Below are 127,562 nucleotides of genomic sequence, written 5' to 3' on the forward strand. Positions count from 1 at the left end.
ATTATATCCATAGAAACGTTTGACTTACTCGTAATGGTCTTTTACCTCGTCTAGAAAGTTTACTAGGCGCTGTCTATATTTTCCTACAGGATTGACTTCTTGTCTTAATGCTTCTACCTTTTCAACCATCTCTCATGCCTTTTTTACTGCTCTATAAACTTGACTAGTTATGTGCTCTATATACTATTACCTTCTTAAACTTTCTATTTTTTACATCATGCGAGCATCTCTTTCTGAATCATATGTGAATATCCAATCTTTTTTTCTTCTATGCTACTCATCTATCATTGCTGAAATATGGTTATTGTGATCTTACAATTATAGCTCAAACTCTCGAATTATCCGGTGAAGTGATTCTTTCTCATTTAGTACTTAAGAGTACTTTTTTCTCTCTTTTGCAAGTATAGCTTTCAACCTTTCTTTTTCTTTTTGGCATTCTACCAATCTTGTTGAGATTATAGAGTATAACCCCTTCCAATTCTGGCATTCTTGAAAAATTCTAATGGTCTCCTCTTACTTTTTTTGAGCTTTGCCTTTCCATTGGTTTATTTTTTCTTGAAGCTTATCCACTTCGTGTTATCAACTAAGGTAAGACTTAGTGACTTTTTTAATTTTGAATTAGATTCGTAACCTCTTATTTTCCTGGTGTAGATATTTCAAATCACTATTAGCCACATCTAATTCTTTTATGGTTTTTTCTAATTTGCTCCCTTGTATTTTTGTTTCATATTTTAGTTGTCCCACCTTCTTACGAAGTCTCAAATTTTTTCTTTTTTTTTTCAGCTTCTAATTCTTTTTTCACAAGCTCAACTTCTGATAATTATACTTTTATTGAAAGATTAGCTGATTAGTGTGAGCTATCATCAGGATAGAGTACTATGTCTCTAGGTCACCTTACTTTTCAAATCTGGTAATCAGGAGTGACTTTGTCGATAAGAGGTCCTAATCTCATTCTTCATGTTTTCTTTCATGCTTAGATTAACTGCTCCGAGGTTCTTGGTGAATTTAGTTCTCCATAAATGAATTCCACTTAGGCTAAGCCATGAGTGGCAGGAATAAACTATTTTACACCAAATTGCCTAAGCACCAATAATGAAGCATAACTTATAATGCCCCATAATCCTAACAACGGTATCCACCGCTCATTTTCTTCATGATACAACAAAGGCACTCTAGGCATCCAAGGTGCCATCCATTCAATTTCATTATCGATAATCCTTCGTAAGAAAAAGACCCACTCTTTCTTAATCTTCAATGTTGGCCATTAACTCTTGCAGAACTCTTTAATTAGTGTTTTGTTTCGTAGATACGACTTTGAAAATGCAATTTTTTCACATTTAAAATAACTTCTAACCCACACATATAATAGCGGTGCACATCCTATAAACCATCTCTTTTCATTTCGTCGATAGAAATTCAATGATCGAATGATTTCTACTAAGATTGTTAGTGCGAGATTAATTGCTTGGGTTTCAATTTGTTAAAAAAAATTCACCACAGTTATCTCAATGTAACCCAAAGTCTTTGAAAAGATTATCATGCCATACAATGATAAAGTAAACACAGCCATACCTTTGTCATCATTTAAATGCTCTTAAATGAAGTTTCGTAGAAAGTCCCAACGAATGTCGAAATGTTCACCTTTAGGCTTCACAAAGGAATCAATGGTTTCCACTTTAACCCCTATAAGTTGGCCAACTTTTTACGATAACCTGATTTTGGCTTTCGAGTGAATACTTTATCTGGACACTGTAGTTTTATCCCGAGCAAAATTGAATACTCTTAAATAGTTGACATCAAATCTTTTCGATTAAAAGTGAAGCATCTATAGGATGGATCCCAAAATTGTATAGCTGTCCTTACAATTACTCATCGATCACTACTGAAATGAGGGATGCAAGCTGTCCATACTTCTTACAAAAGCTTTTTTTTCTTCATTTAATTATCCCCAGATAGCAGTTAAATTTTCTAAATCATCCTGTGTGAGATCTAAATGCACATTTTCAGGCAACTTTGACATATAGCCGATAGGCAAGCAATCTTTATTATTTTGTTGGACTTCTTTTGACCAAACATATACTTCATTATACGGCTCACATGGGACACTGACTGAAGATGAACAAATCTGAAGTTCTATGAAATTCATGAAAACTTCTTGGGAAGAAATATATCCTAGAGTAAATATCTCGATGCAGAACTGTATGATATGATTTATGTAAAAAAAAAAAACAAAATTGAGTTAGTGTGAGGATGGGGTTTGAAAAAAAAAAAATTTTTGAGATTTTTTGTTTTATTTTGTATTACACATAACTTTTATTCTTAGGTATTTCTTGCAAGAAGGTAAACGAGGCTGTACCTAAGGTTGGTTTCCTAGGCTTATTACATGCTGATTTGAATTGACACGTTTCTAAAGGTTCTCAAATTATTCTTCACTATCATCCACTCTGGACTAATAAGGGACCCCGATCCTTATCCATTACAGGCTATGAACGGAAATGGTTCAATTTGAGTGGATGTATTTTGCTTGTCATTGCGGAGGTTATCACCTCACGATGGCATAGGTACTTTACTTCCTCCTATAAGGGACAGAGCTCGGGTATAGAGCTCATGTATGAGATGCAGCATGTCATTGTATGTGCAAATGTATCCTAATTTATTGAGAGTAATAAATACAAAAAAATAAAGTATAAAAAAGGCATAGTAAAAGAAATGTGTGTGAACTTTTTTGTTTTTGATTTGTTTTTTTTTTTTACTTTTTTTTTGTTGAAAATGAAAAATAAAAATCTAAGAGATCAATTAGGACTGTTTAAATCAAAATTTAAGGACAACAAGTAGTTAATTTTGGCCTGACTCTTAAAAAAAATATGTCCCCAGCAGAGTCGACAAGCTGTCGTAACGATTTTGTGTCCGCCCGACGAATTTGAAAATGAAATAAAAAATAACAAAAAATGGAGTCGCTACCAATCTTTTTTTACTAAGTGCGATTGGCTACCTATTAAAATTTATCCTTCTAATAAGATTTTAAAATTAATTAAAATTTATTAAAAAAATAATTTCACGATCTGCGAAACAGTCTGAGTTTGAGAGTCGGTTACGCGTGAGGAAGGATTAGCACCCCCATGACGCCCGTTTAAAAACGGTACCACTTAACTATGTGTTATCCTTTGATTTTGATTAAAATAGTTTCATTCTCAGTGTTTGGAAAAATAATTTTTTTGATTTTTTTATTTATTGAAAATTGGTTTGTTTTATTTTACTTTAAAAAAATTATTATTCAAATTTTATTTGAGAAAAATAAATTAGAACTTTTTTATTGAAATAATTCTTAAAATGTTCCATTACGTTGGTAACATTAGAAGAAGTTTTTCTCACCTAGAGATTTCTTAGGCATCGCTTCTCAAAATACCTTAGAATCTCATCTTAGAAGGTTCGAATTTACTTTTCGTAAAAAATATATCATGTATGCAATACAGAATGTTATCATTTTGATGCACACATTTTATTTTATTTCTTTTTAAGAAAAGGGAAACTTTTTATATTGAAGATTTTATATAAATATTCCAATACACTGGTAATATTTTAAAAAAATCTTCTCACCTAGGAATTTCTTAAAGCATCTCTACTCGGAATACTTTTAGAATCTTTGCATCGGATAAAATTCCCTTTTTGTCTCATTTTTTATTACTTATTCTTAATTTATTAATTAGTTTTTATTTATTATTATTTTATAATAAAAAATTTTATTTTATTAAAAAATTTTTATAAATACTCCAATATGCTGGTAGTACTTAAAAAAAATCTTCTCACCTAGAGATTTCGTAGGCATTACTACTCGAAATACCTTTGAATCTCATCATCGAATATAATTTTTTTTCTTATTTTTTTTATCAATTTTATATTATTAATTAATATTATAAAACAATACAAATTTATTTTGGTAAATTTAAATATTTTTACATGCATAAATATCAATAATAATAATTAAAATAACAAAAATAATATAAAAAATTCAAAAAATTTACCTGAACCGGACCGATCAACGGTCCAGTCAATGATGGTCCAGTTGAATCAACAGCTCGGTTCGATCTGACGATTCAGGGACGGTTTGACTTGGCCTGGGTCAATTCAGATGAATCGGTCTGGGTCTGAAGATGAGTCGGATAATTGGGTTGGTTGTGCGGATCTCGGATCGGATCACGGGTTGGAGCGTGGATCCTCAGAGGTTAAAATGACGTCGTTTTGAGAGTTTATTGAAATGATGTCGTTTTCGCTTCGGCAATTTCTATAAAAGGCCCAAAAAAAATTTTTCTCTCATTTTCTCTTCTCCTCCTCTCTCTACACTCAAACCCCCTCTCTCTAGACCGATTGGTCGATCACCTTCGGTTGTGTCGACTGCCGCTGGTGGTTACCAACCCGATCGTCAACCGGTTGCTGAAAAATCACAAAAGATATCAAAACGTTCTCTTCGACGTGCGTTTTTTGGATCCGGTATCCTTTTCATCGAAAATAGCTTCGATCGACGTAGAATGTGGCTCAAAGTTTCGGTCTCCCTTCTTTCTTTTTTTTTTAAATCGACTGATTTTTTTTGTAGGTAACTTTTCTGGCGCTGGGTTCCTCCATACGGGAAGGACTGTGTGGTTTTTATTTGTCTTTTTTACTGAAAAAAAAATTTATTCTGGAAACACTTTTTTATTCTGAAAAAATCTTTTTTTTGTAGGTCTCTCTGGTTGTTTTTTTAATCGATCCCCCTTCATGCAGGTTAGAAGCTCTATTTATAGAGCTTTTTGGGATTCAAATTTCAGATCTTTTGAGATTCGAATCTCATTTTTTTAACTGAAAATTCATGCTTGCCACGTGTGTTAGGCTGCTTGTCAGTCGACTGCTGGCAGCTAGCGACGGCGATTTTGGACTTTAGGGATTGTGCATTTAATGCACTAGATTTGAACTGGATAAGGAAAAAAAAGAAGGAAAAAAAAAACAAAAAAAATAAATAATAATAATAATGATGATGATGATGATGATAAAAAATAAAAATAAAAATGATGTTTACACCAACTATTAATTGAAAAAATAAAAAATTCTTAATTAATCGTTTTTGATTCACTGGCTCTTATCTCTTTTGATAAAAAGGAAGCAATAATACAATCAAAATATTATAAAATTAGATGAAATTTTCTATTCTTAGTCTTTTAATCTTTCTCAAGTATTTCAAAAATATTCAAAATTTGAAGTTAAAATTAATCAAATGATATCACTGAGTGACTAATGAAAATATATATATTTTTTAAATTATGTATCTTTTAATAGATTAATTATGAGTCTCAGTCTCATTTAAATGTGATTAAAAATAAAAATTGGATATGCTCTTTTTTGAATTTGACCATTTACCGATTAATAAAAAAATTTCAAGTTTGTCTTTTATTATTTTTCTACCAAAAAAATAGTTACCAGAAAAAAAAAAGTCCCATCTATTAATTGAAAAAAAAAAAAAGAAGGATGAGTGGGTGAAAGCTTATTGTCATATCAGAGCCAGGTTTCGATCCTGGGACCTGTGGGTTATGGGCCCACCACGCTTCCGCTGCGCCACTCTGATTTGTTGCCACTTATCCTTAATATATTTTATTTATTTACTTTCAAAAAATTTAATCTTTGACGATGACTTCTCAGCTAAGCTTTTCTCCTCTTCTGCAACAAAAAGCTAAAAAATCAAACTTTTCATCAGAAAAGCATAGAAAAGAATAATTTTTCAAATCAATTTTAAGGAAAATGAGAAGACCTGGAATCGGAGTCTTACAAACAGCTGCAGCGGCTAGGGTTTGTTTCAAAAACCAATTCAATCTTAATTATGATTATCCAATTTAATCTTAATTACATCCTAAAATATCTACCTTTAATTACTTTTTTTTTTTTTATCTTTTTAATTTCAGGATCAATATCGGTTCCTGGGAGAAAATGTAGCCAAGTTAAGAACCGATCTCATGAAAGAACAGCTCGCTACTTTCCGTTCTCAACTCGAAGAATTCGCTCGAAAACACAAGGTTAAACAAAAAAAAAAAAAATCCCTACTTTCAATTTTTTCATGATTTTTAATTATTTTTAAATTTGTTATTTTTTTTGGCAGAATGATATTCGTAAAAATCCGTCCTTTAGGTCACAATTTCACGAAATGTGTGCTAAAGTGGGTTGGCTTCAAATAAGGGATTTTGGGCTGAGCTTTTAGGGATTGGTGATTTCTATTATGAACTTGGTTGGTATCCAAAATCATCTCTTTTAGGGAAAAAAAAATTGGAGCATTTACTTTTGTTTTCAAGTTTCTTTTTTAGCTTAAATTGATTCTTTTTTATCTATATAGGGCAAAGTTATGAGCTTTATATCTTTTTTGTTTGGTATTTTGTAGAAATTTTTTAATCTTTTTAACTGTTTTTCGATTTCTAGCATTTTCTTTTAATGGAAGTTTTCTAAATTTGCTTACTGTTTTTGCTTTATAATAGCATTATGAAATGTAACTATGAGAGTATTGGATTATTTTTGTTCAAAGTTCTATGATTGTGAAGTTTATTTATTTAATTATGCATGATGCACCTGCAAGCTTCTCTGCTTTTTGCATGATACATAAGCTTATGGTCTGTAAAAGTCTGTTTTTTAAGAGGATTTTCATAAGCTCTTCTTATACATTTTGAAGTTTTAACCTTAGAATGAAAGGCATCTGTGTTAAGACTTGGTAGAGTGGTAATAATGGGGTTTTGGTACTTGACTCGACAGGGGTGCAAATTGTTGAGATATGCTTGGCAACTAGGCCTCTTAATGGAGGTTTGATCGACCTGCTGGAACTATGCAAATTGCTTCGTCAGAAACGAAAACATGATCGTGAAGCTGTATCTGAGGATGACTGTTTGCGTGCTATAAGTAAGCTGAAGGTATGGTAGTAAAGTTACTTCATATTTGTTTGATACTGATTATCGAATGAGTTTTCCTGCATTGCCACATTCTGTTTTCCCATTTTCCCGTTTTCACCCCAGGATGAGTGAGAGGAAAGAGCATTAGAGAGCAGATTGGTTTTCCTTTGTTTTGAGCAACATTATTTCTTGAACATTTTTTGAATTGTTAGTGCCATTATTGCAGCTTGCTAGTCCTTTCTATTGCATGGTCTGTAATGGAGTTGTCTTATGCAACTTAAATAAAGTTTTTACGCTGCCATTTTTAATGCATTGTGCTACTTGAATTTTGAAGACATTGGGTAGTGGATTTGAAGTGATATCTGCTGGAAAGAAAAAGCTTGTTCGATCTGTTCCAACTGAGTTGAAGAAAGACCATAATGAAATTCTGGAGCTAGCACAGGTTTGTCTAATTCATTGTGCAACAAATACCTAATGTAAGTAATTGCTTAATTGATATTCTACTTGTTTCTCTCTCAGGCTCAAGGCTATGTGACTTGATGAGGTAGAGAGACGGCTTTCCTGGACGTATGAGACAGGCCATTAATTTATGTCCAGTACATTGCACCCACTGACATTAATTGTGATCATTGCCATAATTGTGATCATTACCATAAATTAATGACTTAATTGTGATCATTACCATTCAGCACCAGGGTCACTCCAAGACCTGGGTCTTACCCCGAGCTTGAAAAATATAAACTTCTCCAATGCCTCAAAAACCTTGTGTTTGTCCAAAAGTTTATTCCAAACTCCACTGACGATGCAATAGTTACTGTTATACGGTGGCCTATGGTGTGCAGAATGTTGCGACCGCGACAAAAGGACACCGGCATCTTGTAGCGCCACCACCAATGGAGGGAGCTTGCTCTTGGTGGTATGAGACCAAGCATGAAATTGTTGGCTGAACATGATGCAACCGGCACAGATGCTGACAAAGCCTTGAATAACAGGTTCATTACAAAATATATCTATAGGAAGCATGTAGAGAGTTACGCTACGAGCCGGTACATGTAAATTTTTAGCAAACTGACGCCTGGTGAAATTCCAGGGCTGTTTATGGTGCCCCTGGAAATCTGCAATTTGTGAACCAAAAATTGGAGTTGATGCATCACCATAATTGTCAATAACCCAATGGTATATCCCGCTCAAAAGGTCGGCTAAAATGTACCCAACATAACCTGCTAGTATAGTTTCGAGCCACATATGTGAATCGGCTGCACCCACTATCGCCTTGGCTAGGGAAATCAACAGTGTGATGCACCCATTTGTCACCCAAGCCCGGTGAGGCCATGTTGATTGAAAACTTGGGTCATTGGCCAGGGGAGGACCAGCACTAGGTATGATGGGAGTGACCAGGTCTGGTGTAGTCACGAGCCGTGGCTCGATGAATAGCTCGTTCTGACTGGACCTAGGCATGGCTGTGGTGGTGCCTGAACATATGGGAACATGGGTTAGAGACATTGATGGGTTCTTGCGTTGAGGCATGATAGACATTAAAGGGAGGCTTATGAGAAACTGAAGTCTAGTGCAATGGCAGGGCAATATTTGTAGAGGCTGAGGGTTTAAATAGTGGCAATTGTCGAAGGCGTTGGTCTAGTCCATATTTTGGGATAGAAAACCTCACAATTTAAACATGATGTTAAAATATAACATTAAGTTGATATTACTAAAATTTTAATATTTTAATAATAATTATATATGAATTTAATAAAATCAAAAAAATATATTTTATATATTTATATCGATATAAATTATAATATATAATTTTTATATAAAATATAATATAAATATATAAAATTTAATATTTTATATAATATAAATATACGAAGCATTAGGTTTAACTAATATGTAAATTACATATTTATCGAATTATGATGTAAAATAATGTTAAATATATCATTTATTGATTGATTGAATAATATACGGGTTTATACATATGTCGAGCAAAAAATGAACATTTATACATACCATTTATAACGGACTAAGCTATATATCTTTTAGGTTTAGATGAACCATTAGTCTAATTTTTGTTAGCTAAAAAACCAGCTCTGTTTAAACAGGCTCTTGTTGAGTTGAATTTCAAAAAGTTATAAAAGTGATGAACCTATTTAAAAGAAAATTCAATATTTTTCGATTGTAAATATTAAAATAGAGTGAATCATTTCGTGGATATTTTTGTTTCGAAATAAAATAATTAAAATTATACTCGGTTAATTAAAATGTATATTATTCATACAAGAGATCCTTTAGTTAAGAAGATCCATCGACCTAAGACAAAGAGGAAGATCTATTTATTTTATTTAATTAATCAATTAAAACTAATGACTTGTTTTTGAAACAAGTAGCAACAACCATTTCATTTGACCCGCATATTTAAGATCTTCCAATTAATTTACATCTTTCGTTAATAAAAATCTTTTATGTAATGAGTTACAGTCCTGGTTGTTCACTGTTGAAGAAATCTTGTTTAGGCAGTTCTCATATTTTTTGTTGCCACATCATCTTAATTAACAGAGAGAAAATTGTTGTTTTGGCTGAAAATTATAAATCATCTCAAAGTTAGGCGAGATGTTAGAAATTATTTTTATTATTTATATAAAAGTGCAAGTGAATTTAAGTTTAATTTGAAATTTAAAATTCAAACTTAATCAAATTTTATTTTTTTAATTTAAATGTAATTAAAAATTAAAATTAAATTATTTAAATTTATTAAATTAATTTTTATTAATATATAAAAATAAATTCAATTATTATACTTTTATATATCAATTTTGTCTTGATTTTTTTAATCGAGTTTCGATTTAATATATGCCGAATATGAAGGTTCAAGTCAAGATCAGACAAGATCCGATTTTGATCAGATCCGAAACCTAATTTCATTATTTAAATTCAAAACCTACTTATCTTTTATTTATTTTATTTTATTTTATTTTGTTTTATTTACATTAATATTAATTTATTAATTAAACACAAAAAGAAAAACAAAAAAAAAACAAAGAGAAAAATTAAAAATGATATTAAAAAAAAAAAGAGGGGGGACTGGTGTACGGCACCGCTGCCGCCCCCAGCCCGTCTAGTCCCCTTACCAGCCACCCTAACCAGCTCCTTGTCTAGTCCCCGGTCCAGTCCCCTCACCAGCCAACCTACAGCCTACCCCTGCAGCCACCCCTACAGACACCACCTACTCACCATCCCAGACACCCAACCTCCTGTAAAGTATCCAACTTCCACACCCAAAAACCTCTCTCGACCACAGACACAGGCATCCACACAAGCACCCAAACTTTTCAACACCCAGAAACCTCGAGTTCCCTACGCCCAGAAATCCCTAGCACACGCCCACGAACCCGAGGCTCCACCCTCACCCAACACTTTGCCCAGCCACATCCAAGCCCCACAAGCCCTTACCCTCTAACCCAGACATCGACCAAGCTAAAAACCCCTCACCCACCAGAAAACAAAAAACACCAGAAAAACCAAAAAAAAAAAAAAAACAACACAGTCCTCGCCTAGGCGAGGAACCAACAGCACCAAGCAACCTGCAAAGAACAAAGAAAATATATCATCTTTAGTTTTACAAAAAAAAAAAGAAAAAGAAAGGGAAACAGAAAACTTCAGACCCTTTCTACACTGATCGGGGTTGTTTCCGGCGAAAAGGAGACCGGATCTGGAAAGATTGCGTCAACGAGAGCTTCCAGAAGAATTTTGGTATTTTCCGGTGCGCGGCGAACACCGACGAATCCACCAGCCACGACCCAGACGGCGGCCTGCGCGGCGCTCTGGCACCGGACCCCGGCCAAAGCTAGAGAGAATGTCTGGAGCTGGAGGATTTTTTTTCTGAAAGAGGAATGAAATGAACTTCAAAAAAAAAGTTTGGCTTTTATATGAAAAAACAAAGAAGCAAAACGACGTCGTTTAAAAAGGAAATATCCGCGCTTGCCCGTGACCCGACCCAGGATCGGCCTAACCGATCGGTTGACCCGTTTCCCTCGACAGCTTTGAACCGGTTCAACTGAACCGCGTGCCGACCAATGGTTAGATCCAACCAATGTGTGAATTGTAAGTGTACCGAATTATGATGTAAAATAATGTTAAATACATCATTTATTGATTGATTGAATAATATATGTATATATACATGTGTCGGGCCAAAAATGAATATTTATACATACCATTTATAATGGGGTAAGCTATATATCTTTAAGGTTTAGATGAACCATTAGTCTAATTTTTGTTAGCTAAAAAACCAGCTCTGTTTAAACAGGCTCTTGTTGAGTTGAATTTCAAAAAGTTATAAAAGTGATGAACCTAAAATTTTTTTTACTAAAATTTAATTATTATTTTATATAAATTAACAACTATCATTAATTAAATTATTTCCTCTTTATTCAATCAATCAATTAATAGTTTTGGATAATTTAACACTTGAACAAAAAACTTTTAAATAAAAAATTCAAAATAAAAAAAAAATAGATATATATCTTTGTTTAGGAACTCCATTTAAATTTTATTTATTTTATTTTCCAACTTCAATTTAACTATTCAACCAAATTTTAGTATTATGATGAGTATTTAATTTTTATTATTATGAAAAATATTAATTACAATTATTTTATTATATTATAACTTGAATAAATCATTCAAATGGGTGTCACTAAAACCAATATTATACATATTATTGGGACTAAGATGAGAGTATTTATATATGCCATTAAAGCTAAAACAGACTATCTTTCAGATAATGTAATTAATAATATAATTAGACTAATTCAACATGTATCATATTTGTTTATCAGGTCGGATGGATTCAATAATAGACGTCTGTGGCATTCCAACCTTCCTTCTTTTTTCAAGACCTATTTAAAAGAGAATCCAATATTTTTTCGATTGTAAATATTAAAATAGAGTGAATCGCTTCGTTGATATTTTTGTAATTGATCAAATTTAAATCGATGTAATATTAAATTTGAGTTCGATTTTTAATGTAAATTTTAAATTCGATTGAATTTTATTTTTTTTAAGTTAAATTTAAGTCGAAATAAAAATTAAAATACTCAAATTTATTTAATTAATATGTAAAAATAAATTTAATTTTTATATTAAATAAAATTTTAATTATTTATATTTAAATTTGAGATATTTTATTAATTAAAATATATTAAAATATAAAATTTTAATTAAATTCGTGAATTATTTAAATTAAATATAAAAATATTTAAATTTGATTCAATTAATAAGTTATAGTACTTTAATTTGAATTTGATTTAATAATAATTAAATTAAATTTAAATTTTATTTAAATCAAAATATTAATATATTATTTACACTTTTAGGTTGATGTTGCCCCGTTGTATCCTAATTAGAAAATTAATTGATTTAATGTTGGTTGATGAAGTTTATTGTTTTTGAGAATTATAGCCAATTGGTGGATTGTTAGTAGTTGGGTGTTGTATGAAAGAGAGAGCCAGACGTTTCCCCTCCTCACTCACACCTCTCAAATTCAATTCCGAAGATTCATGCCAGCCCCTCATGCTCCTGGTGGAGACACCTCCACACACTGCCATGCCCAAACACCCTCAAAAAAGGGCAAAAAAAATCAGACATCCATAGCCAACAAAATAAACACAACCCAACCATTAGAGGTGTTCATAGATAAGATTAAGTTGAATTTAAGTTGAGTTTAGATGCTAATGTATAATATTAATAATTTATATATTTGTGTAATTTTAATTTAATTCAATAATTTGAGTTTTAAAATTTTATTAAATTCGATTCAAATTAAAAAAATAAATTTAACTTTATTTATTAAACTTAATTTATATAATAAAAATTAAAATATTTTTTAAAAAAATAAAAATATATAATTATAATATTTTAATTATATATATTTTATTCAAATTAAATTAGATCGAATTTGAGTTTTAATTTTTTTATTCAAGATTCGATATGAAACTTAAATAAATTAAAAAATTATGTTTAAATTTATTTAACAAAATTTAATTTTTTATTAAAATTCTCTCAAAACTTAAACGAACTTTTAAATTTGAATGGATATTATCAACTACTCATGGTTCTTATCACATAAGTAGAAAAAAATTCAATGAAGTGTAACTTGAAGATGAGTTTCATCAGTGATCTCTTCATCCCATTAAGCACCAGGCTCACTCCAAGACGTAGATCTCACCCCAAGCATAAAAAAAATAACCATCTCTATTAAAACCGAAGATTAAAAAATCTCATATATGCTGAATTGGATAAATATTTGGGAAGCATAAATATAATTAGTTATATATATAAGGCATTATTTTAACCTCCCTATAAAACTAAAAATTTCATTATCAATATAAAAATGAGTTCTATTTTTATATATGCCCTCGTCAGTGGGGCAAGTTATCTTTTAGATAAAGTAATGACAATTAATTCTTATAAAAAAAACTCTTAATTCATTCTACTCGATCTAATTGTCAGTTCGATTGTGTGAACCGATATTAAAATTGATTCGATTTTGTAATTAAATTATTTTAAATTGTTATAAATCGATTATTTACATAATAAACCAATAAATCAAATGATTTTTTTGAAATTCGATTGGTTCAACATCAATTAATAAATTTAAAAAAAAATATGAGAAAAATCCTTCAAGTATTCAAACAATCAAATTAAATCCTTAGACTACTATTTCATCTAAATACCCCCCAAGTTTTATTTTTTACTATCAAAATCCTTGTAACTTTATATTAATGATATATTGACATATTTTGAGACATGTAGATAATGATATTGTAAAAAAAAAAATTACTTTTGTAAAAATAAATAATTTCCAAAAAAGATGATCTAATAAAAATTTTATTAATTGATACCATAATTAAAAATAATTATAAAAATAATAATAGATATAATAAATAAAAATAAAATATTAATAAAAATGATTAATTATTTGACCATGATAAAAAATAATTAATAAAAAAAGTATAAATTTAAAATTAATAAAAAAATCTACATTCATATAAAAAATATAAAAATAAAAATAATTTCCTTTTTATTAATTTTATATATAGATATTTCTTTTTTATTACATAAAGATTAATTATTATATATTAATAAATAATATTTATATTTTAATAAATAATAATAATTTATAATAATTTATTAGCTATTATTTATTATATTTATTAAAATATAAATAGTATTTTTAATTATTAAAATATAAAATATGATTTTAATAAAATGTTAAGTAATTTCATTTCTAATTAGTAATTAATTGTTTTATGAATTTTATATTTTAAAATTTGTAATTTATGATATACCTTAAAATTAATAGTTTTATGGTTGAATTATTAAACTACAATTTGACTTAAAAGTTTATTTTAAAATTTTAAAATATTTATATTTTTTATAAATTTTTTTTATTGAACTGACAATTGATTTGATTGACTTGGTGATTGAACCATTAACCCGATAATTCAAAACCTTAAGTGATTTAATGTCGGATCCGGTTCTGATAATTATTATTCCACTTCTACTAATTTTTGCTTGCCAAATTTGGCCGAAAAAATTTTTTTCTGCTTGCCAAAAATCACATATGCTTAAATTCTTTGAAGTCCTTTTATTTACATAGAAAAATACATTAAATATACTATGATTGGGTATAGACATTTAATTTTGCTTTGCCAAAAGTCAGCTATCTTTATGGTAAAAATAAATAACTCTTTCTTTCTCTATCTTGCAAATTATTATTTCTAATGTATTAAGGTTGATTTTTCCATGTCATTTAAGTTAATAGTAATTAAGAGAGATGTTGGTTTGGCATGAAAATATTATCCTCTCAAAATCAAACTCTCCTCTAACAAGAAAATTGATTAGAAATGTTGATTGATGAAATTTGTTGGTTTCAAATTTAAAGCAAATTGGTCTATTGTTAGAGTCGATATACTGTTAGGTTCATGTGAGATTTTTATTTTTTGTATTAAAATGTGCGAATGTTTGCCATGTTAAACAAAGAAATGTCCGCAGAAACCCATGATCATATACACACCCAAAAGGGCTAGAATTCCACAAAAACAATCATTGAGATATATATGCCATTTAAATGTTTTCTTGTAATTTTCTTGTCACAAAAGTGGAAAAAATTCAATGGACTGTAACTTGAGGATGAGTCTCATCAGTCTCTTCAGTCCATTCAGCACCAGGCTCACTCCAAGACCTGGGTCTCATCCCAAGATTGAAAAATATAACCATCTCCAATGACTCAAAAACCTTGCTTTTGTCCAAAAATTCATTGCAAACTCCACTAACTATGCAATAGTTACTATTATATGGTGGCCTATGGTGTGCAGAATGTTGTGACCGCGAGACAAGCACACCGGCATCTTGCAGTGCCACCACCAATGGAGGGAGCTTGCTCTTGGTGCCGTGAGACCAAGCATGAAATTGTTGGCTGAACATGATGCAACCAGCACAGATGCTAACAAATCCTTGAATAACAGGGTCATTGCAAAGAAGATCTATAGGAAGCACTGTGAGAGTTATGCTACGAGCCAATGCATGTAAATTGTTAGCGAACTGGCGCCTGGTTATAGTCCAGGGCCATTTGTGGTGCCCCTGAAATCCTTCAATTTGAGAACCAAAAATTGGAGTTGATGCATCACCATAATTGTCAATACCCCAATGGTAAACCCCAGACAAAAGGTCAGCTAAAATGTACCCAACATAGCCTGCTAGCATAGGTTCGAGCCACATATGTGAATCAACTGCACCCACTATGGCCTTGGCTAGGGAAATGAAAAGCGTGGTACAACCACTTGCCACCCATGCCCGGTGAGACCATGTTGATTGCAAACTTGGGTCATTGAGCAAAGGAGGGCCAGCACTAGGGATGATGGATGTGACCAGGTCTGGTGAAGTCACGTTCTGTGGCTCGATGACTAGCTGGTTCTGGCTAGACCTAGGCTTGGTTGTGGTGGTGGCTGAAGATGTTACACGTGCAATAAAGCACAAACGCGGGCATGTGGGAACATGGGTTAGAGACCTTGATGGGTACTTGTGTTGAGGCAAGGTAGACATTGAAGGGTTGCCTAAGAGAAACTAAAAGTTTAGAGCAATGAGAGAACAATATTTGTAGAGGCTGATAGCATGAAATAGTGGCGATTGGTAAAGGAGTTGGTCTAGTGGAGATTATGCCATGGAATCAAGGTTGTGGTGTGGATTGAGGGTTCGTGGAGTTATGGAAGTCGCTAATGTCTTCATGTGAACTAGTGCTCACAATTTGTTTCAAGTGCTTGCCTTTAATAAGTGAATTTCTGTCGCACAAATCTGTTGAAATCGGGTTCAAAAAGCCTCTAGAAAGAACCATTGCTTACATTTCTACACAAGCATGTTTAAGAAGTCCATAATCATAGCTGTTCATTCTCAGCCATAATTGTAATGCATGCACACTATTATTTTCATATTTTTACATAGATAAAAGCTATTAAATCACTATTTATATCAAAATTAAATAATTATGGGTACGCGATTATTTCGTATGATTTAAGTAAATAAATCATTCGATAGAGCCACCTATTAAAAGTGGTCCATTTGATTTTTCATCATAGGCAATTTACAGCCATAGGATGTGAAGGAAAATGCTATTGAGCTAGAGGATTCGAACTCAATTGGACCATGCAAAATTGGGAGGGGACAAAACATATGACGACAGCCAAAATTAGGTTTTGAGTTTGATCATTCATGACGTCTGAGGTTGTAATAAAGAAAATGATTCGTCCTTTCCTTGGTTTTGTCTATATTATTTGAAACTTCAATTGAAGCTTCCAAGTAGGGCAAAGAATGCAAGCAAAAGATAGCAGCAGCAAAAAGGAATATTCAAGTCCTCAAGCATCTACATAAGATAAGATGCCAATTTTTACAAGAACACCAAAAAGAAAAAAAATTATATTATATAATATGTATTAAATTTGTCGATAACATGACATAGTAATTAATGATGTGGCAATTTAAATATGATTAACTTCTTAAATACTAAATATTTTGCATAAAAACTTTAGTCAACGCATAAAATTACATTCATTCTTTTAATATGTTTAAATGTGACGGACTTAGTGAATTTTTAAAAAATTAAGATTTGAATTTAAAATAATGAATTAGAGAAAATCAAACTCTTTTATCACTTAAACTAACGTAAATAGATATTAACTATTTATTATTGATAAATGAACAATCACCATAGATTTGGACCTCAACCCAAACAGATTATTAAGCATGACCTTATCATTTGGTTGCAAAAACTTCCTTCTTATAAGTGGTTCCTTCCAAGGACCTTCTTCCTCAAAGCTTCTGCCACTTTTTGGTTCCCAATTATTGGCCTGTCATTTTGTTTTGTATGCTTATTAGAAACAGGGAACTGTTGCAATGATAAATTGGTATCCCCACTTTGAAATGAAGTCAAAACCTGAGAAATTTCCTCCTGCTTTCATGGTGTCACAAACATAGAATTTCAAACCTCAAATCATCTCTCTAGTGTTTCACTCTTTTATTCTTTAGGACAAAACTTCCATAAAATTTTTTAGGTGAAATTTGTAAAAATTTTTCTAGTTAATAAAAACTATAATAAGAAATTCAAATCGATAAATTAATAAAGTTCAATATAACAATCAATAATATGTAAAAAAATATTAAAAATATTATTTATAATTTAAATTTGATCAATATTTATTTAACCGTAAAATTTTTGTTAATATTTTAACTAAAAATGTTTATCTAAAAATATATAAAAAAAATTATTAATTTTTTTTCAAAATTTACACACTTAATCTATATAACGAAATCTTTTAATCTATCGATTTTGATTTTGATTTTTAATTTTGATTTAATCATTTCTAATAAAAAAACTTCACAAATTTTACTTAAAAAACTTTATATAAAATTTTCTCATATTCTTCTTCTTCGTCCAAATCATTGCAACATTATTTAAAGAAAAGATATATGAGTTTATATATATTTTTTTGACACATGACATATAGAGTTTTTGTTTTCTGAGTTACAATTAAAGTTTTAATTTGAAACCTTCAAGTTTAGAATTGATTTAGTGCCATTAAATTAATAATTTATTAATAATATGATTTTTTTACTCAAAAAATATAATAAAAAATAAAATAAATGCAAGCCCATCTTTGATCCATATTTTTGTTTGCTTGGTAGGCAGTGGCACACGACACTATTTTGGGCTGTGTGGCCCATAACAATAGGCCTTTTCTTGGGTGCATTGTGGCCCACGACATTGGCATGATTCTTATTTGATTTATTTTAAAAAATTTATTTTTCTAAAAAATATCTTGAATATATTAATATTAGTATTTTTTTTAATAATATTGAGATCTCTTTAAATTTTATTTAAATTAAAACATTCTTTCCATAAAAATATGACGAGATTAAAATTTATGTTCACATTTTTTTAAGAGCCTCTTAATTTTTAAATCAAGAGATGAAAGGCATTGATTAATATTTATATATTATTAAAAATTTATAAAACAATTTTTATATAAATTAAAAATAAAAAATTTAATTAGTACAATAATTTTGATCTTTGAGTGTACAATACTCTAATCACATGGGATTATTATTATTATTATTATTATTATTATTATTATTTTAAAAAATCATGTGGGATTGAGTGTTAGATAGAATATTAAAATCAAATAATTTAGGTGAATCATCCATGATGAAGTGTAGATTCAAAAATAAAATATTAAAAATCACTAATTTGTTATAAAAAATTTTAAATGTCAACACTTTAATTTAAAAAAAAAAAACAATTTATCCCAATAAAAAAGCCAGACATAAGGGAAGAAACAAATCATCATTATCTTTCTTGGTTTATAAATAGTAATATAAAGCCATTTTTCTTGTCTTTCTAAGCCATAACAATTTGGAAAAAAAAAAAAGAAATTTAAAAAAGGACAGTCCTTTATTGCAAGAAACCAAAATAATTGCAATCCAGCCAAAATAATCAAAAGTATTTATGCAACTAATCAAAAACAAAAATACAAAGAAAAAAAAAATCTTATGTTTGGTTTTTCTTTTTAGTTTTGTCATAAGGGAAAAGAAGAGAGGAACTTTTTTTTTCTTTCATTTTCTTAATCATGGCTTCCTTTTCTTCTTTTCTTCATTGCTTCCTTGTTCTCTTCTTCTTCTTTAACGTTCAAGCAGCAAAATTACCGTTTCATCCTCGAGATGTGCTACCTTTATTGCCGAGACAGGTTTCATGGCCGATCCTCAATTCTCTCAGCAGCGCCGTTGACCTTTTGCCAGCCTTTGTTGGCTCTGTTTCGTCCCCAAACCGCGTCGTAAACTGGAAAGGTGCGTGCTTTTATGAGAACACGGCTTGGATGGAGTTCCATAACAAAAGTGGCAGTCAGTTTGGGGGTGGAACTCTCCATATCAAGGTATTCCCTTTGGCTTTTTTCTTGTGTTTTGCAGCGTTTTAGAATCTGGGTATTAAAATTTGAGTTTCTTTTAGGTTTTTGAAGTTTTTTTGGTTTCATGGTATTGGTTCGTTTAAGCTGAAAGTGCTTAATTTGTGGATTCCCTTTTATTTACTTTAGTTTCAATGGATTTATATGGAGAGAGGAAAGTATATTATTTGGGTTATTTTTTGCTTTTCTGTATTTAATTTGTTGAAATTGGGAATATGATTTCACATGTTTCTTCTTTTCCTGGTTTTATAGCTATATGTGCACCTAATTTGATTTATAGTATTTTGGTAAAGTTAGAGGATATTTCTTGATAGAGTTTTCTAATATATGACGTGCAAAATGTTTTCTTATGGTGATGGTAGATTTGGTTATAGTTCTCAAGATTAGAATGATGTGAAAATGATAGCTATGTGCTTATCCAGGTTAGCAAAGCCCATAGTTGGACGTGTATGGATCTTTATGTCTTTGCAACTCCATACCGCGTAACTTGGGATTATTATTTTTTATCTCGGGAGCATACACTTGAAATCAAGGAGTGGGAAGAAAGAGCTGAGTATGAGTATGTAAGTTGCCATTCTCTGTTAGTTTCAGTTAGAACAAGTTTTAGCTTGTTTCAGTCATGCATCTTTCCTGTAAACTCATACATGGTTTAATGTCATATTTAAATTAGGTGAAAAACAAGGGGATATCTATTTTCTTGATGAAAGCTGGGATGCTTGGAACCTTTGAAGCTCTATGGGATGTCTTCCCCTTATTTACAAATACTGGATGGGGTGAGAACTCCAATATTGGGTTTCTTGAGAAACACATGGGAGCTTCTTTTGAAGCACGTCCTCAGCCCTGGGTTGCAAACATGAGTGTTGATGATATACACTCGGGAGATTTCCTTGCAATATCAAAAATTCGTGGGCGATGGGGTGGTTTTGAGACTCTTGAGAAGTGGGTTAGTGGATCTTATGCTGGTCATAGTGCTGTTTGTTTAAAAGATTCTGATGGGAAGCTATGGGTTGGTGAATCAGGACATGAAAATGAGAAGGTAATACTAAAACCCTTTAGCTGACTTTACCAATTGTAATCCCTAAATATTATCTCTTTCTCTCTTTCTCTTTATAAACAATTATCCTTTTGCCACTACTGTTTTCCTTGCTGTACTTTAAATTCATACAATGAGTATTTGCTTAATAAGTTAACCTAGCACTATATAAACACTAAAATTGTTTTCCTTGATTATCTGATTTTTTCCAACTTCAAGTATGCTCAAAAAAGAAAAAAAGGAAGAGCATTGAAATTGAGTAAAGTCAATACAAAACACATTGTTGTATCCAACTATGTTTATGTTATTGTAAATAGATTCTTATAGGTGTTGCTGCACTTAAAATAAGTTTCATAGTGCAGTCAAATCATCCATGCCATAGTTATTATATGACCAAGTTTAGTAACATATCAGGTATAACTATTGATTGGAATTATTGTACAGGTACTTATTAAAGATGCTGAGTATTAGTTTATCTGTTCTTGGTTGTAGGGAGAAGATATTATTGCAATCATACCATGGGATGAATGGTGGGAGTATGAGCTGAAGAAGGATGATTCTAATCCCCATATTGCATTACTTCCTTTGCATCCTGATGTGCGATCCAAGTTTAATGAGACTGCTGCATGGGAGTATGCACTGAGCATGGCAGGCAAACCATATGGGTATCATAACATGATATTTAGCTGGATAGACACCATAGATGGAAATTATCCTTCTCCATTGGATGCTAACCTGGTATTTAGATAATTATTTTATACCTCATGTTAAGATTTTAGTCTATACTGCAAAGTTTCTACCTCTTTTCCCTTCTCCTTTCTCTGTTTCTCTCCTCTTCCTTATGTCTTACTCTAATGATTCCTGCTGCTTTTGATCATGTGGTTGGTCATTTTTGATATTATGTTCTAGTAGATATTTTACTGGTCTTGTTCTTCCTCGTTCTCTCTCTCTCTCTCTCTCTCTCTCTCTCTCCCTCTCTCTTTTAATTTTTTATCTTACAATACCATGCAACTCTGGTTAAAGGAGTGATGTGGAATTAAAGCTTGATTATTTGTATGTCTTGTATTTTTTGATAGTAGAAAATTTTGCAATAGGTGTGGAATGAGCTTATATAGGCCAAAATGCTGTGTTATATCATTTTTGGCACTACAAACAAAACTGCAAAGGGAGGTAAAAAAGCACACAAAGATAGGATGATTAGAAATCCTAATCTGTTTCTTGTATTTTTTGCTAATTGCATTAACATGTTAATGCATATGATTCTTGTTCCGTCTGTGTTGCTGTCTCTCTCTTTGAAAATTGTGCAGTTCATAGGATCTAAATGTTTGCCTGGCGATCATACAGGTAGCTTCTGTTATGACAGTTTGGAGTAAAATGCAGCCTGAATATGCTGCTAACATGTGGAATGAGGCCTTGAACAAGCGACTTGGAACTCAGGTATGGTATCTTTCTTGGTTGGTTAACTAATATGGTAGAAATTAAGTTGGTGGTTTGTTCACTCATAAAAGATAATTTTAATTGTTTGGGATTTATGTCTTGAAGATAACATGCAACTTTCTTAAGTACATGCATGTGAGTTATTTTATGAGCTTCTTAATGATTTGATAGCAGTAGCTTGGCCTAGATGCTTCAAGGACTGATCAGATCTATAGCTCTTTGGTCTTCAAAAATATGAATCTATAACTATTTTTGGTTCTTGTTCAGAAGTTAAAATCAGTGTGACTTATTATATTTTCTTAATCTAATTATGGTGTTTATTGCAGGGTCTTAATCTTTCTGATATATTGGTGGAAACAGAAAAGCGCGGGTCATCTTTTGATGAACTGCTGACTATTCCTGAACAGGATGATTGGATATATAGTGATGGGAAGTCAACATCATGCATTGCTTTTGTCCTTGAAATGTATAAGGAGGCAGGGCTTTTTGATCCAATTGCTGACTCTATTCAAGTCACTGAATTCACGGTGAGCTTATTTTTCAGTAAAGTCTTTGTTTAGGGTGATAGGATTTCCCTTTCAAAATACGATCTTTCATTTATATACGATCTTTCATTTATATGTACAACAAGCTCCTCTGAGTAGTTTATGATGCAATCCGTTGTTGATTGAATTGGTACTGAAAACACAGATCAAAGATGCTTATACTCTAAGGTTTTTCGAGAATAATTCAAGCCGGCTGCCAAAGTGGTGCAATGATGCAGATGATGTAAAGCTTCCTTATTGTCAGATTCGAGGGAAGTATCGAATGGAACTACCCGGATATAATTCCGTGGATCCATACCCCCATATGAATGAACGATGTCCTTCTATGCCTCCAAAGTACTCTAGGCCACGAAACTGCTAGACAGCTTTGCTTCTGCCAGTGGTCAACCACTACTGTTAGCACATCTATCGTTTAGACCAATTGTATGCAAAGATGCTCAAGAATGTGTTCCATATCAGTTGTAAATATGGTAATTAGACTGGTAGTTGAAGATGTCAGGTATTGGATTGTTTTACATGATAAATATGGAAAATTAATGCGGATAGAATTATGATATCCATTCTTTTGTTCAAATTTTTGGTTTTATGTGGAGCTGCAACTGCAAATTTTGCTTGTTTTATGATGCACATTCGGTGAGTGCTTGTGGAAAAAGTAGTCTTAGCTGCTACATGGGTTTGAGTTTACTCTTATTCTAACATGGATGGGAAACATGTTTGGCTGTCTTGAGTTTTTAAATTTGGAGTATTTAGTTTTTCAGTTGAACAGAGCTAGTTTGGTATTATGATTCTGAGAGTCTTACTATATTTTACAGGCCTACTTAATCCTTTAACTGAATAAAAATTTCTCATCATTTGATCAGCAACAGAAAACTTGCAAGTTTCTTTGAAGCAAGCAAAGATCAGAGATTTCTGGGCCTGATTTGAACTGGTAGGCCTGTAGTTGGAGCAGGCATTGGATGCCTGCTGAAAAAGTTGCCTGAACATATAACTTCCAAGTGAACCGAGTAACCAGATAGTGAATTGAAACAAGGGTTTCAATCCTTGCAAAGTCGTATCCTGGACATATCCGAGGTCCCCCTCCGAATGGAATGAAGTTGTAAGGTGGAATTGAAGCTGGATTCTCAATCTTGTCGGATCAAATTGTGATGGTTCAGGAAATATGCTATCATCCATTTGTGTAATGCCCGTAACCAGAAAATCTTAATACAAATCAGTAAATAATCAGTAAGATAATAGCGAAGAAAAAGTTGAATGGAATGTATGTATGATTTTACTTACTTGCTAGTCCTTTGGAAGAATATATTCACCAAACTTGATATCTTTTACAACTTTCCTGAAGCCACGAAAGATTGGTGGGAATCGCCTCAGGGTTTCCGTGGCAATTGTTAATGCGTATTTCATCTTGGCCAGGTCTTCCCATGTCAGAAGCTCCCCATTAGGCTTGCTCTTTGCTATTTCCTCCTGTTCTGCAACCACAAATCAACAAGCAACCTAATGTCTTAAGTCCCTTTTCTGCAAAATTTTCACCAAAGTTAATCATTCCGGTGCAAGATTTAATTGATTTCAAGCAAGGGTTTTGGAACTTAAATAAGATAATGTTTATATATACCTTGAAGAACAGCTGTGTAAATGGCGGGATCATTAGCTAAAAGGCGCACAAAGAACGTGAGAAGAACAGAAGTGTCATGTCCAGCAACCATGATGAGCATAACATTGTGAATAATCTCAGATATTACTTCTTTATTCTCTGGACCCTTGAACTTGCTTGAAGGCTACTGTTATATCGTGAGAAAGGCAGATTAATTGGTACTGTCCACATTCCTTTTTTCATTTGTTGAAAATCATCGGCAAGTTTGTCCCTTGTGAATCCTCGTTCAAGTCCAAATAGGAGAGAGCAGATTATGTTGAATGTGAGGGTTTTCATCAGTGGTAACACCTATCATGACAGGAACAAACATTATTCGTAAAATGATAGAGTTGTCTAATTTTCTATGGTTAGATGCCATTTTTTCTGATTACTGAAAAGCAAGGGAATGTTGAGTATGCTAAGAAAATTTGCATTAACATACCGTGACTTGTTGCTTGCCATGCCAATGCATCTCAAGGTGTTTCCTAACTTCTTCGTCCATCTGTCCCGTGTACTCCCTCAATGATTCAGGCTTCAAGAATGATACAAGAGCATCTCTAAGGCGCTTATGATCTTCACCAGTCAGTTCCGAAATACACCGATTTCCTAGAATCGAAGTGATTGACTTGACTTGCTGGTTAACAATCGTGCTGTTGTCACCGGTAAATACTAATTTGTTTGCAGATTGACCATAAATGAAAACTGTTGGTTAGCTAAATAGACTCATCTTCGATATTGGACCATGCTCTCTTATCCTTTTCTGAAGCCGTTCTTCTGCAGTGTTGGTTCTCACGGCTCGGAGAAGACAAGAGCTTTGACCTATTAATGGAAGTCCTAGTGAACCTGGTGGAAGCCTATGTGATGATCATTTTCTCCTGGTTAGGAGAAGGAGAATGGGGATAAGAAACAGGAAAATAGCGATGATGCAGTTCATGGTTACGAGGGAGGGAAACTTAGCTGATGGCGTGGGGGAGTGCTTAAAAGTATGGGAAATTCAGGGAGAAGAAATTATTGATCTTCTTTTATTGGCTTTTTATGGAGTGGAACATAGATCTTATATAACATTTTTTTTATTTCATCTGTTTACCTATCATTGGATCTTTAATATTTCCTTTATATGTTAGCAAATGAAGAAAATCTCCTAAACAAGATTCTTCGAGTACTCTTTGGAAGCTTTGTTGGAACCTATAGTTAGGTGATTTTCAAGGCATTTTCAAAGGGATATTATCCTTCTTTAAAATGGATACACTGTTGAATGTTGTGATTGATGTCAATGAAGATACTTCACTTGATAGTGGATTGCATGTAAGTTAAAGTCGAAAATTTGTCAGTGATTAGTTAAATTAGGACAAAATATGGGGTTAAGTGTGTTAAATTCCAGTGCTTTGAACTTGACATTTTGTCATTTGGAGAAAAGAAAACCAGTATTTAGCTTCTGCAGAATCTATGACAAGCCCTGCAGTTCTGGTTCCAAGGAATTCTTGATGTCTGCAAATACATAGAGAATATAGCCAGCTAGCAAATTCATGTTAGGATTTGCATCAAACACTGTATAAACCTGATCTCAGTAGGAAATTAAGTGAATTATTCATTCTAAGAACAAATTTAAACTTCAGAAGAAGAAAATTGCTTAGAAACAACATAATTTAGGTCATCAACCAGGGTTCTTTTACATATAACACAGGCTATGTTTTGCTTCGTACACACATCAGAGTATAGCACATGTGATACAAATAAAATTTGCCAATACAAGCATCTGAGCTTCAATGATCTTGACTGATCTGTTAAAACCGGTAGTCAATGTAACAGTGTCATTCAGCCTTGGCTGGAATATGATTGCCGCCAGTAGCAATTTTATACAAGTAAAACCCAGTCATAAGAGCACTGCAATGAAGTGACATATGAGTTAGTAGCTCTCAAAATTTTGAATGAATGTCAAACTAACAAAAGAAACCTAAAATAAACCCTTCTCCCCAAGCCAAAAGGGGTTGAGAAAGAGAGGCAAGGGGAAAAGTGATAGGGGTCTACAACAGAAATACAAACAGAGGATTTAAGGTTAGGCCGTAAAACCTTTGCATCAGAAACGGAAATAGTATGAGTTAATGATTTGAAAATCAGTTTCTAGTTGAATGTAGATAGATGGCGGATCATAACAACAAAACCATAATGAAAGAATCAGATAATCTGCAGACTTGTATACAAGATATTAAAATGCAGCCTGCAATCATTATGCAATAGGTATGAAAAGAACTGGACATTGTGGTTTGATAGTTGACATCATCGATCCAAAGGAGCTATTTTGTAAGGCACATAATTGGCACTTGTAAGGTCTTAATCGTAAGATATATTTATCCATATGTGAGTTTTGTTAGGTTTTAATTGATGTAAGGATCAATCTTGTGGTGCCAGAAAAAACATAATGAAAAGATTAGCCAGTACAATTATCACAGTCATGATAAAATGTGATATGAAGGTACTAAAGAAGTCCAATAGGAGATTTACTTACCTGATACCAGCAACAATTCCGGCTGGCATAATCTTAGATGTTTGGTAATAACGTTGTCCCATGACCCATGTCAGCACAGCAGCAATAACTGGTTTAAAGGTATATAAATAAGTAAAAAAACAAACTTTTTTTGTGATTAAAAGGGATGATAGAAAGCAACAACCCACAGTGAAAATCAGCTTATCTTTGATGATCTATTTGTTTCTAAAATTGTGTATTAAGAGTGACAATGATAGATGTCCTGAAATATTATATCCCGAAATCTGGCAACAATATTGAATTTCAGATGATGAAAGCCTCTTAACAATACTGCATCAGAGAGCTTTAGGAAGATTAAAGACAGTTAAAGCTATGATAGTTGAAAGAAGCCATTTCAAACCTAAAACAAAGACCATTTTCTTACAATTTCAGCAAGATAATAGTACCACTTTGGATCTACAATACCCAAACTGATTCTTCAATCCCACAATGCAAGACCACAAATCCAAATCCAAAAACAAAACAACCACATCAAGTTTATCTTACAAAGTTCATTGCAACATCAAATCTTTGATCCATAAACTACAAAAGTCAAAACTTTTCCATCCACAACATTTAAACAACAATTAAATTTAGTACCTTTAAACTACAAAATTCATTTATTTCCTAACTCCAAATCATAAAGGTAATTAAACAAAAACCCAGATCAAATTTACAACAAAAAATCATAAAATCAAAGAAAAAGGCAAAAGTATGTAAGAAAGTTGACGTTTTTAAAACGTTACCAGTCTCAAGAACGAAAGCCAAATAAGAGTTCTTTCTCTTCTCAAAAGCCTTAAGACTCAAATATCCAGCAAGAATGAGAACTAATCCAGTGCCTACACCCCCACCAAGTGATGCTGTGCTCCCTTTCTTCAAATACCCAATAACCCCTCCAGCCACAAGGATCAATCCATAAGGGATTGTGAAGCAAAAATCATGCATTTTGGGAAGGTTTTTTTTGCTTTATTTCTTTTTCTTCAACTGGGTTTCTTTTTTTTCTTGAGAAAATTAAGAGTAAACTTGAGTTGAACAGATCAAAGGGAAACAAAATGGAAAATCAAATGGGTTCTGCTTTTGAGTGTTTTGTGGTGAAAGCTTTTTCTAAACACTTCGCTTTTTTCTGGCGTGTGGAATTTTCCGTTGGTCAAAGGCTCCAATGTTCTAACTGCTTTTATTTTGTTTATTTTCAAGATTTGCCCCTAACTTATTAGAAGTTTCCAAATTTGCTTCTCTATTGTTTAAGCAATTTATTTGAGAGGGTGGTGCTATTTGCACCCTAACTTTCCTCTTCTTATGCTCCTTATATTAATATTCATAATTTATTTAAATTAATTTAAATAAAATTTAAATTTAATTTTATTATTATTAAATCAAGTTCAAATTTTAATAGTTTGATTTAGTGATTAAGTTAAATTCGAATATTTTTATACTTAAATTGAATAATTTATGAATCTAATCAAATTTTTATATTTTAATATATTTTAATTATTATAATTAATAAAATATTTTGAATTCGAACTCAAGTACAAATAATCAAATTTTTATCAAATATAAGAATCAAACTTATTTTTACATATTAATCGAGCCTAATCAAATAAGTTAAATAACTTGATTTTTATTAAATTGAGTTCGACCTAAAAAAAATTTCAATCAAATTCAAATTGAATTTTGAGTCATAAATTTCGAATCGAACTTACACTCGAATTTAATGCTATATCAACTGAAAGTTGATCGATTACACTCTTACTCAATACATCTCAAACTCAAAACATAAATTTATGAAAAATCCAAACACCCTATTTCCTCACACCACATTTTCTCTCTCTTTTCAATCAAAAACCTAAAGAATTTTAAACCCCAATTGGCCAATCAAGCCAAATTTAAAGAAAATTTCACTAAATTAAAGTTAAAAAGCATAAAATCAAAAGTAAATTATTTGTTTTTTTTATTTTTTCGTTATATTTTACTTTTAATTTTATAAGATTTTATGTTAAAATATTTAGATACGAGTCGAAATTTTCGAAAATAAATTTTTTAGAGTTGTTAAAAGTTTTCAAAATTTGATATCCAAAAACTTTTAAAAGCTTTCAAAAATAAAAAATTTTCAAAACTAAATATATAAAATTTAAAAAAATTTTAAAGATGTTTGGACATTTATTTTCAAAAATCTTTAAAAGCTTTTGAAAATAAATTTCTAAAATACAGTATGAAAGATAAAAAAATAATTTATTAAAGGTTAAAATTTTGAGATATACTGAGAAGAAGTTGAGTAAAAATAACATTACTCTATTTTAAAAAGTAGCTATTTTTTTTTAAGAGAACTATTTGTCCAAAATCCAAATCTTTATGTACGACATCGTTTTAACTTTTCTATCAGACCCAAATATCAAGGCCTTGGGGTTTAAGAAAGGGCTATAAAATGCAAATGCAAAAGCAAAATGGCAAAAACTAGCGCTGAGAGCTCGTCAAATGCTAATCCATTTTCGGACCCGGATCCGATCTCCAAAGCGAACCAACCCATTCAATCCATTTCCCACTCCTTTACAAAGCCAAATCCCCAAATCCTCAAAAACCCTAAAAATGTCTACAACGCAATCAAATCCAAAACCAAAAAGACCCACATGTCCATCTTGCTCCAAACCCACCCGAGTCTGCCTCTGCTATAGGATCCGGACCTGGAACCTTGACAATTCTGTAAGTGTAACCATTCTTCAACACAGTTCAGAAAGAAACCATCCTTTGAATTCTACTAGAATTGCAAAATTAGGACTCAAAAATCTCAATGTAGTCACTGTTTTTGAAGTTGATTTTGAAGCCCGGTTTGAAATCAGGTTGTTGGAACCGGGTCATGAGTCGGGTATGGGTCGGGTTGGATTGGAAAGTTCTGGGTTTGGTCAAGTGGGGGGAAAAGAAGAGACGCAGAAAGTTGGTTCTGAGAGTTTTGATTTTTCCGTTGAGGGAAATGGGAAGTGTCCATATGAGAAAAGTAGGGACTTAATCGAAAAGAATGAAGAATTTAGTTTGGAAACAGATGTTAGTAGGAGTGCGGGAAATCCTTTAAAAGGTTTGAATTTTGTGGAGAATTTAGATGTTTCTAGTGGTGATGAGGTGTTGTTAGAGTTAACTGGTAGAGAATGTGCTAATGCAAAAGGTTCATTGGACTTGATTGACAAAAATGGAGACTTTAGTTTGGAAAATGATGTTAATAGGAGTCGAAAAGCGGGTAATTCTTTAGAAGTTTTGAATTTTGTGGAGACTTTAGATGTTTCTAGTGGTGATGAGCTATTGTTAGAGTTAACTGGTGGAGAATGTGGTGGTGTAAAAGGTTCATTGGCTATGAAGAATCCTTGTGAGAAGTTAGGGAAAGGGTCTAATTTGGATGGTAATTTGTTAAGTGAAGCTGTTTTAGATGACAGAACTGATTTTGCTCAAAATGGAGCCACTTCTAATGATAGAGAAGAACCTGTCATTTGTGCTATGATGATTAAGTATGGACGTATTTCTGATCTTTCTCATATTTGGAAGGTGGACATACATGGGAAGAAGCCAAAGTTTGATCACATTTTGGCCTCTACGACGGCCAGGGATGCTTTGGCAGGAGGATTTGTTGTGAAAAAATTTGGAAGGCGGAAACTGGATGGGAAAATGGAAGTGGAAGAGAATGAAGAGTTTGAAGTCAAGGTTCCCCCTGGATCTGTGCTTCTATTCCCAAGTCAATATGCAGTTGGAGTTGATGACCTTAAGTGTATGAATTTTGAAGTGAAGAATTTGATTGTTTTAGATGGGACATGGTCCAAGGCTGGGAGAATTTACAATGAGAACCCCTGGTTGAAGCTTTTGTCACATCTGAGGTTGGATTTGGACAAGATGAGCTTGTATAGTGAAATAAGGCATCAGCCAAGGGCAGGATGTTTGTCAACCATTGAGAGCATTGTGTATACCTTGAAAGCTTTGGGAGACAATGTTGATGGATTAGATAATCTCTTGGATGTTTTTGAGTCCATGGTTGGGGATCAGAGGCGACTAAAGGATGAAAGGTTGAGCAAATTCCCTAAAGATTGATTCTACTAATTTTGCATTTTCAGTTAGTTGATATATGCAAATTTGCCAGTGATTGAATGTATTGTAACAATGAAATATCCAAGAACTGTTTTTCGCAGTCGGGTGAGACTTGTTCGTTATCATGTTTGTTTCTGTTTCATGTAGCTTTCGGCTTTCCCCATAGCCACAACCTGCAATTCCCTTGAATCAAACAAGTCTAATGTTTAACACCAGCAGCCGATGTTTGGATATGTTATGCTAGCTTTGCAAAGATTCATCAGGTGGTTTTTACCGATAAACTTATCAATGAAAGAGCTTGATGTGATGATGACATGAATCCTCTTGAATGAAACCAAGTCAATGTTGCATATTGATCAGCCCATATGAGAGGCCTTGGCAAAAGTCTCAGGCGTAAATGAAAAGAACCAAAACTAAGGGGCACCGATTAAACAAATAATTAACTATCTATAATTACCAAAATACCCCTCATTGAATTGCTGGCTTTAAAATCACCCTCTTCCATAGCCAAACGCTACCGTTAGCAGCCAATTTTTCCTTCTTCCAGAACAATGCAAAAGCACCTTTCACGTCCATTCTCAAACCCACCAAAGCCCTACCTCTCTTATTTCTTCTCCCACTCTGTCTCCAAAACCACTTACGACCCTCCATTTTCCCCTATTTCCAAATCCCCAAAACCCAAAGGTCCCAAACCAAAACTCCCCGACACTACCCCCAACCCAAACCCTCCTCCTCCTCTCAAGTCAGACCTCCCATTTGACTTCAGGCACTCGTACTCTGAAACCGACCCGAACCTTGAACCCATTGGGTTCCGAGAACCCAAGAGGTTTTCTCCATTTGGACCTGGCAAGCTTGATAGGGAATGGACTGGGACTTCAGCCCCTGCCCGAGATGAAGTGAATGGTTGTCGAGTCGAGGAGGAGAGGAGACGGGTTCTTGGAGACCCACTTACGGAGGTGGAAGTTGGGGGGCTGGTTGAAAAGTATCGGCATAGTGATTGTGCTAGGCAAATCAATCTGGGTAATTTTCTTGTCACCTCTTCTTTACTTAAAGCCTTGTTTTTTCAATAAAAGTTTGAAACTTTTTCATGCATTTTGATGTTTTTATATGACAGGGAAGAATGGGGTCACTCACAACATGTTGGATGACATTTACAATCATTGGAAGAGAGCTGAAGCTGTGAGGATCAAGTGCTTGGGGGTGCCAACTCTTGACATGGACAATGTCTGTTTCCACCTTGAGGTTTGACCTGAAAACAGTCTCCATGAGTTTGATGGTGTGTTTTGATCTTGTAAGGAGTATTATTAGCTGATCTAGATGGTAATATTTCTGTAGGATAAATCTGGGGGGAAGATCATCTACCGCCACATAAATGTCCTCATTTTATACCGGGGTCGAAACTATGATCCCAAGAACCGACCAGTCATACCTCTTATGCTATGGAGGCCTTATGCTCCTATATATCCGAAGCTTGTGAAGAATGTTGCTGATGGCCTGACATTTGAAGAAACCAAAGAAATGAGAAACAGGGGACTTCACTCTCCTGCTCTTATGAAACTTAGTAAGTGGTTTTTCCCAGAGGTATTTCTAGCTTGATCTTGAATCTTGATGTAGTAATGATGACTTAAAGTAAGTCATAAAGTGAATACTTATGCTGCAATTTTATGATTAGCAAGGAATGGAGTGTATGTAAATGTAGTGGCAAGAGTCAGGGAGGCCTTCGAGACCGAAGAGGTAGTTAGACTAGACTGCACCCATGTTGGTACCAGTGACTGCAAAAGGATAGGCGTGAAACTAAGGGTATGGCTCCTGCTTTCTAGTTGATTTCTGGTACTTACAAGCCTTTTTAGGAGAAATTTTAATGTTCTTTAATTCAATACTAATTCCCAGGGTTTGTTTCTTTTTTTCCTGTAAATGCAGGACTTGGTTCCTTGTGTACCTATTTTATTCAAGGATGAACAGATTATACTCTGGAGGGGAAAGAGAGATCAGGAACTCAACTCTGACATTTCAGATGCCAATGAGAAATCTCTGGATGCATAGTTGAGGTTGCAAACTGGAAATCTGAGACTGTTACGAACTGGTGGTCATTTATCATGGGGAAACATCAACACCCTAAGAGAGGAAAAGAGTTGGATAGTACGCTCTGAGGCCAAGGTTTGTTGGATTCATTTCTTGTTGATTCCGTTGCCCAGAGAAGCTATCGTTGCTTTCAGCATCGGTGCATCAGTCAAACTGCAGTCCAGGCATAAGGTAGCGTGTATTGACCTTGTACAAGTTTGTCATTGTCATGAGATGTAAAAACTTGTCGTTGTGTTTTAAACCTAGTACAATTTTGGAGGTTTGTTGCCCCAACAAGAATCAACTGTTAATGAAACATTGGACTAAGAAAGTTGATGCAATCCCTTTAGATTGCAAGTATGGCAAGTCCTTCATGGGCTGCAGATGACATGAAACATAATTCAATGGTCAATGTCTGTAGATTCATTGATGCTTTACATGCCTTTTAGCTCATGTTGTACAATGAAATGAGCCTCTCTCACCATAAATCATCTGCTTTGGCGAATGCAAGACTCCATCTCAAGTATTAGTACAACAACAATCAATTGATGCTACTATCAAACGAGGCATGCCAATAAGATACTGATATGTAGCATCAACTTCAGTACTAAATACATGGTTTAAGGTTTTGATGTCTTGTCTCCAATTCATGGAAATTTGTTGTTTTTCATCCATTCTTATATGAGAAACAATGGAATCCAGAAATTAATATATGCAAGATGGAACTTCAGCATAATACTAATGCGATGGAATAGGATTGATTAAATTGACAAGCTGCAAGCTGTAGCTGATTTATATATAACAAATTGGACAACTGCAAGTGCGAACTTCAATTGGTAATGGCCTAGTTGCCACTCCCTGTTATGCTACATTACATGAAGGGGACAAGCATTTTACTAATTCAAACAATGACTAGGATTGACATATAAACATCAAACTCTGTAGCAAAAACTTAGCCCAATCTAATAAATTGGATCATGAAGACTTATCCATTTTAAGGAGTCATAAGAATTTTCCTTAATTCATAATTCTTTTCTGCCAGACATCCAGAACTAATGAGAGAGGTTATCCACACTTGATCAGATCTCACTGGTTCATCATCATCATTCCGGTGCCAGCTCCAAAATGCATGAGTTGAATTCACGATGTTGAGCTCACCATGACCAAAGCTTGCTTCACGAAACAATGACCACTCAGGCTGTGGGTGCAGGTACCTGCAAGTAAATTTACAGACCTTACTGAAATTGCAGCCCACAATAGATTTGCATGTATGTTATTAAAGGTAAGCTTAATTTGTAGCTGGAAGTTGTAAGAACACAAAAGATAAGTGCATGATGTTCAACTTGTACATCTAGAATCAAAATTTTAAAAAATAAAACTTCTGGTAATAAAATTGTTTTCTAATTAAATTTAACATTTACAGGAAGTATTCTACAGACAAGGACATACTTTTGAGCTAAACCTTCTTTGTTGCCTCCATCTCCAATAGTAATATGAACAGTACCACAAGGATCTGATTTTCCTTTGTTAACACGGTTCTGTCAAGTAGTGAACAACATATCATAAACCCATTCTACTAATATTAAGAAAAATGAACAAAGCTAAGCCAGTTTTGACATACAGTGCGCTCATAAGCATGCACATGACCAGCAAGTACTAAATCAACACCAGCAGCGTAAAGCAGTGGTTCCATGGCTGCCATCATCCCATTCCCTTCACCTTGATGAGCATTGTTACTATTGTACCATGGAACATGGAATAACACAACTAGCCAGGGTGTCTTTTTCCGGTCCACCTTTGAAAGATCAGCCTACAATTTTAAGTGTCAAGAAACTTTGTCAAAATACACAGAACAGGGGATTTCATTATGATCATGACAGACAGAGTTACAGACTTTCTAATAGGCCACAGAACACTTTGCTGCCTTGTGGTTCGAGCAGAAAGCACTTAATGAGAGGAAAGGAAAAACCAACCTTCCACCAACTATATTGATCTGAGAGCTCATCATAATCTGTATATGAACCAAGCATGATAACATGGACCCCTGCAACTTCAAAAGAATAATAAAGATTCGAGGTTGATCCACTTTCCTCAAAAGGCATTTTCCATCTAGCATTATAGGACTCAAATGCATTTATAAGTAGTGGTATATTCTCCTTTTCATGGTTGCCTTCTGTTACCATCCATGGTCTGGCACTTGCAAGTGGCTGCACCAGCTCACCGAAGGTGTCCCAGCGATGCTGCATGTAATCCGCATATGAAAGGTCCCCAGGAAGCAGATGTATGTCATATTTGCATTGGTCAATGTGGTCTAGTGTTGTTTTAGTCCAGCCAGTTTGACCTAAATCCCCAGCCACAGCAAAAGTAACAGGAAATTGGGCTGGAGGGGTCTTGAGCTGAAACTCAGGACCTTGTCCCCCACATCGATAAAAATAAACAGTACCATGTTCCAGAGGTCCAATGACAGTGTGGTGTATCTTTCCTGAGTTGTAGAATAGGAAACTATAAGAGGTGCTCTCTCCTTCAGCTGAAGAGGTGTATCGCCCAGGCGACGTTCCATATTCAACAAATGAAGGAGCAGATTTATTGTCAGTGACCCATGAGATTCGCATGTGTTTTTCTCCTGCCAATGATATGTGTACCTGCAACAAAATGTCAAGCAAAAATCATTTCAACTAAATAACAACATAAAGGTCTTGATGGAATTAATGGAACATTAAATGGTCCTGAATAATGATTCTCCATTTATAAATTAGTAAAAAAAATTTTATCCTAAGATAGACAACAGTATCGAATCCTATTAAAATACTGTCATAACAGTCACACGCCTATTCGTTTTTTCTTCATTTGGAAATTTCCAACATTTACTTCACACTACAAGAGTGAGATCAATAGTAAGACTGCAATTCCCATAAGCATCATCTCGTATGTTTTAAAAATCATCCCAACACAATCATAGATGCATGTACCGATATCATGCTTAAGAAGGATATAGCTCTGTTTTGGTCCATGCATGCCTAATACTCTACAGTCTACACAGGACCCCTTGGTTTCCACATAAGCATCATTAATATCAAATCCACATATAATATTTCCTCAAAAATTTTCAGGGAAAGTCTCTTAACTCTAATCATAGATATCTATCATGACAGTTTGTTCAATGTGTAAAATTGATCATGCAGTTCCAATCACCTTCAGAAACAACCAATTTTAAGTTTTCTAGGCAGCTGAAATAAAAAATCCAGAGATAAGATTTGGCAGTAAAAAAAAAAAAAGTCAAAATGATCAAAACGGGAAAACTTTCTCAATAGAAAAACCATTCGCAGGTAAATCCATTTCTCGAAACACAAAAACATTCAACAAGTCTCCACAAATAAACAAAAACCTCAAACCCAAAACTTTCCCAAAATCTCTTTTCTCAACAAAATGAACCCAAAAGTGCAAAAACAATGAACACCCAGATCAGATCACATCAAGAAAATTTCAAAGAAGCATTGAATCTGACAAAAACATTAACAATCGAGAAACTGAAAAAAAAATTTGTTTTAAGATAAAAATGACAAAGCTACCTGCTGAGGCTGAGAAGGGTGTTTTGGGTTCCATGGTAAATGCAAAGTTTTACGAGGTTGAGGTCTAATGTACTCAGTTCTAACAGTTGCTGAGATTGACAGAAGAGCAGTTAGTACTGTAAGTAGAATCAATTTTGTTTCCATTTCTCTTTAGTCCTGGAAAATCCCTTTCCCTTGTGAAACACTGAACCGAAGTAAATCTTGGGTTTTTTTTTTTGTCTTTACTTCATGAATGGTCTATTTTAAAATGACTGTTTTAGCCTTGTTAAGTTCATGATTTGGCGTAAGTGAAATGGTAATTTTGTCATATTTGAGACAATCACTGTTTTGGTTCTGGGATATGCCATTTTGTTTGTCTTGTTCTTGCACTTATCTTCAATGAAAAAGAAAAAAAGTACAAATATATATATATATATATATATAATATGGCAACTTCTTCTGTTTGAATGCATGAATGCAAGTCTTCATTACGAACAAGCAAGCACGGTTTGAGAATTGAGAAGCTCTCACTTTCAGTTCAGCTGTCGATATATGCATTTATTCCTAACAAGCAAGTAAAAGTTTACCCAGGATTCTAACATTTTACTCACAAATAGAATCCAGGGGTCAGATTTTCTAACAAAACAAACAGAACCATAGTTGAGTTTCAATCATCAAAGCAACATTTTCTCAGAAGATTAACTTTCAAGCTAAAACCCTCTTTTCAAAATGAAGGAACCAAGTCATATATCTCAATTCTCACCTAAACCTAGTCTGCCAGAAATTTACCAGGGGAAACATTCATTCAAAGACAGTCCAGAAATGCAAAAGCAAGCAACATTCTGATTCAATCATGATAAATCAAAAAACATATGCGTTCATGACATTGAATCTAAGAGAAACATCAATACTATAAGGAGAAACTAACGTTCCCATGTTTTAAAACTACAACTGAATTAAGTTAATGACTTACATGTTTACTTGTATCTGCGGAATTACAAGATTGAGCTAGTTGGAATTGTTTCTTCCCAAGTATACCTATACAAGAACAAGAAAAGGAGCAAGAAATCCCAGATATTCTTTCATATCAGAGTATCTTTTCGTTATAGCTTTTGGGTCAAATGAGTAGACTGAACTTAAGATCATGCATGTTTTCCTGCTACTCCATGTTTCTGATCCGATTTATATGCTAAGTTGGGAATATTTTAGTGACAAAAAATGAGCCAACCATACACTACTGGCACTGATCACTGTAATTTTTTTTTTTTTTTTTTTGCTGATCAGCCAGTTTACCAAGAAGAGATCAAGAAGAATGACTAGAATAATATATCAAGGTAAATGTAAACTCCCATCAAGTTGCCTAACAATTAATTAACCAAGTAAATGCCCTTGTTTTATTTCAGTCCTATGAGATTAGAGCTAGCAATAGCAAAATTGATACACACCTGAAAAATTAGATCAATTTGCCTTGAACTTGACTCAATGCCATCAAGAAAAGTAAAAAATCCGAATCCATCTGATTCAAATTCGAAATATTTGAAATTAACTTGATTTGACTTTAAAATTCAACAATGTATACTTAAAAAATCCAAATCCGAATAATTTGAATCTAAAGTTGTCTGAACATGAAATGACTCATTTTTTATTCGAAATTACTTGACCCGAAGTTACCTAATTCAAATCCAACCTGGCCTGTCTAATTGCCATCACTGGTTGAGATCATTAGGCTAATATTTCTTAAACAAATTGTGAAATTAATATGGATGCACAACATCGAAAAAGATGCATGTACATTCATGTGAAACTTTCTCTAGTTTAAATCTTTAAATCAAATAGTCAACTGGTTTTATTAATTAATTAATTAATTATAATAATAATTGACTTCCATATACAAAAAGTAAACGATGTTCTAGGCAAGAAATTTCCAACTAGCTTCTGAGAGCTTTCATAATTCACTTTTATTAAAAAAAAAAACGCCTATTTTGACTTTGTTCCATTAATTGTATAATGCCTGAACATGAAAGTTTAAGGTGTTATGTTCTATTGATCCTGATTTATTTCTTTGTATGAGAGTTTAGAAAAGAAGGAAAAAAAAAAAAAGGAGAAAATACTGCATTGAACATACTTCAACTACCTCTTTCATCTCTTTATGTTCCTTTTGCTTTTACTCAGAGGGAAAACGCCAGAAGAAAATAATTGATTATCCTTAGTTTTCATATCTTGAAACTCAGGAAAGTGGTTGAGAGGGCTGTTAAAGAATATGAAATGACTCCTAATGAGGTAAGTTTCAAGAAGCTGCTGTTTATATACATATATTTTGTTACTTTCATCTGTCATGTTCTTTTCTCCTTGTTACTCTTTACTTGGGGGTGAGTCTCGGATACGGGTACATTTCCCATGTACATTCAATTTTTTCATATATTTGGACCGTCAAATCTCCATATCTATATCCCTAGAATATGTCCTGGCACGAATATTTCAAGAAAAATGAAGAATCAGAAGCATAGCTTTTCTCAATTTGGAAAACATGTCTTTTCCTTCTCATAGAAAGACATGAATAAATTAACATAAAGAATGAATGGATTTGGAAAAGAAAATCATAAATAAGCTTTCAATTGGTTGTGTGAGTTTGTGCATACTCTTTCCTTTCTGTTTAGTTGGAGAAAAAAATTTATTTCTATTTGCTAGGACCATCTGTATGTATTTGCTTTTAAAAGCATAATATGGTATTAATTCTTTGCAGGTAAAGAACTAGTGATTGAAGCTGAAGGCTTATCACTTTGTTTCCCACTTCTAGATATCTCGTGGCTGCTATCACTGACTTGTTCAGCTTTTGTTTGCTAAGACTTAAGGTACTCAGCAAAGTTTCTCCAAAATTTTTCATCAATTTTTCATTACGATGTCACTGATATTCCCTGTACTTACTAGGAGTGTCTTTTTCTTAAATTTCAGATCGTCAGGGATGGCTAGTATTGGTGTTTCTATTGCTGCTAAGATTGCAGATTACATGGTGGCGCCTGCAACTCGTCATCTTAGTTATGTTTTCCGTTTTGCCAGTAATGTTGAGGACCTCAGGAAAGAGACTGAAAAGCTTACGCTTGCACAAGGGCGGCTGCAAAATGATGTGAATGAAGCCATCAGGCAAACTGAAGAAATTGAAAATGATGTGGTGAACTGGCTTACAGAGGCAAACAAAGTCCTGGAAGATGTTAAGATTCTGGACAGAGAAATAGAAAAAAGTAGAAGGTGTTTTAATTGGTGTCCAAGTTGGCTTTGGCGCTATCAATTGGGTAAGAAAGTAGCAAAGAAGAAGCTCAGTGTTGTTGAACTTCAAGAGACTTCCAAGTTTCAACGAGTAGGTCACCGCGCTACCCTTCCTGTCATAGAATTCTTACGATCAAAGGATTTTATGCCATCTAATTCTTCAGAGAAAGCTTTCAATCAGATTGTGGAGGCCTTGAAGGACTAAGCATGATTGGACTGTATGGGATGGCTGGGGTAGGAAAACAACCTTGGCAAAAGAAGTTGGAAAAAAGGCCAGAGAACTGATGATTTTTGACCTAGTCGTGATTGCTGTTGTGTCTCAGACTCCAGAGATCAAAAACATTCAAGGTCGAATTGCAGACTTATTAGATTTGCGATTTGAAAAGGAAACTGAAGAAGGAAGAGCAGCTCAGTTATGGCATAGACTTCAGGAAAAGAAGAGGGTTTTTGTTATCCTTGATGATGTTTGGAAGGAATTCAACTTGGCAGATATAGGAATTCCATTTGGTGATAATCACAAGGGTTGCAAAGTTCTTTTAACAACGCGACTTCAACATGTATGTACCAGAATGGGAAGCCAGAAGAGGATTCAATTAGATGTTTTATCCAATGATGAAGCATGGACCTTGGTCAAACACAATGCTGGTCTAAGCGAATTCTCTGGCTATGGTAAACTGGATGAGGTAGCGCAAAAAGTTTCCAGAGAATGCCGGGGTTTGCCTCTTGCAATTGTAACTATTGCCAGGGCTTTAAGAGAAAAAACTCTAGATGAGTGGATGGTAGCAAATCAACAACCGAAAAGCTCTCAACTTGTAGAGAATCAAGATTTCTGTCAGGACATTTATGGATGTCTTAAGTTCAGTTATGATTATTTGAAGGGAAGGAAAATCAAGTTATGTTTCTTTTTATGTTCCCATTTCCCCGAAGACTACGAAATTAGTGTGGAGGACTTAACTAGATATGTAATTGGGCAAGGCCTATTCCAAGATGTTGACTTCATTGAAGATACGAGGAGAGAAGCAAGAGTTATATTAACCACACTCCAATGTGCTGGATTGTTGTTGGACACTAGCAATGAAGGAACTGTGAAAATGCATGATGTAGTTCGTGATTTTGCTCATTGGATAGCATCAGAAGGAGAGAGCCAGTTGATGATAAAAGCAGGCCTTGGGTTAAAGGAATGGCCACATTCTGAGACCTTGGCATGTTGTACAACAATCTCCTTGATGAACAACAAAATAGGACATCTTCCTGAGGACTTGGCATGCCCAAAACTGGAAACTTTATTGTTGAGTGGCAATGATTTGGTGGGATTTTCGAATGCATCTTTTAAAGGGATGAAATCCCTCAAAGTATTAACTCTTTCAGTTAGTTTGTTGTCATCACTGGAAGGACTTCTACCTTTGACAAACCTGAAAAGTTTATGCCTGCGGGGATGCAAACTTTGCGACATCTCATCATTGTGTATGCTAAAGAAACTTGAGATTCTTGACTTCCGTGGTTGTTTTCTCGAAAAGGTACCAGATGAATTGGGGCAACTGAATAACTTAAAATTGCTAGATCTGTCCTATGTTGGTGGGAACTGGATGATTCCACCTAATCTGATACAAAAGCAGTCCAAGCTAGAAGAGCTTTATACTGTTGATTCTAGATTTAGCAGTTGGACAACTGGAGGAACAGGTGAGTTGGCAACCGCTGCTAGCATATCAGAACTGAATTCATTGTCCCGTTTGACTGCACTAACAATGAAGGCTAATTGTATACGTCTTCCACAAGATTTTGTCTTCCCTACATTACAAAGGTACCAGATATATAGCCATGAATCAATGGTTTGACTATGGTTATCCAAGCCCTAGAAGCTTGAAAATCGCAGGAGTGCCATTAAGTGCTTTTAAGGAGCTGTTTTATGATATTGAATACTTGATTTGGATAGTGTCATGGGTCACCAACGTCTTGTTCCGAGCTTGGATCAAATGGGGCTAAATAATTTGACTCTTCTTCGGCTTAGACATTGCAGAGATATTCAATGCCTCATTCACACAGCCCTTCAGCAGGTTCCAGCCATTTCGCTATTTAATTTGGTAGTATTATGCCTGGAAGATATGGTTCACTTGAAAGAGCTATGTAACGGTCCGCATCCAACAGGCTTTCTCCACAAATTAGAAAAGTTTACAGTAAAAAATTGTCCTACTATGATCTCTACAGTTCCAGTTGTGAAAAATTTAAGCGAGGCGACCGTCATAAACTGTCCTAGGTTGCTAGAGGTATTCCAGTTGGATAATCTTCTAAACACCAAGGAAGAAAATCATGCCTCACTACTTTCGCATTTGACTCATTTGGAGCAGGAGTTATTACCTAACTTGAGGTGTATATGGCAGGGACCGGTCCAATGTGTAAGTATTCAAAGTCTTTGGACTGTGAAAGTTCATAGTTGTGATAAACTGACTTCTCTCTTCTCTCCAGTGCATGCTCAAGGTCTTTTGCAGCTTGAAACACTTGAAATACATGACTGCTCTGGCGTGAAGCATATTATCACAGAAACAATCCACTCTGATAACCATCCTCTGTGCTTGCCAAAGTTAACAACCCTAAAGATCTCTTGTTGTGATATTTTGGAATATGTTTTTCCAATCTCTATGGGCCCCGATTTTCCACAGCTGAAAGAAATTAACATTACTTCTTGTACTCTACTGAAACAAGTTTTCAGCCCTGGAAAAGAAATGGATGGGAAGGACATTGTTCTACCCCAGCTACGGTCCTTAGTACTTAAAAATTTAAAAAAATTTAAAAAGCTTGAGTAGTTTCTGTCCAGAAAACTGTGTTCTTGTGCAGCAATCTTTGGAAGTGTTAGAAGTTGAGGAATGCCCCATGTTGGCACCTTTCGTTTTTGAAGAGATGATGAGGGCTTATATTAAGGTATTTCTAGTCTCATTTCTGTTCTGTTTTGGTATTTCTTATGTTCTTGATAATTGATTAAGTTGTCTACTTCATAGGAGAGATAACTCGATCCGAGCAATTTGTCGGTTGGAAAACTCCATAGAAATAATGGTTGTTTGAGAACTGTTGAATGCTCATTTATGTTTTGATATCATACTACATTAACTGTCTGATCTAACTAGAGGGTATATTCACAGAAATTATGGCTCTGTAAGGTTGGAAATAACTGTCAACCATGCAACAATGTTAGCCTCCAGGGAAGACAAAGTGCATCTGGTATGGAATATTTAAGAGTTGGTAACTGTGAAGAGATATTTCAACTCGAAGGCGCATTCTTCCTCTCAAGTTTGGATAACCTATACTCGAAGGATCTACAAGATTTACAAGTGATATGGAAGGGCCCTACACAAATTGCTACCCTTAAGCATCTTACTCATTTGGAAATAGTTGAATGCAAAAGACTAAGATATATCTTTTCACCTATGTTTGCTCCAAATTTTCCGCAATTGAGAGATCTACATTTGAAAGGATGTGAGGAACTGGAGCAAATCATTGCCATTGATCAAACTTTATTATCATCCTCAAAGGGTCATCTTCGGCCTAACAGCTTTCCTAATCTGACCAAAATGTTGATCAACAACTGCAACAAGTTGAAATACGTGTTTCCTATTAGTGCTGCTCAAGATCTTCCAAAACTTGAAGAGTTGAAAGTAGAAGGGGGGTCTGAATTGGAGCATGTTTTTGAACATGAAGATAAGCCAACATTATAGATGGAGAAGATATGGTGCTTCCAAAGTTAAAGAAATTACAACTCCTCCAACTACAAAGCCTTGTCAGCTTCTGCCCGTTGGAGTATCCTCTCATGATCTCATCATCATTCACTGCAATAGTAGAAGACTGCCCCAAGATGACCATGTGTTTCTCCGTTGACAGAAATAACTTGATCGAGGGTTGGCGACAGGTAATTAAACACGATAAATCTCTTTTCCTGGTATGAAAAGCTATGACTTATAATGCTAGTAATATTGATGATGATGGTGATGAAATGTTACATTGGCAATTGAAATTAATCTTAGACCCTTATTTCTCATAAAATGTTAATGAATAAGCTACAAAACAAAGTAACCTTTTTTTTTATGGGAACCAGAAGAAACTTCCAAGTTCCAACAGATATCTTGTAAGAGTTAAGGATACGTTTCTGAAAGTTTTAAACCAGGGATTCAAGGAAGAAAAGAGAAAAGAACAGAAAGAAGGATCCAATTTCTGTAAAAATATGTGGCATTCAAAATTTTGGATGCAATATTTATTGGACTTCAAAATTTTTCAAGTTTCATGTGTCTTTTCATTGCAGGCAGCAATTAGTGTATGTTGCTTACTGATTTAATGAAATTTGTATTCACAGAAATTACAGCTTCAAGAAGGAAAGAACTACTACCGTCAACTGTTTAAAACACGAGCAACGCTTTCTGGATTTGAGAGAATTAACAGTTAAAAACTGTGGAGTACAAAGGTGTTTCAGCTGAAGGGTCTTCCTCTTCTAATGGAAGAACATAAATGTCTATGCTCAATTCGGAGAGAATCCAGACCAACAGGGAATATTTTTTACTTACTTGATCATTACAAGAATGCAAGCCTCAGTGATCTTACTACCTTGTAGTTGTTCAATTGTAACAGAATGAAACACATTTTCAGACCCACCGTTGCTCAAAATCTGCCACAACCTAAGTACCTGACTATATGCGAATGCGAGGATCTGGAGCAAATCATTGCCAAGGACGATGGTGAAGAAAGAGACCAAATTCCGGCATCATCAAAGGGCAATTTCCAACCTATATGTTTCTGTGCACTGGCAAAAATAAAAATTGGAAGCTGCAATAGAATGAAAAGTCTCTTTCCGGTTAGCGCTGCACTGCCAAAACTAGAAACAATCACAGTGGAAGGTGCTTCTGAGCTAAAGCAACTATTTGGAGATGAAAATGAAGAAGCAAGTGTCCTGGAAGAGAAACAACTACTGCTGCCTAAACTGTGGATGTTGGATCTCCTTCAACTGCCAAGCCTTATTACTTACTGTCCAAGGGGTTATCAGCTTGCAATTCCAAATTTGAGTTCTTCAATAGTTGAAGATTGTCCCAAGCTAACTATGACTTTCACTGTGAATGCCAAGGCATAGAAGTAGAGGTACCTGCAATTTTCACTGTTACAGATTTTTGTTTATTTGTTATATGCTACTGATTCTTCTTCTTAGTGTCCCAAATTTGTTTGGTTTCTAAGGCACCCTACATGATCAAGAATGATGCATCAGAAGGATGATTTGCTGCAGTTTATGGAGTAGCTAATCAAAATAGGACCCCTGGGATTGATACAGATTGGAAAAGGTGGAGAACATAACCAGATAAACTTCTACTACTAGACATGGAAGAATCATTTTCACTTCAACCCATTTGTATGTTTGATGATTTCATATTAAAATTCAAAGACTCAAAGCCACCATTTATTTATTTATTTGATCTTTTGGCTTTATGTCATTTGCCAAAAAAATGAAAGGATTTGAAACTTTTGAGTTTATAATTTTTCCCAAATTAAACTTTTTTTGATAATTTAATTTTCAATGATCTTGTAAGAATTGTTTAATCAAAAGTTTGAAATTGTAAACTGATTCTTGCTAGTAATTAAACTGTGAAAGAATTTAAGATTCTTTCTGGCTTTGAATATCCTCCGGGAAATGCAAATTTCTGAAATAATTGAAAATTATAAAAGTAAAAGACAATCAAAATCTAGATTTGATTTATGTAAAGAGACTTTTAAGAGTAATTTTGAATGCAACATTATCAGAATGTGCACTTTTAAAATAAAAAAGTAAATTAAATTAAAAAAAATTGAGTTTCGATATTACAAATATATAAACAATTCGAGATCCCAAATCCATTAGTTAGATTTAGATGGAAATTTTTAAATAAAGTTTGTAAAGTTGTTTAATAAAAATGATTAAATAATAATTAAAATTGATAAATTAAAAATTCTTGTTATAAAGATTAAGTGTACAAATTTTTTTAAAAAGTTTAATAAATTTTTATATGTATTTTTTATATAAATATTTTTAATAAAAATATTGATAAAATTCAATAATTTTAATTTAATATAATATTTATAAAAATATTATTTTTAATACAAATTACATATTAATTATGAATAAATATAATTTTTTACTAGATAAGATATTAAATAATAATTTTATTAATATAATTATATAAATATAAAATTTAATAAATAATCAAATATATTTTTTAATATGCATGGGACAGGACAGAACACTCTTAACCTGTCTCCTACTCCAATTTGATTTTCAAGAAGTCCTTAATCCCATCTTGGATTGAAAAAGTTAATATCTATTAGATCAGGACAAATTGAAATCCATCATATATAAGTTATTTTGTTATTTTTGTTTTTATTGATTTTTTTTAATAAAATTTATCTAATTAAAAAAATAAAAAAAAATGACAAAAAAAAAAAACAAATGAGATATTATGTGAATTTATTAAATTAAAATATTAAATAATAATTTGATTAATATTTAAATATAAAATTAAATAAATAGTACCTGAGACAGGCGAAACCTCTAAATTTATATTTGACCTCACTTTAATTTAAAAAAAAAAATTATGATCCAATCTAAATTAAAAATCACATCAATTAAATTAAAACAAATCAAAACTTATCGAATGTGAAGTATTTAATTATTTTATTTTTATTAATTTTTGTTTTTATAAAATTTATCTCATAAAAAATTTGAAAATATAAATTTTGGAGAGAAGATGAGTGTCACGTGGACAACCTGACTTTCCTTCAAAATTTATAAAATTAATATTATAGATAAGTACAGAAACAAAAGTAAATTTTAGATATGTCAATTAATCGAGATAAGGTGAGTTTTTACTCTATCGAATTCGACTTAATTTTATAAATTTAATATTTAAATTTTATATGATTTGATATTAAAATATTATTTTTATATTTAAATTCAATATGGTTCAAATATGTTTAAATTCACAACCAACTGACTATATTTGAAATTAATAAAATATTAATTTTTTAATACAAAATATTATTTAATATTATTTTTAAATATAAAATATTATTTTTAAATATAAATATAAAATTAAATAAATAATAAAAATTTATATATATACTAAGCCAATGAGATTGCACAAAACTCGATTTTGAATTTTTTCAAAAATACTCTATTTGAAATTTGATTTTTTTAAAAAATTTAACACTATAAATTTGAGTCAAATCAAAATATAATAAGTATGAATTAGATTATCAACTTAATAAAATTCCTTTGTATCATATCTTTTTTATGTATTTTAATACTTAGCGAAATTGAACTAATTTTCCCTATATATACATAATCATCCCAACTTGGATCATTTGTACCTGCACTTTGAATTAGAAATTCAATTTAGTTTTCTTTTTCTGCCAAATCATACATTTCGTTTGGATATATGAATATATATTCATTATCTATTGTAAATGAAAATTTTAAATTTTATAGATAAAATTAATAAGTTAATACATAGTACATTAAAAAAATTAAAATTAATTAAATAAAAGTGAAATAAGTGTTAATCTCTTAACAAACCAAAAAAATTCATTGATAACGTATAAAAAATAACTATATATAATTATATGAACTATTTACTACTATATAAAAAAAAATCAAATGGACCATTTAATAGATTAAGGAAAATTTTCTTAGAGTCGCCTCTAAATCTAAACATAATAATTTAAAATATAATATAATAATATGATATAATTTAAAATTTTAATGATAATTATATATGAATTTAATAAAATTAAAAATATATATTTTATATTTTTATGTTGACACAAATTATAACACATAATTTTTATAAAAAATATAATAAAATAATACATAAATTTTAATATTTTATATAATATGAATATATAAATTGTTAGATTTAACTAAATCATCTTATAAAAGTCATAAAATCCAAAATTTTTTGGCAAAAACTCGGGGAAAACAATTTAAGTAATTTTTTTCGACCATGGAAACTATGAATAAATTCTAAATTTTTATTCTAGTTTTTTTTTTTTTTTGTAATATCGAAAAATTTATGTTCTGAGTTTATAATGTTTTAATTTTAGTGCTCATGATCACCAGGCCCAATCGCACAGCCCAACACACACATTCCCCGAAAAAAAATCTTCAGCCCAGCTTAATCTAATTCCTATTTCCACGTGTCACCTCAACAATCGTCCTTTATTCAATTCCAAACAACAGAAAAAATCCTCAAAAGCCGAACCCTTGTTATAAAATTTCGATTACCAAATTAAAATAAAAAAAAGTTAGGGTTTCCCCTTCTCACGAAGATTTCTCTAATCTCTTTTCTTTATCTGCCAAAGATGATGCAACAACCACCAGCAGGAGCCGTAGCTCCGCCGCCGTCCATGGCTGCAGATCAGTCTCAAACCCTGCAGTACCAGCAACAACAGCAGTCGCAACCGTGGATGATGATGTCTCAACAACAACAGCAGGCAGGTCAGCCGGTTCCTCCACCTTCCGCTTGGAATCCACAACCCCTCCCTCCGCCTTCTCAGATGCAGCACTACTCCGCTGGTTCCGCTGCCGCCGGCTCCGGCGAGATTCGATCTCTCTGGATCGGTGATCTTCAGCAGTGGATGGATGAGAATTACCTTATCAACATCTTCGCTCACACAGGAGAGGTACTTTATTTGTAAAAGTGGTAAAAAAATAATATTTAATTAAAAGGAGAAAATATGTTATAGGCTATTATTATTCGCTGAAGTTAATATTTTTTATTTTTAATAATTCAAAAATATGATTCCTTTTTGCATTTAAATGAATTTCTTTTCTTTTCCCTGGCTTTTTTAGGTAAAGCAAAGAATAAGTAGTAAAAGTCTTAATAAGAAAGCTTAATCTTTTCCGTTTTTTTAGGTGGCTTCAGCTAAGGTGATTAGGAATAAGCAAACGGGGCTACCAGAGGGATATGGGTTTATCGAGTTTGTTTCACGTGCTGGAGCTGAGAGGGTTTTGCAGTCGTATAATGGTGTACAGATGCCCAATTCTGAGCAGAATTTTAGGTTGAATTGGGCGGCGCTTGGATACGGGGAAAAGAAGCAAGAGGAGGGTCCGGATTATACAATCTTTGTTGGGGATTTAGCTGCGGATGTTTCGGATTATATGTTACAAGAGACTTTTAAAGCTGTTTACCCATCTGTTAAGGGTGCCAAAGTGGTTAGTGATAGGACTACGGGACGGTCTAAAGGTTATGGCTTTGTGAGGTTTGGTGATGAAACTGAGCAGATTCGGGCCATGACCGAAATGAATGGGATTTATTGTTCAACAAGGGCAATGCGGATCGGGCCAGCTGCTAATAAGAAGCCTGTCACTGGTCAACAGTATCCAAAAGGTACACTCTTGTGGTTTATGTTAAGTTCATTATTTAATTTATTTTGATTGCCATATGAAGTTTGCTTGGTTGTGTGTAGTTTTTTATTTGCGATGATTTATGCTAGAGTAGTTTGACTGACAAGTTGAATGCTAGTTGGTTATTTTGTTTTTGTTTTTGAGTTTTAATTTTCTGAGGTGTGCATTTGTTACAGTGTCCTTAAAATTCGAATACTGTCAGTTATGCACTTGAAGATTGGCGGAATTTATACAAAGTCATTTCCTTCCAGTTTGCCTTTGTAAACTTGGGCACATTTAATTATATTAAAAACTTGCAAAAACTTATATAAAACTCATGTTGTCTTAAAGCAGGACACCAAGAGGCTCTCATTTTGGGGGGCCTGGAACTGATATCAGCTGAAATGATTCCACTTTAATGCGTGGCCTCATTTTAGGTCAGTTACTTTGTTTATGTCGTAAGCTTCATTTTCTCGTGGGAGTATTTGTGCTACATTCGCAAATTACATTTCCAGTTCCTTTTTACGTATTCCAGTCAAGTTCAATTTGTTTCAGTTTCCAACATGTTTCCATTAATTCTTTCTTACTTTTTTTACAAGTCCAGAAACTTTGTTTTTATTTCATCATGGACCAGTTCCCCTTTGGTACTTGCATATGTTTACACTCTCCTTTTTGCTTCCTTAAAATTCAAGCTTTAATGCTCAAAACTTGATGAAGCAGCCATATTTTTTAAATATGTCCATCTTGCCATTTTGTGGCTACCAATACACTCTTTTTAGGTTTCTGTTTTTGCAGAGAATGTTAAAGCATTATTAAAATTAGTTTAGCAGATAGGTTCTTTCTACTTGAATGTATTCTTTGAAGTTGAATTTGTGAATCATTCAATTTAAGCTCCAGCAACTTCCTCCCCCTTTCCCTTCCAAAAAATTGGTTAAAGAAAAGAAAAAAAAAAAAAAGAAAGAAATACTTTGTCAAGTGAGGTGAAAGGATGAGTCTCTGATTTCAATTTTCCTTTTCCCCTTTTTCACCCTCTTGTAAAGGGTTAATGAAATAAGAGGACCTTTTCTGATTCCCTGAGTTTAGTGTAATTAATGATTTCTTTTTCAGCTACTGTTGAGATTCATTTAATCTGATGCTTTTGACTTCGCCTGGTAGTGGTAAGCCTTGGTGTAACCCAAAAGATGTTTATGATTTACATGTTTGTTCTTTTGCATGCCATGGAAGGAATTATTTGAACTGCTTATTATTAACTGTTTTTTCTATCCATAATTGTATTATGTTATCTTAATGCTTTGGTTTTTTCAACAATGTTTACTTTGAATATTTTTTGGCCAATATGTTTACTTTGAATTTAGAGAAGTAATAATGCTATAACTGAAAATTCATTACATGATGTCTGTGAACAGGTTTGGAGTTTTCATAGCTAACGTGAAAATATTTACTTTTGGAAGATTTCTTACTGAATTAGTATTAACTATCAAGGTTTTATAGCAATATGAAAAATTGCCATTCAGGGATGGCACATGCATGCCTCGTCACTTTGTTTTGTGATCTCTTATCATCATCTATTCTATGGTAGTTTACATGTATTTGTTATTTGCAGCCACTTACCAGAATATTCAAGGAAATCCTGGCGAGAATGATCCAAATAATACTACAGTAGGTAGCTTTTTTATGTATAATATATGCTTTATTTCATGGTATGGCCGACTGAAATCTTACAAGCTTAAATGCAGATATTTGTTGGTGGTTTAGATCCCAGCGTTTCTGAAGACCAATTAAAGCAAATATTTAGCCAGCTTGGTGAGGTAGTTCATGTAAAAATTCCTGCTAACAAGCATTGTGGTTTTGTTCAATATGCTAACAGGTAAACTTTAAATACTTTCATGTATTTTGGCATTTGAAATATTATTGCAAGGTGTTAATGCATTTGGCAATATGATTTATTTCAGGACTAGTGCAGAGCAAGCGTTATCAGTTTTGAATGGTACCCTTTTAGGAGGAAGAAATGTTCGACTTTCATGGGGACGTAGTCCATCAAGCAAACAGGTTTTGTATTTAAAACCATACTATTTTATATTTGAAGTCATGCTACTTATATTTCTGCTAAATAAGTGTTCAATTTATGGGAGTTTCAGTCTCAACCAGATCAGGCCCAGTGGAATGGTGGATACTATGGATATGCTCAAGGATATGAAGCATATGGATATGCGCCTCCTCCCCAAGATCCTAACATGTATTATGGGGGCTATCCTGGATACGGTAATTACCAGCAGCCAGGGGCTTACCAACAACCACAGCAGGTAAAAGTGATTTTATGAATTATTTTTACTTTCCTAGTTATATTCCCTACTCTTAGAGGAAGTAGAAAAACACAAGCATGCTGAATTTACTTTTTGACCCTTTGTTACTTTGGCTGGATGGAAGGGTATAAAAAAGAAAGTGAAATGAAAAGGTTGTCTATGCTCTTTCATATTGCAAGTCTTGTTGGTTGGTTTCTTACCTTTTGAATCTTCATGTCTAAATGCTGACTACATCTGCCATTCAAGAAATGGTTTATCGTCATTTCCTCTGACATTACATACGATTGTGCTTAATGTTTTCTTTTTCTTTTTCATTTTGCAGTAAGGTGCGGTTGTTGTACCGTGGCTCAAAACTCGTTCACTGTGATCCAAGGCCACTTAAGGTGTTGGTTTGATCCAGCGTGTTTGAATGTTGTGGGTTTTCCTTGGTTGCTGTACAATTTGTGGCTTTTCGTTTTTGGAGAGCGTCATGTTTCTTCATCCTCTTTTTATTTGTTGCTTCCCTTTCTTGGCTTCTTTTCTTTCCCATCACTTAACCTCTTTTCTTCTCTGTGATGTTGAGTTCTTCTTCTAGGCTATGGGCGATTTAATTGCAGGCTGATACAATTGCTATTTACGGTCTTAAATCCATAGTAGTTGTTTGGACTTTGGACTGATGCTTTTTAAATGGTTAGCAACTCCCAATGCTTTTTATTTGTCAATGTAGTTCACTCTTTTTAATGGTTATCATTATGAGAATAAAAAATTATTAGTATCTGTTGCAAAATGGATCCTCAGTTTTTCCCAGGTTCAATGAGCTGAATCAGGAAAATAATCCAATATCAAACGAAATATAACCCAACTTTATTTCTAATTCCAAATGGGATTTTCTTCATCTAAATTGGTATATGATAATCCAAGAAAGAAACATAAAAGAAATGCCCAATCATTAAATCAACCCTTCAATATCTCTCAGCCATTAATGAGCATGCCAAGTCACTGTCAATGGAAGACACAAGCTATTTATGTAAGGATTGTTGTATAATTCTTCTAAAACAGCCTGGGAGATCCATCTATAGGATGTTTCAGTATAATGCACACCATCCCAGCTAACATAAGAAGGGGGGTCATTGCAGCTGGTTCTTAGAGGAGGATCGCCACAAGCCATCGATGAACTGTAATTGTACTCACCTCCTGCTCCACAACATGCTGTTATAGTTTTTGTAAACCCTGGAATCATGCAGGAAAAACCCATGTAAACAACCCAAGTTTTAATGATCCTGATGAAAATATCCCATCTAATATTTTTGGAAGAAAAGTTACCAAATTGGTCGTGGGAATGGTAAAAACGCATTGCAATGTTATAATAGTCTGCATAAATGATGTTGACATGTGGATGAAGCTTCCGGATTTGATCAAGTTTTTTCTGAAGAAATTCGTTGTGGTATTGGGAGAAGTGGTTCAGCCATGTTATACAACCAGTTAAGGGATCATATTCTGTCTTATCTGAACCTTGAAAATAAGTTAGATATGCTGGGGAGCATCCGATTGGAAGGTTTCCAGGGACCAAAAATGCGACTGCCCCTAACTCGATTAACTCCTGCTTTGCATTGCCAAGTAAATTTTGTTAACATTTTGGATCCATTGGGATAAAATCAGCATTGATTTTCAAAATTTTGGGAAATTTTGTCATCAAAACTGTCAATATTTTAGCATGCTGGCAACCTTGGTTTCTTACATTTATTGCTGAAGCTATGGTCTGAGCAACAAGAGGAACAAACTCTCGAATCTCCTCAGGGTTTATTCCTTGCAGGAATGCATGGTTGTAATCATTTCCTCCAATCTCTCCCATGACAATCAAGGAGTTCCGGAGGAGCTCTTTGCAATCTGTGAGTAAGAGCATATTAGTATTTAAAACAAATATGGTAATGAATCAAAACTTAATTAAGTTGATTTATGCAATTATCCTTCTGATACAGTTATCCTTTACGTCTAGCAGGTTTCGGAAATATGGGAAGAGATAATAGATTAGTTGATACTTCAACATCAAACTCAGAGTTGGAAAATGAAGGAAAAAGCACCAATCAAGGGTAGAATAATAAATTGAATAAATGGTTTGCTTCATTTTCCGGAAAGTACAAATCCTCTCATTTTCGTTCCTATCAAACAGAATCTAAAAGAGGAAACAAACACTTACCTGAAGAAGATGAGCAAAGATACGACAAAGCATCTTTGAAAAAACCCAACTCAACTCCCAAAGAAACGTTTGTAGATGGATTCTTGATTCCTCTGTCCTTGAAAAACACATCATCAAGTGCTGTAGCACCCACCACAGCAAAATTCACACCTTTCTCAAACTTTTTTGGTCTTCCATTTTCATCTCCAAAATATGGTGGTAAAAATGGGAGTCCAAAACCTTCAGCTGCAAAACAATGAAAGAAAAATTAAAAATTAAAAAAAATAAATATAAAAAAAGAAACTGTATATTATAAGCATAACCAGTGTTAAAGCATGTAGACATGCCAATGAAATCAATAACCAGGCGGCCATCGGAGCATCTCCCAGTTGGATAACCAAAAAAGGTCCGTCCATAAGGGGGAAAATCAGAGTGGGCAAGCTTGCTGGATTGTGAAAGTGCAAGTTGAAGTAAGTTCCCTGTATCAGCTAAAGAATCACCAAAGCTGAAGATTGATGTGAAGCATCCATTGACATGTGAGATGATGATTGTTATGCTAAATAGAAAGCTAATAATTACATGTTTCAACAAGGAACGTGATGAAGAAAAAGCCATTGATAACGTGTAAGAAGAAGTTGCAGACCAGTGCTTCTGGAGCTCCGGTTGGTAAACTTGTATCCACCAAGTAGGATTTATACCATTAATTTTATTCATGCACAGATGAAAACTACTTTTCTCATATGTGTCGTGTTATCTTTTCATTGGTCTTTTTTTTTTTTTTCTTCCCTCGGATTTCTCCTTTTCCTTTCTTTGCACGTGTGAACACCGTTTTTCCTTAAAGCGACGCCACGTGTCGAACTCTGGTTGGATCTTTTTTGGGCTTTTTTTGGCATTGTCATTTTTTTCTTTGTTTTTCCTTTAAAAAATAATAAATTTTTTTAAATTATGAAAAATATATATTTATAAAGATTTTATTTTTATTACGTGTAGGATTCATTTATGCTAAATTTTTTTGTTTTAGTATTTATAAAGATTTTATATTTATTATGTGTAGGATTCTTTCTTTTTGCTATCATGTGCCATTTTTTGGATTTTACATTTTTATTTATTTAAATTATTTAATAAATACTTTTAATAATTATAAATTTATTATTATAATTTATAATTATTTAAGGGTCGGATTATTCGTCTAAACTTAAAAGCTTATCTAACTTTTAAAAAGATTTGGACAAAAAAAATTAAAACCTATTAAACAAATTTGACACATTTTTTAGATTTATTTAAATTTCGAATAAGATTTTTTTATAAAAATTTTAAAATTTGAATCCAATCCAGTCAAACTTAGATTCACATATGTATAATTTTTATTTATTTATATATATATATATATGAATTATATATAAATTAATTTTTTTAATAAAAAATTAAAAATAAAAAAGTATATATATTTTATTAAACTTAATTTTTATTTTTTATTTTTATATATATGTGAATTGAATAAAATTTCATTAAATTTAATTTAATTATTTTTTATTATATAAATTAAGTTTAATTGATGAATTTGAAATTTATTTTTTTAATTTAGGTCGAGCTTTTAATTAGTTCATATAATACCTCTCCTATCATAATAACAAAAATACCTTTTATAATATAATTTATCAAAATAATTATAATACCCTCTAAGCATTATTATGAAAATACCAATTTGATTACTTCTTAATTATGTATTAAATTTTAACATTCATATAATAATATGAAATTAATTACTTTAAAAATAATCATAATGTCATTTTTATTATTTATCAATTAAATTACATATATCTAAATTGATTGTAACGTCCCTCTTTTTATCATTAAATAAAATAATTATAATGTCCCCTCTTAACATATTTATTAAAATATTTCTCTTATCATAATTGATCAAAATTAATAAAATGCCCTATTACCAAGATAACTAAAATGCCCTTCTACTAACATTTACCAAAATTACCATAACATCCATTCTATCATAATTATAAAAATATTTCTCATATTATAATTTGTCAAAAATGTTATAATACCTTTTTGTCGTAATAACGAAAACGCCTTTTTATTACTTCATATTAAATTTTAACATCCGTATAATTATACGAAAATGATTCCTTAAAAATTATCATTATGTGTTTCTAATTTGACAATTAAATTATATGAATCCAAATCGGTTATAATGCCTTTTTTTTTTTAGTTAATTAAAATTATTATAATATCTCTGTTAACATAATTATTAAAAAAAAATTTTTTATCATAATTGACTAAAGTTATTATAATGTTCTTACAACCATAATTATAGAAATATCCTCTTATTATCATTAGATAAAATTACTATAATGATCCTCCTATCATATTAAAATTTTTTATTTTTTTAAAAAAATAAAAATTCATACTTATTTAATTACTATTGAGTGACACGTTCAATTTTCTTTTTATTTTTGTTAAAAATTATATTTTTAAAAATAAAATAAAAAAATATTTATATTTTATTATTAAATAAACAATTTATATAATTTATATTATATAAAAATTAAAAAGTTATAACCCCGGGCGAAGCCGGGTCGTTCTTCTAATTATAATTATTTTTTCATAAGTATTCCATTTGTCTAATTTTTATTAGGGAAAATTATCCATGAGCTGGAGTCAAAGCATTATATCTTACATGAATATAGAAAGAAACTTGAACACACAATTGGTTAAAAGAACAGAAAAGAGCGGACATTTTAAAGAAGATACCAAACATCATTGGAAGCTAATTTGCAAAGGCACATATCTGTCTCAGTTAGTTCTTTCTGTTTCTTTTTTTTTTTTAACCCAATCAATGAGGTTATGCTTTTTTTTTTTTAACATTAATGAGGTTTCTTTTAACCAAATTGGAGTTTGTTGATGAAATTTACATGCCACTGGCCCCTTTGCAGGTCATTATCAAATAAATTTCCTGACTGTATCCAAATCCTACCAATCTGGAAAGCAAAAAAGAAGACCAACATAGAAAATAATTAATGGCAGAATTGAAAATTGAGTTGCTAACCCTTCACACCTAACTTTCTTTAATATAACCTATTTTTCCTTAGCTAACACCACTTCTGTTTTCGTCAGACTCACGTTAGCAATTAGCAAATCCCACGTTTTTCTTGGGAATGGGGGCATCGGTGAAGCACTTGAAAGCCAAGGTAGAACCTGCTAGTTTTGTAGGTTAAGTGGCTAACTGCCTTTCAAATTTAACTATTCTATCATATACTTTGATGACTAAACCCAGTGGTCATCATAGGACAAAAGTGAAATGCTCTGGAAAAGACAAAATTGTACATTGTTGATTGGGAACAGAAAGGGTCGGCTGTATTGGGTTGGGGATGAACTAATTCAAGGTCAATAGGAGTTTTTCGTATAATTTACGAGTGCATTGAGTATAATAACTTCAGAGCAAGTTCTTCTTGTTCTGCCACAGAAATAGAATCAGCATTGATGCTTGCAACAGCCTTATTTTCTTCTCTTTCACCATCATCACTATCACTATGGAAGTATACTTTAGACCTTTTACGTTTTCTGTTTGCATCTGATTCTCCTTCTGAATCAGAAAGATCATCCTCATCTTCTTCATCATCCTCTTCCTCCTTCTGCCCTTTCTTCAACTTCATCTTCTTCTTGATCCGTTTCTCCCTAAGCCGCTGGCGCTCTAAAAGCTTGTCTTCTTTGTCCACCTGCTTCAACTCTTGCCTCATTTTCTTGTAGTACTCATCCTTTTTGTCTGCAATACAGAAAGCACGAGTTGAAAGAGCATCAAGAAGCAGCAATTCATTCAAAAAAGTCATATATTTCTGCCAGGGAAAAAAATCAAAAGCAGCATCAAATTTTGAATGACATATGATGTTATTTAGAACCATTCAAGTAAGAATTGAATTACTTGTACAATTACATTTTCTCCTTACTACATAAGAAATAGAAAACAGGAGATCAAATCAATTAACAGATCAAACACTAAAAGCTGCAGAAGAGTAGCACAAGACTGAGAAGCCTATAACCTTCAGTAAACAGAAGTGATAATGTATACCTTGGTCAAGCAGAATGTTGCCACTCTTCTTGTCAGCCAACATGGCAAATGGAGTCTGCGTGTTACCTTCCTCATCAAAGACCACCCTTGTTCCCACAGGTCTATGAACATTGATCTTCAGCTTTTTTTTCTTCAAGACCCGTGTTGCCGGCCTAAAGAAAGAAACCCAACTCAAAAATTGCTTTTGAATAAAGGAATACAAATAAAACAAATCATTAGGGTAATGCTAGCCAGAGACATCCACAATTCATCTGATCTAAATTGATCTACTGATTCAAAAGAAAACAGACAAGTATCTCAGCTTACCAACTAAGCAGGTAAATTCTACAAGTAAAATCAACAATTATATCAAAATAATTAGCCATTCAACCTACTTGCATGTAAATAAAAAATTTTGGCACTATTTCATGACCATCTTTATGTTTGTTCTATATGTAAGATATATAAGCAAGGGGCATACATAATATCCCCAATCTCACTGGTATTCCCTTCTCCCACATCCTGTGTATCATCCTTCAGCAGAAGATCTTTTTCCACTTTATTGTCTTTGACATCTTCTACGAGTAGATCTTCTTTCCGGATAACTGGCCCATTCTCATCGTCAGAGATTTCTGATTCAAGAGAAGATTTTTCTGACTCCATTTTGCTTTTATTTTTTTGCTTCAAGAACCTGACCTTGGGAGTCATTGGTAAACCAAGTGATGCTGAATATTCATCAACAGGCAGTTTCATCACATCAAAAACCTCTTTATCTTTTTGAATATGAATAGAACGCAAATATGTGATAAAGGCCCTCTGAGCCAGATGCTGCATATCGGGATATTTGACTAGTAAAGCTGACAATAATCCAGAAACAGATTGCAGCCTCTTTGTATTTGCCTGGCGGCATCATAATAGTAAGGTTAGCATACAAGTGGCAGACATCAGGATTTGATTCATCATGTAAGGGTCTTCTAAATATGAGATCAGGAAAGGAAGAAAGAATAATGTGATTAATCTACCTTAACGAACTGTATTGGTATTTTTGCCGCCTGTAACTTTTCAAGCATCTTCATTTCAGAAGGCATCAGAAATAAAACTGACCTTCCTCCAGAAAGATAGCGAGCAGTGCGGCCAACTCGGTGTATATAGGATGCAACATCTTCTGGACAATCTACCTGTTAAGACAAGAAAACATGCCCATTGAGAAAATGAAAACAAAATCTCCTGTTTTTTTTCTTGAACAAATTTTTACCTGCACAACCCAGTCAACTGCTTTGTTAAAATCAAGTCCTCTTGAGGCCACATCGGTTGAGAAGAGAACTGAATGAGACTCACAGAACTGGGAATATATACCCATCCTCTTCTCTTGATTCATCCTTCCATGAAGACACTTTAAGGGTATTCCAGGGCGCAGTTTCTTGAATGCTTCAAAGACAAATTTAACCTATGAAACAGCATGTATTCGCATCATCATTACTCCCAAGGATAGCAAAAATGAACACAAACAGCACTGAAAACAGAGAACAGAGAATCAGTCATGCCATTAGAAAGACATGGAGCAAAGGAAAGTTTTTTCCACCATCTACCTACTCTAGAAAAAGATATCAATAACCAAAGGTTTAAATTTCCAACCAATAAAAATTCTAAAAACCTAAGAAAGGGGTGAAGACCCTGGAAATCACTTGTTTTGCAATCCACCACTACTAAATTCCTACACTATTTGATAAAAAATGCAAATAAAGATATCAAATTCCTACCAAGACAGCAAGACATTTGCAAAATTTGCTAATGAAGAACCAGCAGAAATCACTTGTATTTTAAGTTTCAACACCCAATTACAAATCCCTTAAACAGAATATGTTAGGGTTACACAACATAAATAATGCAAACATACCTCTTTGCAACTTGAAAGAAACACAAGAATCTTTGATCTAAGATGTGCCTTTATAAAACTCCACAACATGTCCAACTTTTGGTCAAGTGGAACAATCATTGCAGTTTGCTGCAAGCCATTGGGAGTGGCTGTCACAGCTTCCTGATGCACACTGATATACTCTGGGTCTTTCAAACTGAGTCTTGCAAGATCCTGAACTGACTTTGTTTGGGTAGCCGAGAAAAGCAATGTTTGTCTATGCTTAGGTAGCTGCGATACAATTGCATTTAAAGTCTTCTTAAAACCAATGTCAAGAATACGATCTGCCTCATCAAGGACCAAAACCTGTTCCCTGGCCAGAAAACTTTACCCAAATAAGCAGCTAAACAGAGCACTACAAAGTAATATATCAAACAAGAAAAGAAAAGACAAGCCACCAAAAAATGAAACAAATTAAGACAAAATTATGTTGACCTGAAGCTGAGAACAATCAAAATTTGGAGTCTCGTCCATGTGCTGAAGAAGACGACCTGGAGTACAAACTAAAATGTTCAGCTCATTCACACGCTCTTTCTCTGTATCAACTCCCTTGCGACCACCAATTAGAAGGCCAGCACTAAAATTATGATGCTTCCCAACAGCTTTTAATACATCAAAAAGTTGACCAGCTAGCTCCCTTGTGGGAGATATTATGATGGTGCCTACTCCATCCTCGGGACCCCATCTCTCTCTATACAGCTTCTCCAGGACCTGAAATAAACAATCACTCAGCATTACTTAAAATTATCAAAAAGGTCCAGAAACATTAACAAAACAACTTAGAATCAGTTAGTTTTCTGATATCACAGCAGTTCAGGAAAACCATCTCTCATTGTTCATTTTATATCTTCATCTCTAGATTTAAATCCAACAAATAAATAAAAGAAAATATATCTAGTCAGAAAAAACCAAATCAATTCACTTTAAAATAACCTCATCATAGCTACAAAATCAGAAAGGAATCTCAAAACCTCAAAATCACAAGATTTCCTTCCAATTTTCTTATAAACAAAACAATTAATAATAATCAAATTGAATATTAATAACATTAATAAAAAATAATACAAATTAATAATAATAATTAACAGAAGCCTTAAAATCCCAAAATTCCAAAAAAAAAATCCAACTAACCGGAATAACAAAAGCAAGAGTCTTTCCAGACCCAGTCTTAGCCGCGCCAAGAATATCTCTCCCACAAAGCGCGTGAGGCAAAGACGCCACCTGAATATCAGTCATCTTCTTAAACCCACCTTCTTCTAACCCATTTTTCGTCCTCTTTGATATAGGCAGCTCATGAAATTTCCTCGCTCCCGCGTACCTCGAGAATGACACGACACCATTCGGGGCGTCGACAATTCGACCAATTGGCGACTTGGACTTGAGCGGGTCAAGAGATAACGGGTTGGAACCGGATTCGGGTTTCTGGGATTCTATCCATCCGTTTAGGACCTCGATTTCTTGGAGTTCGTTGTTCCTGTGTTGTTTTCTGGCGGTCCTCGATTTGGGTCCTCGCATTTTTTTAAAATTTGGCTTTTTTGGGGTTTTTGGAGGACAAAAAATGTTGAGAGCTTTGTTTATTTGTGATTGAGGGTTTAGGGTTTTCCGCAGGGTTTCTGCAGTTTTAACAGACGGTTCTTTCCAACCATTTTTTATTTTTTCTTATCGGAAGATAAATTAAAGAGGAATGCTAGGAACTGTTGTTTGAACGACCGCGTTTTAAATAAACCACGTCATCGTAAAATTTGATATTAAGTGTAAATGATACGTCAATGCTAAAAAATTATTTGAGTTCGAATAAAATAAAATTAAAATTTTAATTCGATTATAAAATTAAATTTGAGTAATTTGATTTATTGAATAAGTCAAATTTAAATTTTTTAATGTTTTATTTAAATAATTTAAAATTTTAATCAGATTATTATATTTAATATATATTTTTATTATTTTAATTAAAAATTATTATTTTATATTTATTTATATAAATTTTAATTCAAATTTAAATATAAATAATTAAATGTAAAGTCGAACATAAAAATTAAATTTATTTTTTAATTAATAAATAAATTTAATCAAATGAATTTAAATAATTTAATTTTTATTTTAAATCAAATTAAAATTTAAAATTTAATCAAATTAAAATTAAATTTCAAAAAATAAATTTTAAATAAAATTTAAACTTAAATTTTTTATTTTATTGACTCGATTGTAATACATCAGTTATTGATTTTAGTATTTATTTTAATATTTTTTTAATAAAATGGGACTCAATCATTTTCAAAAAATTTTATTACACAAAAAAAAACTAAATATAATATTATTGATATTTTCTCACTCAAGATATTTTTTTAATCACTCAAAAACCTTTTTTTTAATCAAACATTCAAGAATCTATAAATTCAAGATAATAAATTAAGCAACACCATCAAAGTGAAACTTGAAAAAAACTAAAGAACACCTACTAATTATCATAAATTTTGTTCTAAAAAATGTTCAAATTATAAATTTAATTCAATTTTTTTTTCAATTTAGCAAACAATACCTTACTTAAAATGTAAAAAACAAAAAAATAAAAAAAATATTAGTACAATATTAAAACACACTTATTTTACAAAAATAAAAATAAAAATAAACAATCATTGTTACTCCTAAATTATATTCTTCAAAATAACTTATGATAAATATTTTTTTAATTAAATTTTGTAACAGGGGATTGGAATAGAAAGCTTATAACATTTAAAACAAGATCCCAATCAATTACTCATCAAATATATTTTCATTAAAATTATAAAAGAATTTTAAATTATTATAAAAAATATATCACTTATAATTATCAATTGACACAATTATAAATTTGACTATCTATAATATGATGAAAATTTACATGATTTTTTTAATGATTATATAATTATAAATTTATAATAAAAATAATTATAAATAATATGTTGTTAAATTTTTTTTTTTTTAAATCCCAATCTAATGAGATTAGGAAAAAATTGTGTAAGCTTGGAGATTGAATGTAACTTATTCAGATACATATCTCTTATTATATATAAATGTAGATTAGAGATTGAATATTATTTTTAATATAAATTATATTTTTATATATAAATATAACATTTTATTAAATTAGTCTATTTAAAAGTTTTTCTTTTTAAAATATAATATTTAAAAAAGATTTTACTAATTTCATTTTTTTTTGTCTTTCTAAGAATTATTTACAAATGCAAAAAACATGGTATAAATGTAAATTAGAGCATAGAAAGAACAAAGAAAATTGCCTTTTGTCTTCTTTTTTGCATTTTTTGATTCCCTCTATTCAATCTACCCTCTGCAACTTCAGATCTCTGTTAAACGTAGAAGCTTCATATAAAAAAAAAAATTCCAATTCAATCAACTGGAAAACAGAGCTAAAAAAGGGGAAAAAAACAGAGATGGGACTCAAAAACGGAGCAGAAGAAGAGAACTGTTCAATGAACGAAGCTTTGCTGTTTGCTACCATGTGCATCATTGGTCTGCCAGTGGATGTGCACTTGAAAGATGGCTCTGTTTACTCTGGAATCTTCCACACTGCTTCTGTTGAAAAGGAATTTGGTGCGTTCTGCTTTTCAGTTTTGAGCTTTTCTGGGTTTCTTGTGGCATTACTTTTTTTACCCTAAATCAATTCTGGGTTTTGATTGTTGATTGAAATGATATCTGGGTTTTGGTTTTTGTATTTAATTGTTGTGATTTTGTTTGTAAATTGGATGAGATCAGATTGGTTTCTGTCTTAGCTACTAAGAAATAAAAAAGGAAATAAAAAGGTTTTAATGTCATTTTTTATTGCTCTTACTGTTTTTGTGCAAAGGTTACAATTTTAACATGGACATGGAGTTAGCTACTCGATTAAAGAGCATTATTGTTGCAGGGATCAGATTAAAGGAGACATTTTTATCGAAGGCCCCATTTTGGTTGTTATTTTTCTTACTTGCTTTTTGCTTTTATACGGAACAACTATGTTTGATTGTGTCTTTCATTCAAGTTATTCGCTATTTTGTTTTTTTAGTCTTTTGAGTAAGTAAAAAAGAAACTAGCAATGCAAACAATTAGACTAAGTGAACCCTGTCTAATATGTAAATATGTAATATGGCTCAATCATGGTGACATTTTACTTTTCAGAAACCAATGTAGTACAAAATGAAGTACTTGAATCTTTTCTATTTGGGGAGATAAGCTTGCGGTTAAGTCTAATTGTTTGTGTTAATTGATGGTTTCTATCTCTATTTGCTATGTTGACTTTTGAGGATGATTATTTAATTAGTTTGTGTTTCATTAGGTATTGTTCTGAAGAAAGCAAAATTGACTAAAAAGGGGAGATGTGCCACCAATGTTGCAAATGGCAGTGTAGTGGAGACACTTGTAATCCTCGCTGGTGATCTTGTTCAAGTTGTTGCTAAGGTATAATCACTCTGGTGATCTTGTACAAGTTGTTGAGTCTCGGGAATTTTGTTTGTTTGATGTAACATTGAATGGTCTGTTTGACATGTATTGATATTGTGTGTAGGGAGTCCCACTTCCTTTTGATGGTTTTTCTGGAAATATAGCTCATGGTAATGGAGAAGCTGCTTTTCAAATTCAACCTTCTTCTGCCAATCCACTGAATGGGGCCAAGAAATTCAATAAGTTTACCATGGATAAAAGAAAAAGTTATAGGAAAAGGTAGCCAATAGAAATTTGTGTCAAGGATACAGAAATTTTGGTTTTGTTATTATTACTTTTGGCTTGTATAAATTCATTTTATTTTGCCTATCAAAGCAGAAATTCATTCCAAAATGAGAATGGTTTTGCTGATGGTTTTATACCCACAAAAGCTGGAAAGGAACATGAAGGTCAAAATCCTATGGGAAATTCAAAGGGAGTTGAGTATCAGAAACAAGATGATACAAACATCGAACAGGTAAATTTTTCCTGCTCAAAACTGTCTTTTAGTTAAGCCTTTCTTTTTTGGGAAAAATGTGAAGCAGATGCCAAATAGATATTAACAAATACCTTTGATCTTTTAATTATAAAGAAAATGTGTATAGAATGGCCTTCTTGATGGGCATCAGTTTGATCAGATGCTTCTACTATTCCTGAAAAGTTTTTGTGCTTCCCGTGGAAGATCCAATCATATTGCTTAGATCATCTGACGGGCTGGTGTTTTCTTCAAGGAAACCATAAAGTAAAGGAATCAGTTTGAAAATAACATACATTCTGTAGGGAAATATTGGCAGAGAGTGTTGATGCACTTTTCATCATTTTCTCTTTCAAAATTTTTCAAATTTTTTTTTTCTTTTTGCAATGCAGGACAAAGATGCTTTTGGTGCCACTATAGCTGGGAGGTACACTACTGGCTTTTCCTTAACTATTCGTGTTGGTCAAGTGCCACACTAAATTTCAAATCATGGTATTGGCCGAAAAAAAAAAAAAGCCGTTTTCTAGTTGAAAGATCTATGTTTAGCCATGAACATGGAAACAAAAACAACTAGATTAAAGCCAAGTCAAAGAGCTGGAGTTGGTCTCACCTAGCTGGAACTTGACTCACTTGTCTCCTACTCGTAATATTCCCAAAAAGGAGAAAAGTGTCTACTTAACTTATCCCATTTGTTTTTATTCTCTCTTTATAATGTTTACAAACAAGGACTCTGAAATTACATTAACATCTCTTACATGAGGTTAAGGAAAAATTTTAAAGCAATATGGTCATCCACAATGTAGAAATTGCTTTATGAATGTTAGTATAAAAAATATTGCTTCTATTTGGTTTTCTCTTTGTCCTTTCCATCCAGGCCCCAGCTTTGGTTTTTACAAATATAATTTCTCATTTCATTGCTTAAAGAAAAGAAATGAAATTTGCATTTTGAACACCCTACCTTGTGTTTGTTTTGGATATATGTAACTTGGCCAACATCATATTCATGTCAGATTCCTTCCACGTGTGCAAAACATTATATCAATATATGACTTTTTGATATTTTCATATGTACAGCAACATTTTATCTTTCTTATTCTCAGATTCCTGTCATTTATATTTCTGACAGACAGGTTGGAGATGATATGTCACAACTTTTGCAGGATGAATGTGACCGAAAGTTTGATTTTCATGTGGAAGAGGGTGTAAGCCATGACAAGCTTACCTATTTTCTTTGCATAAACCTACAATTAAAACTAATATTCACTCACTAATGAAATTGTTTTCTGCAGGCCAAGGAAGTTCAACACTCAGTTTCAAGCCGCGAGTCATCTGCTCTTGATACTTTTAAGCCAGGTTTCAAACTATCTGAATCTCCTCTAAATTGAATGGCATGCCTCGTCTTAGATGTGAAAGTTTCGCTGTGTTAATGGTCTTTTGAATTGTCAACCGTAGTTTTAAGGTGAAGAGTTGTATATTGGTGTCTTTGTGCACACTGAGGTTTCAGCCTTGTTATGTCAGAGAACTGGTTAAGGAAGTTTACACTTTTGGTCACTGCATAACCATTAGCACGTGATATGAAAAACTACAAAAATGAGCCTTGCCACCTTTTGATCATTAATATTCTTAACACAACCTTTTTATATGATGAAATACACTTAAGATGGTCTCCCTGCCAAATGGGGGGAATGCTATCTAGATTTTCTTGGTAGATTATGCTGTGATTTATTATGTAGTATCATAAGTTTTCACCATTATTGTAAGCCTGAATATGTGTCTATTCTTCGATCTGTTTTACTGTTAAATTTTGCAGTGGATGCCTGCCTTACTCAAGTAAAACCTGATGAGGAAGGAAACACCGAGATGACAACTAAGTTGTTGCTTAGTGGAGCACCTCATGATACTCCAATGGATGGTAAACTTGACAATCAATGCTGTGAAAAGCCAACTGCAACAGAAATTTACCAAGATGCTGTTTGTTCTGGAGTTTCAACTTCTACTAGTCCAGTTACTGATGTTCCCTCAGAATCATGCCAGAGTTCATTTGCTACTCCAACTGCCATAGTCCCTCCACAAAGTTCAGAATCAAATAAAAACTACAAGGTAAAACAGCCATATTAGATTTGACTTGTAATAACAAGCAGACAGAATGGTGGTGGATCCCTTTCTCTTTGTTTAAAATTGTTTGAATGTCTATATAATGAGAGATTGGTAATGAGATTGCTGATGCCTTAATATTACACCCTCAATATGCTAGCCCCATACTTATATGTTTCATCAAGTTGGTAGCAGCTTATACTTTGATTTGATGAGTTAGTTATCTTAGTTACCACTATTGGTACAAGATTTCAAGTGGCTATCATAACATAATCTTCTCTGTCCATGTTGATGGTTTCTTATTTTAATGTAATTTCTTTTATCAGGAATTTAAGCTTAATCCAGGAGCAAAAATTTTCTCTCCATCTTATGCAAGTGCCATATCGGCGGCTCCTCCAATAGTACCAGCAGTAGCAAATGTGTCTTACATACCAGGAAACTCTCCTATGGTAGCTCTTGCTGGTTCTCAGCCAGATGTTGAGATCAGCACTTTTGCACCTCGTACATCTGCTTCTTCTAAGTTTGTCTCTTATGGCAATGTAACAGCTGCAACTGGTGTCAGTGGTTCTCAATTTTCCCAACCCGTACGTGTTCTATGGGCTTTTGTATTTCATTAATCTTAAAGTTAGATCTTTTTTATTTCCATGATATCTACACTGGACTGCCTATAGGACCACATTTACCCCATTGCATCCTCCCCATTTTCCCTTCATTTCCTTTCTCTTTTTATAATTCTCATTATATCATCCAAAAATCTTCCTCAAAGGACTTGAAAATGTACTCTGCTGCCTTTTGAGATCCTTCAAGTTATACACACACATCATTACTCTCTTTAAACCATAAGCAATTTCATCAATATTAATTTATTTCCTTTTCAATGAAGAATTGCTCGAATTCCAAGAGTGACGAACCATTTTGGTGTCATTTGGCTGTAGCCTGTTTGAATCTTCATATGATTATCATGTCAACTTTATAATGACTAGAGAGTTATTACTGTATTTATTTGTGAATTATTTGTAGTTCTGATTATATTACTAACTTCATTTTTGTTTTTGGCTCTAGATTGTTGGGCAGATGGGGAGTAGAACGCAGCCACTTAGATATGCTGGTCAATATCATCCTGTTCAGGCTGCACCAGCATATTTGACTCCAAATTCTCAAGCTGTAAGCAAAAGAAGGAACTTTTCATCACTATGTCGTTTTGGTTCCTTTTATGCCTGCATAGATGGGGCAGGAATTATGATACTTTCTAACTTTTATTTGCTGATGTAGTGGTCATTTATGAGTTACTAATCTTTCTTTGTCTACCCCTTTCTTTCTCTAGGTTATGTTTGGACGATTGGGACAGCTTATTTGTGTGCCTGTTTCTCATGTAAGATGTGATACCTGCAAATTAATGAATTGGCCTTATTATCATTAAAGCACTCTGACATGAGAATTTCTACTGTATAGAACAAAATGTGTACCATTTGCTAGAGATTCGTAAGAGCAGCATTGTAGAATCCACATTTAGGATGTGGTAGGATAAATCTTGTGATGCATCCCCTTAGAGCAATACATACAATAAGCAACTTACTAGTTCATATATGCTGTGTTAGGACAAATGAGTTTACAATATTTGATCAGGACAATCATAGCTGATGAATTGTCTAGTCATCTTACTTTTTCATTGTCTTTTTCCTCTTCCTTTTCCCCCGTTACCTAAAGAATCAATTTCATTTACTTTCACCTGTCCATTATTGATGTAAGTTAAATATGATAACTGATTTTTCCCTCCCAGGCAAACAATGTTGCCAATGTGACTAAAGTGAGGCCATGTGAGTTAATTAAAAAACAGATAAAGAAAATGGCATACTGCAAAGATGCACTCTTGTATTCAAGGAGAGAACTGTTGTTTTATTACTACATTACTAAATTGCTTTTTTATTTCATTGAAGGATTTGGTTCAGGGTGCAGCAGCTATCTCTCCAGTACCTGCACGTCCTCCTTTGACTCCGCATCATGTCCAATTGCCAAAACACCAAGGTATTTGCATGTGTATTGTGTAGTTTTCATTTGTCCTTGTTGAATAGAACAAAGTAACCTTATTAGTTGTCACGATCTCATAGCAGGATTTACTGTTCTTTGCAGTACTGCAATCGTGGCTATAACCCAATTATTGTCTTCTTGATATATAGTGCAACCTTATTTTGTTCTCAAGCCACCCCTTGTGAATGCAGGAAGTGCACCAGGCCAAGCATTGCAGCTTTGTGTACCTCAACCTTTCATTGCCGGTGGACAGCAACCATTGGCAGTGCCAAGCCACGTTCCATATATGCAGCCTCCCTTCCCTGCTAATCGTCCCATACAAGTCCCAGGATCTAGTGGTCTCTTTAGCACAAAGCTTCCATGAAAATATGTTACTTTGTTAGTATTACCCTTTGTTTCAGTTTGTTTGAAGATAATAAAAATTTTGGCCTATAAAGTTTCATTTTTTGAGAGCATCCAGCCTTGAGTCAGTTTCATTGTTTTATCATCATTCAAGGGTTATTCCTTTTTCCATTCTTTCTGGTTAATTGATGATGAAAAACATGATATATTCTGTACTAAAAACGACAGAAAATGAAAAATATAGAGAAAAAAGATGAAAGGGAAAATCATGATTTCATTTTTCTCTACTATTTTTCCATTTTTTGAAAAAAAAAAATCAACGTGACGGTAAACATTCTAATCAAGATTTGTGTTTCACTAAGGTGATGACAGCAAGGTGACAGTCAATCAATGATAAGGTGGTAGAAGAATGAAGGCTTATGTATGGCAAGGTTTAACCCAGTGCACGAGTCAACCTGAATCCTTGAACAAGCAGGGTTCTAGAAAATAATAACCTTGTTGGACATCATTGATCATTTGCAAACATTCTCCATTTTTTTACCACTTATCCATGGTCACTAATGATTCAAGATTCATTCAGAGACATTTAGTTCCCACGTAATATGCTTGACTGTAGCACATACTTGACTCTTGGATGATCATAAGGAAGCCGCATACATTTAACAAGGTTTTGGGTTTAGCGTCATATACTAAGTTATGACAGTTTTTATAAATCTATGAAGTGAAATTAAGCGTTAATTCTAAGTAATGGAAACAGTTCTGATCCTAAGGGTTAGAGCAAAGAAGATCCCATGCAGACCCTTCAAGGAAGCTCCTTCACCTAGTTTAGGATCGAAAACATTTTACATAGTCTATCTGGTTCAACTAAAACACTCTACAACATGTGAGCTAGCCCAGAAGCTGCTAGTAACAATGCCTGTTGAATTCGATACTTGAAACCTGTGAATACTTAAATGGAATAATGCATTTTTTAATCTCCAAGCTCAGTTTCTCCGGAACCAATGGCTGGCTCTTCAGTCCGAGATGCTTGGTTTTCCCTCATGTTTTCTTGAACAGCCTTGAAAAGAAGTGCAGTATATCAGTCTACGTCAAACCTCAGGTGTATAATGGATTACTCAATATGGAATTAAATTCTAGTTCAAAGTTATCATACCTGCAACAGCTCAGTCATCTTGCCAGTTCTAAAATTTTCAGGTTTGAGCACAGAAGAGTGAGCAGGCTGTACAGCTTGTAGTGGTTCAATAGAGAGTGGCTGATCATCTTCCTGGTTATGTCCAGAATTTTTGACAGTCAAATTACCACCTTGAGCATCCAATGGTTGGGAGGGGACTTGAATTCTTTTCATGACTTCAGTTAATAGTTTCTCAAAAGGCATGCCAGTCATTGACTTGGCTTCCTTCTCCTGCAAAACCTCTGCTGGGGGTTGATTAAATGAAACAGTTTCACTTTGTATGCCTTTTGGCACAGTGTGGTTACCACTTTGGGGTTGAGTAGGAAGCATTTGGTTTCCCACTGTTGGCATCTGGTTGGTGGGTGCTGCACCATTTGATGTATCGGAGGCTTCAGACACCTGTTTACCTTTAGAGGCCACCAAATGAGTAGGTTGGCTTGCAACCACAGAAGGTTGGTCGGCAACTGATTCACCGTTCGGTAAACCAGCAGGTTTGAGCACAACAGGCACCACACTGCCTCTGGACATTAGAGGAGAAGTATATTGTGTTGTCACCAACTGCACATGTTTTCTTTTTGAGCCTCCAAGATTTGAAGCCCGGGCTCGTGGCACCTGGTTGGCTACAGCTGGTTCACTGAATGGATGAGCAGATCCAATTCTATGAGAATTGATATGCTGCTCATTCCTCTCCCTTGGGAAGGGAATCTCATTTCTTCTGATCATTTGAACATTAGGAGCTACATCATTCTCTGGTGAAACAGGAACATAATGCCCAGGCTTGAAAATCACACCCCTTAAAGTGGTGTCAGAGTTGCCAACTCTAACAGTGAGCAAATATCCTGCATCAAATGCTGCCTCAATAACACCATAAACAGCCTGACCCACCATTACATCATTCGAATCATTGATTGGATTAGCTTGGTGAGGTTGATTTCCATTCACTCCCTCATATCCAGGTGGGATATGGGTATTCTCGGCATGGTTTGGAGTCTGAATAGTCTCCCCCTGATTTAGATTATGTTTTGGAAATTTTCTTGGACGACCACGTTTGCGCTTCAGCGGAACATCTGCTGATGCATCAAGGTTATCCTCTGGGTCATTGTCTTGATTCATCATAGTATTTGCTGCAAAGAAATTGCCTTTTCCACAGATCTTAAAACTGTTTCCTTCCTGGAAGACAAAGGGCAGCTATATTATAGTCTATATAACCAAGCTGGTAAAAAGCACAACAGAGTTTAACCAACATGTTAAATGGCAAATATTCAACTTCATAAACCGTCAAGCAAGAATGCTGACTTGTCAACATAACTGCAGGTTAAAATTAAGGCCATGTTGGACACACTCACAGCAGAGAAGTCATTGTACCATTTACTAGCAGATTGAAAAACTCATCAACAACCAACCAATATATAATATATTAAAAGGGAATTTGTGACAGGCTAAATTTAATCTTTTACAAATCCAAGTGACTGATCTATTTTTCTTCCTATTTAGTCGGAAAAGGAGAAAAAGACAACAAAATCTATAAGCTTTATAAAGCTATTGTTGTTTCTATACTTATACCCTAAAAATCAATAATGCTAGTCATAATGCAACATTTGCTAGTACCACGAGTTTGTTTGAACTAAACATAGCAGATGAGGGAAGAAAAAAGAAATTGGTAAAAAGAAAGCTCTCAGACTTAAGAGCAGTGGAGCAGATAGACTTAAAAACAACTCATTTGAACTTCATTCTCTATTAAATGGGCAATATGAACAGCAAGGTTGACAAAGAAACTCTTCCCCTAACGGAATCTCCCTACCAACAATCATGTACCTTCTTTAATGAAGCTATGGAGCTAATGCTGGATAAAATGGGCAGTCACAAGCATGTATTTTGTCAAACATAGGGCATGTGGATATCAATAATACTCATGCAATATATATAAATCCTGCAAAGCAACATGACTCGTAATCATGGCCAACACGTTAAATTAACTAATTACAATATGACTAAAACGCAAGCAATCATGGCTGAACATATTTCAATACAAATCTATCGTTTGTGTTCCTATGACAAAAAAATAACCCCTAATATTTTCCCAAAAATGAAAAAGATCTCTTCCATAAAAACCTTTTTTAACATAACCTTAACTATTCATTGGGATTAGTACACATTAAACTCAAGAAGTTTTAAACTGTTCTAACAATTCAAACTTTACTTAAAAGGACTTGTGATTTTGATGAAAACAACACAATATAGATCTGGCCCTGGCCTTCGATTCATCAAAGACTAAAGATAAACCCCATTAATGTGTTTCTTTTCTGGGATTTATGAAACACTGATTGCATATAAAATTAATAACAAAGCTTCATGCAATATTTTATTTTTTACCCCAAACAGAAAAACTCACCTCATGCATGCAATCTATGAGACAACCTTCACATTAATTTACTGAAAAAACTAAATCATAATTACAAAATAATAATAATAATAAATGAGCCTGTATCCCATAAAAACAACAAATTTCCATACATACAATACATGCACAGTGACAATAAAATAGAGAAATTCAAAGAGCAAAAAAATACTGGACAAAGAACCAAAGAAGAAAAGCCTAACATACGAGTCAGAAGAGTAATAAAACACTAAGAAACCATTGAAACCAAAATTTCCAATTATAATAAATAAAGATTCCATGATTACTATCAAGAGAAGTGAAAAGAGTAGACCTTTTCACAGCATTTTCAACAACTTCAATCAAGTGGAAAACCCTGCAACAAGCATCAATCAAAGCATAAGTTAATAAAAAATAAAAAAAAAACCCAGAAAAGAAAGGGAAGTGAAAAAATTTGTGACAAAAAGAAATAAACTTTAAAACCCATAATTTTTTCAAGACAAAAATCTTAAAATTTACAAGAAAGGTTAGATTTCTTACAAAGTAACATGAAGCTAGGGATTAAAAGAAAACAGCTGACCTTTTTTCATGGTGTCTGTTTCTGTGGGTTTTTTTTTTTTTTTTTCCTTTAGCTGTTTAAGAAAAATTAAAACTTTGATTAAGAGAAAATATTTTTGAGAAAAATCATTTTTTTGTTGTTTGTTTCGATTATACTTTTGTTGTTTATCTCAGGCGAGGCGTGGGAGCCGAGCGTTTTGGTCGTGAGGAGAGATAAAGTAACATTGCTGTTTGTATGGACCATATCACGGAGCAACAAAAAATGCCATGTGTAAGAAACATGGGTACTATTGATTATTGACACGTGGTATTCAATGGTTGGATGTGTCATTCATGAGGCCGATCAGTGATGTATCTTGTGATGTGGGACGGACATGTTGGCTAAGTTGGGTCCCGAAAGAGAGCTAGTTGGCGAGTTTAGGAAAAATAAATTAAATAATATTAGTCGAGAAAAGATTAGACAGTAAAATTTTTTATTAGAAATAATTAAATAAAATTTAAAATTAAAATTAATAAATTAAAGATTTCATCACATAAACATTTGATGTTGATATATTATTAATCTATTAAACATGTGGTAAAATAAATTTGAATTTAAGACGTTACGATACAAAATTTTAAATTCAAAATTCATCTAAATTTAATCAATAAGTAGTTAGTTTAATCTGTTAAAATTTATTTTTTTTGACGAAAAGATTTTAAGTTCGAGTTTTATTAGTGATTATTTGTTGAGATCATCTTAAATACATGATCTGTAATTACTTATTTTAAGCTATCAAATACGATACATCTTATCATAATTTGAAAGACTGAACAATTTATCCACTTTAAATTTATTTTTATAAAAAAAATAAATAAATCTAATACAATAAAAAAAAATTAAAACACTTGATTTAAAAATTTTGAATTTAAATTAATTCACTTTTTGAATATATTAATTCAACAAAATTTCTTCCAATTTAAAAAATATGTTGAAATAAATATATTTTGTGAAAAATTTAAATATAATTTAATTAGTTCAAATATAAATTTTATTCAAATATAAAAGATTGGAACTCAAATCTAAATAATTTAGCTAACTTAAATTTAAATTTAATCTAAAATAAAAATATTAAAATTTAAAGAAGAAATTAAATTAAAAAAATTTATACCAAAAGAATTTGAAATCAAATTAACTCCACCTCGAAAAATTCAAACTTCACGTAACCTAATACACGAAATATTTTAACCCAAACGTGTCCAATTTGTCCCATTTGTCACCTCCAAATAGTTGAAGTTTTGGCAGTTTGCCAATTAATATATTATTTTTTTAGTAAGAGTATAGATATTTTTATTATTTTTTAACTTAAATATATTTTTTTTATCTTTGTTACTCTCAAGAAGATAATTAATAGTCCTACTTGCTAATTGTTTTATGAGTTAACACATGAATAATTTGAAATGTTTAATAAAGAATTTGAATTTTAAAAATTTTTAATATGATATTTAAATTATAAATTTATTAATTAATATTATATTTAAAAAATTATTCATTAAATTTTAAATTTTAAAATTTAAATATTATATTTAATATTTTATTATAATTCGAAAACTATTAATAATGTTAATTATTTTTCCAAACACCATTGGATTTCGAGAAGAGTGGGGGTGGGATTGATAATGCCAGCCTTTATTGATGAAAAGAGCACCTTTCTTCAAAATTTGAAGACTCTAATATTTCATTTGTGCTTAGGGGAATGCAACACATTGGGTGTGGTAAAGTTAAAAAAGAATTATTAGCCAACTTGCTTTAATGAATTGGTGACCATAGCCCAAGTCAACTTTGTAACCTTTATGAATTTTTCAGAGTCCCCACTTTTTTTTTCTTCGAAAGAAGGAAAAAGCAAATAAATTATGAATATAGAAAGCAAGTTCCTGTTGGAATGAAGTCAGAATCTAGGTCTGGTAGATGAGGAAGAATCAAACACATTTCTGATATATGCAAGCATTATCTTGCATCATCAGAAGTTCAAAGAAGGGAAAGTCCATAAATTTGTGCTTGTGCTCAACTGCTATGCACATTTTCTATAGTTGCTTCCACTGAAAACCTGCCATGGATCACTCCCATGTCCATGGCTGAAAATTCCAAAACCTATTGAACCTGATCTGGCAATTGCTAGAGTCTTAACTATTATACACAGTGATGGATCCAAGGAAAGATACTCTTTTTGTCAGACAAAATTGATAATTTCATCATATATAAATTATAAGTGAACACATTCAGAAAAACCTTGAAAATACTTTTTTAAGGAAGATTTAAAGGTTCAACTAGGCTTATTGTTGCATTTAACATGGGTGTGAATAGGACTCTAGAATTACAAAAACATAGGCGTCTTAAATTATGATCTGGAACTGTTCTTGGTGTCTTCGGATACAACAGGTTTTTGAAGCTCAGGGAGGTTTTCGACATATATATCATGTACCATTTTAATGTAGTCATCAACCCTGTCATCCGTCCAATTATCAGTTCTTATTGGAGGGAGATATTTTACAGATATAGGAGCCGGTCGGACATGCAAGCTACCTTTCCTCCATGCTCGATGAGTACCAGTCAAGACCATTGGAACTATTGGAAGGCCAGACTGCAAGGCTAAATGAACAAAACCCTGCAATGCAGACCAGGAAAGGAAATAAAGAAGATTGCTGTGGTAAGAAGTGCAGAGAATAAACAATGGAATCAACAGATCACACGAATAATAACACATGTTAGATATGGTTTGAAAATTACCTTTTTAAAGGGGAGAAGTCGTCCATTTTTGGACCTTGTGCCCTCAGGAAAAATGATCAAAGACAGGTTGTGTTTTATGACAGCCTGAACTGCCTGACCAAGAGAAGAACATAACATAGTAACATTAACAAAATGCATGGTGGATGATATAGGGTAGGGAGGGATACCTCTTTCATGGACTGAATGGCTGCACTAGGATTTGATCGATCAATGCGGAGATGCTTTGCTAAAACATATAGTTGTCCGAATAGGGGATACCATATGATCTGCGTAAAACAAACAAAATTTCATATATATGTAAATTTTCCAAGGCAACATGGACTTAACAGCTTATGCAATTTCTGTCCCTATGAAAAACCTTGCGCAAAGTTCGCGTAATGTATCACCAGGTTGGAGCACAATCCAATCTGAATGTTGGTAAGTTCCACAGGTCATAACAATTTATGTTCATATCAAAATTCTGATAGAGCTTAAACCACTAATGAGCCACAAAAGGGAAAGAGAGATCAGAGTGAGAATGAACCTCTTTCTTTGCAATGCCAACAGTCCCTGTTGGAGTCAACCATATAACGAGGAAAACGTCTATTAGAGATGCATGATTACTGATGTAAATGGCTCTCTCATTGGAGAACTCTTTTCCTTCAATCTTTATAGGATTTCCTAAGATCCACATCTGCAATCATTTGCAAACCCAAATCATCATTTTATAACATTTTGCTTAGAGATATGGATTCTCTTTGAGCATCAAAATTAACATCCTAAGTAAAAAACTTCTGAAAGAGTTCTTAATTACAATAAAGAGTAGCATATTTCTGACTACATCCTTCTCTGTAAACTGTAAAAATCAAGCAGTATGAGGCAGTCAAAAAACTTGTATGATAAACTGTTTGGTTGCTGAGAAGTGAGAACAGAAAACACATATGGTAACTTCACCAGGTCACTCATAACAAAACTATTGCCTGTCTATTTTACCATTTAGATCCCCAAGAAAACAAAAAGTTGGTTGGCTTACTTCAAATTTCTCAAAGACCTGAAAAGATAAAATTTTTAACATTTTCCTTTAACTTTCTCGGGAAACTCTAATAATCACTTCCTCATGATATACCAAAAAGTTAAAAAAACCAATGTCATGACCATCTAATTGTAGAACAGTCAAGAAAAGCAAGTACTAAAATGAAACAAGGAATCAAATCAAGCTTACCATCAATCTACCAGTCACATGGCCACAAATATTTCCTTGCCTGATTCTCTGGGAAGGCCAAGGAAGGAGCAACAGGATGATTATTGTCCAAATGGTTGTTGTGACCATCATTGTCAGGAAACATGTAACAAGCCTTACACAAGATATCAGTGTAGAAATCCATCCATCATCATCAACAAAAGCATCAGTTGTAGGCCTCTGCCTTGCTACTTCTTTGCTCGAAATTTTCAGTGTTTTTTTCACATTGGGACCAGAATTTTTATCAAGGAAGCTCTCTAATCTTCTGTTCCTCAAAAAGGAACCAGTTTCAGTGTTCTCCATCAATCAATGGCCCAAGTCAAGGCAAGTTTTTGATAAAACTGAAGAAGATATTACCCTGAACAAGGCAAAAACAGAACATTTTTAATAAGAAATCATTTGATTTTAAAAAACATCTTCAGAAAATTAACAAATTAAACATTGTATCAAACCAATACTTGACTACAAGAAAGCTGAAAAAATAAAGATTTCCAATCAGTCTCAATCAGATTCTAGGATTTCTGTTTCACTAAAAACTAAATGAAGAACAAATACAAATACTTCAAAATTTAAATTCCTTCTCTTTCCAGCAATTTTCTCAGTCAAGTAACAGAGAAAAACATCAAGCAAGAATCACAGTATAAATCAATGCTAACAGCTCTCACCGATTAAGGGTCAATAAGAGAAAAGATGAAAAACCAAAACCAATCATGAAAAGCGGATAACTCTTGTGTTTGAAATTGGATACACAGAAAACAGAAGAAGAACAGGAATCACAACCTCGAATTTTTCTTCTTTTGGAGACAGTTTCCAAGAAAACAAACAAACTAACCAAAAAAAAAAGAAGTAATACATAGCAAGTCCACATATATTTGGATCAGTTGGGCTTCGATAGTGTTTATGTATTATAAACTATTTTTCTTGGCAACCAAGCAAAAAGAAAAAAGCGAAGACAAAAAACCCAGAAACAATTTTCGGTTTGTTCGTGTTTTTAACAAGTTCCCAACAAAGATTTTTACCTTAAAGCTTTGAAACTTGAGAGAAAGTTCAAGAAAATATGACAGTTTTTTGTATTTGTGCTTGTATATATAAGAAGCTTTGGAAAAACTTGGAAATGGAGTCAAGGAAGAATGAAACAAGTCAAAGACAAAGACAACAGCCTAAGTTTTTCTTCATTTGGCACCTGTTTCCAATAAAACAAATAAACGAAGAATCGTATCCGCAACAAGTCATGTCCACAGTCACTATTGCTCAAGACTTTGTTTCTCCGGTATTAGCTGAGACGAATGGGATTATGATATACCGCACTAAGTTTCAATCTATGGTTTCTTGACCCAAAAAAAAAAAAAAAAAAAAAAGACAAGTCAAGTCCACAAATCTTTGGATTAGTTGGATAGAGTTTAAATATCATAAACCATAGACTTCCTCAGCTCGTCTTGTTGTATTTTTCTTGGCAACCAAACATAAAAAAAAAAAGTGGAAAAAAAAACCCAGTAACATTTTTCATTTTGTTTGTGTTTTCAACCAGTACCCAACAGAGATTTTTACCTTAAAGCTGTGAACTTTGAAAGAAAGTTCAAGAAAATATGACGGCTTTTTTGTATTTGTGTTTGTATAGATAAGAAGCTGTGGAAAAACGGGGAAAGGAAGGTTCTTTTTATGGAAAAAAAAAAAAGAAAGAATAAAACAGGTCAAAACAAAGACAATTTTGGTACATTTATGACATTGGTATATAAGAACAGTAGCTCTTCATGTCATACCATATGATATATATATGAAACCGATGTCTTCTACGAGATTTTTTTTGAATTTATTGCATCAAAATTTAATTAAAAAGAAGACTTTTTTCGTTGTTATTATTGATAATGATCGGATTAAATTCGATTGATATCTTAAATTTTATAATTAAATAATATTTTTTATTATATATTAGAATTAAAATAAAATATAAATTGATTATTTAATATTATATTATGTTCATAAATCAAAATTGTAAAACTTAAATATAAGACTTGATATAATTAATATACTCAAAATATAATTAATATTTTAATTTCACTGAATTTTTCCTTTTAAATGATCTTTCATACTATTGTATTATTTTATCTTCTTCTTTTTAATATAAAAATATTTATGAATTGAACCAAATCAAATTTATATTTAATATTAATAATTTATATATTTATTTAAATTTTATTCGATCTAATATTTGAGTTTCAAAATTTTTTTAAATTTAGTATAATTTAAAAATAAAATTTAAACTCACATATTAAATTTAATTTATATAATAAAAAATTAAAAATTCACAAATATATATTTATATAATTATAATATTTTAATTATATATAATTTATTTGGACTAAATTTTAATTTTTTGTTTAAGATCTAATTCAAAAATTAAACAAACTTAAAAATTATATTTAAATTCATTTAATAAATTTTTTTTTTTTCTGTCCAATCCTTCTTCCAACTTAGACAAACCTTTTGAATGGAACGGATAACTCGACTCTTAACCAAAACTATTTTAATATAAATACAAAATTCCATTTTCACTATTTTTTTTTTTTTTTGCAAAGGCAGAAAAAAGCATTAATTAGAAAAAATAATATAAATACAAAATTGTTTCTATTTTCATTAAAAAAATTATCTTTTAAAGAAAACGAAAATCTTACAGGTGGCAAAAGGATAAAAAATCATTAATTTCAAAAAAGCCCCCAAAAGATCTGCATTTTCATCCCTACGTACAACGTGCAAAAAAATTTTCATTTTTCAAAAGCTGGTTATTTGTCTTAAACTAAGCGACCAAATCGGAGATTTTCTCTCTATACAATCTGCACTTCCTCTTTCAATTTATTTGAGTTTCAATTTCAATTTCTCTCTCTTCTTATGCTTATCACAGTTCACAGATTGTTCCTCTATCAGGTAAATTACGGTTCCCTTTAGTTAAAGCTAATACTTTTTGTTTCTTTATAAATTTGTGGGTTTGGGTTCTCATTAATTTGGTTAAAGATATTGATTTTATTTGGTTTCTGAAGAAATAGAACGAAAATGGAAAATTGGGTCTTGGGGCATTGTTTTTCTCTGGAAAAAAATATTGCAAAAAAGTTTCAAATTTGGTTTTTTTTTTTTTGTTGGAATTCAATGTTGAAAAGACAAAAAATTTATTTTATTTTTGTTTTGTTAGTTAATTTTGTCTTAGAAATTAAGCAAATTGTTAATGGTTTAATGTTGGTTTTCTTCTTTGTAGCTTTTGGTATGATGCTTTGAGGTATAAGAAGGAAACTTTGAGAATTTTAATGCGATTTGGTTGTTAGAGTTTGATTCAATCAAGTTTTTGTTTTTCCTTGGTGGGTTTTGGATAAAGGTCTTGTTTTTGGTGAGTTGAAAATGAGTGTTGTAGGTTTTGATATTGGAAATGAGAGATGTGTTATTGCTGCTGTAAAGCAAAGGGGTGTTGATGTGTTGCTGAATGATGAATCGAACCGTGAAACGCCATCTGTGGTATGCTTCGGGGAAAAGCAAAGGTTCATTGGCTCTGCCGGTGCTGCCTCTGCTATGAAGCACCCCAAAACTACGGTATCTCAAGTGAAAAGGTTAATTGGTAGGAAGTTTCAGGAACCTGATGTTCAGAATGAGTTAAGATTGTTACCATTTGAAACTTCAGAGGGTAAGGATGGTGGCATTTTGATTCACTTGATGTTTTTAGGTGAGACACATAGATTCACGCCGGTGCAGATTATGGCAATGCTCTTTGCACATTTGAAATATATAACAGAGACAAATTTGGGTGTTCCTGTTTTGGATTGTGTTATTGGGATCCCATCTTACTTCACTGACTTGCAAAGACGTGCATACCTGGATGCTGCTACAATTGCCGGGCTGAAGCCTCTGAGATTGTTGCACGACTGTACTGCAACTGCACTTGGTTATGGGATTTACAAAACGGATTTCTCCGTTGCTGGCCCAACTTATGTTGCATTTGTTGATATTGGTCATTGCAACACCCAGGTCTCAATTGTGTCGTTTGAGGCTGGACACATGAGAATACTATCACATGCTTTTGATAGCAGCTTGGGCGGAAGGGATTTTGATGAGATTTTGTTTGGATATTTTGCTGCACATTTCAAGGAGCAGTATAATATAGATGTGTATTCTAATATCAGGGCTTCAATCAGGCTAAGGGCAGCATGTGAGAAACTGAAGAAGGTTTTGAGTGCAAATGCAGAGGTACCTCTAAATATTGAGTGTTTGATGGATGAAAAGGATGTCAAAGGTTTCATTAGGAGGGAGGAATTTGAGAAGTTGGCTTCCCGGTTGTTGGAGAGGATTAACATTCCTTGTACAAAAGCTATAACTGATGCAGGGTTAACTGTGGAGAAAATCCATGCTGTTGAGCTTGTTGGATCAGGGTCTAGAATACCAGCTATAACAAGACAGTTAGCTTCTCTCTTTAGGAGAGAACCTAGTCGGACAATAAATGCAAGTGAGTGTGTGGCACGTGGATGTGCTCTCCAATGCGCAATGCTCAGTCCAGTTTTTCGGGTTAGAGATTACGAGGTTTGTAACTGGGTCAGAAGTATAACTCTGTGTACTACTTCAAATAATTGCTTTCAACATGGTTCTTTCTTTTGTTCGCATCTTATTTACTAGCTTTAGCATGTTTGTATGGTAATAATATGGAGCCCAAAAGTTTACTGCAACTTTTGCAAACTCATTGATATAACAATAGATCCAAGGGTTAACCACTGCATGTTTTAGGGCCATATGGGGATTTCTTTTTTTTTTTTGGTTATTTTTATGCATTCTTGAGTATGGTAAAGGCTATTTCCCTTGTCATTTTTTTGTAGGTTCAAGATTGCATTCCATTCTCCATAAGATTCTCTTCAGATGAAATCCCAATTTCCCAAGGGTCAAATGGAATGTTGTTTCCTAGAGGCCAGCCAATTCCAAGTGTTAAAGTTCTGCAATTACAGAGAAGTAGTTTGTTCCATTTGGAAGCATTCTATGCTAATCCAAATGAACTGCCTTCTGGTGTACCTTCAGACATAAGTTGCTTCACAGTATGTCCACCTTAAATGGATTTTTCTTGTATGAAGGGAATAGACTCGCTTATTGATTGATGATCATTTGGTTTTGCAGATTGGTCCTTTCCAAGGCTCCCATAGCAAAAGGGCAAGGGTTAAAGTCAAAGTTCAATTAAACCTTCATGGCATTGTCACCGTTGAGTCAGCTATGGTTAGTAGGATTTCACATTTTCTTCTATCACCTTTTTGATATTCAATTTCTAAGAGATTTTGCCTTTAGTTGATAGAAGATCATGTAGATGATTCGGTGACAATGAATAATACACATTCAGAAATGAGCACAAAGGAGGCCCAGCATGTAATAAATGGCAGTGAAGATGTTACCTCTGTTCAGTCCAAACCATCACATGCTTCTGTAAGTTTGTATCACCATTAAATCACATTCTTTATATGCCATCTTTCGCGTTTCTCTTGGTCCAAAGACTGTGCTATGATTTTGTATTTTTTCTGGAACTTTTTCTAAAAGTTTGGACACACTGCTAGCATGGCATGAGTATATTTTGTTTCTAGCCCTGCAAACACATAATTCTTTCTCTCTCAATCTGGATGGAAGCCTTGTGGATGCCAAGTTCATCTGCATTTTTCTTTTCTATGCAGGCTGACGGTAAGACCAATGATAAAGCAACCAGGAGGCTAGAGATACCAGTTTGTGAGAACATATGTCGTGCAATGACAAAGGCTGATCTCATGGAAGCTCAAGATAAAGAGCTTAGGTTGGCCCAACAGGACAGGACTATGGAACAAACCAAAGAGAAAAAGAATGCCTTGGAGTCTTATGTCTATGAAATGCGAAATAAGGTGAAACACTTGATCTGAACCTTATGTGTCTTATTTCTGTCTATTTTTCTCAGTATGCTGACTTTTTAATATATTTATGTGAAGCTTTTCAACACATATCGAGGTTTTGCATCTGATAAGGAGAGAGAGGGCATTTCCAGGAGCCTACAGGAGACAGAGGAGTGGCTTTATAATGATGGGGAGGATGAAACTGAAGGCGCTTACACTTCCAAATTAGAGGCTCTTAAGAAGGTCATTATTTGTTATTTAATCTTAAAGTTTACCTCTGCAACGCCTCACTGCCTAATTTTGTTTCTTATAGTTGGTGGATCCTGTTGAGAATCGATACAAAGATGAGGAAGCAAGAGCACAGTTTTCAAGAGATCTGCTGAAGTGCATTGTGGATTATAGAATGTCTACAAAATCTTTACCAAATGAGGACAGAGAATTGGTATGATAGTTAGTGATTACACATTATAAATGCAATATCTACTCACGATCAAACTAATTGAGGCTTTTTGTTTTTCAGATCATGAATGAGTGCAATAAGGCTGAGCAGTGGCTGAGAGAGAAAACTCAACAACAAGATTCTTTACCCAAGGACATTGACCCACTATTATGGTCAAGTGAGATTAAGAACAAGACAGAGGATCTAAACATGTACTTTTCTTGTGCTCCTAATTTGCACTTCTCATTCAGATTTTAACTGTTCAATTTTGGCTTGTTGGAATAATTACACTTCAGAGAATCTTAGATGTCATCTATTCCTTTTTGTTTAATGGATTTCAGGAAATGTGAGCATATAATGACACGCAAGGCTTCTCATCAGGATATAGGGAACCAGGGCCCGGACCAGTGAGTATAGGTTAAATGCATATGAAACATCTTTGGAAAAGTTTACAGTTCACAGTTACAGTAATTAGAAGAGCTGACTGATTAATTGAGTTCAACATTGCAAGGAGCAAGACCTCATCCGAACTCAGTTTATGGGGGGCCTGAATCGGCTAATATACAATTGCCTTTTGAGGCATAGTAATATATTAGAAAGTTAATTAAAATTTAAGAGCCTGCTAATACAATAAGGCTTTTTGTTAGATATACAGGAGGAATGACATTGATACAAGTCTGAAAGGGGTCTTTTTTTCTTACTCCATTTTCTTTTATATTTTTAGGAACTCTTGTTTTACAAAGGATGTTAGTTGCCAATGACCGGTGTATTTCTGTATCCTACAGGCACCTGAATCAAAAATGCTTTAAATTCCTCTCATCTGATATCATCCCATTTTCCAACAAATGGGATCTTTTCTAATTGAATTGTGGGAATGCTAAATTTAGAATTGCACCACAATATCATTGAATGGACGAATTAGAAAGTAAACAGTACCATTGAAACATGTTACATTCACAGCACTAAAAACAAAAGAAAAAAATGGAAAATACATTCCACATATGAAGGCATTCACCTTCATCTCTTGGCATTGCTTTTCTTTTTTGACTTTTTAAAGCCAGCTCCACTCTCCTGTTGCAAAGAAAAGTGCACTTAAATAAGTAGCAGCATAAACTTTAAGATAAACGTCTTTAGAATAATGAATGCCTCAATAGGCCTTAGCCTATTGCATTGCCTCTAAGAAAGATGGAAAGGATGGCAGAGTTCGCTAAGGGCAGGCCATTTTTCAAAAAAGTAAAACTGTGTTTCTGTTAAGTTACCTTCCGGTATTGCCTATAGGCCATTTGACCCGAAAATTCCTCTCCGCTCCTGGAAACATAAACCTGCAGCAGAGTAGCACTAGATTAGAATAAGATTGAAATTATCAAAATGAAAAAATTGCAGCAAAATTATTCCTACTATTTGATACATAGAAACAAAAGGCATCATCTCTTCAAATGCAAATAGTTGTATTCAGAGGAGCATGGGCTGCATATTTATGGTTAGGCATTGACTTCTTCGAAAAAGTGCAATACATCTTAACTGTAAGAGTTCCAACATACCTTCCTCCCTTCTGGAGATGTATACCAGTGACCAGCAGGTTGACCACTAGCATGAACCCTTCTCTTCCCAGCATTCTTTGGAATAGCTGCACTGCTTTTTGGATCTACCCAGCCTTCGGAGGCACTTTCTTCGGCACTTGATTTTTTTGATTTGTTTCTTCTACTTGTTCGGTAATTCTTGCCTTCATCTTTTTGAGATCCTCTCTGTTTTGAAGATTCTCCATTGCTGAATTGACTCCTGCAGCAGCATTAAGCACATGATGCATAATTAACAAAATGAAGTTCAATACAGAAAAACTGATGAATTTTAGAGTTACTTACATATAATCAACCATTGACACATTAGCTTGTTGATTTTGTCTGCTTTTGACCATGCCCAATGGGGAGAAGAAGGGTAAGCGACTGCAAACTAATTTTTGGACCCTTGGATCAGCATGGAAAAAGTAGCGATGTGCTGGAGGTAAGGAGTCATCTAAATCCCAGAGTTGCTCCTCCTTCTGGCCACCAAGTTTCTGAGCTACATTCTTATCCTTCATAGATTGAAAATATTCTTTACAGACCTCATCAAAAGCAGGTGTTGGAATATGAGAACTATTCATTGGAGAGAAATCTTTCCATAAATCATCATTTTGAGGTGCACCAACTGATGTCTTTCTCTTTTTATCACTGGCTGTAGATTGTAATTCCTGTGATGGTGGATCAATTTTAGCAGCTCCTTTGCCTGTATTCTCGAATCCAGAGGAATCATCAGAATCTGAGTCAAGTAACTGAAATCTTCGAAGAGGACTAATAGTTAATTTTGGAAATGTCAATCCATCATGTCTGGCCTTTATACTTGTAGAAGCTGGGGCATCGGAAGCTTGTTCCTTTTTCCTTGAACTCCACTGGTTGGATGATTGAGTGGTTAAAACCCCAAGTCCCTTCAATGGGATTTTGGAACTGCTACATACAGAATGGTATTGGATTGATGAATCCACATCTGCTAAAAAAGATTAACTTAAAAATGTCAGCATCAATCTAGAATATACCAACACCAAGTTCCGGTTGCTACGATTATGATGAGAATTATATCAACTTAGCTAATAATCCTCCAACTGTGAAAGAGCTCACACATATACTAAATGCATATTCATAGATAACTAACATAAACACTTCATGAAACTCCATGGAAAAGTTGATCAAAGGTTTGGTAAACTGACTTAAAGAAACTTCATAATCCACATCCTTACTCTCTCTACTTCATTTCAAACTTCATAATTCTTTGAAAATCACTTCATCATAATAAATTCATAATAAATATAAGAATATCACCAGAATTAGTACAACTAAACAATAAGTTTTAATCTTTCTTTTGGTTCGCATAAATTGTTTAGAAAACCTTCTTCCCTCAATCTTTTATTAGTTTTCAATTACATCCCTTCTATCTCCAAGAACGAAAATTTTACAATTTAAGCCCTCTTTGGACCACAAATTTCCCAATATAGATTACATTTTAAAATTTTAAACAAATAGGAACCCAGAAATTTTAGCTTCAAACCTAAGACAAAAAGGAAAACCCACTCTAAATTAATGAAGAAATCAGCCAAAATCAGCTAAATGAAAAAAAAAAAGTACCATTTTTTTCCTGTGAAGAAGAGAATTCTTCGATCTCATCATCCCCATCATTCCAAACCAACGGCTTTTCTGATTCTTGCTTCGTCGCCGAACATTTATCAGCGGCCCGACGCAACCGCTTCAAGACACGAGGAGGGTCGGGTCGGGTATCCGGATCCGAGTCCATAACTTGTGGAGACTCGAGCTCGTCAGCATTGTCTTCGAAGGTGTTGAACTTGAAGCTCGCGGAAGAATCCGGGGCTGAGATGGGTTCGGGGTGGTCTCGCGTCGGTAATCGGGGCTCCCAATCGGCGTCGAGTTCGAGGCCGAGAGAGAAAGATGGAGCGTCGAAGCTGGCCATTAGGACAGGAAGAGAAAGCCGACGCGTGGTTTTTTTGGAGGAAAAAAGTCGAGATTTTGGAGGGAGTTTTAATTGAGATTTTTTTAAGGCTACATTAAATTTTTTATTGCGAAATTGGGATTTTCCTTTCCTTTTATTATGATTAAAAAAAAACTACATATTTTTCTTAAACGACGAATTTTCGACTCATCAGTCTTAATTTCATTTCAATTCTTTTGTGCATGTTTTAATTTTTTTAATCAAACAAATAAACGTCTAAATGATATATCAATATTTATATATTATATCGATTATATTTAAATAAAATTTAAATTTAATTTGATCATTATTTAATTAAATTTAATTATAATTCAAATAATTCATAATTTAATTATTTTATTTTTATTTATATATATATATATATGAATTCGAGTTTAAATAATTTTTTTAGTCAAGTTTGAAATTAAAATTTAAAATTTAATTAAATTTAAGTAAAATTTTGAATAATAAATTTCAAATCAAATTTAAATTTAAATTTTTTATTGTATTAAGGTAATTTGACTCGATTGTATCACTACTTTCAATGAATCACGAGTGGGTCACCATTTGATATTTTTACTCAATAAAGTAAAATTATATAGTAATTAATGCCAAATTAAATTCATTTTAATTCGTTTTTCCTCATCGTGTTTGAGTATGCCTATTAGCTTTAACCCATTGGCGAAAGGAAGCTTAGCTTAGTTTTCTAGAATAATTGACTTCAAAATGTTCTTAATAATTGCACATTATGAAATATATAAAAGCCTCTCTAGTTCAAATTAAATTAAAAAAAAAAGTTTTGAGAACCAGTTTTTAATTAAGCAGACCACTAAACCTCTGTTGTCCCAAATGTTCTTGTAACAAGAAAATATGTTGCTAGTATAAACTAACCAAATCTGAAAAACTAGTTTAGTGTAATGTAATAAGGTAAACCACTAAGAACAAAACTTACAAAAAATTATATAGGTGAAATTTATAAAATTTTTTATTATAAATGGATAAATAAAAATTTAATAAAAAATTTAAATCGATAAATTAGTAGAGTTTGATATGAAAATAAAATATTATTAAAAATATTATTTATAATTTAAATTTGATTTATCTTATTCAATAGTAAAAAAATTTGTTAATATTTTTATTAAAAATATCTATGTAATAAATATATCAAAATTTTTTCAAATTTTACATAATTGATGTATGTGATGAAATTTTTTAATTTATTGATTTTGATTTTTAATTTTAATTTTGATTTACTTATTTCTAATAAAACACTTCACATATACTTCACGTATAAAATTTCATGGAAGTTTTTTTCATACAACTAAAGCTTTTCTTATCCCATGAAGTTTCAATTTGCTGATGAAATGACTGATATTTATAGCTCATTTCATAAATAATTGCGTTTGATTGTAAACGCAATATCAAACAAGATTACAAAGTTCTGGAAAATTTTTCAATTGTATAAAATTTGTTTTAACCTGGAAAGCGCAACTAGGAAATTCTGTGATTACAATTGTGAATGAAAACATTGACCAATCTCAATATCAAATTGTCAGGGCTCTTCTATCCTTCTCAAAACATTTAACTTCTGGCAAAGTAACCCATTTTTAGTCACAGGAGACATAGATAGATAAGATAATCTGCTGAGAAAAAAATGAGCAGTGATTCAGAAGAGTAGCTATAGCCATCTTTGTTGGATCCAGCAGGAGAACAAGTACTCTGTTGTATTGTAGAAATTGGCTGCAACTTGCTTGCTTCCAAATGTTCGATACTTCCCTGTTGTAAGGCAATAGTAAACAATTTGTTTTCCCCTAATCTTGGGGAAATAAATTTTGTTTTCCATTCCAGGGGTCTTGGCTACCATGGAAAAGGATGATAAGGGACTCAGAAAAAACATATAATTTCCTAGATCTCTTACTTTGCGCCAAGCCATTGTAGCATCATTCAACTCAAAAACTCCAACACTTTTTCCCAAATTATCAACAAATACTGAAAAAAGCTTACCATCACATTCCAATAAGTAGTTGTGATCATAAGAGTTGCAAGGTTTTCTGGGTTTTTCAAGAACATGCCAATAGGCAGGGGCATCATCATCATCATTTAAATGATCAAACGAAAAAACTCCTAGGTTTCCATCCTGTCCAAGAAAATAAAAAGATCCATCAAAGTAAACTGGACTGTTATGACCTGGAATGAAATAGGGATAATCACCTCGCCAAACATCATGCCATTCTTCATCTCCCGAAAGTTAAAGTATGAAATTGACCACAATGAAATCCCAACAATTATACAGCCTGGTGAAGTTGGCAAAGACGAGAAACCAAAGCTATGGTATATTTCGAAATCTGCTTGTGGTGGAACACTGATGAGTTTCTTTATAAAGGGATTGTAGAAGAACATGGAGTCTCCTTGAACCTTTGACGACATTAGCAACCATCCCTCTTTAGAATATCGAATATCAAAATCTATTATAGACTTTGGGATGTTCATCAAATATCTATCACCAAGCTTTGGATCAATGAAAGTGTGGAGAGCCCTACTATCACCTTGATGACCAGAAAACATAAGCCAAGGAGGGAGAGAATGTGACTCTAAGTTAAAAGTTTGTCTCCATTGAATTTGAGGGGCTACTAGTCGAAAAGTTTTGCAGACTAAACGAAAATTGACGTAATCAACTAAGTGGAGATTTTCTGCAATCGATGCTATGATATCTAATGGAAGGTCACAGAGGTTTCTTACTTGTGCTTCACTTTTGTCTGGTGAAAACTCCAGGATCTGTTTGCCTTTCCTCTCTTCAATTTCTATTTCCTCTTCTTCTTCTTCTCCTTGTTTTACTTCTTTAATGATTATCTGGTTGACTTCAGTTTTCGGATTAGCGGTGCTGTACATAGAACTATATATGTTAGTGAACAAGGAGCTTTCAATCAAAACATAACTATTTTAAAATAAACACTCAAGAGATATATGTTGAGGTCTTACCTTAAATCAGGCATGAACCAGAAGGATGAAGACCATGGCTCTTGAAGATTATTGCAAGGAAGAGAAGTTGAGATACTTTTATCTTCAATGTTAAAGGAGTACAAGATTCTATCTGTGCCCGAAGTAAAATATATGAAACCACCTTCAATCCCTGACTCGTTAGCTGGACAGGAAATAGCATAGGATGCGTTCGTGCTAAAGAAAAATGCCCTATCTTTTGAACTTTTCACATGACTCCATTCCATTGTAATAGAATCCAACCTGAAAATCTCAATGTTTAATGCCTGACTAAAATTTACCGCTCCACATGTACTTTCTATAACACAAAGTTCTCCACAGGATTCTACCAAGAAGCAATTTTCACAGTTAGAATATGAAAAGCGTTTTGGTAACTTGCAATCTAATGATCTGAACATGATATGCTTAGGCTTAACTTGGTCAATCACCTTTAAATTCCCACTCATAAGAGCATACCATTTACCCTTATAATTAACAGGGGAACACCCAAGGAAGCCATTGCAATTACTAGGTTCATCATCTATGATCTGCATTCCGTATCCGTCTCCTTGGCAGGTATCTTGGTCCATTTTTTATCTCCAAGTTTGCAGAAGATAAAAGATTTAACAACTCTCTCGAACACTGACACCACGCAGCCTGGATTGCCTGGAGGTGATAGCAAAGAGCCTGTATAGATTTTCTGATCAGGTTTCAAATCCAACTGAGGTAGATTGATGGACTCTGACGATACAGGGTTCCACAGGAAGATAAACTCACGATGGATTGTAGGGCTTTCGATGGTTTTACTTGATATAATTAACCAGCCATAAGAGTGTCCCAAAACTCTATTGATCCGAAACTTTGAGGTGCTCTTACCATAAGACTTGAAGGGCTGAGACATGCTGCAGAAAGTTTGGCGACTCCCATGATCTTCACAATGAGGAAAAACAACCCAAGGATAAGTCGATCCCAATGTTTCCAGGAAAGGACTTTCCTCCATCACTCTACTTGCCTTTATCATCATGAAACTTAGCCTGAAAAAGTTTTAGAAATAGGGTTTAGAATAAAACACAATTCAGGGGCAGAGAAACCTGACGAAGGCGCTTGTAGCTTCCCTCTCTTTTATTGTACTCTAAAAATTTTAACCTTGAGTCCTAATCCTAGTTGGTATTTCAGTTTCAATAGTAAGTCCTAGTTCAAATTGAATTTTTTTATAAAGTAGCCTACCGTTTGGATATAAGAAAAAATATTAAAAGCATAGGGATTGAAATTTTGAATTTGTTAAATATAATTTGTCAAGAATAATTATTTAAATTAACTTAATTAAATTTTAATTTTCTAATCCAAATTGAATTTACTTTGAATCAATTGATCCAGAGTAAAAATTCACATGTTATATTATTTTTTGACTTACATATTAAAATGATTAAATGTAAATATTATGAATTTAATTTTAATCTAGTGGTAAAAAAATATAATACTTAAATTAATATAAGTGGATTTCTACTCGTTGATTCAATTTTGGAAGAATATATAAAATTTAAAGAGGCTAAAATAAATGTAATATATGATATATGATTATAGAATTAGCTTTAAGTTCGATGGTTCCACTAAAATAATTGCTGCATTAGACCGTTTAATACAGAAGCATTTTAACTATAATATTTTTATTATAATATTATAATTGTTGAATCACAATAATTAATATATTATGATAAAAATGCCTTTTTAAAAAAAAAAATGTCCAATAATTAAGCATCATCACCCTAATTTAATGTTTAATAGCTAACTTCTAATACTTTGAATTACAAAATCTGACACAAATTTAAGAAACCAGTCAGCAATCAGGACTGAATTGTAATAGGTTGTCTTGTCTGCTGCATTGATAGAAACCATGTAGCTGATGCGGTACTTTGGAAAAAAAAAATAGCTCAAATCACCCTTTTAAACAAGTCTTCTAGCTTTCTTGTTAAAGGGTTATAATATTACAAAGAGACCTATCCGACATGAAGGAGATTGGAGTCAGCTGAAGAAACAAAAATGAAGGCAGATCTAAATCAACATGATCTCAAAGAACACCAAAAGAAGGCAATGGCTTCAAGGTCAACAAACTTGAACAATCTGTGTTCAACAGGATTCCAGCATATATAGTCACCCCTACTGACAGTGAAGCAGCAGTGGGTAACGGTAAAAATCAATCACACAAAAATTAGAATCCTGATCAGATAGGAAAATGTTAATTGAAAAACATAATCTATTGATGAGATATCAATGAGCAGACGATTGCCACTTTGGTTCAATCCAGCAAGAGAACGAGTGCTCAGTTGTATCACAGAAATCAGACGTTAAAACATCCTTGCTCCCACAAGTTTGATATAAGCCTGTTTCAAGACAATAACAAACAAGTATCGTCCCTTCCAAAAATCCTAGAGAAGTAAATTTTGTTCTTCATTTCGGAAGTATCAGCTACTGCAGACAAGGAAGATTGGGGACTCAAAAACAAGGCATGATTTCCTAAATCTGTTAAGTTTTCCCAAGTCATGAGATTTTGATTCAACTCAAAAACTTCAACCCATTTTCCCAAGTAACCAACAAAAACTGATAGAAGCTTTCCATCACATTCTACCAAGTAGTTGTGGTAAAAAGAGTCACAAGGGCAATCAGGCGTTTCATGGACCCTCCATTTAGGATATCCATTCAATAAGAAAATGCCCAGGTTGCCATCCTGACCGAGAAAATAAAAGGCTCCATCAAAGTAAACATGACTGTTATGATTCGGCTTGAAATTGGAATTGTTGTTAGGCACAAATGCAATCCAATCTTCCACAATCGCGCAATCTGGTGAAGTTGGCAAATGTGAGAAACAGAAATATCACATGGATACCATCCTTCTTTAACGACAATAAGGCTCTTTCTGAAGGGATTGCAGAATATCATAGATTCTTCATCTTTAGACATAAGCAACCATCCCTCCCCTCGAGTAACAGATTTTAAAATCTACTAGAAACTCGGGGGTGCTAACGAAATATCTTCCACCAAGCTTGGGATCGCTGAAATTGTATATAGTACTATAGCCTTTAGAAAACATGAGCCATGGAGACAAAGAATTGGAATTAAACTCAAATGAAACTTCTTTCCAATGATAGGCTATTAAACGAAATGTCATACAAACAGCCCAAAAATTCATGTAATCAAGTAAGTAGAGTTTCCCTGCGATCAATGATAAAATTTCTGGTAGAAGGTCACAAAGACTGATTACTTGTTCTTCATTGTTTTGCGGCAAAGACTTCACAATCCCTTTCTTGTCCATAGTATCGATTTCTTCCCCATGCTGTCTCACTTGTTTGCAAATTATATGCTTTACCGTTGGTTTTGGGTTAGTTAAGCTGCATATAAAACTATACTAGTGAGAAAGAAACTTACAATGCAAATATTAGTGAACAAATCATAAAAATCATCATATTATATGACTTTTTCGAGACAATGGTATTCTTTTTTTGTACAAAGTAGGCTACAACAAAATTACAAGTACTTGGATTTGAATTCCAGACCTATTAGATGCCATTTTATAAAAGTGATTTTATGAATCAATTGAGTTAAATTTTGAATTCAAGACAATGGTATTCATATCAATGGAAGAAATAGTGTTACCTTAAATCAGGAATTGCCCAAAAGGAAAAATATTCTGGCTCTGGCAGATTCTTCCAAGGCGAAGAGAAAAGGATGCTTTTATCTTCAATATTGAGCGTGTACGAGCCCTTATCTCCTGTCAAACTGAAATATAGGTAGCCTCCTTCAATCTGATCATCAGGCTTGTTTGCAGGGCAGGAAATCGCATAGTACTCACTTAAGAAAAACGCCCGATCTCTGGCAAATCTCACCTCATTCCATGCCATTTTAATCGAATCTAACTTCAAAACCTCAGCATGTACGACCTGGATGCCACATACCGTTCCCATTTAATTTTAATAGCAAATAATTCTCCACAAGATTCTACCAACCTTATATCCCATATGTGAAGCCACGAGCTAACTCGCAGTCCAATGTGCTCAAGGTCAAGTAACTAGCTTTAACTTGTTCAATCATCTTTAACTTACTAATAGTAATACTCTTCATTAAAGCATTCAGTTTTCCATTACAATTAACAGGAGAAGAAAGAACATCGTCATACTCAATGGCAAATGTACTAGTTTTACCATCCATAACCTTGATCTCTCCATAGCGTAGTCTAGTCCATTTTCTGTCTCCGGTCTGCAAAATACCAAGAATTTGAGAACCTTCCCGAACAATAACACCATGCTTCTGGATGGCTAGGAGGTGATAGGGAAATCCCAGTATAGATATTTGCTTGGAGCTTAACTTCAATGGAGGTAGAACGATGAACTCGGAAGATAAAGGGTTCCAGAGAAAGAACTGATCAATTATACTTTTTTTACTGGTTACAGGAGACATAAGTAACCAGCCATAAAAGCAACCCCAAGCTGCTTTTTTGTTTTGCAACATCGGAATTTTCCTCTGGAAACTCTTGAAGGGCTGCGACATGGTGCAGAAAGTTTGGTATCGACTATCAATGTGAGGAAACACCAGTCAAGGATATGGTCCTGAAAGGTTGGGGCAGCGTTTTGGACTTTGTTTCTCTTATGCCTTCTTCATCATGAAATTTTGGCATCCTTGGACCTCTCTTTTCTTCTTCATCATGAAATTATGGTGGTCTCTTGCCTTCCTTATCAACAAGTTTTGGCACCATTGTTTTTCTCTTTTCTTCTGCATCGATGAAGTTTGTGCACTATGATTCTGACTTCATAAAAAAGATAATTACAAAGCCAAAATACTTATTGTTTACTTAATATTACACCTGAAAACCTGCCTATGATCAGAAATTATATTCAAGTAAAACCCAAATTTCTTTTCAGGCGGATCAAGCAAAATTTTATGTCTCATGTGATCAGGAATCTAAGCCCAAAAAGAACTAAAAGATATTCAGGCCTATATGGGCAGCCAAACCAACAGTCTAAGTTTTGAATGAGCCAACCATTGTGGACAGTGGCTCCTTGATTCGTTGATAGGGGTTCTCTTTTGATACGGCTCATATCTTAGCATTGACTACAGACAAGATCAATATGAGGTAGCTGAAGCTCTAGCTCTCCTCAACCACTTGCTAGATTTTTTGGGGTCAACTATTTGGTGTATATGGTATTTGGTAAATTTTAGTTTAAAATACAAATTTTGACGATTTCCCTTTGGTTTTTAATGTTTTTTTGGCATTTTGATTTGTTCAAGATTGAATTCATGAGTTGTTGCCATTTGAAGCATATGATCAAGGCTAGTTTTGAGCTTTGACCTATATACGTTATCTTCATTTTGGTGATGTCTTTGTCACAATCTTTGGTGGTTGAATAGCTAAGAAATGTTTGAAAGGCCACTTAATCAGCACAGTGACTCAATTTGATAGTTGAATGGGCAAATTTCATGACTCAGCTTTCAATCAGTCATGTTTAATTAAAAAAAAAATTATATTAAAAAATTGAACTGAAATATATAGTACAATCTTTTAACCAAGTCCTTTTCAAATTAATTATTTGAGTTATAATTACCTAATTATTCTGACTGAATCATCACCAACAGATTTGAACAGAAATTAATTAATTTATAAAAAAAAAACAAATATCAAACAAATTAATAGAGCTGTGAGTCAAAAAGAACTCTTCAAATCTATACAACAAAATGCCCTGTTCTTTCTATATACACACTGATCAACAAAATCTACAGAACTTTTCTCTACCCTCCATTTTCCTGTCACTTTCCCAAGAAAATTAATAAAAGTACCATACAAGAAAAACCCCACCAATTAATAGGAACAAAGGAGAGAAGAAAGAAAGGGTTTTTTTTTTCCTTCACCATGATCAGCTCAATTTACCTCAGGAATGCTTTGCAGTGCAGGCCTCCAAGACCGTTGATTTGCTTCATATTGGTTACTAACATTGATCAACTGTGCCAAAACCTGTTGCACTGATAACTCTTTTACATCAACCCTACCTAATAACTCCTCCAACTGCTTCTTTGTTATCTTAACTTTAACTTCATGGGTTGCAGTAGCTGAAGATGTTGTAAAACCATTTTGATGGCTTCCGAGAAGGCCCTTTTCTTCTATGTTCATCATACCCTTATATTCAAAGGTGTCACGTCTAGCGAAAAACCCTTCGTCGTCGTCGTCGTTGGCAACATGCGTTCGCCAGTCGTCGCCGGCCCATTTTGTTGATGATTGATGCTTCAAACAATTTCCCATTGAAATGTGTTTTTTGATATGAATGGAGAAGAGCGAGGACTTGAATGTTTATAAGCAATGGGTCATATATAAGAAGGGAAGGAACGGTGGGGTGGAGGGGGGAGAAAAGGAGGTGAAAGAGTCAAACCTAAAATGTTGCCACGTAGAATGAAATGTCGTCCGACGTGGCTGATGATAATTGTTTGACCTCATCACCAACTATTTCGGATTGGTTTTAGCTTTCAACTGAAATGCATGTGATTGACAACTTTATTTTTAGTTTGGTTACAAATTGACAACTGCATGGGTTAATGATGTCGGTTAAGTTGGCTTGGCTATGGCTCGGCTTCTTTAGTTTTGTTCTTTGTGGCTTCCCTTCTAATTATAGATTTTAGATTATTGAGAAATTAACATTTTTAAAAAAGATTAAGAATACATTCAAACATCTAATTCACGGATTGATACATAATTTTGTTAAATATGATTAAAAATTTTTTATCTTCAAATGAAATAAAAAAAATTAAAATTAAACTTATAATTATTTAACTTCGATTAAGCTTTATTTTAGATTATAGAGTAAAAATCAATTTTAAAACATCATAAACCTATACAAAAAATTATGATCTCAAGTATATAATATCATGATTAATAATCAAAAGATTTTACCAATAAAATTAATTATTTTAAACAATTACTTTATTAATTTATATAATGTTAAATATTTTATTTTAATAAACAAAATTCAATCTCTAATTATTTTAAATATAAAAATATTGATAAATTTAAATTTTTTTTATATTGAATACATGCAAAAGATATAAAAAAATAAAAATTTACATTGAGTTGGGGGCCATGAATTCACGTTCTATGAACTCAAAGGCAAATAAAGCCATAAAATTTAACTAATTAGCCAAGCCATGTATTTCAAGCTTAAAAGTCCAAAGCATGGAGCGGCTAGACGAAGGCAAAGATCAGTCAAGTGTGAACGCGGTTAGAGGCGGAATCTAGCGAGTGTGAACACAAACTAGAGAAAGGAATCTAACAAGCAAAGGTGCCATTTTGTCCTTTCACGTGTGCTGTTTCCGCCGTACAATTATTACATGATTTTGATTTGTAATCTTACGTTTTAACTTGTTTTTTAAGCACTTTATCAGTCTTAACTATTAAAAAAAAAAATCAATCTTATCCATTTAAGTGAAGCACAAAATCCACCTCATGTGAACGTGGAAAACTAGAAAACCATTTCCTTTTTGTAAAAAGTAAAAAGAAAAAAAGTTTTGCATGCATAAAAAGATGTAAAATAAATATTTAATTCATACTTTTTTTTTCTTTTTTGACTTGGTGAAAAGAAATGTTGTTTGAATTTAGATTTTTTTTATTGATTAAGATTTTATATGATTTATATAATTGTTTTAATTTGTTCAAATCAATATTTGCATAAAATTAAAAAAAATAAAAGTAATACTAACTATTTCATCATTTATAATAGTTAATTAAATCATTTTTTGTTTTTAATTTATAATTATGATATTCTAATTTTATATCAAGATATTTTAAAATTTTATTATAATATATAAGTTGAGATTTAAACAAAAAATTTATAAAAAATTTTGTATAAGATAAATCATAAAATTTTTAAATTAAAATTGATATTATTTCATAGATTGAATGTCAATTTATAAAAATACGATAAGAGATAAGAAAGCACAAATGAGGACAAATGCTACACATGAGAGATATGAAAAGCAAAATTAAGGACAAATGCTTATGTATCCAAGATAATGGACAATTGATAATGGTTTGGGAACAAATAGAAAATCCAAAGAAATTAAGACAAAAATAGTTTTAATCCAACAAAAGGAGGACAAAAATGGTTTTTTTTTTTAATTTTTAATTTATGATTGATATTCAAACTCTAAATCTCAGAATCGATTTAAGTTTCACTAAACAAATAATTAATTGAAGAAACAAAATGGGTAATTGATAGTACTAATTTGAATATATTTAAAACCTCACCATGAGGAAAAAAAATTAAAGAGGGAAATGATTTACAATGGAAGATTAAATTAATCATATTTATCTCAAAAAAATTTATAAATCATTGTCGCAAAATAATTTTTTAAGTGCAATTAATTCAATTATAAATTTAGAGTTTAATTTAATTAATTTATATAATCATTCTTAAAATATAATAGCCAATAGATTGATATTAAAATTTTAGAATTTATAATTTTTTTCCAATTATAATCTCCATTGTTAAAGAAAATAATCAAATTATATGATCTATTAGTACAAAAAAAAAAAATCTATAAACCATGAATCAAAAAAATTAAATTTGTGATGGGTACACCAATGGAGAAAATTAGAACCCACCCCAACAAAATTAGCTAAAAAAGGGATGATCCTTTTTTACTGGAAGGTTGGTGAGCCTAAGATAGCTCCTAACCCCCACAATCCCAATGCCATAATCCAAAAATCACTCACCGAAAAACAGACTAAAATTCCTTTACACAAAGAGCTTTTACAATCCTAACGTCTACACTGTCGTCATCTTGCACCTACTTGATGGGGCTTCCACTCAATTTTAATGGCTGTGATGAATTTTTTGTGATGATTTTCATGCACGATCTTGATACCATCAAGTCCTTGATCAGTGCAGTGGGAAAATGGGAGTCAGCTTTGCATAGTGCTGTTAAAAGCAACCATGGCAATTGCCTAATATGCCCTTTCTTTTTTTGTTTTCGTCTTGATGGACAGAATAATTGCTAGAGAAAAGAGATTTTTATTTGAAACTCTGCGTTTCGTATATAAAAAAAAAAAAAAAAACCCTGTTTTCTTTTAGACTAACCACCTTTTTAATCATTTTAATTGACTAAACAATAATTACTTATATTTATTTTAAAATTTATTTTAATTAATTCATACAATTACTTTTAAAAAATAATATTTAATATATTAAAATTTTAATTTTTTATTTTTTATTATTTTCAAGTAGGTTTGTTCAAGAGTTAAGTTATTCGATCAAACTTGAAAGTTAATTTAAATTTTAAAAAAATTTAGATAAAAAATTAAAATTTATTAAGTGAATTTGAATATAATTTTTAAGTTTATTTAAATTTTGAATCATATCTTAAACAAAAAAATTAAAAGTCAAGTCTAGCCAATACAACTATAATAAAATAGATATAATTAAAATATTATAATTATATAAATAAATATGTGAATTTTTTTATATTTTATTAAAAAAATTTTAATTTTTTATTATATAAATTACATTTAATGGATGAATTTAAAATTAATTTTTTTAATTTGAGTCAAATTTAAAAAATTTTTGAAGTTTGAAATATTACACTAAATTTAAATAAATATATAAATTATTAATACTAAGTATAAGCCTAACTTGAACCTAATTTAACTTGATTTATAAACATTTTTATTTTCAAACTATGACCTTTTATGTATCAAAATAACTATTTAAAAAAATTTTTAGGAGAATTCATATATTCTTTTTTTATGGAAAATTTTGCTCTTTTTTCATTATAATATCATTTTCTTTCCTCGGGGTAGGTGGTGGATCGATATGTATGTACTTTCTTGGAAAATTTCCAGCAATTCGCCGTCAGGATTTAAGGATTCCACAAAATTATAAGCTTTAATTAAAAAACAATTAACTTTCATCTTCAAATCCCATATTGATTCAACATTGATGGGTGATATATCTATAATTTTCCAATATTAATCCACAAATTTGGAAAATTTCCAGCCGTCAGCCTCCAATATCCAAAATTTGCCATTTATAAAAACCAGCTTAATCAAATTTATTCCATGTTTAATTCATGCAGCCGTACAATATTGAGTAGAAAAGGCAACTATTCTTTTGCTTTTTACATATATAAAAGAATATTTTTATTTTTTCTCATATTAGTCCAAATTGTTCACTTAGCTAAACTAACCAACCAAACCCCCTTTTTTTTTTTTTTGAGAATTTGACCCAAATTTACGTTCTTGATGAGTATTGTAGGCACGTTATTGAACATATATAGAGTTACTATTTGTGATTCTTTTCTCATGCATTGACCTATTATATGTAAGCTGACTTGATCAAGTAAAGGATTTGGTTTAACATGCACATCCTACGATTTTGTTGGAGGTAGGACATTTTCAAATACCCACTTAGATTAAGATTGGTTTGAAATCAATTTGTTGAGAATTGTATAATTAAGTGTAGAAATTAACATCTAAGTCAAAAATGTTTTACCTAAGATCATGCCTGTACATTATATTAGAAGTGTACATGAAATAAGTCGGGCTGGACCAGACTTAACTGGCTTTTCAATAGCCTTAGCCAAGGTTGACCTTACTTGGCCCAATAGGCCTAAAAGATTCAAATTTTTTAATATTAAAAATATTAATATTTAATAATTTTAAATATATTTCACAATTAAATTTAATAAAAATAATATTTCCCGCTTGAAAAATAGTGTTCAAGGCTCGATTCAAGTAGAGCCAAACCCACAGGTGGATTGATCTACAATTAAATTCAATTGTTCGTTGGTTTATTTATCTTTTTGATATGATTAAATAAATCAAGGTTGATAATAAAAGGAAGGCAAAAAAAAAAATGTTTGTTGCTGATTTGATAATGGAAGGTCTGAATTCTAGGTTGTGTTATTAACCATATTTCAATCATATAACTTGACTGGTTGCCATATATGAACTTGAAAGAACCCAAAAATGAAAAGAATATGAGAGAATTAAAGGAGGATTTTAACAATGAATTTCTCTTTTTTTTTTTTTTTTTAATCAACAGGTTGGACATCCCAATTAACTTTTTCAACTAGTTCATATTTCAAAGACAAAGCATCCTAGCTCAACTAGTTCAGTCTTATGCGAGTAGCATAGGTTTTTTATTTTTTTTCCCCTTTAACATTTCATTCTTTGATAAAGACAATTTTTTTTTTCTAAATTACGAAATTATTAAAATTTGAATTTTGATTATTAAAATTAAAATTTTAAAATTACATCATAATTGATGGTAGAATCTGATACTTTTCTTTGCCCTTAAATTTTTTGATTTTTTTTTTATTAATTATCTCTTAAGTCAATTAATATATCATTTGAGTTGACACTTAAAAATTATAAATTCAAAAAAAATTATGCGTGTAATGTTATTTTCAGCTAAATAAAAGAGTTTAAGAGTGATTAAAAATTTCAAAAAAAATTTTGGATTTTTTTTTTTTTTGGCCTTTGGATTTGAAAGAGGGAATTTGTTGTTTGGGTCTAAAGGGAAAAAGAGAAACAAAATTTCATTGTGCTTTGCAAATTGCATGTGGGCAAAATAAATAATCTCCTAGCCAAGCTAGTACATATCTAAAAAGAAAAACTCTCCAATAGGCCTATTGGCAAGCTAGCCCATCTACTAGCAAATTTTAGCCAGGGCCCTTGCATGGGTTGATAACAGGCTTAGAGTCTTCAGCCACCACCACCACCACCATAGCCTAGGCTAGAACCGAAAATCATGAACCAAATACATGCCAATGCATACATTTTCTTGGGTAACTAAAAAGTAAAACCCATGCAAATGTCATTGATTTCCATTCATGTGTTTCACTGATTTTGATGCATATTGTTTTTAAAATCAAAAGAGCTTTCCTAATCTTCTTCTTGGCTCCCTGAAAGCCCATTAGCTTACATAATTTCAACCATTAGCTATTGCTTGAAAAAATATTAATTTGTTTATTATTATTTTGAATAGATTGATATATTATTAAAATTTGTATTTAAAATTTATAAATTCAAACATATTTAAATGTATAATTTTTTTTAATCAGATATATAATAAGATAGATAGAATTTAAGAATAAATTAAAAATTAAAAAAAAAAGTGATTTGGCATTTTGTTGTGGCTTAAATAATACTACCTCTTTCTATGAATGATGAACAACCCCTTACCAAAGTTCTGTCTGTAAGAATGAACTATATTTAATGAAGGCATTTCCCTTTAATATATAGAATTAGTCCTTTTTGTTTTTCACCAACTCTATTAAATGATGTAAATTTTAAATTGACTGCAGTTTTTAACAGATATCAAAGCCTTAATTAAACTATGTGACCAAATGTTTGATCAGCTAATAAACTTTGAATGCAAAAAAAAAAAAAAAAAACAATATTTATCAAATATCCAAATCATCTTATTTCTTGCTTTGTTAACACAAATCCAAAAAGTAGGGTCTGCAATCATGGGAATTTTATGACCTTTTCTGGAGAACTCTTTGTGATCTCTTTAATGTGTTCTTGGGAATTAAGGGTATGGAATTATTAATTTTTAGATTTGGATAAAAGGGAATTCGAATCATACATTGAATCAAATATTAGGATATTTTTATTTATTATTTGTGGATTAAATAATTATTCATCAAAATTTATAATATAAAAGTTTATCTAGTCAAATTGTTCATGATTGGTGGAAGCCTATAATTTTGCTTTTGTATTGGTGATGGATGAGCAGTCCCTCACTAATCAAATTCATGGGAATAGTGAATTGCAAACATGCAAGCCACCTATCAAAGTGCAACTATTCACATGGACCCCCTTAATTCTTGGCCTTAAGCTGGTGCATTTATTTGAATTTTTTTTTTTTTTGTTAAGAATAATTCATGGACTTTTCAAATACAAACAGATCCTTTTTCACATTGTTTAATTTTAAGATTTTGATTCTTTTTTGGTTAATGAAATAATTTGAAATTAATATTGGCCCTAATATAAAATTCTTTATTCTATTAAAAGGATGATAAATTAAAAAAATTCAAAATAAATCATACAACTCGAAAATGACTTGACATTATCATACATGCTAGAAAATATGTTTCGTTTAATTATAAATTTTATCTGTTTGATTGGTTTTGCAAGACAAATTGAATTATCAATTGTTTAAAAAAAAATTGAATTTCAAACTTATAATCCTTTGCTTTTTATTAATGAATATTTATTTATGATGATAAAAATTTATGATCAAAATGTTTTATTATCAATAATTATAGTCAAAAGAGATAGCATATGGTTAGAAATTAAAAAATAAAATAAAATGACACCATTGTTAAGAACAACATCACTTGTGAAATTTGGCATTAATGGCTCAACCCTCAGCATCACATGAAACTTGGTACTTAAAAATAAAGAGGGATTAAAAGTCTAGTTTGGATTTAAGATTTTATTTTTTTTAAGATCCAAGTCAATGGGGGCCAAAAAAACAAAAAACATGAAAATTTCGATAAGCTTTGATCATTAACCTTAAAACACAATTGGCCAACATGGGTTTAACAACAGATTATCCACAAAATCCCATGGAAATCCACTTTGTACAATTCTGATGACCCATATTCTCATGTCTGTCTCTTGGTGTGTCCAGAATCTTGATTGTACAAAACAAATAATAAGATAAGAATTTCCCTCAAACAAGTGTGTTAGCTGCATAAACCAGACAAATATGAATAATTTTGAGGGCTAATTTATTTTGGATTACTTACATTTGGATTTTATACTTTTTATATAGACTCATATTTACGTTAAGAATTGAAAAAACACGTAAAAATATGATTGTTCGATTAAACAAATTAATTCAATCAACTAATTTATTCGTCTTATTAATAAAAGATTTTAGATTCAAGTATCAATAATTTCTCGTTAGTGCTATCCAAAATGTAAGTGCTAACAAATCGAGTAGCAAAATTATACATCTTTGCCATAATTAGAGGGTTAGAACAACCCTCTATTTGATGTTATCCATGATATAAATGCTGAGCAGGGAAACTACACATATGTGCCATAACTTAGGATTGGAACAACTTATTTTCCTTGATTTATTTTTAAAAAAATTAATATAATCTCAAATAACTATTAATTTGTTTAAAAAGTTAATTGATTAAGATTAAAATTGGCAACGGATCGGTAAGGGTTTTTGTTCGTCCCGAATTTGATTTAAAATTTTTATTTTTATTTTTTATAATCAAACTCGATTCGATCTGATATTATATAAATCGTACATGATTCGAAATTAATAAAAAATAAAAAATATTATTTTTTAGATATAAAAATATAAAAATATATAATTAAAAAATAATTTTTAATATAATATCGAGTTAAATTTATTTAAAATCCAAACTCGATTCAACTCGATTTTAATTTTTTTTTTTAATAATATTTAACTTGATCAGACTCGAAATTTACTATTATTATTTTTTAAATAACCTTATTAGATTGAGTTGCGTCAAAATCTATCAAATTTGGATTGAATTGCTAATCCTATTTAAGATTAAATTTATATCTAAGTAAAAAGGCCATGGTATTTTCAAATTTTTGTGTTGGCTCCAACATCGAATCTGCCCATGACCCCATGTAGGTACAATTCGTCTGTTTGCAAAGATGCAAAGAATATAAAATTACAAAAACAAAGGTTGATTGATTATTTGATAGGAATCGATATCCACGTGTAATTTTCTAAAAAAGTCATGTGGTATCTTTCTCGGATGCCTTTTGAAATAAGATTAAAGTTTTATTTGGATTTCATCGATGAAATTCAAAATTTTTTTTTTTTTTTGTGATCAATTATATTATGAGATGTATTTGAATATGCATGGCATTGTGTAGTTGAGTTTATTGCCTTTTTTAATTGAAAATTGGAAAGAGAAAGGTTTACAGAATCATTGAATCCTAAATCAGTCTCAATTATGGTAGTTGAGTGCCTTTGATCGAATAGTCATTGTCATATTTATTTTTAGTTATCGTTAATATTGTATTTATATTTTTAATTTATTATTGATTTAATTAAATCTCTCCCTTAATTAATTTCATTACGTTAATGATAGAGAATGAGATGGATAAAATAATTTTTATTCTATCTTGGAAATTTTAAATTATATTAATCATGTATTTATATTTAATTGATATTTTATTTTTATTTTCATGCTAATGAAATTTAATAGGTATAAATATTTCATATTTGTTAAAAAAAATTAAAATTAAAATGTATATTTTAAAATTTTTTAAAAAATTATCTTGATTATTTATATAATTTTTTATAAATATATTAATATATGTTTTAAATAAAATAATTAATTTTAATTAATCTAAAATAATAATTTATATTATTTAACAAAAATTTTGTTTACTAAACATATATATGTAAAATATCATTATGAATATTAGACATATGTTTTATTATTTATCTTCATTTTCATATTCGATAATAAATTTAAAATTATATTAATTTTCATTCTCATAATATAATACTCATTTTCATCAAAATAAAAAATATCAAATTTCTCACTAAATATAAATAAAATTAACATTCCTACTAACTATCTTAATTAAATTCAATTTCATTCAAAAATTAATTTTATCCTCCATTTAAATGGACCACAAAAAATGCAAAAAAGTTAAATCTGCCAAAACCTAACCTTAGACCAAGGAGATTTTTTGCGTGCAAGGAATTATTTAAGCTTGTGGACATGGGTTTCCGAATTGGCCAATTTTTCTTTTTTTGTTTTTACATCAATCATTAATGTCTTCATACTGTTAAGCACATTGAAGTTGTTACATCAATCTCTGTCCAAAGGCCGAAAAATATTGAAGAAAGGATTTGTAAAAAGTATTATACATTTATAAATACGTACCTTAAAATAAATTTAATAATTTAAAATATAATATAATAATACAACATAAATACGATAAAAATATAAAATATAAAAATAATATAATTTAAAATTTTAATAATAATTATATTTAAATTTAATAAAATAAAAAAATTATATTTTAATATCAACATAATTTATAATACATAAATTTTATATAAAATATGATATAAATATATAATTTTTAATATTTTATATAATATAAATATAAAAATTATCATACCTATCTTAAAATTAAATTATTGGCTTACTCTAATGTCAAGTATTTATTATTCGATGATACTTATGTGATATGTATTTTATATGATTATTAAATTTTTTTCACTTTGATTAAATAACATTAACTCTTGATCTTAGGATGAACTTACTTTTATTTATTACTTTTTTTTTTTAATTTGAGAAGTGAATTCAAATCTTATTTTTTTAACATAAATTAGGATTGAGAAAAAAATTAGCAAAATAAAAAATTAATTCGAATCATAGCGTTATATCCGAATAAGTTTATATTGTATTTTATTTGGATCCTATTTAATTGTACATGTTTTTATTTAATTTGATTTAGTTTTCAATTTATAAAAAATTATTTAAAGAAAAATACATATAATTTAAGTTTTAAATACAAAATGCAACAATAAAGAAACTATTTCTACTCCTTATCACAAAAATTTAAACTTGATAAAAACCAATAAATCTTTGAAAATTAACTAATATATATTTTTAATTATCACAAATTACCATAATTTCCAAGATTTTAACCTAATTATAAAATCTTCTCCAACAATCGAAAACGATGTCGTTAACATCCCCCATTTAAAATTAAAAATTATAGATCTCCAACGTCTCTCCGCAACCCACCACTAACCAAGTAATCAAGCAATAACCCGCTCGCGCAAAGCCGCGTAATTGTTGCTTCTAAACGGCACCGTATCTCATCCCAAATTCCTAGTATACGTTGACTGTATAAAAATACGGTAATACATTATAGTATTTTTTTACACATTTGGGATACGTCCTTTTCTCCATTACAGATACAATCAAAGAAAAAACATAAAATCAGTCACTGTCTCTCTCTCAATCTTCTCTCAGTCTCAGCTCAGCTTTTCTCTCTCTCTTTTTTTTTTTTTCACTAACTATTTTTGATAACTCACTTTCACACACTTCACAAAGAGAAAAAAAAAATTTCATAAAATAAATTTATGAACTTTTTTTTTTCTCTGGGTTGTTTTGTTTTTCTGAGGAAATTTTGGGTTTTGGTTTTTTTTTTTTTTTGGAATGTTGATGGAGGAGGTTTGAGTTATTGAGAGTGATGAAGGTGACGGGGAAAGTGAGTTTAGCGGCGACATTTTCGGAGAGGAATCCGACGGACGCGGATCTGAAGCCGACGACGAAGCGGAAGACACTGAACACGAGGTCGAAACGGGTTGGTGCACCGGTCGTGGGGAGGCGGAGCAGACCGGAGACGCCGTTGTTGAAATGGAAGGTGGAGGAGAGAGGAAGAGGGAGAGAGAAAGGCGGTGGAGTTGAAGAGAAGCTCGAAGAGGAGGATGGTCGCCGGAGAGGTGGTGGTCGGGGACGACGGGGGAGAGGAGCTTCGACTGTGTCTGCTAGGAAGCTTGCAGCTGGATTGTGGTGGTTACAATTGCCGGAGACTGTGACGGCCGGTCGCCGAGAGAGAAGGAGGGATCGGTTAGGCTTTAAGGTGAGAATTTTAAGCTTTTTATAGCTCCAAGATCTATGCTTTTATGCTTTTTCTTATATTGTGAATGATGTGATCAAAGTGTGATTTTGAAGGATTGTTTCGGATATTTTTCTTGTTAAAAATTGGTAGTTTGTTGCTTAAATTTGAAGTTTTAAGCTTTGATAGTGAAAATAATGCTGATCTTTGTGATGCCATCATTGTTCATTGTTTTATTTTTGAAGTTTTGATGTTCACAATGTCTTAGATTTTACTTGCATGTCAATTGAAGCTTTCAGTACTTGCTAAATGTATTTGATTGATATGATTTCGTACCAGAAAGTCTATTTTTTATGCATTTATCATGTTTGAAGTTTGTCATCATTGTATGCTACGATATGATTTTATTTTTCTTATTATGAGAGGCTTTTGTGATCAGGGTTTTACATGATATGTTTCCAAATTTTCTCGATAAAGGGTTATACTAATCGATGGTATTTACGATTTGCTTGATTCTCAATGAATACATTTGATAATTTGTTTGAATTGCTTCTGAAAGTTGTGCTGCTTCCTCTGTCTTTATTGATAGTTTTACTGTTTTGCAGCTTGATTGATCCGTTGTGATTAAGAACATAAGCATATTATGGATTTTGATTTGTGATTTGGACATTTTGAGTTCGTTACATTGTAATTTCCTGCAGCCTGGTAACGATTTTATGGGTGCCCCATTTCTTTATAATCATAAAGACAAAATTTATGGATCAGATGCAAAGGATCCATCACGGAGCCCTAGTTATGTCTCTGGGGCAAGGAACAGCCTCCTGCGTAAGGTATGCTTGCTTCCGTGAGCTCCTCAACTGAATCTTGAACTTTTAATGACCTGATCGATGTGGAAAACTTTGAATATAGATCACATAGGAAACCAAACCTTTGTCATCTCACACATGTTGCACGCTTTTCGTGTGGCATGTGGGACCCACATTTGGTGGTTTCTTATTTTCCATTTTGGTAATTTTGTAAAAGAAAAAAAAAACCATTTGTTTTTTTGTCCCTTCTGGCATTTTGAATTTTACCAAAGCTGAAGGCTTGGTCCTTGATAAATGCAGAATTTAGTATACTAGTATTTATTGGTATGAAAATTTAATCATGTGCTAGATGGTTATATTATTAGTCTATTAAAACTGTTAACGTTATCATTGCCTATCAGAGAATTCTTGACAAATCTGGGCAAACTAGAAGGGGAAAGAAGAGAAATACAGATTACTTGCATTTATTTTTACTAGTCAACATGGTTTTAGTTCTATCTGTTGAATGAACAAGTTCAAGATGAAACAAAGGTGTGCCACCAACCACCTGAACTCTGGGAGAAACTATGGAAATCACTCAAAAGGGGATATTATAAGGGCTTAAATTATGCAAAATGAGGGCTTTTTTTATGGTTTGTTTACTTAGATTCTTAAATTTATTCTCAAACATGCTTGCTGCTTCCTATAATACACAGAAAAAACGAGGGGTGCACTCTCTGTATTTCTTTATTTCCCTACCTTTTAATTGATTCCTTTACTCTTCTGATCTTGAGCTGCTTTTCTCCTTTTTAAGATTGAGCCTTCGATTCAATTTTCAAACTCTGCGATGGAGGGAGCAACAAAGTGGGATCCTGTCTGCTTAAAATCTACAGATGAGGTACGTCAAATTTACAGCCACATGAAGTGTATTGACCAACAAGTAAGTGCAGTATCAATTGTTTCTGCCCTTGAAGCTGAGCTAGAGAAGGCCCGAGCTCGCATTGAGGAGCTTGAGACTGAGTGCCGATCCTCAAAGAAGAAACTTGAGCACTTCTTGAGGAAAGCTAGTGAGGAAAGGGCTGCATGGCGGAGCAGAGAGCATGAAAAAATACGTGCATTTGTTGATGATGTCAAAGCTGACTTGAATCGAGAAAAGAAAAATCGCCAGAGGCTTGAAATTGTCAATTCCAAATTGGTGAATGAGCTGGCTGCTGCCAAGTTATCAGCAAAGCAATATATGCAGGATTATGAAAAGGAAAGAAAGGCCAGAGAACTAATTGAAGAAGTATGTGATGAGCTTGCTAAGGAAATTGGAGAAGACAAGGCTGAAGTGGAAGCAATTAAGAGAGATTCCGTGAAGCTTCTAGAGGAAGTCGATGAGGAAAGAAAGATGTTACAGATGGCTGAGGTCTGGCGTGAAGAACGTGTTCAGATGAAGCTTATTGATGCCAAGGTAGCACTTGAAGAGAGGTATTCACAGATGAACGAGCTTGTAGAAGATCTGCAGACTTTTCTAAGGTCAGGGACTGGAACTCTGGACGTGAAAGACATGAGAGAAGCAGAATTGCTTAGACAGGCTGCTGTGTCAGTTAATGTCCAAGAAATCAAGGAACTTACATATGAGCCATATGAGCCTCCAAACCCAGACGATATTTTTGCTGTTTTTGAGGATGTGGCTTTAGCTGAAGCCAATGATAGGGAAATCAAACAATGTGTTGTGTGTAGTCCTGCCAGCCATGCCTCAAAAGTTCATCTGGTGAGCCCTGAAACAAACATGATGAAAAAAGACAGCATTCTGAGACATTCAAATGCTTATGTTGATCAGAATGATGAGATAGAAGAAGAAGAAAGTGGGTGGGAAACTGTCAGCCATCTTGAGGATCAGGGCTCAAGTTATTCTCCAGAAGGGAGTGCTGCATCTGTGAACAAGAATAATCAGGGCAGAAAGTTTTCAGGTAGTGGAACCGAATGGGAAGAAAATGCATGTGGAGATGCCCCAATCACAGAAACGAGTGAAGTTTGTTCGTTATCTGCTAGACAGTTGAAGAAAGTGTCGTCCATAGCAAGGCTTTGGAGGTCATGCCCAAATAATGGAGAAAATTACAAGATAATCTCAGTAGAAGGAACAAATGGCAGGCTTTCAAATGGAAGGAAGTCTAATGGCAAGATAACCTCGGTAGAAGGAACAAAGGGCAGGCTGTCAAATGGAAGGAAGTCTAATGGGGGTATTATGTCCTCAGATCGAAGGTCAGGTAAAAGTGGGCTTAGTCCCCCGGACTCGGTGGGACAGTGGAGTTCACCTGAATCTGGTCATCCACACATATCAAGAGGGATGAAAGGGTGCATTGAATTGCCTCGTGGTGCAGAGAAGAATAGTTTGAAGGCAAAGCTTTTAGAGGCAAGAGTGGAGAATCAGAAGGTGCAGCTGCGGCATGTTCTCAAAAATAAGATTTAGAAGTGGATGGTGATTTCTACATTTATAACGGTAGCTGGATGTGCCAACCGAAAAAAAGTAGTAATATATTCGTCATACATTAGGCAACTTCTGCTGCTAGTTCAAATTTGGTTAAAAGTTGAAGGAGCTTGCGAATACGGACACTTGATTTTTCTCATAGGTTTACTGATTCTTCTGTTCTTGCACTTTAGCTCATGACATGCTGAGAGTTCCGTTTCATCCCTTCTGCTGATATCTTGTGATAAAGCTCATGATGAAACAGGTTGGATCATCTCCTTACATCTGTAGTTGTATTTCTGCCTGTGGACATACTCATTCTCTTTGTATTCGAGAAAGCAATGTATGCCATTTGCACTGTATCCCTAGGATCCGTGGATATCAAGGAAAGCAAATTCACTGAAATGATTACATTTTCCTCTGTAATTTTTTGTATTTTCATTATAAGAGATGCCCTTTGAATTTCCTATGGGTAAAATAAAGGACCACAATAGTATTCTGACCCACTGGGTTACCATCTTTGGTCAACCTGGTCAGAAAAACGATTCTTTGGTTTTCGATTTTTGTTGAGAGTTAAGAGGTAGCAATATTTGACGTCAGGTACAGCAATATCATAAGTTCAGATACCCTTTGACAATATGATCTTCCTTTTCTATTGTCAATGACTGTTTTAATAAACATGAACCTCATTTTACCTTATATGATTCACAATATGATCTTCTGTACTAATCTCCATGAACAATGTGAAAGCATAAAGAATCAAATAGTTCCAGCTTTATCTAATGGAACTCGAGGGTACGATTGTACAGCCAAGATTAGATGTTCAATGATAATATTTGTAAACATGCTTTTGCAAACTAAACTTTCGCCTGATGGAAGCCCTCTGAACCCTGCTGAATACCTTCTCCGCTAATAGAAGATGCTCGGGGTTTCGATGCATCTTTTTGCAGATGCTCAAGGAAATCCATCACCACATTATCAGTCCAAGGAGCTCCAAATGGAGCGTCATCGCCTGCAACCCAACCCAAATGACCACCTTGGGGTGTTACCATCAACATGCAGTTTGGATTTCCCTTTAAACATCAGAAAATACACTTCATTAGTCATAAAGTTAATGGAGAGATGAAGGGAAAATACACCAAAATATGATCCTTTAAGACAGTGAAAATTGAAAGCAATATAGAAATGGGATATAGTGAAGCAAGATGGCAACAAAAACTATCAGGACTTGATCTTATCAGAAAGATAGTATATATTCCGATTTTCAATTTCCAAATCAATCAGGCTTTGGGGTATTTGGGTTAGAGTTGGATTGATCTCTTGATCAAACAAGAAATAAAAGTTAGATCACCCACTTACCTTGATATCTTCACGAGGAGTTCCCTCAATAGGAGCAATCGGATCATTTGCAGCCTGGGAACCACCATAAATACATCAATTTTGTAAAGAATAACTGATGTTGCAATCAATCTTTGAGACTTCGACATAATTCTAAAAGTTTTACAACCAAATCCAATCAGTAAAAACTGCCCGTATACCTGGATGCAAAGCAAGGGAATCCGAACATGTTGTAAGACATGACAACTACATGAATTTGAGTAATAGTCATCCACTGACTTGAAACCCAATGAAACTGAAAGGTGTCAGAGGAAGTAACTCTAGTTAGTTGACAAGCCTGCGATCAAACAAACATTGCATGCGGAGCAAGGAAAAAGGAAAGCAAAACTACTTTGATGCTATGTTACTTAGAGTCGAGGGTGAATGTCAGATCCGGTTATGTATCCATATATTTGGAGTGTCAGACCTCTATATCCATTCGTATTAGATATGTGAAGGTCATGGATGTTTTAGGAAAAAATGAAAAGTCGAAGTAACAAAGCTTTGATTTATGAAACATACCGCGCGTTATTGCTTCATCATATTCCCGGACAGTCTGGGGGTTTAAACCCGCTTGGACATTATAGTCATCATGCGTATCTTCAAAGAGGGAAGCATGTCTGCAATTATAGAGCAATTCTGGTTATATTGTCCTCAGAAAGATATCTTCAAAATTTAATGTCATTCACAGTAAAAGTAAATGGAAATTCTCGTATAATTACTTTGAGAAAATTTTACTAAGGCCTCCCCTAAGTGCTCTGTCATAAATATTGTTGAAGCCCTTACGGAGGTTTTCATCTGCAATGACTAAATTGAAAGGATTGCACAGTGATGCAGCACCAGAGAGAGGGCAGTTATTGTACTCCTGCAAACAAAAAATGACAAACGTATACATGAGGCAGAAGCCCTAGTATGATTTAAAGAGAAAAAAAAAGGATAAAATGGCAAAATCCAGATAAAAAATTCCTTATTTGACCACCAACAAGCTATAAAAATCTCTTCTGTTTGATTGACAGTACCATATGATCAACAAACAAATTGCTTTTATACATAACTGTAATACTTCCACTACATATCTACCCTTCAACTCTATCTAAAAGATAACAGAATTGCAGTGAAAGCATTTACATGCAATGTTCTGCTTACATTTTTAAATTGTTGTAAAATTTAATATACAACAGAACATATATAGTTAAAGAAAAGATAAATTAGTGGCATACCTTTCCCAAATAATTAACAAGGATATTCCCTCCTAGTGACCAACCAACAGCATAAATATTTGCTTTGGGGTACCTGGAGGAAACGTGATCTACTACATGACATGTATCTCCTGTAAATGAAGCTGATTGGAGCTGCAAATCAGTGTCATGGAAGAAAAAAAAATGTCAAGAGTACTTGAATTGGCTTCTCAATGATCTATAATTTTATCACAGGTAAAAGCAAAGGATAAAACACTAATGTCGACCACATGGTTTTGTTAGACAAATCAATTCCACAATGGAATTCTAGCAGCCATGCATGTCCCTAGTTTTACTCTTGCAACTGTTTGATGCCATCAAACCCCAGAACTATAGTCCTATTGCCATATCGATTTTTCTTTTTTGATTTGGGGAAAGGGGATTAGAACCTGATCAGCAAGGGATCATGCACCAACCACTAAGGCAAAGGCTAAAATATATGGATTTGATATTTACAGATGCTACTACATAGAGAAACTTTCCTAGCTGTGTAATGCAGATTGCAGATCAGTGCAAACCATACACGATATTGAAATCATATCAACTCCAAAGTCCAAAAAATCCAAAATTTTGTTGAAATTAGATAATTATAATAGTAATTAATACCTGAGGAGTGGTAACAGGGCTATCTCCACAACCCCGGCTATTGAACACCACAACCCTAAAACCTTTGCTCCTAGCTTTCACCAACATATGCTTCACATATGAATCCTGACTCCCCCCTGTTAGTCCAGGCTGCAGATTCAATTTAAAAAATCACTCAATTTTTCTCACCAAACAAACAAAAGGGTATCAAATTAAGCCTGTAAAATTTATACTCCTTCCCTCCTTTCATCAAATTAAACAAAAGAGCGTCTAAAAAGAGTAACACATTAAAGATGTTATTTGTAAGAGAAGAGAGATATACGAACTAACCAGTAAAATAAGGATAGGAGAGTCAGCAGGCAAGCTGCGGTGGTCGCCACAGACCCAATCCAATGCTATAGTGCCGTCGTCTTTGGTCCGGAGGCACTCACGGCGGTACCTGACCTCGGGGATTTTACGGAAAAAGGCGGCGAATAAGGTCTCAATATGGCAGTTCCAACCAACTATAGGAAAAGGCTTGTAAGTAAGGTGAAGCGTATTGAAAGCAGGGAGAAAACGATCAACTGCTCCACCAGTGATTTCAAGTGAAGGGTGGTGGTCTGGCATTGCTGTGGTTGTAACGGTGGTTGCACTGAAACGAACGGTGGTGAGCGATGGAAGTTGGTGGCGGAGAGGGGTGATAATTGGCAGTGGTGATGGTGGTTTGGAGGTTAGAGACAACGGAGCTCCTGCCATTTTGGAGTTACTCCAGATTGTTTCAGTTTTTGAGAGTTGGTCTCAGTGAAAAAGCTGTGGCTGTTAAGACATGACATAGATTTTCTCTTACATAAATTAATTCGTTTCATTGGAAGTGGGAAACAAAGGAATCATTGATAACATGATTCATCTAAGGGACCATTTTATCACGTTTTTATTGCATGACGACATGAAAATGACTTAGAAGGGTGGACCTAAGCTTACTTTCTGTTCGTTTTCACGGATTGAAAATTAAAGGTCGGAAAGTCCTGAAGGCAGAGTCCCAATAGTGGAAGGACAACTGGCCCATACGCCATTGTCTACTTGGCTAGTTGCTGAATTTTTTTTTTTCAAGGAATTGGACCAAGCAAGACTTCATTTCCAGGAATTCCTTACCAATCTAGACTTCTTATTTTTTGGAATTTTCGTTAGAAAAAATGAAAAAAATAATAAAAATCATGAGGCTTCTTTAATTTGTAGTTTTTTTATAGCTCATCAACTTCTGTTCGAAAGGGCTATACATTGCAAGTCGAAAATAAGTCTATAACATTGGGAAAAAGCCGGTGTAAGTTTTTTAGATTAACTTCGTAAAATTTTTTATTAAAATTATTTAATAAAAATAAAATTAATAAATTAAAATTTTTGTTACATAAATTAAGTATGTAAATTTAAAAAAAAATGATATATTTTTTAGATAAATATTTTTAATAAAAAATTTGATATAATTTTAGTCGTTAAATAAATATTTATTAAATTTAAATAATAAATGATATTTTTAATCATTTTAGTTGATTACTTGCGATCTACTTGTAGAATATATCGATCAATATCCCTTCTTATTGATTGGAAGAAGGCCTTGAATGGGTTGGAGACCGATCCTTCACCATCCTCATGGCTTATCTTCTTAAAGATGGTGTTTGCTCCTCCTTGGTTGACACAAGACATGGTGAAATTATTGTAAAATTATGCTGAATTAGGTAAGCTAACTAAGTAAGATCATCTGTTTACTCAATAGGAGCAGTTGCCCTTACAAAAATAAATGAATGAAAATTATCTTTTTCTATAGTGGAATAAATGGATGGCACCCTTATTTTCCAAGTTTTAATTGACAAAAACTAACTATCGGTTGGTACAATGGAAAGGTAGCAAGGACAACAAATAAAATTGTTTTTATTTTTATTTTCATTTTTTGGTTTTTCTTTTGGCCAATGATGAGTGCAACTAAAATGGCTGTTGTATTGTTTAATGAGATATGAGAAATGGGAAATTATTGTTTAGTTCATTTTTCTCAATAGGGTTTTCATCCATGTCTGACAAACAGATCATGAAGGATTGGAAACTTATTTTGCTTATCTCTGCCCCAGCTACAACCAGTCTGGGCCAAATTCTGCTCTGATCCACCAGAGAAGTGGCTCAGGAGGCACCCCATTCGGCAAGGGAGACGAACATTTGTGACATAGATAAACGGGCAAGATATCAAAGTAACAAGTATCCTGTTTACTGTTGTTTAGTAGGTATGCTATTAAGCAGTCAATGCAGTTTGTCAACCAGGCATTGCACTGAAGGGAAACCATGTCATTGGGTATTGGTTTGGAGTAGAGGCCATAAGATGCATGGTACTTGATCTCCAAAATGGAAGAACATCGATTAACTGCTCCGGCAAAACAAGAACCACGTACATAAATTCATGACAATTTGTAGCTTCTGTCAGGAATATTATTTAAGTTCAAAATCATATTCGAGTTTAATCACTGTAGATGTTATGCAAGAATTGCTGGTTTCTAGATGCCAAATGGGATCACTAACTGCCATCAGACAACGGCATCTGAACTAGCCTTTTCAAGTCTTAAACAAGTTCATTAATGCAATTGGAATTGACAGCTAAATGCAAAACCGAAAAGACTAAACTTCCCCTTCATCATGCCTTGAGTGCAGCGATGCATTCGATTTCAATCTTGGCATCCAATGGCAATGCTGCAACCTGATATGTTGAACGAGCTGGAGCAGGTGAAGGAAAGTCTGCAACACAAACCAATGAGGGAGACTGAATTAAAATGTCTGGTTTCTACAGATGTTGTTAACTATGGGTTGGATAATTCGGAAAAAGAAAACATTCTGCCCATTTTAGACGACAATTTTGACAAGTCAAAAGTTTATAGGAGAGCTTCATCAATCAACAAGTAAACTCCCCAAGTATAATTTTAGGATTTTATTTTGATGCAATGCTCAGATTAATACACGTGCAGCAGTCAAAGTCCTTGGGAATAACTAGACTAGAATTTTATCAGTCAGATATGCTGAAATGGCAACAATATTGGCGTCCATCATACATCTGGCCTAGAACAAGCTGATTGATTGTAATGCCAGATGTACCAGATGATAATTCAAGGGTTAAGTCTACTCTTTTCAAATACCAAGTTATGTATATATGATCTTGTTTTCTTTCATCAATTTTGTCAATGAATGAGGTTTAAGACAAACACGTGAAGCCATATATCAAGCAAGTTTGAACATGAAACAGATTTTAACTATACTATTGTACTCACATTTAGCATAGATCTCATTTACTTTCTTGAAGTCTTTCAAATCAGCCAGCCTGCATGAAGGAAACCAGAGAAACAATGAAAATCTTATCCATTTAAGATTATCAACCATTATGAACGTAACAATCAAAAATGGCAGAGAAAAGTGAAAAAGAATAGTACATAATTGTTGTCTTAACCACAGAGGAATAATCAGCACCACTAGCTTTGAGGATTTCTCCCATATTTTTGAGTACCTGTAGATTTGCATAGAAGTATCGATTACAAACATCCGTTAAGCTCCAAAATTGGAATGCTAAAATAGCACATTTACAGAACCATTAGTTCATATATTAGTAGGTTACCTGTTCTGTCTGATCCTCTACACTGTCTGAAATGAACTTTCCAGTCTGGAGCAGAAAACCAACAGACATGATCAGCACCTTGTCTATGTAAAGAAAGTCTAGGACTACAACCTTAACATGTCAAGCATCTTCAATGGACATGTCACAAACCTGTGGAATAAGACCAAGAACACCAGAGACAAAGAGAAGATTATTGGCCTTGATGGCCTGAGAATATGGTCCCAACGCAGCTGGAGCTTTGTCAGTTGCCACGGCCTCCTTTATCCCTACAATCAAGGCGTCGTCATGACTCACAAACCTTAGGGATCAAATGACACCGAAGCCCATATTTAAGAAAAGCAGAAATGTGAAAGTCCAAAATCCTACTTTATGATCAATTTACTTGCAGCATTCTCTTAAATCTTCCGTCTACTTAGCCTCTAATTTTCATGATGCAGTTAATCAATCCAACATTTACTCATACACAGCCCATCCACAAAAAGTCAAAAACATTGTTGCTTCTAAACCATTCAATGAAATTCAAGTTGTATTTTACAACAAGAAATAATAACATTTGGCTATAAAATATTTGACTTCCAAGCACAGTAAATTTCCTAAATTTGCAATAAATCAATATAAATCCACTGAAATTCTATTTCAAAAACGATTAACAAGAAAAATATCAATTTAACATCATAAATTCAAGCCCAAATATCCCATTCCCCCTTCTTTTATGATTCAAATAAAACTAACATTCAAGTCCAAACAAATTAACCCGTTTTCAACAACCCATCAAAGAAAACTAAAAATCAAACAGTGCAAAAGAATCAAAAGCATCCTTTTAGTGATAGTCTTTTTTTTTGTTTACCAGTAGAAGTGGAGAGGCTTAAGCAAGCAAAAGGCCCATTTCTGGAGGAAGATCGCCAAAAGGAAGAGCCAACAACAACTCCTCCAGCTGCGGCCAATGGAGAGCGGGTGCGTAGTAAACCCACATCGATGGTTGGAATATGGATTGACCTTAAACTACACCAAGCCATTTCACCCTTTTCGTCTCTGTTTCTCTGTTTCTTTGTCTTTGGTCTGAATCTTTTATATTGGGTAGGGTAACTGCAATGAAGTGAACTGAAAAATAAAACCCAAAGAAAAAAAAAAAAAAAACAAAATAAGTGTTGCAACTTTTGGGGAATTTCTTGTTTACTAGATTGCCCCTTGGTCGGCGAAGTATACGTCAGAGTTTTAACTTAAAATTTGATTTGCATCAAATTTTATTTTTTTAGTTTGAATTTAATTTAAAATAAAAATTAAATTATTTAAATTCGTTTAATTAATATATAAAAATAAATTTAATTTTTATATTTGATAAAAATTTAATTATTTGTATTTAAATTTAAAATTAAATTTAAAATATTTTATTAATTAAAATATAAAAATTTGATTAGGTTCGTAAGCTACTTAAATAGGATATAAAAATATTTAAATTTAATTAAATCGATAAATTAAATTACTGAAGTTAAAGTTCGATTCGATAATAATTAAATTGAATTTAAATTTTATTCCAATTAAACTCGAGAAATATATAAGTATTAATATATCATTTATATCCTTAAGTTAGAATAATAATTGTTTTGATCGAATTGATTTTTTAGATAAAATATAAAATATTTAAATATTTGAAATTTTATTTGATTCAATTTAAATTTAAATTTAATTTTTATAGAATTTGATTAGATTCCAATTGAATTTTATTAATTCAGTTTATTAATTTTTATATTTTGATTTTTATATATTATTTTAATATAATTTTAAATATATTTAGGTATAAAATAATTATTTTTATTTTATAAAAATTTAATATATATAAGTTAATAAAAATATATAATTCAGATTATTTTTTATTTTTTATTTTTTGATTTTAAATCTAATTTAAATCTAATATATAAATTTAATATAAAATAAAAAAAATCAATCATAATCAAATTGAATACAATAATTTTAAATTATTTTTTTATTTTTTCTAGTTTTTTTTTTCTTAAACCTGACCTTAGGCGTTTTAATTGTTAAATTTTGGGCTTAGAAGAGTATGGCAAAAAACTAAAAATCTTGATCCAGGGTTGCTAAAATAAAGTCTTAATCTAGTCTTACTTTTGCTCCATGAAAGGCCAATTTGAAATTACATAATATTCACACTTCATTGAAAATGATTTTTTAAAGTTACTTTTGATAGTTGATTTGTTAAAAATTGTAAATATTGGACCTATATAAAAAAAATTTTTTGTCCTAGGGTAGAAAATATGGAAAATTTTAAAGGATTAAGGTTTAGTCAAATTTTTAATTAAAATGCGAAGATTATATTTAATTTATAAAATATTATCCGTTTTATTTAAAAATCTTATAGTTTAATCCCACAAAAAAACAACTTACAATTTTAAATTTGGAATTAGGGTGTTAAAGTAAGACAATGGCCACTATTTTTTTCTAAATCTGTTTTAGCATAATTTTCCTTAGCATTTTTTTTTTTTGAAATGACAAAGTTGCAGAACATTATTCAAGCAAACCAATGCTCAATCAAATGTTGCTAGGAAACCTTGCAATGATCTATATATACAACAGATTTTTCTTTTTCTTTTTTTGCATCATATTCCATCATTCATTTTCTTTTCAAATTATACATTGGCACAATTCACAATTTCAAAAACCAATCACCATTTTTTGTTAAATCAAAATTTGATGATTTAAAATTCCTCAGCATCATTAAAAACATGTTCTCTGCACATGGGACAAGTGCCTTGCCGGCTTAGCCATTCATCTACGCAGTTTAAGTGGAAGATATGCCCACATCTAGGAAGATTTCTTGCCATTTCTCCATCCTTTAGCCCCTATGAAAATATACAAACATCTCATTTGACTGTAATCTGATAAAAAAAAAATGTTTTCTCATTGACCATTTGTTTTTACCTGTAAGCAAATTGAACAAGAAGATTCCTCCCTTGATTTGATCATCTCACTGGAATGAAACTCATGCACTGGAAGCTTTTGAATGCAACTTCTGGACAAACCCTTTTCTCCATTTACATCATATATGTCTGAGATTTCTCTGTATGTCGATTCGAGTGAGCTCATCTGAAATTTTATCAGGCTCCACATTAGATCCCTAAATCCCAATGCTTAAAAAGAAACTATAAGTTTGTTTGGCTACTGAGATATTTTACTTACTTGCCATTGATAAGCTTTTAGCACTGCTGGGCTTACCCATTCGATGAAGACCTTCCCATTTACTAAGCTAACTAATAAAGCTACCTGTAAAAGAGCAAATTAAAGAAGGAATTGACATTGTTTTCCTTTGATGCACATCACACCAAAAGGGGTAGTTAAAAAGGCAAATTTCCACTTGGATGTCACTAGTGAAGGATGAAATTAATGCAATGCTAAAATGTGGTTAGCTGAAAGTTATTTCTCAGACTGTACTAGAAAATGTTACTATTAGTATACCTTGGACAATGACTCCCCATCAGCCAATGATTCCAGCAATTGAACAGCTGTGATTGCACCTGCAACAGCACCAATTCCGGCACCCCTGAAAAACCCAGTTTCTGTTGTCTGCCCTTTCATTGCCCCTACTACAGTTCCCACTATAGCCCCTCCTACAAAACCCAAACAAAATTTAGTTCAATCAGACAGATGATATCAGAGTTTAGAAGAGAAGAACTTTGTACAAATTTTCCCATGTTGAAGACAATTCCCCAGGGTAGGCTATGGGCAAAACTACAGTTTACTTTGTTTATAAATAAGTAAAAAAAAAAAACATATACATATATATATATATATATATATATATATATATAGAATCTGCTGCAAAAGCCAAGATAAATGGTACAACACTGCACAGATATTTGATGTAACTGAGAATTCCAAGAGCTAACTAACAAGCTGTAAAAAGTACTAATGTTTTAATTAGCCATCCGAAAAGATTGCTTGTAAGTGATAACTGTAAGCAACTAAGAAATGCTACAGGATTTCTAGTTGAAACAAAGATTTTTCAATAATGAAACTGGTATCTTTTGATTTTGATGCTTGGAAAATAGTTAGGTATACTTCTAAGCCAGGAAAAAATTGTACAAAACTGAAATGCTGGTGACTTTATTGATCAACTCAAGTAGCTGAAAAGCTCAAGGAAACATTTATTTTTGTACAAAATTTTGATCTTTGAAGACATACCTAATGCAAAAATGCAGGTGAAAGCAGCAAATATTGTTCTCTTCAACACTTTAATTAAGAACCTAATTCTAGGATCTCTCATTGCAGCAAAACCCCACAAAAAGACAATTTCTCCACACTTAAGTGATACCTCAGTTATGCCTGGAAACCACTCCTTTAACATTGGAAAGAAAAAGATCTCAACCAGGGGACAGAGAAAAGGGAAAAGAAAGAGTGTGAAAGCGTTGCTTGAATGATAGAAATGAAAGAAGCACTGGTTTTTAACGAGTGAGGAAGTTTGTGATGAAAATACAAAGCATTTATAGAGTCAAGAAAGCAGGGCAGCATTTATGAGGGCCAAAGCTAAACTAATGCATACATGAATTAGCAAGGAAGGCATTTTAGATTCTCATAGGAAATGAAATGACATAAAAAATGAAAAAAAAATTTGTGATTTGAGCAGCCCTCTATTTCAAAAGTATCTCAAGATCACAACCAACTTTACGAGAGGCTGAAATATTTCAGATCAAATTAATAAAAAAAATTGGCCGGTAGGACTGTAGGAGGTTAAGTTACAAAATGGGCCCAAATAATGAGGAGAAAAAAGAAAAAAAAATGAAGATGGTGTCTATCTGTAATCTATATTGAATGCTGATTTAAGAAATTCAATTCTATCTTTCTCAGTAGTCTGAATTTTCACCAATGACTGAAGACTGATGAATGAATTTGGGTTAAATCCAATTGGGCATCAGAAGAAGAATCCTAGCAACTTGACTGAAAACCCTTATCAATTGGAAATGCAGACAGTGGTTGGCCATAGCCAAAGTTTCTATCAATGTTAAATCAGTGGATTTCAGGTAATAAAGGATGGCTTTGGCTTGTCAGTTGCCTAAAAAAACCCAATGGGCAACCAATGGCAGCCTAAATAGAAAGGGAAATCTCAGAGAAACCATGTGCTATTGTAAGGATAGACAATAGTGGTTAAATCCTTCTTCTGTGGGCGGAAAACTTGAGAGAAAATGGGGTATGGGACAGGGGATATGGACAATACTGGTTTGGATAGAGGCAAGTGGTCCTTTAAATGCATTAATGGTTTTAGCTACTCCTGGATAGTTTAAGCACGCCAGAACAAGTCTCCCTTCATTGATTCTGCCCCTTGATATTTTTAGGTGCTTTAATTGATTGTCACCAGACCATACTGTATTATTGAAACTGTTACTTACAGTTTCTTTGGCTTGTCAAAATAGATCAGTAAATACAACCAAAGTTAATGATTTTTTAACCTTTATGGAAGCAAGCCAAAAAATTCTATGGAAACTAATGTCACATTAACTGTTCATGACATTTATCAAAAGTAATATCACAACTGTAACATTTTGTTAATATTTGAGTATAATGTTAAATTCTTAATTTTAATAATTAAAATTTAATTTTTGATAATTTCATGTAAAAAAAATCGAGAAATTGCTTGCTAGAAATAAGGACGGCAATCAACCTCGTCCCCGACGGGTTCCGGCCCGACCTGACCCTATAGGATAGGATTTTTTTTTTTGAATTTCGATTTTTGAGTCGAGTATAGTTAGGGAATAATCGAGGTCGGGTTGGATTCGGGTATGCCTAAAATCCGACCCGACCCGACATTATATAAAAAATTATTTTTTAATTAATTATTTAATTATTTATTTATATATATTTATATAATGATATTTTTAAATATTTATATTTAAAAAATAATATTTTATATTTTAAAAAATAATATTTTATTAATTTCGGGTCAAGTTAGATCGGATACGATTTACATAATATCGAATCGAATTCGAGTATTAAAAAAATCGGATAAAATCAGATTCGGGGTGAGCAAAAACTATCCCGAATCCAACCCGATGCTATCTCTAGCTAGAAACTATTATAACTCGTAAATCAGAACAAAGAGATCATTAATTGACAGATTAAAAAAACTCAATAACTTCTAATCATTTCTTAGTCTAAAACAATTTGGCTGTTTAGATGAGTAAAAGTTAGTAAAAAAAAAAAAAAAGAGAGAAATTTTAATGATAGATGGTTTACACACTGAAATAGTAAACACATTGATAAATTTTTTTTAATATATATACATCAAATAGGTTCTGAGTAATTCATATATAATTCAAATTAGTGCTTTCTAAATGAAAAACTAAGTGGGGTTTTTATTCAATGGTATCCATTGAAAATTTTTATTAAAATTTTTTTTAATCACAATTATAATTTTTTAATCGTAATTATAATAATTTTTATTATTTTTAATATCAAAATTAATTTTATCGACTATTTAAATGGACCTATTCATATTGAAAAGTAATGATATCATGCACATAACTCGTTAATAGAGCTCCTAAAAAAAAAAAAAGGTCAAATACATTTTGCGAAGAGTTATTCCTAGTTTGTTCCTCCCTTTTGTATTCCAAAGAAGAAAAATTACTTGAAAAATGTCCAAAATATAATGGAAAAACCAGATGGATCGATCCTTTTACTCAAAGGTTCCAGAGTTTTTTGTTACTTCATTCCTCTTTCGAAACCAATTTCCTATTGGACCAAAAAATATACAACTAGATGCCTATACATATCTTCTGACAACTATACCTAGAACCTTTTGCAGCTGGAAGTAGGATGCTTGACCTGAAACATGAAGATAGGCTTTATAAGTTCTCTGATCCACCATTATTAAACTCTAATCACCTGTTTTCGTACATTTTTGTTCAGCTGCTGTCTCAGTTCTTATTTTCTATTCAGATTTATTGGTTCTGTCGGAATTTATGTTTTTTTTTTGCCCTCTGGCTCCTACTCAGGCTCTACGAAAGAATTGCGTAGCGTAAATCCTTTCAAGGATTAGCTTTCGAAGAATTTTTTTTATTATTATTATTTCAGTTTATAATCAGTTTTGTTGCGTATGTTGCTACGTTTGGGAGCCTGTTTTGGACCACTGGTACAGCTCTGCTCTAAAGCCACTAAAGTAATGGCTAGAGCTACGTGTGTTTAAAGCACGGAGATAGCGCTCTTGAGAAAGCTCATTCTTTGCCTCTTCAACCTCGAACGTGCACACAAAGATTCAAATAACGGTTTGATAGTAAAATAGTGACTATAAAATTACGATAATATTACTCTTCGTTATTGTTAATAGATAAAAAATAATTGAAAAATTCATTCACAGTAAAAACGAAAAATAATAGTTGCAAAATAACGACGTAACGGGTAATAACGACAATAATTGACCGTTATTGTCGTTATTTTATTTTTCTACTCACGGATCTAATAGTTCTAACAAAAAAATAAAATTTTAAGCTTGCAAAATAAAACAACAAACTTGCAAAAGTAAAAGTAAAAGTCAAATAAAAAATAAAGCTCACAATCTCAGATCTTTATCATCAAAAGAAATTTTAAAACGAGCTAAAAAATAGATCCATTATTTCAAGTTTTAACTTTCAACCATTCAAACGATATTTTCGGCATTTAAATTCAAATCAACTTCAAATTTTCAATCAACATTCAAGATCAAATAAGGTAAGAAAAGAAAGTTAAATTACTATTTTTTTTTGTAAAATTTTTATAAAATGATCTGTTGTGTCTTGTGAGAGTTTGAAAGACAAACAAGATATCTGTAGATACTAGGTAAGTCAACAAGTGATAGTGATAAAGGGATGTGAGAGAAAATGAGAGATGAAAAAAAAATAAGAAAAAATTTTTGGAAAGCCAGAGAAGGTAAGATGCAAGACGAAGAAGAAGAAGAACGAAAAAATGGAGCGTTTCTAGAAGGATCTCCGTTTGCTAGAAAGAATTAAACAAATTTGATATATTAGGCACGTGGAGAGATTGGATGGGGTGGGGAGGATTGGGTGTGGTGAGATGTTGGGGGGGAAGGTGGAGAGGGATTGATGGGGGTGGAGAGGGATTGATGGGGGTGGGGAGGGATTGGGTGTGGTAGGGTGTTTGGAGGGTGGGATTGAATTTTTTTATTTAATTTTATAATTAATTTTTGAAAATTTTTTAGATAAAATTTAATTAGTGGTTTTAAAATTTTATAATTAATATAATATATAGATATTTTAAATGAAAAATTTTGATAAATTTTTTTGTATAAGTTAGATGAAAAATAATTAAAATTAAATATTATATTTTGATTGTGTTAGATATTAATTTATAATTTTGTATATGAATTTTAATTTTTTTGTTGTTTTGATATTTATATTATTGTCAATTCTTTTGATATTATATTAATTCTTGTTATTTTTGTGTAATTATTGAAGACTGTGTTTATTATATAATTATTAAAAGTTGTTTGTGATAAAATTTTTTTTATATCAATTAGTGTATCAAAAAAATTAAGTTACTTAACAAATTTAGCATTTTATGATCTATTACTCTTATTAAGATTAAAAACTAAAAAATAAAAAATATAGGTTTGAAAATTTTATTAAAATATAAGTTTGAAAACTTTTAATTTTTGAAATTTTTTTTAGATAAAATCTAATTAGAGGGATTGAAGATTTATAATTAAAAAAAATAAAAGATTAATAATTTAATATGATATACATAGAGATTATAGATGAAAATTATTGATAAATTTTTTATATAAGTTAGAAAAAAATTAATTAAAATTAAATATTATATTTTGATTGTGTTAGGTATTAATTTATAATTTTGTATATGAAATTCAATAAATTTTTTTGTTGTTTTGATATTTATATTGTTGTCAATTCTTTTGATATTAGATTAATTCTTATTATTTTTGTGTAATTATTGAAGATTGTATTTATTATATAATTATTTGAAGTTATTTGTGATAAAAAAATTAATATCAATTAGTACATTAAAAAGATTAAGTTATTTAATAATATTCTTACGATTAAAAACTAAAAATTAAAAAATTTAGCGTAAAATCAATTTTTAATGATATAATAAGTAATATTAATATTTCTAAATATAAGTTTATTTTATTTTTATACAAAATAGTAAGTATGCCACCATGTGAAGAGTTCCCGAGTAAAGGAGTAGAGGGCGCACCAAGTGATGATATAGGTTGGTATTTTGGAACACCTGTGCCAAATACAAGAGGAAATATTTCATGTAAACTTTGTGGTAAAATTGTAAAAAGAGGAATAACACGTTTCAAAGAACACATTGCTCATAAAACTGACAATGTTGCACCATGCCCCAATGTTATTGGTATGTTATGCTTTTTTAATTTCTTTGAAAATATTATTGTTAATTTCTTAATAAAAATTATAAAATTACATAAGCATGTGCAACTAATTTTCTCTCTTTTTTTTAACTATATTATTAATAGGTATAGTAAGAGAAAGTATGATGAAACTTTTTCAAGAAAGCAAATAAAAAAAAGCTGACAACAAAAGAAGAAAAAATAAATTTTTATCACAGTTAAGAGGGGAAGATGATTATGAAGGATTTATTGATGAAGACATTGCTACTAGATAAGCCGTGCGAGATAGTATCCAATCACAACATGAGTGGCACAGAAGACAAGAATTCAGATAAAGAACTAGTGGTTGGAGTAACATATATGAAGAAGGACGAAGCTCTCATGGTTCAGTTACTGAATATTTTGAAGAAAGAATAAGGAAATCAACTCCAAATGAGTCTGAATTTTTATTAAGGGGAGCTGTTCCTGAATTGGTTAGAAGTAAAAGTTCAAGGCAACCAAAAGTAAGTGATTCATTTCTAAAGACATTAAGAAAAAAATGGGTAAATCAGTATCAAAATTTTTGATATATGATCGACTTCCTTTTCAATTAGCAAATTCCCCATGGTTGCATAATTTGATTTCTGTGGCAGCAGAAGTTGGCCAACATGTAAGACTTTCAACACCTTATGAGGTCTCAGATGTGTATTTAGAGTCTGAGTATCAACAAGTTCATGAATGGGTTAATAGATTAAAAGCTTATTGAAATGAATTGAGTGTCATTTTGATGTGTGATGGTTGGACCAATAGTTTGAATCAAATGCATATCATTAGTTTTCTTGTTTATTGTAGTAAATGGACTATTTTTTGGAAATATGTAGATGTCTCAAGTGTTCGTAGTAAAGATACAAACTTTT

At 32.5% G+C, this 127,562-nt stretch overlaps 22 protein-coding genes, 2 long non-coding RNA genes and 4 pseudogenes across 42 annotated transcripts; 10 read left to right on the forward strand and 18 right to left on the reverse strand.

The window, feature by feature from the left end:
* The first annotated feature begins 5,661 nt into the window (after positions 1–5,661).
* On the forward strand, positions 5,662–8,045 carry LOC111276444 (vacuolar protein sorting-associated protein 22 homolog 1-like; annotated as a pseudogene). The gene is made up of 6 exons (XR_016333776.1): positions 5,662–5,814; positions 5,928–6,038; positions 6,122–6,247; positions 6,763–6,917; positions 7,231–7,338; positions 7,416–8,045. The product of XR_016333776.1 is annotated as a vacuolar protein sorting-associated protein 22 homolog 1-like (transcript).
* On the reverse strand, positions 7,575–8,623 carry LOC111276443 (fatty acid desaturase 4, chloroplastic pseudogene; annotated as a pseudogene).
* Positions 8,624–9,935: 1,312 nt separating this feature from the next.
* Positions 9,936–11,241, reverse strand: LOC149511745 (uncharacterized). The gene is made up of 2 exons (XR_016333689.1): positions 10,559–11,241; positions 9,936–10,477 (listed from the first exon to the last, which is right to left on the reverse strand). It is a non-coding gene; the product is annotated as an uncharacterized LOC149511745 (long non-coding RNA).
* Positions 11,242–14,988: 3,747 nt separating this feature from the next.
* LOC149511746 (fatty acid desaturase 4, chloroplastic-like) lies at positions 14,989–16,297 on the reverse strand. The gene has a single exon (XM_089754533.1). It carries the CDS (start codon positions 15,999–16,001, stop codon positions 15,069–15,071), a length of 933 nt encoding a protein of 310 aa, XP_089610659.1. The 5' UTR covers positions 16,002–16,297; the 3' UTR covers positions 14,989–15,068.
* A 2,543-nt stretch (positions 16,298–18,840) lies between these two features.
* LOC111276134 (inositol-1,4,5-trisphosphate 5-phosphatase) lies at positions 18,841–22,997 on the forward strand. Of its 2 annotated transcripts, XM_089754656.1 has the most exons (7): positions 18,841–19,378; positions 19,831–19,971; positions 20,079–20,444; positions 20,934–21,179; positions 21,786–21,878; positions 22,205–22,405; positions 22,569–22,997. In XM_089754656.1, the coding sequence occupies exons 1-7, from the start codon at positions 19,076–19,078 to the stop codon at positions 22,782–22,784; spliced, it is 1,566 nt and encodes a 521-aa protein (XP_089610782.1). In that variant the 5' UTR covers positions 18,841–19,075; the 3' UTR covers positions 22,785–22,997. The 2 variants fall into 2 exon arrangements, with proteins under 2 accessions (XP_089610782.1, XP_089610783.1); XM_089754657.1 differs by lacking the exon at positions 20,934–21,179.
* A 1,158-nt stretch (positions 22,998–24,155) lies between these two features.
* Positions 24,156–25,128, reverse strand: LOC111275690 (taxane 14-beta-hydroxylase-like; annotated as a pseudogene).
* A 533-nt stretch (positions 25,129–25,661) lies between these two features.
* Positions 25,662–27,653, reverse strand: LOC111275693 (protein FATTY ACID EXPORT 5-like; annotated as a pseudogene). Its single transcript, XR_016333759.1, has 3 exons — positions 27,321–27,653; positions 26,557–26,644; positions 25,662–25,934 (listed from the first exon to the last, which is right to left on the reverse strand). The product of XR_016333759.1 is annotated as a protein FATTY ACID EXPORT 5-like (transcript).
* Positions 27,654–29,027: 1,374 nt separating this feature from the next.
* On the forward strand, positions 29,028–33,130 carry LOC111275689 (RNA-binding CRS1 / YhbY (CRM) domain-containing protein). Of its 3 annotated transcripts, none has more exons than XR_016333758.1 (5): positions 29,028–31,656; positions 31,751–31,878; positions 31,972–32,217; positions 32,309–32,436; positions 32,557–33,130. XR_016333758.1 is itself a non-coding variant. In XM_022861185.2 (5 exons), exons 1-5 carry the CDS (start codon positions 31,188–31,190, stop codon positions 32,677–32,679), a joined length of 1,074 nt encoding a protein of 357 aa, XP_022716920.1. In that variant the 5' UTR covers positions 29,028–31,187; the 3' UTR covers positions 32,680–33,130. The 3 variants fall into 3 exon arrangements, 1 of the variants encoding a protein (XP_022716920.1); XR_016333757.1 differs by having other exon boundaries at positions 32,313–32,436; XM_022861185.2 differs by having other exon boundaries at positions 31,972–32,197.
* LOC111275687 (DTW domain-containing protein) lies at positions 29,047–30,898 on the forward strand. Its single transcript, XM_022861183.2, has one exon. The coding sequence runs from the start codon at positions 29,047–29,049 to the stop codon at positions 30,637–30,639; it is 1,593 nt and encodes a 530-aa protein (XP_022716918.1). The 3' UTR covers positions 30,640–30,898.
* Positions 33,131–33,430: 300 nt separating the features above from the next.
* Positions 33,431–36,464, reverse strand: LOC111275688 (purple acid phosphatase 18-like). Its single transcript, XM_022861184.2, has 5 exons — positions 36,267–36,464; positions 34,671–35,339; positions 34,319–34,507; positions 34,147–34,235; positions 33,431–33,911 (listed from the first exon to the last, which is right to left on the reverse strand). The coding sequence occupies exons 1-5, from the start codon at positions 36,408–36,410 to the stop codon at positions 33,692–33,694; spliced, it is 1,311 nt and encodes a 436-aa protein (XP_022716919.2). The 5' UTR covers positions 36,411–36,464; the 3' UTR covers positions 33,431–33,691.
* A 1,752-nt stretch (positions 36,465–38,216) lies between these two features.
* On the forward strand, positions 38,217–44,965 carry LOC111276133 (putative disease resistance protein At4g27220). Its single transcript, XM_089754395.1, is given in 8 exon segments — positions 38,217–39,709; positions 39,712–39,747; positions 39,750–41,342; positions 41,386–41,430; positions 41,433–42,306; positions 42,503–42,557; positions 42,644–43,213; positions 44,104–44,965. Coding segments are annotated over 8 exon segments (4,251 nt in total). The 5' UTR covers positions 38,217–39,144; the 3' UTR covers positions 44,617–44,965.
* On the forward strand, positions 43,222–44,126 carry LOC149511747 (uncharacterized). The gene is made up of 2 exons (XR_016333795.1): positions 43,222–43,407; positions 43,849–44,126. It is a non-coding gene; the product is annotated as an uncharacterized LOC149511747 (long non-coding RNA).
* Positions 44,966–47,767: 2,802 nt separating the features above from the next.
* RBP45A (RNA-binding protein 45A) lies at positions 47,768–51,951 on the forward strand. 7 transcript variants are annotated; one of them, XR_016333497.1, is made up of 8 exons: positions 47,788–48,191; positions 48,424–48,898; positions 49,249–49,331; positions 50,498–50,553; positions 50,631–50,761; positions 50,847–50,943; positions 51,033–51,197; positions 51,520–51,951. XR_016333497.1 is itself a non-coding variant. In XM_022861179.2 (7 exons), the coding sequence occupies exons 1-7, from the start codon at positions 47,871–47,873 to the stop codon at positions 51,520–51,522; spliced, it is 1,248 nt and encodes a 415-aa protein (XP_022716914.1). In that variant the 5' UTR covers positions 47,774–47,870; the 3' UTR covers positions 51,523–51,951. The 7 variants fall into 7 exon arrangements, 2 of the variants coding, with proteins under 2 accessions (XP_089610242.1, XP_022716914.1); XR_016333494.1 differs by lacking the exon at positions 49,249–49,331 and having other exon boundaries at positions 47,770–48,191; positions 50,498–50,557; XM_022861179.2 differs by lacking the exon at positions 49,249–49,331 and having other exon boundaries at positions 47,774–48,191.
* A 67-nt stretch (positions 51,952–52,018) lies between these two features.
* LOC111275685 (GDSL esterase/lipase At1g28580-like) lies at positions 52,019–54,031 on the reverse strand. The gene is made up of 5 exons (XM_022861181.2): positions 53,700–54,031; positions 53,374–53,598; positions 52,915–53,063; positions 52,500–52,776; positions 52,019–52,406 (listed from the first exon to the last, which is right to left on the reverse strand). Exons 1-5 carry the CDS (start codon positions 53,965–53,967, stop codon positions 52,156–52,158), a joined length of 1,170 nt encoding a protein of 389 aa, XP_022716916.2. The 5' UTR covers positions 53,968–54,031; the 3' UTR covers positions 52,019–52,155.
* A 2,619-nt stretch (positions 54,032–56,650) lies between these two features.
* On the reverse strand, positions 56,651–60,971 carry LOC111275682 (DEA(D/H)-box RNA helicase family protein). The gene is made up of 8 exons (XM_022861176.2): positions 60,459–60,971; positions 59,763–60,038; positions 59,310–59,633; positions 58,668–58,859; positions 58,435–58,590; positions 57,894–58,312; positions 57,434–57,585; positions 56,651–57,130 (listed from the first exon to the last, which is right to left on the reverse strand). Exons 1-8 carry the CDS (start codon positions 60,840–60,842, stop codon positions 56,775–56,777), a joined length of 2,259 nt encoding a protein of 752 aa, XP_022716911.1. The 5' UTR covers positions 60,843–60,971; the 3' UTR covers positions 56,651–56,774.
* Positions 60,972–62,582: 1,611 nt separating this feature from the next.
* LOC111275683 (polyadenylate-binding protein interacting protein) lies at positions 62,583–68,834 on the forward strand. The gene is made up of 13 exons (XM_022861177.2): positions 62,583–62,918; positions 63,640–63,761; positions 63,868–64,022; positions 64,122–64,260; positions 64,650–64,684; positions 65,384–65,459; positions 65,547–65,610; positions 66,068–66,357; positions 66,678–66,935; positions 67,414–67,515; positions 67,676–67,723; positions 68,289–68,376; positions 68,571–68,834. The coding sequence occupies exons 1-13, from the start codon at positions 62,759–62,761 to the stop codon at positions 68,741–68,743; spliced, it is 1,710 nt and encodes a 569-aa protein (XP_022716912.2). The 5' UTR covers positions 62,583–62,758; the 3' UTR covers positions 68,744–68,834.
* Positions 68,835–69,356: 522 nt separating this feature from the next.
* LOC111275681 (AT hook motif-containing protein) lies at positions 69,357–73,064 on the reverse strand. Of its 2 annotated transcripts, none has more exons than XM_022861174.2 (4): positions 72,850–73,064; positions 72,604–72,645; positions 69,875–71,062; positions 69,357–69,778 (listed from the first exon to the last, which is right to left on the reverse strand). In XM_022861174.2, the coding sequence occupies exons 3-4, from the start codon at positions 71,006–71,008 to the stop codon at positions 69,692–69,694; spliced, it is 1,221 nt and encodes a 406-aa protein (XP_022716909.1). In that variant the 5' UTR covers positions 71,009–71,062; positions 72,604–72,645; positions 72,850–73,064; the 3' UTR covers positions 69,357–69,691. The 2 variants fall into 2 exon arrangements, with proteins under 2 accessions (XP_022716909.1, XP_022716910.1); XM_022861175.2 differs by having other exon boundaries at positions 72,810–72,999.
* Positions 73,065–75,085: 2,021 nt separating this feature from the next.
* On the reverse strand, positions 75,086–78,477 carry LOC111276441 (1-acyl-sn-glycerol-3-phosphate acyltransferase-like). Of its 4 annotated transcripts, none has more exons than XM_089754480.1 (6): positions 78,362–78,477; positions 76,796–77,171; positions 76,118–76,267; positions 75,762–75,860; positions 75,595–75,687; positions 75,086–75,472 (listed from the first exon to the last, which is right to left on the reverse strand). In XM_089754480.1, the coding sequence occupies exons 2-6, from the start codon at positions 77,114–77,116 to the stop codon at positions 75,206–75,208; spliced, it is 930 nt and encodes a 309-aa protein (XP_089610606.1). In that variant the 5' UTR covers positions 77,117–77,171; positions 78,362–78,477; the 3' UTR covers positions 75,086–75,205. The 4 variants fall into 4 exon arrangements, with proteins under 4 accessions (XP_089610606.1, XP_089610605.1, XP_022717919.1 ...); XM_089754479.1 differs by lacking the exon at positions 78,362–78,477 and adding an exon at positions 77,997–78,308; XM_022862184.2 differs by lacking the exon at positions 78,362–78,477 and adding an exon at positions 77,833–77,972.
* A 1,069-nt stretch (positions 78,478–79,546) lies between these two features.
* On the forward strand, positions 79,547–83,941 carry LOC111275679 (heat shock 70 kDa protein 16-like). The gene is made up of 10 exons (XM_022861171.2): positions 79,547–79,735; positions 80,061–81,370; positions 81,661–81,873; positions 81,953–82,048; positions 82,118–82,252; positions 82,495–82,695; positions 82,780–82,926; positions 82,997–83,125; positions 83,204–83,334; positions 83,464–83,941. The coding sequence occupies exons 2-10, from the start codon at positions 80,201–80,203 to the stop codon at positions 83,531–83,533; spliced, it is 2,292 nt and encodes a 763-aa protein (XP_022716906.2). The 5' UTR covers positions 79,547–79,735; positions 80,061–80,200; the 3' UTR covers positions 83,534–83,941.
* A 56-nt stretch (positions 83,942–83,997) lies between these two features.
* LOC111275680 (Rho GTPase-activating protein) lies at positions 83,998–86,703 on the reverse strand. Of its 2 annotated transcripts, none has more exons than XM_089754489.1 (5): positions 86,278–86,703; positions 84,985–85,645; positions 84,664–84,901; positions 84,382–84,444; positions 83,998–84,193 (listed from the first exon to the last, which is right to left on the reverse strand). In XM_089754489.1, the coding sequence occupies exons 1-5, from the start codon at positions 86,615–86,617 to the stop codon at positions 84,140–84,142; spliced, it is 1,356 nt and encodes a 451-aa protein (XP_089610615.1). In that variant the 5' UTR covers positions 86,618–86,703; the 3' UTR covers positions 83,998–84,139. The 2 variants fall into 2 exon arrangements, with proteins under 2 accessions (XP_089610615.1, XP_022716908.2); XM_022861173.2 differs by having other exon boundaries at positions 84,985–85,642; positions 86,278–86,702.
* Positions 86,704–88,724: 2,021 nt separating this feature from the next.
* On the reverse strand, positions 88,725–90,613 carry LOC111276132 (uncharacterized). Its single transcript, XM_089754595.1, has 2 exons — positions 89,615–90,613; positions 88,725–89,516 (listed from the first exon to the last, which is right to left on the reverse strand). Exons 1-2 carry the CDS (start codon positions 90,199–90,201, stop codon positions 88,760–88,762), a joined length of 1,344 nt encoding a protein of 447 aa, XP_089610721.1. The 5' UTR covers positions 90,202–90,613; the 3' UTR covers positions 88,725–88,759.
* An 824-nt stretch (positions 90,614–91,437) lies between these two features.
* Positions 91,438–95,163, reverse strand: LOC149511748 (uncharacterized). 2 transcript variants are annotated; one of them, XM_089754751.1, is made up of 2 exons: positions 93,263–95,163; positions 91,438–92,997 (listed from the first exon to the last, which is right to left on the reverse strand). In XM_089754751.1, exons 1-2 carry the CDS (start codon positions 93,568–93,570, stop codon positions 92,562–92,564), a joined length of 744 nt encoding a protein of 247 aa, XP_089610877.1. In that variant the 5' UTR covers positions 93,571–95,163; the 3' UTR covers positions 91,438–92,561. The 2 variants fall into 2 exon arrangements, 1 of the variants encoding a protein (XP_089610877.1); XR_016333801.1 differs by having other exon boundaries at positions 92,706–92,997.
* On the reverse strand, positions 91,998–92,548 carry LOC149511749 (uncharacterized). The gene is made up of 2 exons (XM_089754396.1): positions 92,378–92,548; positions 91,998–92,336 (listed from the first exon to the last, which is right to left on the reverse strand). The coding sequence occupies exons 1-2, from the start codon at positions 92,546–92,548 to the stop codon at positions 91,998–92,000; spliced, it is 510 nt and encodes a 169-aa protein (XP_089610522.1).
* Positions 95,164–95,276: 113 nt separating the features above from the next.
* LOC111276131 (protein expression protein) lies at positions 95,277–95,945 on the reverse strand. Its single transcript, XM_022861940.2, has one exon. The coding sequence runs from the start codon at positions 95,895–95,897 to the stop codon at positions 95,520–95,522; it is 378 nt and encodes a 125-aa protein (XP_022717675.2). The 5' UTR covers positions 95,898–95,945; the 3' UTR covers positions 95,277–95,519.
* Positions 95,946–106,649: 10,704 nt separating this feature from the next.
* On the forward strand, positions 106,650–110,942 carry LOC111275675 (uncharacterized). Of its 2 annotated transcripts, none has more exons than XM_022861168.2 (3): positions 106,650–107,264; positions 107,942–108,070; positions 108,840–110,942. In XM_022861168.2, the coding sequence occupies exons 1-3, from the start codon at positions 106,872–106,874 to the stop codon at positions 110,478–110,480; spliced, it is 2,163 nt and encodes a 720-aa protein (XP_022716903.2). In that variant the 5' UTR covers positions 106,650–106,871; the 3' UTR covers positions 110,481–110,942. The 2 variants fall into 2 exon arrangements, with proteins under 2 accessions (XP_022716903.2, XP_089610437.1); XM_089754311.1 differs by having other exon boundaries at positions 107,145–107,264; positions 107,846–108,070.
* A 287-nt stretch (positions 110,943–111,229) lies between these two features.
* On the reverse strand, positions 111,230–114,548 carry LOC111275677 (embryogenesis-associated protein EMB8-like). The gene is made up of 8 exons (XM_022861169.2): positions 114,008–114,548; positions 113,699–113,827; positions 113,075–113,206; positions 112,577–112,719; positions 112,377–112,474; positions 112,016–112,110; positions 111,837–111,890; positions 111,230–111,550 (listed from the first exon to the last, which is right to left on the reverse strand). The coding sequence occupies exons 1-8, from the start codon at positions 114,410–114,412 to the stop codon at positions 111,335–111,337; spliced, it is 1,272 nt and encodes a 423-aa protein (XP_022716904.2). The 5' UTR covers positions 114,413–114,548; the 3' UTR covers positions 111,230–111,334.
* A 1,540-nt stretch (positions 114,549–116,088) lies between these two features.
* LOC111275678 (reactive Intermediate Deaminase A, chloroplastic) lies at positions 116,089–118,404 on the reverse strand. The gene is made up of 6 exons (XM_022861170.2): positions 118,147–118,404; positions 117,450–117,565; positions 117,300–117,344; positions 117,118–117,191; positions 116,959–117,008; positions 116,089–116,431 (listed from the first exon to the last, which is right to left on the reverse strand). Exons 1-6 carry the CDS (start codon positions 118,313–118,315, stop codon positions 116,331–116,333), a joined length of 555 nt encoding a protein of 184 aa, XP_022716905.1. The 5' UTR covers positions 118,316–118,404; the 3' UTR covers positions 116,089–116,330.
* Positions 118,405–119,964: 1,560 nt separating this feature from the next.
* Positions 119,965–122,539, reverse strand: LOC111276440 (RING/U-box superfamily protein). Its single transcript, XM_022862180.2, has 5 exons — positions 121,494–122,539; positions 120,768–120,919; positions 120,492–120,575; positions 120,234–120,398; positions 119,965–120,154 (listed from the first exon to the last, which is right to left on the reverse strand). Exons 1-5 carry the CDS (start codon positions 121,654–121,656, stop codon positions 120,011–120,013), a joined length of 708 nt encoding a protein of 235 aa, XP_022717915.1. The 5' UTR covers positions 121,657–122,539; the 3' UTR covers positions 119,965–120,010.
* Between the last annotated feature and the right edge of the window lie 5,023 nt (positions 122,540–127,562).

The sequence above is a fragment of the Durio zibethinus genome, chromosome 25 (genome assembly GCF_047325235.1).
Source record: "Durio zibethinus cultivar Kanyao isolate XHJ-2024 chromosome 25, ASM4732523v1, whole genome shotgun sequence".
Lineage (NCBI taxonomy): Eukaryota > Viridiplantae > Streptophyta > Magnoliopsida > Malvales > Malvaceae > Durio > Durio zibethinus.

Excerpts from the sequence above, each read along its gene's own strand:
- LOC111276441 (XM_089754480.1), bottom strand. The coding sequence starts at position 77,116 with ATGGAGAACACTGAAACTGGTTCCTTTTTGAGGAACAGAAGATTAGAG. Across the intron at positions 76,268-76,795 it reads ATGTGACTGGTAGATTGATG|ATGTGGATCTTAGGAAATCC; the intron begins GTAAGCTTGATT and ends AAATGATTGCAG. Across the intron at positions 75,688-75,761 it reads CCATTCAGTCCATGAAAGAG|GCAGTTCAGGCTGTCATAAA; the intron begins GTATCCCTCCCT and ends TCTCTTGGTCAG.
- LOC111275681 (XM_022861174.2), bottom strand. The coding sequence starts at position 71,008 with ATGATGAATCAAGACAATGACCCAGAGGATAACCTTGATGCATCAGCA. Across the intron at positions 69,779-69,874 it reads AGATGACTGAGCTGTTGCAG|GCTGTTCAAGAAAACATGAG; the intron begins GTATGATAACTT and ends CTTCTTTTCAAG.
- LOC111276131 (XM_022861940.2), bottom strand. The coding sequence starts at position 95,897 with ATGGGAAATTGTTTGAAGCATCAATCATCAACAAAATGGGCCGGCGAC.
- LOC111275683 (XM_022861177.2), top strand. The coding sequence starts at position 62,759 with ATGGGACTCAAAAACGGAGCAGAAGAAGAGAACTGTTCAATGAACGAA. Across the intron at positions 64,261-64,649 it reads ATGATACAAACATCGAACAG|GACAAAGATGCTTTTGGTGC; the intron begins GTAAATTTTTCC and ends TTTGCAATGCAG. Across the intron at positions 67,516-67,675 it reads TGACTCCAAATTCTCAAGCT|GTTATGTTTGGACGATTGGG; the intron begins GTAAGCAAAAGA and ends TTCTTTCTCTAG.
- LOC111275688 (XM_022861184.2), bottom strand. The coding sequence starts at position 36,410 with ATGGAAACAAAATTGATTCTACTTACAGTACTAACTGCTCTTCTGTCA. Across the intron at positions 34,508-34,670 it reads ATCAATATAGTTGGTGGAAG|GCTGATCTTTCAAAGGTGGA; the intron begins GTTGGTTTTTCC and ends TTAAAATTGTAG. Across the intron at positions 34,236-34,318 it reads TGCATGCTTATGAGCGCACT|AACCGTGTTAACAAAGGAAA; the intron begins GTATGTCAAAAC and ends ACTACTTGACAG.
- LOC111275679 (XM_022861171.2), top strand. The coding sequence starts at position 80,201 with ATGAGTGTTGTAGGTTTTGATATTGGAAATGAGAGATGTGTTATTGCT. Across the intron at positions 81,371-81,660 it reads TTCGGGTTAGAGATTACGAG|GTTCAAGATTGCATTCCATT; the intron begins GTTTGTAACTGG and ends ATTTTTTTGTAG. Across the intron at positions 82,927-82,996 it reads AATTAGAGGCTCTTAAGAAG|TTGGTGGATCCTGTTGAGAA; the intron begins GTCATTATTTGT and ends TGTTTCTTATAG.
- LOC111275677 (XM_022861169.2), bottom strand. The coding sequence starts at position 114,412 with ATGGCAGGAGCTCCGTTGTCTCTAACCTCCAAACCACCATCACCACTG. Across the intron at positions 112,475-112,576 it reads CTTAGTAAAATTTTCTCAAA|ACATGCTTCCCTCTTTGAAG; the intron begins GTAATTATACGA and ends CTATAATTGCAG. Across the intron at positions 112,111-112,376 it reads TGATGAAGCAATAACGCGCG|TTTCATTGGGTTTCAAGTCA; the intron begins GTATGTTTCATA and ends GACACCTTTCAG.
- LOC111276440 (XM_022862180.2), bottom strand. The coding sequence starts at position 121,656 with ATGTTAAAGGAGTGGTTTCCAGGCATAACTGAGGTATCACTTAAGTGT. Across the intron at positions 120,399-120,491 it reads TAAAAGCTTATCAATGGCAA|ATGAGCTCACTCGAATCGAC; the intron begins GTAAGTAAAATA and ends ATAAAATTTCAG. Across the intron at positions 120,155-120,233 it reads CTTGTTCAATTTGCTTACAG|GGGCTAAAGGATGGAGAAAT; the intron begins GTAAAAACAAAT and ends ATATTTTCATAG.
- LOC111276134 (XM_089754656.1), top strand. The coding sequence starts at position 19,076 with ATGGCTTCCTTTTCTTCTTTTCTTCATTGCTTCCTTGTTCTCTTCTTC. Across the intron at positions 19,379-19,830 it reads GTGGAACTCTCCATATCAAG|GTTAGCAAAGCCCATAGTTG; the intron begins GTATTCCCTTTG and ends GTGCTTATCCAG. Across the intron at positions 19,972-20,078 it reads AAAGAGCTGAGTATGAGTAT|GTGAAAAACAAGGGGATATC; the intron begins GTAAGTTGCCAT and ends TATTTAAATTAG.
- LOC111276132 (XM_089754595.1), bottom strand. The coding sequence starts at position 90,201 with ATGGACCAAGATACCTGCCAAGGAGACGGATACGGAATGCAGATCATA. Across the intron at positions 89,517-89,614 it reads TGGTTCATGCCTGATTTAAG|CACCGCTAATCCGAAAACTG; the intron begins GTAAGACCTCAA and ends TTCTATGTACAG.
- LOC149511749 (XM_089754396.1), bottom strand. The coding sequence starts at position 92,548 with ATGATATTCTGCAATCCCTTCAGAAAGAGCCTTATTGTCGTTAAAGAA. Across the intron at positions 92,337-92,377 it reads TTTCAAGCCGAATCATAACA|GATGGCAACCTGGGCATTTT; the intron begins GTCATGTTTACT and ends TTTCTCGGTCAG.
- RBP45A (XM_022861179.2), top strand. The coding sequence starts at position 47,871 with ATGATGCAACAACCACCAGCAGGAGCCGTAGCTCCGCCGCCGTCCATG. Across the intron at positions 50,762-50,846 it reads TTTGTTCAATATGCTAACAG|GACTAGTGCAGAGCAAGCGT; the intron begins GTAAACTTTAAA and ends GATTTATTTCAG. Across the intron at positions 50,944-51,032 it reads GTAGTCCATCAAGCAAACAG|TCTCAACCAGATCAGGCCCA; the intron begins GTTTTGTATTTA and ends TGGGAGTTTCAG.
- LOC111275682 (XM_022861176.2), bottom strand. The coding sequence starts at position 60,842 with ATGCGAGGACCCAAATCGAGGACCGCCAGAAAACAACACAGGAACAAC. Across the intron at positions 58,860-59,309 it reads TTCTTTCAAGTTGCAAAGAG|GTTAAATTTGTCTTTGAAGC; the intron begins GTATGTTTGCAT and ends GCTGTTTCATAG. Across the intron at positions 57,131-57,433 it reads CAACATTCTGCTTGACCAAG|ACAAAAAGGATGAGTACTAC; the intron begins GTATACATTATC and ends TCTGTATTGCAG.
- LOC149511746 (XM_089754533.1), bottom strand. The coding sequence starts at position 16,001 with ATGTCTACCTTGCCTCAACACAAGTACCCATCAAGGTCTCTAACCCAT.
- LOC111275680 (XM_089754489.1), bottom strand. The coding sequence starts at position 86,617 with ATGGCCAGCTTCGACGCTCCATCTTTCTCTCTCGGCCTCGAACTCGAC. Across the intron at positions 84,902-84,984 it reads GTGTCAATGGTTGATTATAT|GAGTCAATTCAGCAATGGAG; the intron begins GTAAGTAACTCT and ends ATGCTGCTGCAG. Across the intron at positions 84,194-84,381 it reads CCTATAGGCAATACCGGAAG|GAGAGTGGAGCTGGCTTTAA; the intron begins GTAACTTAACAG and ends TCTTTGCAACAG.
- LOC111275689 (XM_022861185.2), top strand. The coding sequence starts at position 31,188 with ATGCAAAAGCACCTTTCACGTCCATTCTCAAACCCACCAAAGCCCTAC. Across the intron at positions 31,657-31,750 it reads TGCTAGGCAAATCAATCTGG|GGAAGAATGGGGTCACTCAC; the intron begins GTAATTTTCTTG and ends TTTATATGACAG. Across the intron at positions 32,198-32,308 it reads TCCTGCTCTTATGAAACTTA|CAAGGAATGGAGTGTATGTA; the intron begins GTAAGTGGTTTT and ends TTTTATGATTAG.
- LOC111275675 (XM_022861168.2), top strand. The coding sequence starts at position 106,872 with ATGAAGGTGACGGGGAAAGTGAGTTTAGCGGCGACATTTTCGGAGAGG. Across the intron at positions 107,265-107,941 it reads GGGATCGGTTAGGCTTTAAG|CCTGGTAACGATTTTATGGG; the intron begins GTGAGAATTTTA and ends AATTTCCTGCAG. Across the intron at positions 108,071-108,839 it reads GGAACAGCCTCCTGCGTAAG|ATTGAGCCTTCGATTCAATT; the intron begins GTATGCTTGCTT and ends CTCCTTTTTAAG.
- LOC111275687 (XM_022861183.2), top strand. The coding sequence starts at position 29,047 with ATGCTAATCCATTTTCGGACCCGGATCCGATCTCCAAAGCGAACCAAC.
- LOC149511748 (XM_089754751.1), bottom strand. The coding sequence starts at position 93,570 with ATGGGAACGGTATGTGGCATCCAGGTCGTACATGCTGAGGTTTTGAAG. Across the intron at positions 92,998-93,262 it reads TGGGCAATTCCTGATTTAAG|CTTAACTAACCCAAAACCAA; the intron begins GTAACACTATTT and ends TTTTATATGCAG.
- LOC111275685 (XM_022861181.2), bottom strand. The coding sequence starts at position 53,967 with ATGGCTTTTTCTTCATCACGTTCCTTGTTGAAACATGTAATTATTAGC. Across the intron at positions 53,599-53,699 it reads CCTGGTTATTGATTTCATTG|CTGAAGGTTTTGGACTCCCA; the intron begins GCATGTCTACAT and ends ATTGTTTTGCAG. Across the intron at positions 53,064-53,373 it reads TCTTTGCTCATCTTCTTCAG|ATTGCAAAGAGCTCCTCCGG; the intron begins GTAAGTGTTTGT and ends TCTTACTCACAG.
- LOC111275678 (XM_022861170.2), bottom strand. The coding sequence starts at position 118,315 with ATGGCTTGGTGTAGTTTAAGGTCAATCCATATTCCAACCATCGATGTG. Across the intron at positions 117,345-117,449 it reads TTCTTGGTCTTATTCCACAG|ACTGGAAAGTTCATTTCAGA; the intron begins GTTTGTGACATG and ends TTTCTGCTCCAG. Across the intron at positions 117,009-117,117 it reads GTGGTTAAGACAACAATTAT|GCTGGCTGATTTGAAAGACT; the intron begins GTACTATTCTTT and ends TCCTTCATGCAG.